The sequence below is a fragment of the Protomyctophum bolini genome, assembly GCF_963924005.1.
Source record: "Protomyctophum bolini genome assembly, chromosome: 7".
NCBI classification, from domain to species: Eukaryota; Metazoa; Chordata; class Actinopteri; order Myctophiformes; family Myctophidae; genus Protomyctophum; species Protomyctophum bolini.
This window is the reverse complement of record NC_137868.1, coordinates 44,037,485-44,181,372: the sequence shown is the minus strand read 5'-3', so window position 1 is coordinate 44,181,372 and position 143,888 is coordinate 44,037,485. Positions and strand designations below refer to the sequence as shown.

At 43.6% G+C, this 143,888-nt stretch overlaps 7 protein-coding genes and 2 long non-coding RNA genes across 14 annotated transcripts; 2 read left to right on the top strand and 7 right to left on the bottom strand.

Annotated features, from left to right (window-relative positions):
- Positions 1 to 3,561: 3,561 nt before the first annotated feature.
- LOC308318206 lies at positions 3,562 to 5,355 on the bottom strand. The gene is made up of 2 exons (XR_013964334.1): positions 5,225 to 5,355; positions 3,562 to 5,190 (listed from the first exon to the last, which is right to left on the bottom strand). It is a non-coding gene; the product is annotated as an uncharacterized lncRNA (long non-coding RNA).
- Positions 5,067 to 5,837, top strand: LOC308318207. Its single transcript, XR_013964335.1, has 2 exons — positions 5,067 to 5,176; positions 5,212 to 5,837. It is a non-coding gene; the product is annotated as an uncharacterized lncRNA (long non-coding RNA).
- Positions 5,838 to 6,756: 919 nt separating this feature from the next.
- LOC308318251 (splicing factor U2AF 65 kDa subunit-like) lies at positions 6,757 to 20,144 on the bottom strand. Of its 2 annotated transcripts, none has more exons than XM_080767727.1 (12): positions 19,500 to 20,144; positions 17,712 to 17,877; positions 16,146 to 16,181; positions 15,084 to 15,190; positions 13,552 to 13,703; positions 12,888 to 13,004; positions 12,389 to 12,527; positions 11,242 to 11,321; positions 10,583 to 10,705; positions 10,144 to 10,230; positions 7,866 to 8,117; positions 6,757 to 6,916 (listed from the first exon to the last, which is right to left on the bottom strand). In XM_080767727.1, exons 1-12 carry the CDS (start codon positions 19,546 to 19,548, stop codon positions 6,782 to 6,784), a joined length of 1,443 nt encoding a protein of 480 aa, XP_080623853.1. In that variant the 5' UTR covers positions 19,549 to 20,144; the 3' UTR covers positions 6,757 to 6,781. The 2 variants fall into 2 exon arrangements, with proteins under 2 accessions (XP_080623853.1, XP_080623854.1); XM_080767728.1 differs by having other exon boundaries at positions 17,712 to 17,856.
- Positions 20,145 to 22,067: 1,923 nt separating this feature from the next.
- On the bottom strand, positions 22,068 to 33,344 carry ccdc106a (coiled-coil domain containing 106a). 5 transcript variants are annotated; one of them, XR_013964403.1, is made up of 9 exons: positions 33,236 to 33,344; positions 32,357 to 32,429; positions 31,664 to 31,762; positions 30,563 to 30,823; positions 29,681 to 29,737; positions 29,185 to 29,463; positions 27,645 to 27,812; positions 24,307 to 26,535; positions 22,068 to 24,268 (listed from the first exon to the last, which is right to left on the bottom strand). XR_013964403.1 is itself a non-coding variant. In XM_080768765.1 (8 exons), the coding sequence occupies exons 1-8, from the start codon at positions 33,275 to 33,277 to the stop codon at positions 26,219 to 26,221; spliced, it is 1,296 nt and encodes a 431-aa protein (XP_080624891.1). In that variant the 5' UTR covers positions 33,278 to 33,344; the 3' UTR covers positions 22,068 to 26,218. The 5 variants fall into 5 exon arrangements, 4 of the variants coding, with proteins under 4 accessions (XP_080624891.1, XP_080624893.1, XP_080624894.1 ...); XM_080768765.1 differs by having other exon boundaries at positions 22,068 to 26,535; XM_080768767.1 differs by having other exon boundaries at positions 22,068 to 26,535; positions 30,605 to 30,823.
- A 937-nt stretch (positions 33,345 to 34,281) lies between these two features.
- On the top strand, positions 34,282 to 36,530 carry LOC308319060 (transmembrane protein 238-like). The gene is made up of 2 exons (XM_080768877.1): positions 34,282 to 34,410; positions 36,018 to 36,530. Exon 2 carries the CDS (start codon positions 36,020 to 36,022, stop codon positions 36,353 to 36,355), a length of 336 nt encoding a protein of 111 aa, XP_080625003.1. The 5' UTR covers positions 34,282 to 34,410; positions 36,018 to 36,019; the 3' UTR covers positions 36,356 to 36,530.
- Positions 36,531 to 38,089: 1,559 nt separating this feature from the next.
- LOC308318386 (C-Jun-amino-terminal kinase-interacting protein 4) lies at positions 38,090 to 78,099 on the bottom strand. The gene is made up of 28 exons (XM_080767919.1): positions 77,971 to 78,099; positions 74,651 to 75,013; positions 72,990 to 73,184; positions 72,017 to 72,137; positions 68,257 to 68,327; positions 68,065 to 68,123; positions 66,830 to 66,893; positions 66,367 to 66,542; positions 65,127 to 65,509; positions 62,372 to 62,429; positions 61,222 to 61,374; positions 60,308 to 60,350; positions 57,808 to 57,935; positions 56,973 to 57,026; positions 56,042 to 56,182; positions 55,120 to 55,252; positions 53,873 to 53,959; positions 51,505 to 51,552; positions 50,458 to 50,599; positions 49,859 to 49,901; positions 49,105 to 49,185; positions 47,907 to 47,974; positions 46,335 to 46,483; positions 44,399 to 44,570; positions 43,305 to 43,418; positions 42,730 to 42,828; positions 42,005 to 42,091; positions 38,090 to 40,861 (listed from the first exon to the last, which is right to left on the bottom strand). Exons 2-28 carry the CDS (start codon positions 74,753 to 74,755, stop codon positions 40,734 to 40,736), a joined length of 3,102 nt encoding a protein of 1,033 aa, XP_080624045.1. The 5' UTR covers positions 74,756 to 75,013; positions 77,971 to 78,099; the 3' UTR covers positions 38,090 to 40,733.
- A 2,196-nt stretch (positions 78,100 to 80,295) lies between these two features.
- On the bottom strand, positions 80,296 to 93,261 carry LOC308318031 (acyl-CoA dehydrogenase family member 10-like). Its single transcript, XM_080767399.1, has 14 exons — positions 93,057 to 93,261; positions 91,697 to 91,773; positions 91,031 to 91,184; positions 90,083 to 90,231; positions 88,108 to 88,302; positions 87,360 to 87,518; positions 86,965 to 87,160; positions 85,933 to 86,056; positions 85,654 to 85,722; positions 85,370 to 85,554; positions 84,387 to 84,588; positions 83,824 to 83,942; positions 83,156 to 83,295; positions 80,296 to 81,413 (listed from the first exon to the last, which is right to left on the bottom strand). Exons 2-14 carry the CDS (start codon positions 91,742 to 91,744, stop codon positions 81,249 to 81,251), a joined length of 1,905 nt encoding a protein of 634 aa, XP_080623525.1. The 5' UTR covers positions 91,745 to 91,773; positions 93,057 to 93,261; the 3' UTR covers positions 80,296 to 81,248.
- A 13,900-nt stretch (positions 93,262 to 107,161) lies between these two features.
- Positions 107,162 to 115,755, bottom strand: LOC308318739 (IgGFc-binding protein-like; the record flags this gene model as incomplete). The annotated part of the gene is made up of 6 exons (XM_080768366.1): positions 107,162 to 107,197; positions 107,586 to 107,683; positions 113,282 to 113,453; positions 114,209 to 114,348; positions 114,978 to 115,173; positions 115,633 to 115,755. The coding sequence occupies 6 exons, from the start codon at positions 115,753 to 115,755 to the stop codon at positions 107,162 to 107,164; spliced, it is 765 nt and encodes a 254-aa protein (XP_080624492.1).
- A 1,059-nt stretch (positions 115,756 to 116,814) lies between these two features.
- phf20l1 (PHD finger protein 20 like 1) lies at positions 116,815 to 143,547 on the bottom strand. Its single transcript, XM_080768365.1, has 22 exons — positions 143,440 to 143,547; positions 140,865 to 140,952; positions 139,844 to 140,117; positions 139,102 to 139,186; positions 138,801 to 138,889; positions 138,391 to 138,630; positions 137,928 to 138,036; positions 134,850 to 135,032; positions 133,576 to 133,734; positions 132,642 to 132,701; positions 131,089 to 131,445; positions 127,540 to 127,798; positions 126,704 to 126,771; positions 126,119 to 126,211; positions 125,149 to 125,346; positions 124,602 to 124,816; positions 123,383 to 123,482; positions 122,589 to 122,784; positions 121,154 to 121,544; positions 120,273 to 120,406; positions 119,296 to 119,399; positions 116,815 to 118,408 (listed from the first exon to the last, which is right to left on the bottom strand). Exons 2-22 carry the CDS (start codon positions 140,945 to 140,947, stop codon positions 118,266 to 118,268), a joined length of 3,540 nt encoding a protein of 1,179 aa, XP_080624491.1. The 5' UTR covers positions 140,948 to 140,952; positions 143,440 to 143,547; the 3' UTR covers positions 116,815 to 118,265.
- Positions 143,548 to 143,888: the final 341 nt, after the last annotated feature.

Sequence of the window (143,888 nt, the reverse complement as noted above, 5' to 3'; positions counted from 1 at the left end):
CAGTCCTTCTCAGTCTCTACAGATATATTTTACAGAAATATATCCATCAGTCAAGAGGGAGAATCTCAGGTCATCAATAATAGACTGTAGGCTACTACACGACGTAACGTTATGCTGACGTGAACCGAGGGCTTCCGGGCTCTCTCTCTCTCTCTCTCTCTCTCTCCCCGACACATCACTCAGAAGTCCCCGCTGTCAGCACCCACACTGATTTATGCTCCAGCACGCTCAGATGCACACGTGCACACTGCAAGCTCTTACATAAATCTATGCACGCACGCCACGCAGCATGCATGCAACCACATGTGCACTCAAGAACTGTCCCCTCCCTCCTCCTCCTCCTCCTCCTCTCTCCACGCACGCGCGCACGCACGCATCCAGCGTTGACTTTGACGCTGGAACGTATTGACTGAGAAAACGTGCTTCGTGATTAACTTCTCTATATTATAATATTATCAGACGGCTCTCGCATGCATGCAAGACGCAACACACGCACGCTCCCACACACACTGCATATATGGGTGCTGCATATATCCATCCATTCGTGTAGCTGTATAGTTTTGGCTTTTGGCTCGCTGTGCTGCTGCAGTGTTCTATCTTTCTGAATGAAGATCAATGGAGAGGTGTTGCACGGAATGACAATGACCAGCGGATCACTTCCCACGGTCGGCCACAAGGAGGTGGTGGTGATGCGTTCAGATCAGAGTCTACACACAGTAGCAAGCGTACACAACACACACAAACACACACACACTACACTGACTGCAGCAGCATCAGCCCTGGATAATGTTACAATATAACATGTCATGGATGTCATGTGTTGATGTGTCGCCTAAGATTGAAATTGTGGATATTTGTTGTCAGACTAACATGAGACGATGTAGCCTATAGGATTTAGACTCTTGTGGGTGTACTTTTTATCGATTGTGACATTGTCAAAATCCTACATCTTTACGAGAGTATATATATAACATCAGGCTATAGTGATGTCTGATGTCCAAAACAGGCGTGTGGATTTCCAAATGCCTGAATCTGATGATTTCTGATTTCTGACCCTGGTGTAAATAAGTGTTAGTGCTTTTCCTGGATGGATATACTGTATCCACTATCCTCGCAGTAGCATTTTTTTGTTGGTATTGACCCGTACTTTCTTTTGAACTGTAGCCAGTACCCATATGCTACAAACTGTGAATAAAAATATCAAAGTCCATTGTACACTGTACAAGGCTTAATGCATTTCAAGGACCTTGAAGGTCAAGGACCTTGAAGCTCATGAACACAACAAGCCTGTATTCTGGTGTGGGGGTGTGTGTGTGTGTGTGTGTGTGTGTGTGTGTGTGTGTGTGTGTGTGTGTGTCAATTATACAGATTTTATATTCAGTGTTGTACTTAAACACTGAATATAACGGCTCACAGTCACAGCATTTCATTCAGTGAGTGGCACCATCCGGCACGCAAAACAAAGTATAGTAGGCCTACAGAAACAAGCATATGTGTGTATAGGCACAGTTATAAGGCCTCATTCACACCTAAAAGACACCTGTCTTGTCCGTGTCTAATGGCCTCCCCAATGCAAGTCACATGGTTTGACCAAACATTTTTGTTTGATGGCTGTGTTCTGCCCCCCCCTCCCTCCCATCAAACAAAAATGTTTGGTCAAACCATGTGACTTCAATTGGCAATGCATTGGGGCGGCCATTAAACACAAGACATGGTCAAGACGGGTGTCTTTTAAGTGTGTATGAGGCCTTAGGCCTCTTGTGCATATAGGCCTACTGGATAAAAACTGAAAACACATTCCTGAAGACAACAGCGCATACAAATGTAACTAAATAAATGGAGACATTAGGGAAGGAGGGTGGTTCTGGTTCAGGGACGTGCACACATAGACATCAAAGGGGGCTTCAGTTCAGCCCCTGCCCTTTTACCCGTCTGTAAAACAACTGCCCTCTCCAGACCACGAAAGCAGCATTTACTACATGGTGAAAGAAATGCAAATGCCACTTTCCTTCCATGCCATGCCGGAAGGAAGGCAGCATTCAGGAGAATTGCTTATTTGTAAGTGTTTTCCCGCTGAAGTCTCCTGAACTTGAACACAGTATTTTGCGTTGAACAAATGTGTTTAGAAATCCATGCCGTATGTACTGCATCTCCACTAGATAAAGAGTGCTGGGTTGGCCCCCCGCCCTGAAAATAGCAGATCTACAAGCTCACAACGCGTCGCAGCGACGTGTTGTGAGCTTGTAGATCTGCTATTTTTGTCAAAAAAGTGCCCTCTTATGGGATTTCAGCCCCTCTAACACTCTCTGCACGTCCCTGGTCTGGTTTGCCCGCAGGGAGAATGGTGCTGCTGCAGTGGGTATAGTGTTCAGAGGTTGCCATGTCCACTTATTTATTATAAGCGACTTTGGGATTGTTTCACTATTTTTGTTTTGTGGCGCGGCTAGCCCCTCCTAGCTATATCCAGCTTTTAGTGTATGTTAAAAAACTTTTTCCTACACAAACACAAAATTCCCATTGACAATGAATGGATAATTTTACGTCAGTGTCTGAGCAAATAGGCAGTGTATTAGGTATAGGTATAGGTATTTTATGTCATGATAATGTACGATGATAAGTGCTGGAACCCCCTCAATGACCACTGGTTGAAAACCACTACACTACACACCATCATAGACAGTATAGCCTGGGGTCCACCTATCGTATGCTTTCTATGGCATAGGCAGCTCCCGGCAGGATGCGGCGGGAGAACCTAGACGCAGCTGCAGGACATGGGACTAATTAATTAGAGTGACAGAGGAGTGTGTGTGTACGACGTGTGTGCGTCAATTTAACAAAGGTGCAGACGATCAGAAATCGGCAGAGTGATCGACGTTTGCGCTACTGTATGCCGAATTGAAGTGGTCCCAGGCTTGTTTTTTCTCTCCCTGGAAATAAAAACTGGGTTTCCGAGGCCATGGTTGCTTATTTCTCGCACAACATCTGGCAACGCTGGCAGCGTTCGGGGGGGGGGGGGGGGGGGGGGGGGGGGGGCAGGGCGCTATATAGCTTGGCTGACACATTACTTCATGTCACTGAATCATTCATGCCCCTGGGAGCTCCAACATAGGAATTCCCCCTTGGCCAAACCCCAGGTGAGCATGGCATGGGCTTCGTTATGCCCCCATAACAGTGTAGGCCTACTAACCTACTGCTTCTTCAGACTGACAGAAATGAAAAAGAGAACAAGAAAATCCCTCTAAAGGTTCCCTATTGGGCCATTTCAGTGAGTCGAATCTCTTTGGTGCAGTTCTGAAAGCACAGCAGTAGATGTAGATTTGAAAGTAAAATACACTAGAAAACGTTCTCTTTTAATGTCGCACAGCGACGCATTGAGCTTGTAGATCAGCTATTTTTGGGGCACAGCACAGCAGTCTTTATCTAGTGGAGATGGGGTGTAACGACATGGATTTAGAAGCAAATTAGCCCCCCCAAAAAAAACATCATTGCCCAGCACCTACACATCCAAAACCATGTCATATGGGTGTGCAACTCTATAGCACAACAAAACACACACCATCATGTAAATTCAGTTTTTAATCAATATTTGAAAACAAAAATAACCAGACAAATGAAAGATTGTTTCATAAACTAGATGTGGGTATGTTTTAGCACTTTTGTTTTTAATTTTCCATTAATTCACTTTAAGAAATCACTTTTTTTTTTTTCAGAGAAAACTGGAAAACAAAAAAAGAAATAAAACGACAGTTAACATTTAAAAACAAAAAAAAAAAAAAAAAGAAAGAAAAAAAAACACATAAGGAGTTTTGAAAACAAAATAATTCACTGACACAGTCATTCTGTCTTAAGCGGTCAAGAGGAGCCAAATGAAAAAAAAAAAGCACGGAGCTCAAGCCCGTACGCACTGAAAACGTTATCAACAACAGGTGGTCCTCGGAGAAAAGACGGCAGGAGACTATGGTGGGGCGGGGCGGGCGAGGGGGGGGTGGTGAGAGGTACGAGAGCGACAGCAGGACAGCTTTAGTTGCAGTACTGGTGACGTGGGTGAGGGTACATGGTCACCGTTTAACAGCACAACTTCCATAGACGGTGGATGAGATACCTGGACATTTATAGCCCGATTAATGCTCCGGCACACGACACAGTGGTAGTAGACAGTCGCCAAGCTGAAAATAGGGCGAGCCCAACTATTAAGCTATTTCCGGCACGTAAAACTCATTTTGTCGTATGACGGGAGTGTATATATGTACACACATCATTTAAGCACAACGGATATATTGATTCACTGCTGTGATGAAGTGAAGTAGACATCATAGATTGTAAAAAATAATAATAATCCCTATGGTTATTCCCTCAACATTATTTTTTTTAAAGATGCCAACTCCAGTATAATGTTTAACTGGCCCCTTAATCAAGTCATTGGTTAGCTCTAAGCTAATTTGACATGCTGAAAGAGTGAAAGTTGAACTAGGCCAGGAAGAGAACGGCCCAGAGCCCTGAAATGTTTACCTCGACTAAATAAGTACATGCTGGCAGCCATGGTATAAGCCCCGTCACTTTAAAATGACAGTCGCTAAATTTGCATTATCGTCATAACTTTGGACCGTGTTCGGAAAATGCAGCACATTGAGAGCATTGCCATGTGAAGATTCCGTTCTTGGACCACTGAGAGCGCCTACGGAGAGCACGCAGTCGACTACTGGGACTTGTACAATGGCTGCGTTCTCTGTACTGCCCGTTTTCATTCCAGCAGACAGGCAGCAGTGCAACACGAGCCGTTGGGTGTTATGTCATGTGTTTATTTGGTCATGTGAAAAGAGGAGAGACGCCGTTACACACACACACACACACACACAAAGGTTAACAACCAGGGTCTCCCTTATCTTACGTCCAGTCCCACATCGTACAATAAAAAGAAAACAAAATGGTACGGAAGAACTAGTAGAAATGCAACACTAAAGCATGATATAGTGGCCTATTAGTGGGACATGTATGAACATAGACATATTTTGACAAAGGGGGGGTGGGGGGGTGACAGCCTAGCCAGTTCTTTGCTCACACACACACAGTAACATTGAGGCTTTTTTTAATGTCTGGAACAGATACCATTCAAATTATTATGCCTAGTTAAAAAGAAAAAAGGTAGCGCCACAGCTGCATACACTGCAAAAAAAAAGTCACGGGTGTTACCTAATTCAGTGCAACATAAAGTCATGGGTGTTACCTAATTCAGTGCAACATAATTACCCTTATCTTTTCCATTTTCACTTTGTCATTATGACTCGACGAAAATCTTAGAAGCCATATTTAAAATAATTTTCAAAATCTTCGCCTATAATGCCATGGCCAGAATTGGGACGCCCGGGGTTTCAATTGGCTAATGAACAAACACCCTGGACCTTTTGCAGTGTACCCTCCCTCCCTCCCTGTGGCTGCGACCATCTCCTACCACTGGGTAACCCTCTTTGACTGAGACTTGACTAAAAGCCGAGAGACGATGGACGTGAAACGCTGGGAATCGGGTGGGGAAAAACAATCACGAGGAAAAAATAATTTAAATCGACAAACGGGACTTTATTTTTATTACATGTACTCTTTTTTTTAAGATTTCATCCTGTTCGGGTGACCTTAATACGACGTCTATTTCTATTTTTTTTTTTTTAACCTTACAGATAAATGATGCTACAACACGGTATGGGAAAACGACGACAACTGATATTTTCCTACGGGGGGTAAAAACAAAACAAGTTACTCCCGACAACTCGTCCTGAGGAGGTGGTGGTGGTGGTGGTGGGCCGCATGAGGAAAAAGAAAAGTGGAGGAAATTAACTTAAAAAGGTCGTCATCTCCCCTCGCCACACACGTAGACATCACGACCGCTCGACGCTCGATTTACAGCTGCTTGCGCACGCCAATGTGTTTCTCGTGCTGAAAATAGCAGAACCGCAAAGCCCAGATACGACCGCGAAAAACCGCGTAGAAGTCAGCCTCGAAGGTGACGATGAAGCTATATATCTATACTGGAAGGTCACAACTGAAATGCACCCTCTTCTTCTTCCACTGCCGTCCCCACCCTCGCCCCGTCCCCCCCCCACCCCGCCGCGAACCCCTTTGTGGTTGCCCCCCCCCCCCCGCTATCGTTCACATCGTCTGGCGCGGGAATAGTCCAGTTAGGTATTCCCCCACCTCAGCCCCGCCGTCCTGGCTCCTTCCTAAATTACTTAAAACAGGCTACCTCCATTTAAATACAAAGCTTTTGACATGTGACGCCCCCTCCACCCCCCCCCCCCCGCCCCCGCCTCCCCCACTCCCAAAACGACCATCCCCCATTTCGCACAAAGTATAAAAATCATTTACCCCACCCCCTCCCCGATGACCGCTCACTACGCAACATTTCTCGAAAAGCACCCGACCCCTCAGATGTTTAATTTTTTTTCAAACGTTTTACTTTTTTAAATGACAGAATACAAACCCTCACGGATCCCCATCTCCTAGACCCCCCCCCCCCCAATTCCAACTCTACCGTTATCCTAACCATAGCCCGCTGGACATTTCATGTAGGCCTCAAGTGATAAAAATGATCATAACCAAAAAGTCACTCTGCGAACTGTTTTAAACTACTTCCCCAAGGAATACATGAAACGTTGAGCTGAACGTATGACCTATATAAGCACAGAGAAGGGTTGGATCTGAAATTGGGTGGCCAACATACCTCCCCTCCCTCCCTCCCTCCCCCCCCCCGTCCCACCCCTCCTCTCCTCCAGTAGGGGGCGCTCCTCCTCTACCAGAAGTCTCGGCGGTGGTAGGCGTCGGGGTCGCAGTACTTGGTCACCACCACCCTGTTGGCGAACTTCCTTCCCGTCAGGCCCTGCATGGCCTTCTGGGAGTCAAACACCGACATGAACTCCACGAAGATCTGTGAGAGAGAGAGAGAGAGAGGAGAGAAAGGGTCAAAGAACGCACAAAATGGATGCAAACGTATCCAGTCTTGAGGCAAAAAAAAAACATTTAAAAAAAACGGTTAAATATAGAACAAGGTGATTGAAGTTCCTGAGGAAAAACTGCAAACAATGCGTCCGAAATGTATGTCAAACGGCTTGTAAAGATACAAGGATAGAACGGTTTATTTAGTCCCGTGTGGTCTTGTTGTATTGCTCTTTTTTTTTTAAATCGCATGCGAGTAAATAAAGGTTGGTTGATTTCTAACAAGGAACTGCAAAACACAAATTGTATCTCACCGGTGCTAAAATGATATCGATTTCACACAGTTAAAGTACTCAAACGTCTTTCTATTTTAGATATGTATAGAGAGAGACACACACACACACACACACACACACACACACACAGAGAGAGGGGCTCATCCCATCAGTGTTGTTTTTGGCAGCAAATTTCTATTTTAGTTTAGTCATAGTCTTTGGAGTGAAACTTCATTTAGTTTTAGTCACATTTTAGTCACCTGAAATGTCTTAGTGTTAGTCTAGTTTTAGTCGACTAAATGTCATAAGATTTTAGTCGACTAAATCCACAGTTGATTTAGACTAGGATGTATTTTGGCGGGTCTTGATGCCGTCGTAATGAGTGTTTTTACACTTGCATGCAACCAAGTGTAAAATGATTTATACTGGATCTCTTGTCCACTAGTCCCTTCCTAACATTTTAGTCTAGTTTTTATTTGTCGACGAAATTGTCAGTATATTTAGTCTTAGTTTTAGTCACCGTAGCTTAGTTTTCATTTAGTTTCCATTTGTTTTTGTCAGAGAAAACAGGCAGTCGACGAACATGTTCCGTCTTAGTTTTAGTGGACGAAAACAACACTGACACACACACACACAGAGAGAGAGAGAGGGGGGCTCATCCCGTACCTTTCCGGTCCCAGGGACCTCCAGGCCGTCCACGGGCCGGGGGATCTCGATGCTCTTCACCTGGCCGTACTTGGAGCACTCGTCGCGGACGTCCTCCACGATCTCCTCGTACTCCTCGTCGTCCAGCAGCTCCTCCGGGGCGACCATGTTCATCAGACAGAGCACCTCGGTGGGCAGGCCGCCCATCTGGTTGACCGAGCTGTTCATCAGGCCGGGCACCTGCAGCGTCACCGGGGTCTGGTTGATGCTCGTCTGGAGAGAGAGAGACACAGAGAGAGAGAGAGAGAGAGAGAGAGAGAGAGAGAGAGAGAGAGAGAGAGAGAGAGACACACAGAGAGAGAGGAGGGGTTTACGCCACTGTTTCACAAACATTTGTGGGTCACGGACCATTTTTTTGCGTCACAACTCCTCGAGTAAAAAAATCCCATTTCCTACATAAAATATACAGTATATAAATTTCAACGTTTTCAGTTTGTGTTTTAAATTAAACCAGGGGTTTTTTTCAACTGGTTTTGACCCAGGGACCACCATTCTGACTATAGGAGCAGCCTGGGGACCACCACTATTGTGTCGGGTGGGTTCATCGTAGATCTATACGATGGACCCACCCGACACAATAGTGATGGGGCATTCATGCACCAGGCTGGGTTAAGATTAAGATTGTTTTTGTTTTCTTCTTACTTGTTACTCACTAATCACACTATCACAGACTACATTCATGAGCTGGACAAAAAAAGTATTTTATTATCAAAAGTTTTACAAAAGTGTTTTTTACTTTGTACTAAGCAGGACTCAAAATAAGTCTCAAAATAATAATCCATTTCAGTTAATCACCCAAACACTGAAGACACATTTGACACCCACTTGGAGCATTTGACAGTCACAGTAAGTTTGTTTCTCATGCAGCAGCATTTGTTTTAGTAGGTCAAAGTGGAGTCTAACCAGAGTGGCGTCCTACATTGTGGACATGTCATTAGTAGGTCAGAGTGGAGTCTAACCAGAGTGGCGTCCTACATTGTGGACATGTCATTAGTAGGTCAGAGTGGAGTCTAACCAGAGTGGCGTCCTACATTGTGGACATGTCATTAGTAGGTCAGAGTGGAGTCTAACCAGAGTGGCGTCCTACATTGTGGACATGTCATTAGTAGGTCAGAGTGGAGTCTAACCAGAGTGGCGTCCTACATTGTGGACATGTCATTAGTAGGTCAGAGTGGAGTCTAACCAGAGTGGCGTCCTACATTGTGGACATGTCATTAGTAGGTCAGAGTGGAGTCTAACCAGAGTGGCGTCCTACATTGTGGACATGTCATTAGTAGGTCAGAGTGGAGTCTAACCAGAGTGGCGTCCTACATTGTGGACATGTCATTAGTAGGTCAGAGTGGAGTCTAACCAGAGTGGCGTCCTACATTGTGGACATGTCATTAGTAGGTCAGAGTGGAGTCTAACCAGAGTGGCGTCCTACATTGTGGACATGTCATTAGTAGGTCAGAGTGGAGTCTAACCAGAGTGGCGTCCTACATTGTGGACATGTCATTAGTAGGTCAGAGTGGAGTCTAACCAGAGTGGCGTCCTACATTGTGGACATGTCATTAGTAGGTCAGAGTGGAGTCTAACCAGAGTGGCGTCCTACATTGTGGACATGTCATTAGTAGGTCAGAGTGGAGTCTAACCAGAGTGGCGTCCTACATTGTGGACATGTCATTAGTAGGTCAGAGTGGAGTCTAACCAGAGTGGCGTCCTACATTGTGGACATGTCATTAGTAGGTCAGAGTGGAGTCTAACCAGAGTGGCGTCCTACATTGTGGACATGTCATTAGTAGGTCAAAGTGGAGTCTAACCAGAGTGGCGTCCTACATTGTGGACATGTCATTAGTAGGTCAGAGTGGCGTCCTACATTGTGGACATGTCATTAGTAGGTCAAAGTGGAGTCTAACCAGAGTGGCGTCCTACATTGTGGACATGTCATTAGTAGGTCAGAGTGGCGTCCTACATTGTGGACATGACATTAGTAGGTCAAAGTGGAGTCTAACCAGAGTGGCGTCCTACATTGTGGACATGTCATTAGTAGGTCAGAGTGGCGTCCTACATTGTGGACATGTCATTAGTAGGTCAAAGTGGAGTCTAACCAGAGTGGCGTCCTACATTGTGGACATGTCATTAGTAGGTCAGAGTGGCGTCCTACATTGTGGACATGTCATTAGTAGGTCAAAGTGGAGTCTAACCAGAGTGGCGTCCTACATTGTGGACATGTCATTAGTAGGTCAAAGTGGAGTCTTACCAGAGTGGCGTCCTTGGATCCCACGCTGGCTCGCTGCACTAGGAGTTTCTTGTCTCCCAGCTGCATGCCGTTAAGCCCTGCAATGGCCTGAAATAAAATGGAGGGAGAAAAAAAACATTCCATCAAGGTTACTTTTGCAAGCGCTTGGTACCGACGTTCAATCCTCAACAGATAACACTTTGTGTTGTGGCATACACTTCTAAAAGTCAACTCCCTAGCAAATGCATGTATTCCTCTAGCATCGGTCAGACCGTTTATCAGCTCAAGCAAAGTGTGGTTGTTTAGTTTGACATTTTATTGTAAATGCCAAAATTCACACAGGTTCACTTTATTAGTGTCAATACTTTTTTTTTTCTTGCATAAAGTAGTTCAAACAAGCAAGGCTTGAATAAGTGTAACAAGTTGTCCGACCACCTGAAACACAATTCCATGTGCTCACCTGGTCGTTGAGGTTGACGTCGACGTATTCGCAGAAGGCGTAACCTTTAGAGAGGCCGGTGGCGCTGTCCTTCACCAGGTTGAACGCCTTGAGAGGCCCAAAGGACGTCAGCAGCTCCTTCACCTGAGAGACGCAAATAAGAGAGAGGGTCACGCGTCGGCCATTATGGATACGAGCTCACAGCAGCGCCACTTTGTGCCATGCTGCGAGCTTGTACACATCAAGAAATCTTGGCATTTCGCATAATAGGCCTCGGGACGAAATGGGTTGGAACAGCAGTTGCTAATATTAGGGGCAATGCCTAATGGTTTCAGACTGGGAAGGAAGAGGGTCAGTCGGCATGTTGTGTTGTTGTGAGACACAAGCTGTGACCCATTTTAACCACGTCTGAACGGGAACCCCTTTTGGTGTTTAAAGCAGTATTAGTTATTGAAAAATAGCAGATCTACAAGCTCATAGCGTGCCACCAAGTGGCGCGCTACGAGCTTGTAGGTCTGCTATTTTTGAAAAGTCGAAGAACGACTGCTTGATAGAAACATAGCTTTTTCAGAAAACCGTCAGGATGTAGAAGACATTTTTTAGAATCTGATCTCAGGTCAGAATGGGTTAAGTAGAGCCTGTGTGCTGCTGGGTTTAGCAGCACTGGGAGAAGCACTGACCTGGTCGTCGTTCAGGTAGTTGGGCAGACCACCGATGAAGAGCTTGTGTGCCGAGTCAGGCACCACCGTGGACACCACGCCTAAGAGGGGGGGGGGAAACAGACAAGTACAGACCTGTTGAGTCCGTGAACTGACTCACGTGGGAACGTGTATGTACATCAAATTATGATTTCAAGAGTTTTTAAGAGCAGTGTCAGGCGCCATTATGTTCGCCAGGTTCTATGTTCACCACTTACCTTAGGGTTTAGGGTTAGCGTTATAGGTTTCTGGTTTAAGGACTTCAGTGTTTTGTACTATACAATTGTATGTATAAGTACAGAACAAATACTGTTTGTTTTTGCCATCTTTGTTGAAGAGTCTGAGGAATTATGTTTTAGTGTATTTTATGCCAGTGTTAATTAGATAAGTTTAAGTAGCCCAGGCAGGCCTGAAGTTCAATGGATTGTTCAAAGACTGAGCTTAAATCAGAATTTTGCTACTAAAAGTAAGACCACGTTGCTAAAATACTTTTAGTCTTACTAGAATTACTGAAATGACTAGGTTAGGTTTCTGGTTTAGGTTTATTCTAAGTGGGGAACAAAGAACCTTTTTTTGCATGGTGGGGAACATAGAACCTGGGGAACCTAGGTACGCTCCCCATGTGGGCACATCGCCTACCGTTAAAGAATATATGATATGATAATATCGGGACACTAAAAGAAAAATGTAGAACAACAACAAGAGCATTAATACACTAATGAATGAACAACCCAAGTTGGCGCTACCGAGTCTGGCCCCCTGCAGGCACAGTTGGGCATTACGGGAGGGAGAATTAGAAGCACTAAACGTGAACCAAACCAATACCATTTTAAGTATTTCCAAAATGATTCACAACGTGACAAGGATTTCACGATAACAACACTCTGGGCGGGAACCCTTTTTTGGTGTTTTAAACATTGTTATGATTTAGCTATTGAAAAATAGGACTGAGATAGAAACATAGCGTTTTCAGAAAACTTGTCATTTTCAAACAGACATTTTTTTAGAATCTGATCTCAGGTCAGAATGGGTTAATTCAACAGAGAAAATGGAGTCTCCTCTGAGTCCCTACAGCTGTACAGCATACAGTTCTTTGGCATAGAGAGAGAGAGGAGCGCTGTATGCGTACCGGGCACGTAGACACTGGGGTTCTCGCTCATGCCCGGGAGGGGCTGGTAGTCGTGGGGACGGCGGATCTTGAGACTCTGTCCCTGGAAGATGATGCCGTCAAACGCCATGGCCTGGGTCGTCTCGTCCACCGAGCGGAACTGTGGCGGGAACGCACCAAAAAAAATAAAGGATTTAATTTCTGTTCATTTAACACCAAACAACTCACCCCCTTTACCAACTCGCCACCGGGGCGTATAGCCGGTTGGAACTGGTATTCCTAAAGTAACCGAAGTAAATTATGCTTAAACGGTTAAACCTATAAACCCCTATACCTAACCTTAACCTCAGTTAAACTATGTCTAAACCCAACCCTATATACCTAAACTTAACCCCAGTAAAACCATGCCCAACACTAAACTTTTTAGTCTTTTTAATCTTCTACTTAAATGTTTGTAATAGCGACAGCCCCACAGACATTGAATGTAGACGACATGCTAGAAAATCGAGACTAGTCTGACCTCGAGGAAGGCGAAGTTCTTGTCCTGGTTGATCTGCACGGCGAGGACGGGGTTCCCGGGGGCCTGGGTGAGACCGCCCAGGCGCATCTGAGCGTTGAAGAAGTCCATCATGGACTCCTGCAGGTCAGGACAGGGAAGGTAACAGTGTGTTAGGAAATAGAACCGGGTAAATAAAAACCTGTTGGGTGTTTTTTTTAAGCATTATGTTATGTTATGCTTTAGCGGTTGAAAAAAAAAATAGCAGATCTACAAGCTCGTAGCGCGCCACCGAGTGGCGCGCTACGAGCTTGTAGATCTGCTATTTTTTGAAAAGTCGTGAAAATGCGGTGCAAATCTTGGAATATATATTTCAGAGCGAACAAAAAAATACTAAAAGATTTGCTTCTGGGGGGGTACATTGGGGGTCCATGGCCCAATAGAGATCATTCTGGGGGTCCTTGACATGAAAAAGGTTGAGCACCACTGACATAGAAACATGGGTTTTTCAGAAAACTATTAGGATTTATGATCATGGGTTGAAATACAACAGTAAAAAAGACAGTACATGGATGAGACACCAAAAGCAACAACAACCAAAAAAGAGAGAGAAAAGATGCATTTCCATACAATTGACTCCAATAGAATGGAATGTGAGCCTTTGAGGGGCTGCGTGTGAAGCCCTCACCTCTGTGATGCCAAAGGGGATGTTGCCCACGTAGAGGCGACGGGCCTGTCTGGTCATCTGGCTGCCCACCACGGGCACTGGGGTGGGGGTGACGGCCAGGCCGTCTGGGGTCATGGTTGGAAGGAGGGCCGTGGCTGGAATCTGGCCCGCAGCTGGAAAGAGAAGGGGCAACGAAAAAAAGACAGGTCGGTCAGCGATCCGAGTCAGGTAAGACCTTCAAAAACGGCCATATAAGAGCACCTTTCCTGTCCAGATGGGGGAATTATCAGCCACTACGTTACGTGTTAAATTACCGTGCACTTTTTATATCGTTGGACACCCCTAGAATTTGTAAACAAGCCCCCTGTGCTTTTTGTCTTTGCCTTTTTAGCATCGTTATTGTGTAACTGACTTTGAAAACTGTTAGTAAAGCATTCAATCAAAACTTTTGTCTTTCATTCATTCAAGGATGCAGAATATATCGTTCATATCAGCCGATAATTATTTTAGAACTGCATTATTTGAATCGAACAAATATAAAACCAAAATACAATGTTTTAGCTACCGGGTACATTGTTTCATTTTGAAGGGCAGCATATATTTAATCTGCGTTTGCCAGCCCAGGGAAGCTTTTCAAAACAAAACAAAAAAACGGTCAAAAGCAAAGACGTTGGAACAGGTTTATGTAAATAGAGCCGTTCAATCTTCACTATGTTTTAGTAGTTTGTCCTCATTTGTGCTCATCTCTCCTTCAGTAGTGCTAGCACGTCCGTGCAAAGTATGCATGTGGTGGTTAACCCATTCTGACCCGAGATCAGATTCATACAAGGTTTCCACTGGACACACACTGGTCTGATGAACCCATTCTGACCTGAGATCAGATTCTAAAAATGTCAAGTCGCTCTTCAATTTAAAAAAAATAGCAGACCTACAAGCTCGTAGCGCGCCACTCGGTGGCGCGCTATGAGCTTGTAGATCTGCTATTTTTCAATAGCTAAAGCATAACATGATACTAACACCAAAATGGGTTCCCGTTCAGAATGGGTTAATGGGTTTTTAACAACAGAATGGCTCCAGGAAACACCGTCGGGTACATGTTCAGTGGTTCGAAAGTACACACGGCGGCATTATGTAACAACCATTCTGAAAGTTGCTTTTATTCAATGTGATTTCATGGCTACTATTTTAAAAGGCGATGCAGGGATGTGTGCTGTAATGTATCGCATAAATTGTTCTAATATTTTACAACAAAGTGCACTTAACCGCTAAGCCATATAATCTTTTTTCCCCATACATCTATTATGACATGGGCAAAATAGGGAAGGGAAGGTCGAAATGGTTAATATTTGCAATACAGTGATATCTGGTCTCACAGAACAGAAACCAATCCATCTTTGAGCCTCTGCATCGTGTTTTCTCACACCCAGAGTGACACACCTGTGGCAACTACATCCTGAGTAGGGAGATTGCGCCAGGTGTCAATCATCGTTACCTGGTGATGGCCTGTTCATTATTCAATTAAGAGTCACTTGTGACTCTGGCCGTCACAATACCTTGCATGGCTTTGTACTGCATGGGGGTGATGTGTTCAAATCCGGGCGGAGGGACGTCCCAGTACTTCTTCACCTTGTTCTTCTTCTTCTCGCGGTGTGGCGAACGACTGGAAGGACAGGACAGTTTAGGTCGGTGGGTGCCCACACTTTTTTTTTTACCTGCGAGCTACTTTCAAAATGACGATCTAACGATCTAACCACCCGGGATAAATACAGCATTATCCCATGGCTGAAAATTGTTTAAAATTGTACCTAGCGGCGCACTTGAGAAATAGAGGGGAGGAAATTGAACTGGTATGGTTTTAAAAATATATATATAATAACTGTATAATGCTACTGTACTGATGTTTAGGACAAACTAAGCAGAAAGACTGATTCATTTATACTTTCATAGGGAACAGCTGACAAAGTGTTCGTTAAGCTGTAAGACAGTGGTTTTCAACTGGTTCGGCTTGGCCCTAAACCTCACTGTATGGACAACATTAAATATAAAATATTTTGTTTTCGAAAGTAATGAATCAATGAAAATAGTAATCGGAAAAAAGCATGCCCCCCCCCCCCCCCCCCTCACACATTAGAAGGCCAATATCAGTCTCCAGAACCAAGGTATTCTTCAATTAATCCAACATGGTTACAATGGAGTTTGAAGTCACAATGGGTTTATAGAAGGGGGCGTGTCAGATAAAAAGAATATGAAATCTCCAAATACTGAGACTTAAACACTGTCTGGAACACGTTTGAAAGTCAAATATCCCTTTAAATAAATAATACCCATTATGTAGCTTCATCAGCTATACAGTAAAAGCACAATGGCGCGCCATGTTTTAATAGATATACTATGACATTTTACAGATATTCAGATTCAAATCCATTTTAAAGGTTTTTGGACAAAGCAAGCACCAAAGTGACCACACATAGAAACCCTTTCCTAAAGAAGTGCGAGCCGTGAATAGTAACTTAATGAATGACAGGCAGGTCACTGGAAGAACAAATTAAGTTGTATTTGCAACAAAGAGAAGAAAAAAAAGAATCAGCTCAGTGCATGATTTGCTGCATAATTACCTTACAGCAATGTCTTGGGTTGGGTTGCGTGGTGAGCTGAAATGACATTGGAAGGGGTTCACAGACATTTCAAGTCAAACATGACGCTCAGTAACAGGTCTTAAATTTGTGTAGCCAATAGCCAATTCACAAGCTCACAAATGTTCGCTATTTGTCGTACGTGTAGGGTCAAGTTCTATATTATGATGTAATTTCTACACAATCTATGCTTAATAGACGGTTAGTTTTTAATTCGATTTTATTATAGTGTCAAATTACGACAAGTTGAGAGAAACTCAAGTGTGCGACAGTGTCAAGGAACAACCAAACTTTCATGCGAAGAAGAAACCTTGAACAGAACCAGGCTCTAAGGGTCATCTGCCTTGACCCCCCCCCCCATCACTCTCCCCATTTTCCTGTCAGCCTACTGTCTGTCCCTCCATAAAAAATATAAAATAAAGGCGAAAGCCACAAAGAAAACCTAAAAAAGAAAAGAAAAACAGAGCACAGTACATACATATACAGGGAAGGGGGGGGGTATCACTGACATTCAGGGGCCACTGGTCCTGAGACAGGGTCAAAGCCAGAGTGTCCCAGTTATTTTATCACCAACAGGTTGAGTCACTGAGGCATTATGCATGACTTCCAGTAAATTGGTGCCATTAGCCGTCTCATGCGAAGCTCCCACTTCTTCATCAAGGGTGCCACAAAAATAGATTTGATCAAAATGAAGTGAAAAACAAATGGCATTGTGAGCCTTGGCCTTGAAATTTAAAGACAAAGATCTTGAATCAATTGGCACTTGCACACTTTGTTTAAAAAAACGACTATATGGTACTTCTCTCAACAGTAGCTTGAGATGCCTCGCACACCAGGATTAGAAACTGTCATCTTTTAATCGACAATGTAATAAAACATAAATCATGACACTGTTTCAAAGGAACCTCAGAACTTTTCCAGGCCAGGGGGCAACCCCGCGTGGCTCTGGAGAGGCTGCCGACAATGAACAATGGGAAAGGTGACTGTGACGACACAGTTTCACAAACACACACAGATTTCTCCTTTAAGTTCACCACCAGTGTACCTGGAGAAAGGTCTACCTACTAGGACCATTATCAAGCAAGCGATATCAAGTTACCAGCTGAGATTTGTATCTCTTCAATCATCTGTGCTAAAGACTAAGAGATCAATGACAGTGATCTTGTGCATGCTTGCTCACATTTAAGTTGATGCTGCACCTGCGAGTAATGTCTAAAGTGATTGGTTTTGACAGCAAGGGCAGGCTGAGCGTAATGGTGTGATGTGGGCGTGTTAATGGGAAAAAATAACTATGTGCTGTGCTGACCGCCCGGCCTGCTTGCTTCAGAGCACAAAAACACACCTCTGTCTCCTTGGCCAAATGACAACCAATTGAAATGCGTTCTGAAAACCTAGATAGACGTATATATCCGTGGGCCACGTATTCTCCAGAATCACAAGTACGCTGGGAGGGTATTTTTACGGGACACGTGGGCAACAATAGGGATTGGACAAGGGGGGACATTTCGTGACATGGCAGCCGACCCCTGACCCCGGTATGGTACCCACCTGCGCCTCGGTCTGCGCTCTTTGCTGTCCCCGCGCCGGTCCCTGCTGCGCCGTTCCCCCCGGTCACGGCTCCTCCTCTTCCTCTCTCTGCTGCGGCTTCGGGACGGGGAGCGGCGGCGGTGGTGGTTCTCCTTGTCCCGCTCCGCTGCAGTGAGAAGACAGACAGCTAAAGTAAATTAGGCGAGAAGAAAGACAGGTAAATTAATGAAATGGACACAACAACAACAACAACAACAAAAAAGACCACCACTTTCCTAAAACAGTAGTTCTCAAACATTTCCAAATAATAATAAATAAATAAAACGTTCGGGCAGGTGGAGTTTGCTTTCAGGTTGCCCGACGCGCAAGTGTTAACGGCAGGTTTAAAATAAGTCATATTGTATAGCTAATTAGCCATTGAGATATTTGGCATGCATATTGAGGTATATCCATATCACACAGCCCCAGAATTAGTAAAAAGTAAACAACAACAAAAAGTTTAAATGAGAACGATAAAATTACTTTTCGCAATTTACTTTTCGGTCAAGTAGAGTAGTATAGACGTTTTGGGCAAGTAGAACATGACCTATGGGCAGGTGCCTCTGAGACCGTAGTGTCAACTAAGTTATAGTTATAGTAGGATACTGGCCGGCCATGCATACATTAGGCATAGCTCTCCTGCTAGGCTATATGCAATGTTCAAACTATGAATATTAGAATAACCATTACTGTAAAACCCTGACCACATCATTGGCTGCTGTACCCGAGTAAAAAAATAAAGCAGGCAATTTACAATTCACAAATTCAACACCAGAAACAGCTGTTAATTTGTTTTAATACAATCATGGTCAAATGTGATTTAAGTGTACGGTCTGATTCTGAATTAGTGTAAGAAATGTTGACATTTTGCCCGAATTGGCCAACTCACTATTGCTACAGGGCAGGCAATGCACTCACTGTATACTATTATAAACTCATATCATGAAATCCACAAACCCAAAGTGTAACTTCATACTCAAAATGGTATGCTTAATTGGATCATTTATTATGAATGAATTGTCATCAATTGTACGCTTAAGATGTGCCAGACAGACCCCGGGTAAAGGTGTCAAAATGCTGCCACCGTGTTGCCGCCACGGGCATAAAATGTGAAGAATAAACGCTCACAACTGGCAGCAACAGTTGCAAACATATATTGGACACAATGCATCCATCTATCCAGGGCAGGCAGCAGCCACCTGGCCCTGGCTTGGCAGGGCGGGCTGGTAAAATGAGTAAGGAAGCCTTAGCCCAAACACTAACCCTTGCTAGCAAGTTAGCTACGGAGTTAACGTCCTCTTGAGTTTACAAATAAATACATTTATATATATTATTATTTTGTATTATTATTGTATTAGTCCCAATATTGTAAACACAAAAAAACATAACCTAATGGACCCATTTGGTTACATACATGCACACTCTCAAAGAGTTAAGTTAATGCATTGTAACTCAAGTATCAAGTCTACCTATTCCTAAACAAAGTGTGTGGAGTTTACAATAACGGGATGATCAATGAAAAGCAGCATCTGGCCCTTAAACGTTTATCATTTATCATTTAGCTGACGAACAAGTCAACAACATAACAGTTTAACGAAATAAACCATCGTGGGACTCGGGGAGGGATGCATTATTAAACCCCCCACAGCGTCCCAGCAAATAGACGCATCCACCCTGTCCCTCCAGGTGCAGCACAGTGTATGCAGCACGAATGAACACACACAACACCGTTATGTTAGCATGATCTACCCCGTAGGCTTTCAACGTTACCTTGCTTGTTCTCCGACAGCTGCCTCTCAAACTCGTCGAAATCCGACATCTCTGCTCTGTCTTGTGGCGGATGATGATCGCACGGGCTGCTGTCTGCTTGCTGCGACTGTTAGCGCTGTGTGTGTGTGTACGGCGGGGCTAGGCTAGCTCGCTAAGCTATGCTACAGGGTGGTATCCCAAACAACACAACGATGCTAAACCGTTTGGCGTCAACTTCTTCTTCTTACCCGTCGGGTTGGGCAACGAAACCGTTTAAAAAACGGGTGGTGGGGGGCTTTTTAGTTAACGGGACAGACACACACACAAACACGGGGAGGTTACAAAACAACGTGTTAGCCTGTTAGCATGTAGCAAAGTCCAGGAGAATGAACGCTGGGGCCTCCTCCTCCTCCTCCGCTTGTTGTGCGCGAGACGGTCAGCCCGTTAGCTTAGCTTAGCTTCAGCGACCCAAAGCTCCAAGTGGGGTTCCCCCCGAAGCAGCCAAATAGATCCGAACCCGGGGCGTCCACTCGCTAGCCCTTTGGTGTGGTTGATTTGTTTGCTTTCCGATCGGTTTTGCTTTGCGCCAGGAAGGTAAACGCGGCTAGGTTTCGTAAGATGTTCACTAATGCCCGCTTTCTGCTCCGCTCTCCGCTGCACGGACACCCTCTGACACCGGAAGGTGATGATGCTGGTCCGTGGCGTGGACTTCCGGCGAGTACAAAAAGCTCTGACTTGTTTGTCTTGGTCTGTAAATCTGTTGTTGTGTTGTTTTTGTTTTTGTTTCGTTTTTTCAGTGCTGTATGCTTATATGAGCTGGTAGATTACCAGATTTTTCTGTACAATATTCTGTATATATTATCAATAATAATAGCAAATATAGCTGCAAGCAGCGATAAGGCGGGACCAAGAAAGAAGACAATACAATAAGAACAATATGCACAAATAAGACTCACGGGCTGAGTTGTCAGTAACCGGATTTGAACACACAACCTTGTGGTCCAAAGGCGAGAGCTCAACCAACTGAGCTATCTGGACAGAGTCCAGTTGTTTCATTGTAAACAGTAACATCATTCAGTGTTTTGGTTGGTGTGTTCTCATTTTGGGCATGTCATTATCCAACAGTGTGTTTGATGTTCATGTTTTCACGTACAAACTTCTCTTCAACCGGGATTTCAGCTAATGGTTCATAGATTGTGTGTAGGACGTTTCACCCAAATCATAAATTTTTTTCACTGACGTTTTTGTGCATTTTGATCAAAGATCCTGGGATCTTCATACATTTTCATATACCGGTAGTTCATACATTTGAACTGTTTTTCATATAATTCAAAATGGCGGGTGATCTAAAGGTCAGAGGTCAAAAGTCAGAACACGAAAGTTGTTCGGCATGAGAAGACACATATGTGTATCAAAGTGTCATTGCCAACGATCAAACGGTTCATGAGCTATGCACGTTCAAAGTTTGCATTTTCAATTGAGTGCTATAGCGCCACTCTTTGGTCATGGGCTTCGCATAGTTGCCGTTTGGCATGGCCCTCTACCAGATTCCTTGCGAAAACCGACTGCACAGTTCAGTCAGAACTGCTATTTTTGGCAGAAGAAGAATAAGGAGAAGGAAAAAGAAACACAAAAAAAAAGTGACCAAAGTCACTTTGTGACTTCTTGGTCCCTTAAAAATATAAACAGTTATAATATGGTCATAATCTATTCCGTTAATATTGGGTGTATGCAAAGCCACAGAACTGCACTTTATATCCATCTTCAACCGCTTATCCGTAGTCGGGTCGCGCGGGGGGGGAGGGGAGATACAAAATGTATCAAAGTACAATGTGCATGCACACAATATGTAAATAAATAAATGTGTTACATTTTCTTGCATAAACACTGCACAAATTATTGCACATAACATGAGTAGCTGTTATAATAACATAATAACATAACATGAGTAGCTCTTTGCCTGCCTGCCTGCCTGCCTGCCTGTCTGTCCATGAGTAGTTATTTGTCTGTCTGTCAATGAGTAGCTGTCTTACTGTCTGCCTGTCTATGAGTAGCTGTCTGCCTGCCTGTCTATGAGTAGCTGTCTGTCTGTCTGCCTGCCTGCCTGTCCAATTGTCCATGAGTAGCTGTCTGTCTGCCTGTCTGAGTAGCTGTCTGCCTGCCTGCCTAATTGTCCATGAGTAGCTGTCTGTCTGCCTGTCTATGAGTAGCTGTCTGGGGAATAGGGAATAGGGATACACAGTATATGTCTTTCATTTGCATTGCATCTCTCCCCCCCCCCCCCCCCCCAAGCTTTTATTTTCGTTCGAGTAATAGTACAACTCTAATAGTATTACTTATAATAATGTAATTAAAGATAACTTCATTCAGATTTATTTATTTTTATTTCATTTTCCAGATTTTTTTTTTCTTCTTTTTTTTCAGATTTTCATTGGTGGGCCAGTCATAATGGTCCCGCGGGCCTGATGTGGCCCGCGGGCCTGAGGTTGAGTATCACTGCCATAGGCCATAGCCATATTCGTGTAATTAACAGGAGCCTGATGAGCGGTAATGCTAGACTGAGCATAAAACAAGAAATGCATACATGTGTCATAGGAAATCAAACGCTTTTAATGACATTTCTGTCTTAACAGTGAAGCTGATGATGCATAATCAGCAATACATGGTTATTGATTTTATTTCATTTTAGTGAGACTTTCACTCCAGTATGTTGGCTATGTCATTCATAATAACAACATAAGGGAGATACAACAGGAAACAAACAGATACTTTAAAAAACAATGATTTGATTCTGCAAATTCATGGCGAATCAGTTTTTACAAAAGTCGAAGTGCACCCTAACATTACATTGATTGATTGGTTCCTTTTCAAGTCCAACTATAAAGTGACCCGTATTGAACATAATAGAAAAGACACGTTGAGTTCCACAGATAGGTGTATGGAGCCCTGCTGAAGTAACCTCGGCGTCACCAGGCTTTCCACCTCCGAGGAAAGCCTGGTCTGTGTCTGGTCAACATGACGGAAGTTACCATCCGCTCCTGACCGGATGCTAAAAACACGAAATGGAATGCTGCCCAGGCTAGCGCTGAAGTGAGTTTTGACCTTTGACAAGACAATCTTAACCACGTGAACCCTATAAGGAGTATAAGCTGTCCCTATTCTAGGAGCAAACATTCAGCGAAAACATTTTGGTAAAGAGATCTGGTGCAGAGGGAGAAAAAGAGTCTAGACCTCTGGGGGCCAAGGACCCCTTAAATATCTGAGAGAGATGAAGCAGGGACCCAGCACTATACATATTGTATAAAAATGTGTTGCATTTTCAGATTACACTTTTTCCATGGTTTAATAGATAGCTTCAGCTGCAACTATCAAGCGGTGTTGGATTCATGTTTTTTCAGACAGATTTAACCACCTAAACGACACTTAATACCTAGCTACGTATCTCTTTGCCGAAGTTAGCCAATCTACAATCTCACAACGCCTTTGGCTAAAGTTCTCCTCAGAATAGGGATGCTATAAGGTTCAAGTGGTTAATGCAAAAAAATATCCTATATCACAAGATTTGGTGGTCCGCCCTGTAGTAACTCTGAGGACCCCTAGGGGTCCCGGACCCCTTGTTGACTCCTGGTTTGTGTGGATAAAAGGGAGTCAGTTAATGATACTTTTCCAACTTCACCATATCAGCTTAAAAAAAATCTTTTCACTGTACAGTTATACAGTAAACACTATACATTACGGCTGCACTGAAAATAATTATGGATTTTCAGCGAGACCTCTATAAACTACATACCATCGAAATGGCTCATTTCACATGCATTTGTAATATGGTGTTGTGAAGCAGAAAAAGACCATTCCATGTGCACAAACTAGGGCTGCAACTATCAATCTTATCGATTATTATTTTTCTATATATCAACAAATCGATTAACCATCAAAGCGTTAAATTATACTTCGTCGCACAATGGCGTTGAGCAGAAATAGTGTAAATAGCCGATCTACAAGCTGAGCTTGTAGGTCTGCTATTTTCAATTTATTTAAAAAACATATTTGAAACCTTTTGCCTATAAGCATTTGCCCATCAATTGCAATTAATTAGTTGCCGATAATGTTTTTCATAATCAATTGATCAGTTCAATCAACTGTCGCAGCTGACTTGATTTGCCTTAGTGCAAATCATCGCAATCACTCAGTCTCACTGGGAAGATCACTGGAACGTTATAGTGTTGTGTGATTAAGTTCAATATTTCTTCACGCAAAAGTGAATATTAGAACGTTAGTGGTATACAAAACAGCATAGTAAATAGTAGCAGACCATTGTAGAGGTGCCCAGATGGACCCCTATAGGTCCACATCCACATCCATGTGGAGGAACTCTCCTTCAACCAACCCTCCCGGGTGCGACTTAATGCCACAGAATGCCTGGGTCAACCTCAATAGACTTGGCTCTGGAGTAGCTATACCTGTCACGTGATCGGAGTGTCTGCCACTGGTCTCTGTGAATGCGTAAAAAACCACAGGCTGTTGAACACATCATCGCTGAATCATGCCCAGTCTTCAAGTAAGTCAGCTGCCTAATTGAACTGGACGATGATACCACTCCTTGGCTGATGGCCAAATTGCGTACATGTGTAGCCCTACACCAGGGTTATTTGCGGCCCGCGGAGCGCCCCCTTGTGGCCCCTGGAAGAATTTTTAAAAAGAGAGAGGGGGGTGTCCCAGATATAAATGGCATTAAATGGGGGGCGGTATAGCCTATGCATGTCAAACTGGGCATCCTTTTCGAATGGGGTCTTGCCCTGAAAATGAATTTTCAGGGCAAGACCTCGACCTCGCACGTGCGGACTCGGCCCCCAACCTGGTACCCTAGTCAAAATATGGCCCTTGAGAGGAAAATTTATTGGGGAACCCTGCCCTACACGAACGAACAGGCCAAAATATCCTGTCCTTGCAGTTGTCTCTACTGTAGATAAACCAGATGCTACACATGACTGAGCACATGTTACAAGTGACAAAAAAACAAACAAGCAAACCAAAATGTTGGTAAAATGGTAACAGGGTAGGTGGACACCAAGGAAGAGTGGGCAGAACAGTGTTAAATTGGCTATTTTCCCCCAAATGTAAAAAAAAAAAAAAGTGTTTTAAGTAAAGTATACAGTACATGATCAGAACATGCCTTGCATGTTCACATCATGTTATGTATACCGGTACTCTTTACATTACCATTTTTCAAATATATATATATATATATATTTTTTTGGACAAAACAGGCACATTTTACATTGAGGTGCCCAGATGTCCCTAGTGCACAGTGCCACCTATCCTTGTATCCTGTCAAACATTGTGGTGGTATTACTGTAGGTATAGGGACTTGTACTGTACTCGGTTCCATTCTGATGCAACTACTAGACTACTAGACTACTTTTTTCAGTTTGCAATGACACACATGTCCTTCCCTTTATGTCTTCTGGCTCATTGACACCAGGAGAAACGGGAAGGCAAGGAGAATGTAATAAATTACTAGTGGGGCGGTTAGTGTTAATAAAGTGGCCCCTTGACTGGACTGTCACGCCTCGCGCGAGGCAAATCACAAGATGACAGTATTATAAGGCATTGTTGAAATGTAGCCACACTGCTTCTGTGTAGTGGAAGGTAAACATTTGAATTCCAACATTTTTGAAATGTTTTTGAAACATGATTGTAACACGAGCAAACGAAAAAGAAAAAAGTTGAATTGATTTCTTTTGTGCCAGAATCCATTATTGAAAAAGATTTCCAGGTAATTGAACTGCATCCATTCAAACATACTGTAGGAACAGTCTGTCTGTTATTATATTATTTATCTGTATCAGTAATAAAGAAAACATATCATGTGCGGCCGGACATTGTCTTTTTCTTCTGTGGGGACGGGGAATATATGTTATTCATTGTTTCTGTATCGGTAATAATAACTATCAACCACTCTTGCCTTTGAATCGGCTTGGGTAACTATGCAAAGTGTCTTTTCCTCCCAATACTTTCACCAGTGGGTGACGGCTGGCAGATGTCTGCTGTGAATCATACAAGACATACAAGTATTTTTAAGGGAAAACGGAACAGATTTTCTCATCCCTTTTCTGGCTGCAGCGGGCCCCTCTCACATACTTGGACTTTGACCGCTATTATAAATCAATGGCTATAGGTGAGTGGAGAAGGTGAGGACCAGTGTAGCATATCGACACTAAAAGAGGTGACAGAACAAATATAAACTAACAAAAAGTCTTTACCACAGTATACACAGCTGAATCCGGGGGACACTGTGACGGCGCAAAAAGAAAATGTCCATGACCGCGTGTCCCCCTGAGATGCCACCACCATGCTTTCAGCAGTCGAGCTGGCCCACTGCAGCCGAAATCAACCGTGCACCTGATTGCTCCTGCACTTATTACCCAACCGGACCGTCCTATATCGTCTTTCCGGAGCAGGAGAGAGAGAGTACCCGTCCAGGGGTGAATATCTTCGGTCCGACACGCAATAGTCCGACACACTACCCCAAAACCCCTAAGCGCAGCGAGTCTTAACCACGGCCACGTATGTCAGAGCCACGGGCGTGTCTTAACCGGCCTTAACCGGCCACGTATGTGTCGTAACCGGCCACGTATGTGTCTTAACCGGCCACGTGTGTTGACTATTCACTCGTCACTGACTATTGTCGGACTAACGCATGCCCCCCACCCGTCCACCACTCTCTCCCCCCGTGCCTCTCAGTGTCTGAACCTGTAGGAGATGGGCAGCAGCAGGTTGTTCTTCTTGAGCGCCTGCACGCGGCTGAGCGTCTCCTCGTCCAGCGCCATGTAGCAGCGCCGGGCGTAGTCCAGCAGCTTCTCCTTGGACGGGTCGAACTCGCCCACCTCGGCCACCTTCTCCGGCGCCACGAGCAGCAGCTCGGCGATGGGCGTGGTGGAGGCCACGGTGTTGCGGTCCACGCCGTGGAGCTGGAAGGCCTTGGACATGTTCTTCAGCCGCTGGTAGGTCAGCAGGATCTTCTTGTAGCGGAACAGCACGCCCGCGGCGTCTTTCACTAGCGGGCGGGCGGGCGGGCGGGTGGGGCGAGAGTGAGAGGTGAGCAAAAGGATTGTTTAATGGACGGACTGGATAAGTGTTAACCAAGACTCTACAAATGCCTTCCAAATTAGTAGTGCCAATTAAGGGCCCCAAAAATGATATGTATTTGGCCACCATCTGAAAATGTTTGTGCCAGGGACCCCTCAGAAGAGAAGTTATTAAAATAACTCAACACTTTTTTTTCTCCCAGAAATAGTTACGTGCTGTGAGCTTTATAGGCCTATTTTCTCTTCTGAACCACTATTCTTAATCCTAAGAGTTTTCTGAAAAACATGTTGCTGTATATAATAGCTGTCGTCTCTCCATTCCATTGTATGTATTGAGGGTGAATATGACACAAAACGTATTCTTTTAAGATATCACAGAGTTAATGTTATCACTCATACTGAATGAAAGCGCTAACGTTTTTTAACTCAAATCTTTGCTCCTGGGGGTGGGGGGGTAACCTGACGCTGCCAGATCCAAAAAGCTTGCTACACAAATTTGTTTCACAGCTTATTTGGATCTGGGATCGCGGAAGCAAATTCGATGACGGGGCTGTTCCTTTTTTTCAAGATACATGGTAGATGATTGGATGGGAGCGTCTGTCTATCACCGTGTGGGCGTGCAAACACAACCAATCATATCGACGTGTCTATATACCGTCACATCCGCATCCCGCCTTTAGCTCACGCTGATTGGTTCGGTGCGAAGCAGATCTGACTCAGGGCTCAACTCTGTCAGAGATCCCAGATGAGTGTTGTGTTGGGGAATATGTTTCCGCAATACCGCCCTCATCTGGCAGCGTCAGGTTAGTGGGGGGGTCCCTGGAACAACATATTTTCAGATGGGGGTCGGAGGCCAAATACAGATAATTCTGGCGGTCCTTGACATGAAAAAGTTTGAGCACCACTGACATAGAAACATGGGGCTTTCGAGAAAACTGTCATGATTTTTAGAAGACATTTGGTAGAATCGGTCTCGGTCGAAATGGGTTAACAAACTGTGAAGAGGATGGGTTAAAAAATGCAATACTATACTATAGAATAGTTGGTCAAACACACACACACACACACACACACACACCTCGTTGTCGCTCCCTGCGGACCTGGAAGATCCGCCTCCGCTTTAGCGGGTGCTGGTTGTTGTTGATGGCGTCCGACATCACTTCCTCCCCTGAAACGATCCCCTCCTCCTCCAGATAGTTGTCGTGGTCCAGGTACTCGTCGGATTCTCCCAGCAGTGACAGAGGATCTGGAGAGATATGAGAGAGTACAGAGTACAAAACAAATCAGGCTTTATCCCATTTTGACCCATGGGAACAATTCTATGTATTTCTTCTAAATCCTGACTGTGTTTCTATGTCAGTCGTTCTTTGATTTTTCAAAAATAGCAGACCTACAAGCTCGTAGCTGCTATCTGCTATTTTTCAACAGCTAAAGCGTAACATAATGCTAACACCAAAAGGGGTTCCCATCCAAAATGGGTTATAGGCTGTAGTGTGTCCACTGACTCCAGCGACACTGAGAGGGAGGAAGACGCCTGAAAGATCTAATCGCGAGGGTCTTCTTGGCATCCAACATGCGGAACACCGTGGCTCCGGTTGGTGGAGATAGTACTCCGAAGTAATTATCAATACTGCAATGTAGAGAATATACTCTGTTACAAGTAAAGGTCAGGAAATACAAATGTACTTGGTTAAAGGTAAAAAAAAAGAAAATAATTGGCATCAAAAATACACTTAAAGTAGCCAAAGTAAAAGTACGTTTTCAGCCTGATCAGAACCTCATTGACTTCCATGAAGTCTGACTCGTCTACTGCGATGGGTCAGTAAAGCTCCACTGACTGGAACAATCTTCTTCCGCTTTCAATTACCTCTCTTGGCCGTTTCAGGACTTCCCTGTATTATTCACATCTCCAAACAACCCGTGTTCATGCTTCTAATACTGCTTGCACACATGTTTACCTCTAACTTTGACACATGGGTTATAGACTATAGTACTCTTTTCTCCATTATTTCCATATGTAAATGAGAAGGGGAGCAAGCTAATTGTACCTGTATGTGTATGTCCTGTGTATGTGTACTGTAATGTTGCACCTATGTGTCTTTATATTAGTACTGTGTGTACTTGCACTGCTGTAACGTTGTCGTCGTATGTATAGGACCCCCTCTCAAACGAGATGCGGCATCTCGAGGGGCCATATCCTCTCAATAGAATCCTAAAAGCTTATGAAAAGTGACCTTGTGCAGAGATTTGAACTTGAAATGCTCTGAGGCGGCTCACATAATAAAAGGCTTTTTAAAGCTGCTCAGAACCAATGAAAACCATTAAAAAAAGGTGTGTATAGTGGACACCACATAGTGGTTTAAATTGCATCGATTTGTTTTCTTCTTAGCAACAAGGTTTAAGTAAGTAAGTAAGTAAAGTCAGCCTTTGCCGAGCCATGTGGCCCATATAGGGGCAGGAGCCTATCTCCTGTTTCTGTAGCGTGTGAGGCAGCTTTGATGTACAAGTACACCCCCTGGACATGCCGCTATAGTATGTCGCATACCGTCAAAAAGATGTGGGGGGTCGCAGCACAGCAGCAATACTATACGACGTAACACAACCCAGTGGTCATATACCTGGGCCTGCGTTGCTGTGTCTGCTCATGTCGTTCATGGTCGCCCTGGCGCTGCCGCCGCTGTTGTTGTTGGTGCTGCTACCGCCGGCCGTGCCGCCGCTACCGCCGTGAGCCGTCAGCAGGCCCTGGAACGCGTTCATAGAGGCAATCTGACTGGCTGTCGGGCCGGAGACGTGGTTCTTGGGAGGCGCCATGGCTGCCGGAGCGGGCCTTCGCTGGACGAACTGGCGCGAGGGGAAATGCTGCTGCTGCTGCTGCTGCATGTCCGACTTCTGTTGCTCTGTGACGGAGAAAGGGCTAGTTCAAGTTGAAGACTTTGATGTCTCCTTCGTGAGACCTTTGGTTTATATATATACAAACACATCACATCACAGTGTAAGAGGAGAAGATCCTATATGCAATGGTGTATAGCTGTACTCAAGCAGACAGCCATAATCTAAGAAACAGAAATGGGAGATCAGACGGATGCAGTGCAATTAAGCAAACAAATGACTCACCAGCTGGCCGATCTTCCCCTCTTCTCGCCCTCCAGTTGAATCTCCTCGACTCATAGCCTGCAGGAGAGAGATCCGACACCAAGTTGACCAAAGTGCTTCACGGTAGACAAATAAACATGGCAAATTATCAAGCAAATTAAACAAAGAAAAGAAAAAGAAAACAAGGAACATATAGCATTTATACAAACAGGAGACATAGACAACAAAAATATGTGACCATTAAAATCAGATAACATTAAAACTCTTTCAGCGCCACCTGGTGGTCACCAGTTTTGGCTTTGGTTGCCAATTAGCCCATTATTAAAAAAAAGAAAGAAAATGTAATTCTATTATGCATGTAATGTGCATGTCATCACCTGTACACCAGATTAGAGGAATTTTCTAAATATGGATTTTTTTCAAAAAAAAAACTCGGCTTATCGTCCATGGCAATCAGTGCAGAATTGGATTCAACTCGTCTTAACGTTTCTGGCACTTAAACGTAAAATCTAGAGAGAAAAGGCGAGTTTTAAGTAGGGACTTAAAAATCTCGATAGATCGAGCAGCTCTAATGTGGCATTTCTGCTCCTCATCCGTCTCCCCCGCAAAATATGAACGCTTTTTGGATCATATATCGTATGAATTAAAAAAAACGATGGCAATGTAAGCTAGCAATGTATAAAGTCAACTTTTTTTAGTAGATTGTTTCCGGGTCTTGGGTTTCAGAGTAAAAGCGGACAGACAATTCTGGCACCCCAGAGCTCCTATTTTGAAGTAAGAGACATTATTATTATTTATTTTTTTAAGATTCCTTTTTTGCGGCTTACGCCTTTTATTGTGGGGGGAGTGCATGTGTTTTGAGGGTGTATATCGGCTCGGGCTCCGTCCCTGGGACTCACTCACCGTTGCTGTACTGGCTCGGGCCCTCATGTCCCTGGGACTCACCGTTGCTGTACGGGCTCGGGCTCTGTCCCTGGGACTTGGTGGAGAAGATGAAGCGGTCCAGCTGGCAGCGCAGGAAGTCCCTCTCCTCCTCCAGGTCCTCGATGCGCTTCTGGAGCCACGAGTTCTTCTCCAGCGAGATCTGGAGCTGCGTCCGCAGGTTGGTGATCAGGACGTAGGAGCTGTTGCTGGCCTGGGAGTGCCCCCCGGCAGGCGGCGACTCTGGAAAGTAATAGAAAATGGTTGCGCTTCAGTTTACCCGTCGTGCAGAAAGCTCTTGGGCTATATCTTGCCTTAACCCTTATCCCTGAACTTATTTGCCATTTTTTACTATTTAAAAAAAAAAAACTTTTAAAATAGTTCAAATAGCCGATCTACAAGCTCACAACGTGTAGACGGAGATGGGCTAGTTGAACTATTTTCAAATGATTTTCAAAATAGTAAAAAATGGCAAATAAGTTCAGGGATAACGGCTCCATAAAATGGGCTCCATTTTCGTCACCGCTAATTTCGTCACCCTTAACCATAAACTTCTTTGCTTTTTTTTTTTTTTACTATTTTGCTAAACATTTTTGAATAGTTAAAATGGCCAGTCTACAAGCTCACAACGTGTCAATGTAGATTGGCTAGTTGAACTATTCAAAAATGTTTTGCAAAATAGTAAAAAAGAAAAGAAAAAGGCAAAGAAGTTAAAAAATGGAGCCCCTTATCTCCACATTCTTCACTTCTTCTTTGTGTTTTTCTTTTGTAAATGAATTGCTGTCACACAAAATATAAGCTAAAGTCCCGTCCCGTCCCCCCTTAGTTTCACAACTTGCACAATTACAGCTCTTTGGCTATGTGGGGCACTGTTACACAGGATAAGAATATCGTCACTGTCTTGGAGAAATCTCTTCTTATCTCCATATTCTAACATTTTGAGTTGTTTTTGTAAATTTATAATGTCCGTACAGAAGCTGAAATGTAACGGTGTTGGACATATGAGGTTTCCACTCGACAGAGACAATATACTGTATGTAGTGATTGATGACATATATTTGTAATATAGATTGGGACATTCACCATCAAAACTCTGATCATTTTGGTTGAAAAAGCCTTGCTGCTCGAAGCTGCTCTCCTCATATGGAAGGGATATTTCATAGGCGTCTTCATTCTTCGGGGCTGAAGAAGAGAATGAACATATTTAGCCTACAGGACAATTATAAAGTCTTCTAAACATGTAAAAAAAAGAAATCTATTATATTCTCTAAGAGATTATTACTTTTTAGATTAATGAGTTAATCTATCCAACAAAAATAGTTAAGTACAGGGCTTGTACATCAAGTGTACATCAAGCATTATGGTATACTTAAGCTATTTTAGAAAAAATATTTGAATATATATTTTTTCAGAGCGAACATTTATAACTCAAATCTTTGCTTCTGGGGGGGTCCCTGGAACTACATATTCTCAGATTGGGGACGGCGGCAAATTACATATATTTTTGGGGGTCGTTGACATGAAAATGTTTGAGGACCACTGACACAGAAACATAGGTTTTTCCGAAAACTGTCGAAATAGAAGATATTTGTAGAATCGATGGTAGGTCTAAATGGGTTTAATCATTTACATTTTAAATTTAATAGGCTACAAAAGCACTCTTCTGGGGGGGCTCCCTCCCTGGTCATATATATGTATCAACGTGGGGGTCGTCCGCTTGACACGAAAACGTCTGATAACTTTACTGATCGACTGCAGTCTTTCCACATGTCTTACTCTGCAAGTGCAGTGATCCTGTGTGGTTCTTGGATGTGGAGGCAACGTCTGTTCTGTTTGCGTCCTCCATCTTCTGTCTCTCACACACATGCACACACACACACACACACACACACACGCACACACACACACACGCGCAAGCACGCACGCACGCGCGCGCGCACACACACACACACACACACACACACACACACAATTCAAAGGGCTTTATTGGCATACGAAAACATATGTTTACATAAAAGCAACACACACAAAACCCACACATAAATGCTTAGACGTTATAGTTGCAGTATACCGTTAATTATGATGGATAACTAATTGTGTATTTTATTATTTTTTATAATCTAATTATCTATACCCCGGACATTTATTCGCTCCTCGGCACATCATGTCAACTTTGTGACATAATAAAAAGCTGTGCGTTTGGTTTATATAGTTTATATACGCAGACAGTTGTGTGAAATAGCTCGATCAATTAAGCCTGCATGCATAACAAATTAGTGCATATATAGGCTACATACATATTGCACAATGGACACATGATCAGCGCCTATTTAGATGGAGTACTATAACTTAGCAATTGCACGTACAGTATGTACACTAAACAGTGCAAACCTGGGTTTTCAAGCTGTTTTAGTGCTTTACTATACTCATGATGTTGTTCACACGCACTGTCTGCACATCTCTATTAATATTACCCTGCTGCCATTTAAAATGGACTCTAGCACGGCAGTCGGCTGGGCTTTACCCCCCGAATAAAACAATTATAACCACACACAACCTTACTAAAACATGTTTAAAATGTTGACTTGTTCTCATACAGTCATATTATAGGACCGGGCGAGCACATATTATGTTGCATTGCGTGTCGGTACGTACCACTTTACAGTTGTGATAATAATAACTTAAGCGTTCCAACATGTAATAAGACGTTATAACGCCGTCATATCTCCACTGGACGAATTTATCCGCTAGCTAACAAGCTAACAATAACAATTATTGCCTTTTCTCTTTTTTTCCTACTCCCCCCGCCTTCTTTTTGCGTCACTTCCGGTTGCAATTAACTCAGGGCAGGCAGTATCTTTTCATTCTTGAAGTTAAATATGATTCATATAGTTTTAGAAATGGTATTGCTTCATTATATATGGATTACATGTGCATACAGTAATAGTATAATATTTATTGGGAGTTAATAATAGCTAGTGGTGCTTCAAAGTAATGTCTCGTGTTTATATATTTGGTTGTATGATAACATTTATATTATATATTATATTATGCAGTAATAATGAACTGTCAACAACAGATGATCAATGATGAATACTGAATTGAAAATGGATGGACCCTGATGTAATCAAGTCTTAGTGCTTTTCAGTAGCAGTGTTTCTTTTGAACTGTAATGTGCCCATCCAAACTTTTCCTTACAATTTTTTTTTCAATCAATCAAGGACCCCAATCAATGTATTAATGGAAACAACAAGCCAGCCATATACCATAGGGCCAGGCTTTCTAAATCTTGGGTTTAGTATTGAACTGTACTTTCCTGTGTGATTTTTTCTGCAAACTGTTAATAAAGTATTCCATCATTTAATCAATCAATCAATCAATACGCCCTACCAACAGTCATTAAGACATGCAAATCCCTTGACTCCTTCAAAACCGCTCTCAAGGGCACCTGCAATTCGAAACTGGCCCCGTAAAATATGAATCCCCCACCCCACACACCCTTTTCCCCCCTCAATGTTGACAGTTTTTGTCAACAAAAAAGTAAAAACAGCGCCATCTGCTGTCTGTTTGCATTGGAATCAGCTTAAAAGCGTCTCTGTGGACGATGGGATCCATTCCAGCAGCGTCCATGTGGACTATGGGATCCACAGAGTACATTCATTACAGGACAGGTAAAACAGGTGTTGCGGTGTCGGGTGACAGTTTGACTCACGGTGCTTCTATCTGGAGGAGCTGCGCCTGCGACACAGTCAACTGAAACTCACTCAACATTAACAATGATAAGACTATCTTTGTAAACGGATACATATCAGCAGCAAGCAGCGTTCATGGTAAGTAGTTAGTATAGCTTAGTATATCTTGGACATTGTTTTTGAAAAACTAAGTGACTTTTAGTGACTGAGAGACTAAGAGAGATTTGTCTATTTGTTTGGTCTGGACTGACGAGGAGCGCACACAGGTGTGGCACATGTTTGGACTGTAAATGAGAATAGTACAGGATGAGGGTCGGGATATCATGTCATATGTAGGCTACCTGTTTTTTGAGTATGCTGATGGAACAGTGCAAGTTTTTTTTAACTGAGTTTAATAATCAATAGACTATTATTAGTCTGTAGTATACATTATAAGTATGTTCATGTACAATAAATAATATAGGCCTATGAATGGATATGCACTTATGTGTCTATTATTCTATTGAGTATGGACAGCCTGGCCTACAGCTAGTGGTATCTGGAATCTGGATAATAGCTATCTATCAAATATGAGTAGAGCAGGCTATATACAGTCAATCAACAATGAAAACGGCCTGTAGCCTACTGGGTCAGTTTGTGTGTACATGATCACAGCATGTACACACATGTCCTGGGCCTGTGTTACGTCACAGCGTGTGCCAGAGTCAAGCAAGTTAAGTGTCACAAATCCAAGAACAGAACCGGGAGTCAGGCTTGATGATGGCTATACTATACTGGCACAAAGGACTGTCCAAATCACTTTTGTGCTGCTGCAGCCTGGGTGGTGAGTTTGTGCTCTGAATGTGCTCTCCTCGTCCCCACTAACTACCACATCATATTACAGGGGATAGGAGGGGTTCATCAGGATAGCGTCTAACCTCATCCTACCCTCTGCAACCACCTCCAGTAACCAACTCCAACTAGAAACTCCAACAGCTTGTAGTTTGTTAGCCACACACACACACACACACACACACACACACACACACACACACACACACACACACACACACACACACACACACACACACACACACACACACACACACACACACACACACACACACACACACACACACGCACGCACACAGAACATCTTCAGCAACCTGTTAAACACACAGAGGGACCAGCTATAGATTAGAACATTTTAATTGCTCTGTCCCTTCCTGTAGAAGTCCTCAGAGTTGTCAGTCCAGTCACGGTATAGTCCCTCTCCCTAACCTCGCCTCACCAGGCTTTCCACCTTGGAGGAAAGCCTGGTCTCCGTTCCAAAAGTGCCGTATGATACGGTCGGGAGCCGGATGATATCGTTACGTGAACCTACGTCGTGTTGTAGTATTGTTTTTGTATAGTCATCAGGCAGGAACAATGAAACGGAACTTCCTTTTTCCTCAAACCGAAAGAATAACAATAAAAGCTTTATTGAGAAAAATCGGTTTGAGGGAAAAGGAAGTTCCGGGAAGATTGCCGACTACAAAACAATACTACAACCTGACGTATAGCGATATCATCCACTCCCGACCGGTTCATGAACCCGAAATGGAATGGTTCCCAGGCTATACCCCCTCTCCCAGGAACTGTCAGAGATCGAGGGATTATGTCTGGGCCCGGGGGCTCTGGGGGAAATGTACATTCCAATGTCAGGAGAATATGTCTCAATATGAAGGGCTGTCCTAAATTGTAATGTTACATTTTAGTGTACAAAGCCATGGCACCTCCGAAGTACGACGGCCTGTCCCACTGCAAGCTGGCCCTGGCGTTCGCCGTGCTCATGGACCTGCTGGGGGTGACGGCGCTGCTGCTGGGCGTCTTCGCGCCACTGGAGATCGGCGGGAGGGACTTCGGGGACCTGCTGGTGTACTCGGGGGCTCTGCTGGTGCTGATGTCGCTGGGCGGCTGGGTGCTCTGGTACAGCGGCAACATCGACGGGCTGACGTCGGGCATGAAGCTGGGGAGCGGAGCCGAGGGCGGAGCCATGGACCGCCTGGCCCGCAACCTGAGCCGCAGGATACGGCTGCCCCGGAGCCACAGCAGCCCGTCCTAAAAAACAAAAAAAAGAGCATGCAAAAGGGAGGAGTGTGCGCCATATAGCCCTGGTTATAGCCCTGGGCTTATACAGCGAGTCTCTCTCTCTCTGACGCCCTGTGGAAGTCCCTTCCGCTGCAGCCCTCTGGTGATATTCTCACTCCCGTGCGCGGGTTTTCAAATCCCCGCAAATAAACCGAACGACGTAACTACTCACCGAAACAAAGCCTGCTAGAGACCTTGGTAAAAGTCTATTCTCGTAGCTGGGAAGCGTCTCAGGTCCCCAGTTTCTCTCTAAAATGCACTTTGTGGCCATTTTAATAACGCAATGTACCCTGAATTTACCGGGCAGTCATTTCTTCTACTATGGCATTTCCGGGTTTTGCCTGCGCCGATCTGGTTGGATTCATTTTATTTAATGATTAAAATAATGCATTTTAGAGAGAAACTGGGGACCTGAGACGCTTCCCAGCTACGAGAATAGACTTTTACCAAGGTCTAGCAGGCTTTGTTTCGGTGAGTGGTTACGTCGTTTTGTTTATTTGCGGGGATTTGAAAACCCGCGCACGGGAGTGAGAATATCACCAGAGGGCTGCGGAAGGGACTTCCACAGGGCGCCGTCGGAGAGAGACTCTGTCTAGGTGCGCCAGAGACACCTTTTCAAAAAAGGAAAGAAGGCGTGCCCAGCTGTCTTATAAACGATCCGTGTCAGTTAACCCGCTTGTCAAGCGACCGTTCTGCCCCCGGGGGGGAGCAAAGGGAGGCTCGTTACTGTCATTCTTGCCTCTCGCGACGAGTCGTACTTTCTGGAATGAAAAACAAACTTGTTCGGATGATCAACCCGGTCAGTGGCTGCCATTCCCTGTGACTTCACAATTAAGACTATACACATGCACACCTCAGGGAGTTCGCTGCCTTTTATATTGACGTGTGCCGTGAAATGTAGAGAATTTTACATTGTTACAGTAGCACACAAGCTTGTTGTATTACTGTTACTGAATGAACATTCATGAAGGTTATAGAGATGTATCTGCCATTTAAATTATAACGGATTCCCCTTAAGAGGTATTTCAGGCAACTGTGCGAGTGCATGTGATCACTGTATGAACCACCGGGGATGAAATTAGAATAAAAATCATTGTCGACCATTCAATAGAATTTTAATGAAAATATTTACAAAATGTCATCTTTAGTCGTTCACAATAGATTGTCTCTGCATTAAGTGTGATATCCTCCACTAGAGTTCACAAACTCGGTCATAAATACTGCATATATATATATATATATATAGCACTCTTCGGATGTTCTTTTCTTTCCCTCCCTTATTTGACAAATCAAAAGTAACTCAACGTAAAACAAAAGTAAAAACTAAAGTCAGACAGAGAAAGGTATTTCATGGGAACGAAGAGGGCCAAAGGGGCCGATTTTAAGAAAATAAATAATGTCGGAGGGAAAAGGAAAAATCATAACGCAGGAGAGCTACTATTCAACACACACACACACACACACACACGTCAAACCGTTGCATAGAGATGGCAGTCGACGTGCAAATGACTGGGAGGGCAGGACTCGAGTTAATACAAATACTCCAGGTGCAAGTGCCATCATCAAAACAAACGTCACATCTTTAAGCGAATGTTCCTATTCTGTCTTAACAATACAATACTGCCTTTCAAACCCGAAGTGAACCTGAGAATAATGTTAGTTGAATGACTTAAATCTCCTGTAGCAACCGATGCATTCGTTTGTATAGGTGTGGAAGGCCCACCTTTTAGTGCCGTTTAATGGGTGTAATGTGATGTTGTTGTCTCTGCTGTCGGGTGGATAACCACTTGTGTCCAAAATTGTAACTTTCCAAGTCAAAAACGGCGAAAGTAGCAGATCTACAAGCTCAATCTGCTGCTTTTGACGCTTTTGTGTGATGCTGTAGCGCGGTGGTTTTCAACCAGTGGTCCGGGGACCACCAGTGGTCCTTGAGGGGGTTCCAGGTGGTCCCCAGCTGAATGATGGAAAGTCTAGATCTTTAACTCTTGAGAGCATAAAATGTATCCATTTGGTTAAATGATTAAATTACAGTTAAATTATTGCTACAAATCTGCATTAGCCTACTTAATTTACAAGAAGTCTAGTCTACACAGTTGGAGAATGTAAAAGAATCTCTCCTAATGGTATCAACATCAATACAGCATGGCATTGTGGACAAAATATCCAACGATAACAAATATTCTTTAGTCTTGGGCTAAATCTCATCAAATGTCATCCGGTGGCTCAAATAGTGAATAAATAATGGGCCTCGATATGAAGAAAAAAAAAGGTTGAAAACCACTTCTGTAGCAAAGAAAATGGAGATAAGAGGTTTCTGCCCGACAGCAACGCTATCTAAACCCCAGCCCGTGACAACAACGTGCCAGGGACAACCATTCTACAGCTGCCCCCTGGTATCCTGTGACCTTACAGCTAAGCAAATAGAGGCTCGCTGTCTTTGCATAGGAGCACGTCACCAACTGGATAAGTCACAGATGCAGGAAATGAGAGTAGTAGTCAATGCTGTTTGCCTTTGCAGTACGGTACATACAGTATAGACTAGATGAGGAGATGGGAAGTGCTGAGAAACGGCTGCCTATTTCCAGTTCACAGTTAATGACCGCTTCCTTCCCACGGCAAGAAATATAATCCAAAGGGAAGCACATCTCAAGAAAATTGTGAACAAACCATCAGTAATCAGGAGAACATACTGTAGCCGGTGATACAAAAATAAATACATCAGACCCGTCTGAAGTGAGCGGTGCTGTACTCGTGCTGCACTGCACTGTACTGTACAAGCCCTCCTCCCTGGCCTGTGTGTTAGGCTGTGCAACAGTGACACAAACGCTATTTTCGTGCTTGGGACAGACGGACCCAGGGACCCACATAGCTGTCTATATAGGAGTGGTTGCACCACTCACAAAGAGGCAGTGGCTCCGGGAATCGGCAGTGTCATACTCTGTCAGGAGTCAGGATTCACGCTGGCCTAAATTCGACCTTAAATGTTTCATTCATTAGATTGGAGGTGGCCCAAGTCGGGTGTGATCAGTGTGAGGATATGGTAAGGCTTGCTGTTATAGTTAGACAGTGTGACCTAAAAGTCATGGAGCTTGTAGTTAATATTGGGTACCAGACAGTTCTGGTGCCACAACATACAATTTACACATACCGGACATACACGGTGTATACTGTATACTGTATTATGATTGTTACAATAAAGGCCAGTTCTAACTCGCAGCAGCAAACACTTTAACCCATTTTGGGGGCGGGAACCCCTGTTGGTGTTAGCATCATGTCGTGCTTTAGCTATTGAAAAATAGATCTACAAGCTCATAGCGAGCTTGTATAGGTCTGCTATTTTTGAAGAATCGCGAAAAGTGACATGAAAGTGTTTGAGAACGACTGACATAGAAAAACATAGCTTTTTCAAGAAAACAGTCAGGATTCAGAACGTCATCTGCAGAATGGTTCCCGGGTCGAAATGGGTTCAATCAGAATAAAGGGCCTTTCAAGCGAGGAACGCATGCGTCGTTGCCTGGAATCAACGACAGCCTGGTCTGCTCCAGGTCTTCTGCTCTAGAGGGGCGCGACAACGCAAGCGTAAACAAAAAAAGACGCTAAACCAGAATCCAGGTCTGGTGAGTCGCGGGGGGGGCGTGTGCACGAAACGAGCATGCGCGCAACAAATTCACGGGGCCGCCGCTCAGTGCTCACGTAAATAATGCTTGCGTTGTCGCAACCGCGACTTCTCCGCGCAAAAGCGCAGGTCTCATTGGAAAATGAACGCGTTATATCGCTTCACGTTTGAAAAGGCCCCCCCCAAAAGCACACAGGGCTATTCACCATGCTCTCTTTTACCCAACTAATGGGACACACTGCATGGAAGAATGAGTCTAAATAGTTGAGAAAATACGACTATTAATTATCACGTTGAACACTGCACAGGATGTGTGAGGCAGGAGCTCCTTTTCTTGCTACACGCTTGGCTCAGTGTGTGTGTGTGTGTGTGTGTGTGTGTGTGTGTGTGTGTGGAGGGGAGGGGGGTGCCTTTCAACGGTCATATTCGACTGAGAGTCTAATATTTTGTCACAGCACTGTCTTCTTCAGGATGATATTCAAGAATCGTCAAAAAAAATTGAAATACAGGACAGACATAATCAATGCACGATGTGTATATACGTTATCTAATGTCTTGTCTGTGCAGTATCAGGTCGTCTTGTTAAAAAGTAACCATCGCTCTCCTTCCGTGTAATGCCATTTTTGTTTTTTCCGTGGACCGTGCTATAGCTCAGTGACCGTCCGCCGCCCTCCTCCAGATTATATAGAACGCTCTGATCCACAAAAAAGGTAAACAAAAAAAAAAACGGCTGTTGTCAGAGGGCGGGGCTGGGAACAGCGGGGGAGGGGCTCTGCCAGATGATCATGTGACTGCGGTCCGAGCGCTGAGGAGGCATGGCCTGGGAGGACTCGGTCGACGGGTCGTCTGACGACGCGTCGTCTCCTGGAAGAGAGAGAGAGAGAGAGAGAGGATGGATGGCAGTGTTGTTTTATCGTCGACTAAAACCAGGACGAGAATGTTTCGTCGACTACCTTTTTACACTGACGGAAACTAAAATGGAAACTACATGAAAACTAAGCTATGATGACGATAAAACGAAGGCGACTAAATATACTGACGATTTTGTCAACAGATAAAAACTAGACTAAAATGTTAGGAAGGGACTATAGTGGACAAGAGATCCGGTATAAGCCATTTTACACGCTGCATGCTGAAAATAGCCGATCTACAAGCTCACAACGCGACCTTGTAGATCAGCTGAACAAAACACTCATTACGACGGCACCAAGGCCTGACAAAATAGATTTTGTTCGACTAACACTAAAACATCCCAGGTGACTAAAACTAGATGGAAACTATTCCAGAGACTATGACTAAAAGTAAAATAGAAATTTGCTGCCAAAAACAACACTGGTGGATGGATGGGCTGAACCTCGGCACTCACTGAACCATAACGTAGATCAGGGGTAAGGCTGCACAACATATCGTTATCGCATCGTTATCGAAGTATGCACATGCGCAATGTCGGTAATAGTATCGCAAAAAATTGTCAAATATCGTCCACTTCTAAAGCCAGCAACGTCTCTTCGTTTTAGCCCGTTTCTCCCTCTTTCATGCTCCTGCTGGTGTGTGTGTGTGTGTGTGTGTGTGTGTGTGTGTGGAGGGGAGGACTGTGCTAAGTTGCGTTGTTGCTAGCCCCCGGTCCAGTGAGTCAGCGAACTCACACTCACACTCACACTTTTTGAATAATGTTTTGTTTTCAATGTTGCAACACTTAAAAATATGCAATTTTTAAAAGTAATATCGTATCGATATTGCAACATTTGGCATTCTGTCCATAATCGTGCAGCCCTAATCATTTGCTAGGCCATGGACCCCAGCTCAGAGATTGATGACATCGAAAACATCAGACGGCGAAAGGGCCATTTATCAAACTATCAAATAATAAAACACACCACGCAATACTAAATTAAATACTAAATAAAGCGATGGACATCACAGACTAGTACTATATAGCAACATTACGGTTGAAATTCCATTTTTACACTCCGGAGAGAGTCATCATCATCACGACTCTGAACTCACCGATGCGGAAGTTGATGTAGCCCTCTCCTCCACTGAGGATGAGCTGAGAGGTAGTGACGGGGCCGCCACCAGAGGTCAGTAGACAGTCTGAGGAGCAGAGACATTACAACGGGGTATTTAACCCATTCTGACATCACTCACACCTTTCCACCTAGCATACAACATTGACGCATGCTAGATGTAAGCAAGATGTGTCAAGTGTCATGGCCGCCCCAATGCATTTCCAATGGAAGTCACATGGTTTGATACAACATCTTGGGACTACAAGCTGTTGTACGACTTCCGGGCTGTGTTTCGACTGCCCCCCCTCATACAACACAAATGTTGTGTCAAACCATGTGACTCCCATTGGAAATGCATCGGGGCGAGATGTATCACACCCTTTGTATTTGTATACAACAAGCATACATCAGTCTGTTGCGAAGGTGTGAGTGAGGCCTATAGACCTGACTTCGAAATGTCTTCTAAACCTTTCTGAAATACCTGTTTATGTGTCAGTGGTGCTCAATATTTCATGTCAAGGACCCCCCCAAAAATTATATGTAATATGCCTCCTCTAACATCTTGGAACAAATCGGATCCGAGAACAAAATGCCACGGGTCCATTAGTGTCCGCGTCCGTCACGTTGGGACCCGTGAGGACCTCTACGTCACGGTGCAGGCCTGCATACGCCTTTTTCTAATTATCTCTGTGCCGTCGTCACGTCAGCGACATAGTTCCTCACCAGGGGCGGCCATGATGAATCTGACAGCTTGCCTGTGTCCATGGTAACACAGCTGGGCTGAAGCCATGGAGCAGTACGGGATGGAGACAGACTCCGAGGCTGTGGATATACAACACATTTATTTCTTTTTATTTAGAACACACTTATTTAGCGGATACGCTTTTATTTTACTTAATGTTTATTCTGCAGTCAAAGTAGAACCGAAGACTGTGAGTAGACATTCCGATTGTAGCCGTCATCAGGCCAAATGGTCCACAAATGGTCTCCTAAGTGGGCGGCATCTGATGGCAGATCTTGCGAAGGTCCTATGTTTTACCAATAGCGGTATACAGAGAAATACCTGATGTGTCTGACTGAAGAAAGACATTTTAGTGTCAAAATGTTCCGAATATTATCTTGGCCAAATTGTCGGGTCCAATATTTAGTTCAGTGACCAATATGGGGCTAAAGAAGATGTGTTCACGTTCACGACATTGGAATAGACTCCAACCTAATTCTGGTCTCCTAAAAAAAAGGCAAGGATAAAGGGAGTAAACCGGAGATAGCGTCATGTCTGTCTTGGGGGTAGAACTCACTTATTGACAAAGGAACTGAGAAAATGGCTCCACTTCCGGTGCCCACCCACAGCCGGCTCGAGATGATTGTGAGAGATGAGATCTGGAGAGGGGACAGTGTGAGAAAGGCCGGGCCTGGAGAGACGTGGAGAAAGACAAACAAATGGTTAACGTGCGTGGTGTCTTGCCGAAACAAGTTGAACAAAACATGTACATAATAGTACAGAGTAGACCAATGACAACCTCAAAACCGCTTAATAGCTGAGCTACAAGCTCACAGCGTGTAGATCTGCCATTTTTGAAAATTCCACGAAATGTGGGCTCTAAAATAGTAGTATGAATCGGCCCTTAGCCTCTCAGACCCAAAACATAGAATATTTTGTTGTTGTCGTATAAGATTCTGTCCAGAATTCCATGCTGTATTAATGTGTGGTATAGGCCTACCATAGGAGAGAGAACCTCCTGCAGATTTAAAGTAATACAGATGTTTAACAATGATTTCACCATACAACCAATGTATGATTTACTTTTATAACTAATTATTTGTTTTGCACATGAACTGATGACCAAAATAAAACATTGAATTAATGAATGAATGCATGAATGAATGAATGAACGTGATAGCTAGTTAAAGAGCTATAAGGATCCATTTGATTACCAATCATCATCATTCATTCAGCTGAGGACCACCTGGAACCAGCCACGCACTTCTCAGAATGCTTAGTTTTTTGCTTGCCTCTGACGATACATTATCATTTGCATCAATGGTGGGGAACATGGCTTAAGCACATTCCTGGACCTTATTTCAATAGGATTATGTTATATATCCCAGCTAGCTGCCAAAAGGCATTACATGACAAAGTAAGAGCAACACCGTCCACTATACTTTTACAAATTGAACATTCTCTTAACCACTTAAAACCCATTTTGGGGCGGGAACACCTTTTCAATCTCTTTTCAAAGAGAAGAGAAATCTCTCAAAATCCTGAGAAATGGTGAATATCGACCCCAGACATGGTCCCGCCGAGTCCCCCCGACCCACTGTTTGGGAGAAACGGCGCTCTACTACCACCAGTACTACTCAGCACTCAATAAGCAACAGCTGTGCTCCTCACCTAGAGTCTTAATGACCAGAGGGGTCACGTCGACCTGCTGCAGCGGGCGTCCCGTGGCCCAGTCGAACAGCCGGAGGGTCGGGTCCAGCCGGCAGGAGACCCAGACGCCACTTCCTCCGGCGCACAGGAAGCGCACCTGCTGCTCGCTGCGCTCCGACACCGCGACCGTCAGCTGGGTGAGGTAAAAATGAGGCAAAGGAATGAGATAAGTCATTTTGCTCTCGATAAAAATCTTTCTAGAACGTCAATCAATTATTCATATTGCTACAGTATACGACATAGTATATCGTTTCTGTCGGGCAGATGATACTCTTCTTGTTTTTTCGTAAACTAATGCCATACTAACTACAGCGGCACACTAAAGTATCAAAAGTAGCAGATCTGCAAGCTGTTTTTTTTATTTGAATCCTTTGTCCACCAGTCGACTTTGAAGCTTAATCAGGAGAACATGCCTTTATGTATGTAATATTGCTTTGATCTTTGTGTGTTCTGCATACATGGCTGCTGGGTCGCAAGACAAATTTCAGTGTGAACTGACAATAAAGTACTGTACCATATCATACAGTATATATCAATCCTGAAAAGTTTGGGGACAAATGAGGTGTACACCCGATAGAGACGACATTGTATGGTTTTAACCTTTAAAATCATATCGTATAATTTGAGTCAACAGTAGTAAGTAATTGAAATGTTTCTATACCTCCGTTATTGAGCGTAATGCACCAACCTTTAAGTTTGTCATATTGTGCAAACTGCAAACTAAATAAAAAATATATATCTGAACTCAACCATGTCTACAAAAAAATAGCCACTCACAGTACCCACACACACGGTGATGGAATGCACACATCAGTAAGACAAGACAAAAAAAGTTAAATAAATGCATACGTCAAAAATCTAATCATGTGGACCGTGGAAACGCTGTGGCAGTACGCATACGGTACTTTGTCATCTTAGTCGTCTAGTACAGTGGTTCTATCCATTTATATATAGATCTACAAGCTCACGGTGCGATGTGGCGCTGCGATATTGTTGGAAACATCTCGTCAATTGTGACACAAATCTTCTCTGCTGGGGTTCACTGGCACAAAACGTATATATATGTGGGGGTCCTTGGCAGGCACGAAGAAGCTTGAGAACTACTGGTCTGGTATGTTGAAATGACACAAATGCACAGCATTGGTAATGGGCTTCTGGTCTGACATTGGGCTCGGGACATCGGGCTTTAGCAACTAGTCGACTATTCAACTAGTCAACTAGTACATCCACTAGTCGACCTTGTTGGTACTAGTTGACTAGTTGATAAGAAAAAAAAGAAAAGGAAACGTTTTTTTCTTTTTCTTTTTTTTTCGTATTTGTAGGCCTCAAGATCAGCTAGATTATAATTATAGTCACCAATGTACAGTTTTTAAATGTACAACTATTATTATAAAAAAGAAAAAAAAAAATACACAATAGGTAGGCCTCATATATGTCAAACTCAAGTCAAGGCCGTGAATGAATTATCTTTGGCCCGTGGGATGATATTGTATTAGTATTAGAACTGGCCCCTCTGGTATATTGCACGGACCACCATAATACTGCAAGTCCCACAATGCACTGCGAGTGCTGTGCATTGTCACGTATCGAGGGCCCGCAAGCGCAAGCATGTCTTCTCTTCACTATTGATCAGCAGTGAAAGTATATCACTTGTGGTCAACTTTCAGCTATACCCCCTCTCCCCAAAAATGGCCTGTGTGTTGAAACACAGTCCGGCCCTCGACTAAGTTGTACCAATTTATTATATTTTGGCCCGCACTGTGTATTTGAATTGACATCCCTAGTTAAACAACTAGTCGACTAGTCAACTAGTAAAAAACCACTAGAAGTGAAAGCCCTATAGCCTCCTGCAGAGCCACATCCTAACAAAGTATAAACACTAAATCCAGTTTCTCACCTCCACTTTCTGGCTCTCTATGTCGACCACGTGGACTCGGTTCCAGTAGCCCACCCACAGGCGGCCGGCTTTCGCCAGGCAACAGCGAATGGGCTGCAGGGGGGTGGTCCCGAGAGGCATCACCTTGTGCGACTGTAGGTCCCATCCACCTGTCAATCAATCAATCAAGACTGAGCTGTCAATCATACAGTAACCGTGGATTAAGGCAAATCAAAATCGCACGACTGAAATAAAACGTTGTAGGGGGCCGAGTCCTTGGCATGTTTGAAGCAGTGTGAAAGTTGCTATTTAACAAAAATATTAAGACAATAATATGTTTCAGTAATATCATTCCTGCTGTTCTACATACATACTGCCTGTCAACCAGGTGAAGAAATCACAGACTGAGGCTTTAATTAACCATTACATTTTTGTATGAAGTATCCAAAAAAAATGGATTTTATTATGGAAGATGCTTCTGAACATATGTTGCTAGTTTTGACCACGCCAAATGTTCCAACCTTAAAGGACAACTTTAGTTTTTTTCAACCAAGGTTCATGTTTTAGGACGTTATTAGAGAAAGTAAAAGATTTTTTTTCATTTCACTTTCGTTTTAGGGATTTTAGCTGTTTTGTACAGGGGGGTGGGGGCATTCGAGCATGGTGCTAAATATGTATTTTGTTACAAAATATTATGGAGATTTATTTATTTTTTATTTACTATAGTCCTAATAAACCCCAGGAAATTACATCTGGCCACAAATAAATCACAGGATCTATTGAATGTGAAGGTAGCCTACTGGGGGGGGGAAGCCACACTGTGTCATAGGCTCAATGTCAGTTTGACACATTCAGTAGATCTCGTGATGTTTTGTGGGGGTTTATTAGGACTATAGTAAATAATTAAAAAATAAATAGCTATAAAATATTTAGCCCCATGCTCGAATGCCCCCGCCCCCTGTCAAAAACAGCTAAAATCCCTAAAACGAAAGAAAGCAGCAAATGAAAAAGAAAATAACACTCATCTTTTAGTTTCTCTAATAACAACCTAAAACATGAACCTTGGTTGAAAAAAACTAAAGTTGTCCTTTAAGATAATAACGGGAAATAGCCGCTCTACAAGCTCTACGACGCATTGAGAACTTGCCGATTAGGGCCATTTTCGCTGCCATGCAGCTTCGGCTTCTATGGAATCCAAATGACTGAAATCAGTTGTTGTGACCGACAGCTTCAACACGCGAGTAACGCTGAGCTGTCAGGCAACCAGTAGCATATTTTGGGGATACTATTATATATCTGCTCATCCCATTTTGACCTGAGATTCTAAAACATGTCTTCTACGTCCTGACAGTTTTCTGAAAAAGCTATGTTTCTGTGTCAGTGGTTCTTCGATTTTTCAAAAAAATAGCAGACCTACAAGCTCGTAGCGCGCCACTCGGTGGCGCGCTACGAGCTTGTAGATCTGCTATTTTTCAATAGCTAAAGCATAACATAATGCTAACACCAGAATGGGTTAGGGTGGGGTACATCATGGTGGAACAGAATGAACTCTTCTGGACACGTAAAGATGAGGGGACAACGAAACAAACGTACCTGCAGTGTGAGAGAAGAAGGCCAGCGTCCCGTCACCTAAGCCGGCTATGACCTGACCCTGGGAGTACCTGGAAGAGATTGAGATACTTGTATGATTGAAGAAGAGTCAAGAGAAAATATCTAATTATGCCAACAATTACATTTGTCGGCACGTTTTTCCATTTCTCTCACTAAAAAGGATACCTCCGTTGTTTATATCGCTACAGTATACTACAATAGAATTAATTAATCAACCAATCAATCAACCAATCAATCAACCAACCAACCACATTGTATATCATTGTTGTCGGGCGGAAACCTCTCGCAAATAAATGCGCTGCTTGATCACACGACAACGTCACACAAAATGAATGCTGAATACAAATAATATAATACAGAATATTTACAACTAAACCACAATGGCATTGCAGTAGCTTTCTGTAATCATTTCACAGTGTTGAATACAATATAGATTTCCTTGATATAGAGTTGCACTGTATGGCACAGCACTGTATGGAAACATGTATTGTTATTTTAATTAAGTATCCGGGGGGGGGGCGAGTTATGGTGTGTTGACAGTTGACACTTTAATATATATTTTTTATCCCACGATTTTGTAACCCCTTTTTCACCCCTGTGTCAATCATCATTCTAATGTGATCCTGGGCTCTACACACCCTCCACCAACCTAGTCCCCATATATGGGGGACAAGGGGAGAGCAACGGACTTGAACTCATGCTTCCTTCATGCCCGAGTGTCCAAGTTGCTCCTTTACGCCTGACAGGGGGGAGTTTCCCTGGTTGGACGTAGCGCGTGCAGAAGGAACACGTTATTCCAACCAGTTCCTTTCCCCTCCATCAGGCGCCCCGGCTGGCCAGGGGGAGGCAGTTTGACAGTTGACACTTGGAACAACTTTGGAACTTTGTGGCACAACAAAAGGGGGTCATTATTCTGGAAAGCATGCAGGACAAGTTACTACATGTCACTGGTTCTACATTTTCCGGTTGTCACGTCCCAAAATAATCATATTTGAACCGCACATGGAATGTAAGAGTCGGGGGCCATTCAATTTTGTCTTCCACAGATAAATATTGTGGAAAATATCAGATGCACAAGCCTGCAACGGTTTGCAATGCGAGGCGTTGAGAGCTTGTAGATCAGTTATTTTCAAATGCAATACCCCCCCCCCCCCCCCCCCCCATACACTGAACAACTCACGTGAGCGAGTGGACTCCCTCAGAGAAAGACGCAGACTGCAAACAGCGCCTCCTGCCTGTCGAGGCGGAGTGGACCGACACGCTGAGAGAAAGAGAGAGAAATGTTCAACTTATTATAAGGAATTGTCTCAGAAGAAACTCACACATGTAACGAAATCTCAACTACACCAACTCAATGCACGTATGTACGTACGCACAGAAGAAAGAATGTTTTAGTGCAGGGGTCTTCAACGTATTTCAGACCAAGGACCCCCTAGCTGAGACAGAGATGAAGCAGGGACCCCCCCCCCCCCCCCACTACACATTGTATAAAATTGTGTTAAAGATTTTTCAGAGATTTCATAGATGTTGTCAGTGTTGGATTCATGTGTGTTTTCAGACATTTAATCCCCTAAACCGGCCAATACTTAGTACATTCAACCTTTCACACTGAACTTAGTCTGCTCTTTTTCCCCTCTGAACCGAAGCTCTTTGCCCAAAATAGCTGTTCAGTCGCTGCGAGTTCGTAGAACTGTTATTTCTATCTAAAGTTATCCTCGTAATAGTGACGCTAGGGTTCAAGTGGTTGAATATGCCATCACACAAAGATTCGGCAGCAGATTTGGTAAACTCCCGAGGACCCTCTAGGGGTCACGGACCCCCCTCCCCCCCTCCGGTTGAAGACCCATGCTTTCGAGAAAGAAAGAAAAACAAGGAAGAGAAGGAAGGAAATGAAGAAAGTGTTGTTTGCGTCGCTTATTCAGCAGTTACACTACCTTCCTTCCTGAGTTCCAATCCACACTGTTCCAGAGGTGTCACCTGACCAAGACCAAAGCACAAGAGTTACAGGCAGCCACACAGTCATGTTCATTGTAGATCAGTGGTTTTTCAACGCTTTTTCATGTCAAAGGTCCACTATTCATTTTTGGCTGGAGAGACCCCCGGAAATGCTTAGGCCATGTCTCGCGACCCCCGCCCCGCCCCCCTCCCCCACCACCAATACAAACTGAACCTTAAAAATAGAGAAAATATATCATAAATGAATACTGAAACAAGATATAATCTTTAAGGAAAGTTTATCTATTCACCACATACTATTCTAAACGCTTTATTTCCATTTTCCAGCTATTCAGTTGCAAAAAAAAAAACAATGTTTTTTTTTTTTTTTATAATTTGGGGACCCCCCCAAAATAATTTGGCGACCCACCGAGGGGTCGCGACCCACGGGTTGAGAACCCCTGATCTAGATGGCATTCCAGGTCAATAAATGTACAGTAGAGGTACAGAGCTCATGTTTAACCATCCTCATAATAACAACAGAGGGTTATTATTATTATTTGGCGTTTGTTTGTTTGTTGTAGTACTACTGACTGACCCGTAGGCGGTACGGCGCACATGCACAGGGCCGGCGAGGTGGGCGGGAGCCCGAACTGATCCAGCACCGTATTGGGCCGCGCCGGGTCAATCACCGTGATGTCACTGCTGGAGGCGGGGCCAGACACCACCCACACAGAACACTTGACGGAGGAAGAGAGAGAAGACAAGAGATGTTTGGCCGACATGAAATCCAACGAGTCGCCACAGCAGCCAGTGTTAATGAAGTTTGATAGAGTTTTAATGTATTTTTGGCGGGCCTTGATGGTGCTACTGCTACAGCAATCCACAAGCTCACAATCAGCTATTTTCTGAACGCAACCAAAACCTAAAATTACTTTTCTTTTAGTTCTACTGGATCCGTTTTGTCCACTGACATTTTAAACTAGCTTTTAGTTGATGACAAAAATTGCCAATATATTTCACCGGTAGTCGTAGTTTTCATGCAGTCCTCGTCAGTGAAAAAAGGTAGTCGACGAACATCTTTGGTCGCAGTATTTGTGGACAAAATGAACACCATCGTTATGGCTGGAAGAGGATGCCACTGAAGGTGGTGTTTATACAGTACCATTTACTGTGTTGATTTGGTCGACTAAAACGAAGACAAAGAATGTTCGTCGACTACCTTCTTTCACTGACAAAAACTAAATGGAAACAAAAAAAACCTAAGCTACGATGACTAAAACTACAATCTCACAACGCATCATCGACGCTTGTGAGCTTGTAGATCAGCTATTTTCAGTGTAAAGTGTAAAAAACGTCGTCAAAGGCACAATTTTAGTCGACTGCATTTGCTGTAGGTTTAGTCGACTGAAATCTTACGACACTAAAACTAGACTACCAAAGGAAATAGAGCATGCACCTCCACTCTAGCCCAGGTGCTGGACAAAAGGCAGGAGAAATAGCGTCTGCAACACTGGTATGAAAAACTAAAACTAGACTAAAACACTAAGACATTCCAGGTGACTAAAACCAAATGATGACTATTCAAGAGACACTGGCTAGATAGAAGCACTCCTTCCAGTCAGCGGGGTAACGATCACCTTACCGTGGCCTCTCCGGAGATATCGGGTGTGACCGCCACGGCACAGCTCAGCTGCAAGACGAGAGACGGACGGGGGACATTAGGAGGCAGCTTCGATAGCACTGTTTTGAATGTAAATAGTGCTAATGCATGAAGCTCAAAAACACAATATATAACCTTTCTGTATTAGCTCAACGGTCAAGGAACCGATAGGATTCACATTCCTGGCGCCTGGCAGCATTTCCGCCGACACCGTTTAGCAGGTACTTTTTTTGGATCCACGTTTTTTTTTGGTTCTAGATAAAGTTATAGTACTTAAACTATTCCTACAGTGTTTGGATCAGGGCTGGGCAACTTTGATGATGGAGAGGGCCACCATATTTCCACACTCCCTCCAGAGGGGCCACATTGCATATTACTGTCATATTTTTTGCTATATTTTAATTAAAACCCTGAATTATTTTTTTCTACTTTTGAATTGAAATACAGAAAATTTTTATTCAATTTCAAATGCCTTTCAAATGCCTTTAATTATAGTTACCGGTATGTTAACTTTATGAACCAAGTCCAAATACATCCAACGGACGTCAAAAAGGAAGTAAAATAACCTTTTAATACTACTCATTAAGCTAACTAGACTGAAGTAATTGAAGCATGTTTGGAATTGTAACAGCTGAAATCAATAATACAGTATTATCAGTATTCTGATAGTAACCTGAGGGCCTCATTAAGTGAACGTGGTGGCCGCATGTGGCCCCCGGGGCCGCCAGTTGCCCATGTATGGTTTGGATACATGATGGATGATTATGATTTTAGCGCTTAAAGGAGAATTCCAGAAGGCTTTCTTACCATTATTTGTAGTTGTTACGTCCCCACCAAAGAGGTCCAGGTGTTATTTTGTGCAAAAGCGCATTATTGGCCATTTCCCCTATAAAGCCCTCAATGGGGGTTGGGTTTTTGTGCTAATTCGCTTATTTCCATCAAAATAAGTAGTAAAGTGTGCTGCTTGGGATACTATTTACATTATGAAGAGAGTATATATAATTTTTATTATTTCTGAGCGATGGAAATAAGCAAATTAGCACAACAGCCCATAGCCCCCATTCAATGCAATTCATTGAGGGCTTATGGTAAGGGAAATAGCCAATAATGCGCTTTTGCACAAAATAACACCTGGACCTCTTTGGTGCTGACATAACAACTACAAATAAAGGTAAGAAAGCCATTTAGTATGGAATTCTCCTTTAACTAACCAGTGACTTTATATCCGTTTGTGGTTTTGCTCAACTGTTAGTAAAAATTCTTACTGTTGAAGGTAAAAAAAACTATTGCCCAGTATCATGTAAAGTGCTGAACTGTAAAGGGGATAAGGAGAGAACACACTGCCAGCAACCCGTTGCTCTCAACTGTCCGATTGAAATGCATGTTTACAGGAAGTAGCTTGTTAAAAACGGCCATCCTTATCTTCTATGTCCTATAACCACAGGACACAGGTTTCCCACGGCAGCGCCATGAATTCTACTGTGGAGCTACGATACAACGGAAAGCCTGTTTGAGCGGTAGAGGATACACATACACACGCGCTTTGACCATCGTGCAATGCCACTCATCGACCACCAGTGGTCCCACCTGACCACAGGATGGACATTTCTCAACAGAAGAGCAGTTGCACCACCTCTAACCAACCGCAGTTACAGTTATATCATCATCATCATGATATTGCATTAACACACTCTACCATACGGGATTACACATTTAAGCATATCCAAAAAGACAACTTTGTGCAAATTGACGCTAGAGTTACTGTGAACTTCCCCGAGCTTCCTGTTGCTAGTGTGCTATCCCATCTGCTTCCTGCACATTTCTCCTAATGCTATTCTTTATCACATATATCGTCTAAAAAGTATTTTTTGTTGAATATCTCATGACAAAGTTGTAAAAGTCAACTGCATGTAATATCCATAAAATAAGCAAGCAGCACGCGCAGACAATACACTAGTTATTTCTTTCAATCATTGTATTATTTATTATTATTAATTATTTATTATTATTATTATATTTTCACAATCTGATACAACGCCGGCTAGCCTACTTTCTAATGTTTTGATAATTTGCGCGACAGATGTATGCATGTGACGGTATGGTGTTTCAAACTAGTGTATTGAAGAAGATGATCAGGTAATAATAATAAAATGATGTCATCAGTAATTAAAGTGCGAAAATATTCGCACAAATAAATTGCATTAAACAGTGCTGCCGGGCGGGTCTTTGCGCAACCGCTCCGTCACAATACGTCACACTCGCCAAGCGGGGTGATAAAGAAGCATATATCTATATCGCTAATACGTCACATATCGCTTGGCGAGTGTGACGTATTGTCGCGTGAACGCACCTTGGCGGTAGAGTCTCTCTGGTCCAACAGTCTCAGCTGCATCAGAGCGGGTACGTCTTTGGGCTCAGGTACAGGCTCAGAGGACTCCTGGAAGCACAACAGAGACTAACTAAACACAAAGCACGGTGAAATCACAGATAGAACACAGTTTACAATAGCAGACCTACAAGGTCATAGCGAGTGGCGCGCTTGTAGGTCTGCTTTTTTTTATTTTTATCGAAGAACAGACATTTTTAGAATCTGATCTCAGGTCAAAATGCGTTAAAGAACCACCATTCTTCTGTGCGTTAGAATCTGGTCTCAGGTCAGAATGGGTTAACATGAGAACCAAGAAGGTACAATATATAATAGCATCAGTGATGCTCAATCTTTTCCTCATCAGGGCCCACTGAAAAGCTCAAGTCTAAAGTATTGGTGGCCCACACATATGACCCTCTTTCAGCTGCCGTGTTAAGAGGTCAGATGGGAGGCCCCCCCCCCCCATTTAATGGCATTTCCATCTCTGGGACCTCCACTTTATATTGTAAAAATCAGACCAGTCTGAAGCGAGTGGTGCAACAGCACCCCCTATTGGTACTCTAAACATCGGGACACAGGGACATAGGTTAGGACATAGGAACATTTCTGTTCCTTGGAGTGGTTGCACCACTCAACAACCAATGTTAATTTAACTCTGAGAGTGTACAAATGGGTCAGTTTGGTTCCATTCGTACACTCTCAAGAGTTACAGACCCCAACAAGGGTCCATTTGGTTCCAAAATATCATTTAGCTGGGGACCCCCCTGGAACTCCCTCAAGGACCCCTAGGGGAACCACTGTTCTTCAGTACCTGTGTGTGTGTGTGTGTGTGTGTGTGTGTGTGTGTGTGTGTGTGTGTGTGTGTGTGTGTGTGTGTGTGTGTGTGTGTGTGTGTGTGTGACAGCGGCAGGCTCCAGCCGTGGATCTGCCTGTTTCCCCCAGAGCTCTGCAGTATACCTGTGTGTGTGACAGAGGCATGCTCCAGCCGTGGATCTGCCGTTTGCCCCAGAGCTCTGCAGTATACCTGTGTGTGTGACAGAGGCATGCTCCAGCCGTGGATCTGCCGTTTGCCCCAGAGCTCTGCAGTATACCTGTGTGTGTGACAGAGGCATGCTCCAGCCGTGGATCTGCCCGTTTCCCCCAGAGCTCTGCAGTATACCTGTGTGTGTGTGACAGAGGCATGCTCCAGCCGTGGATCTGCCCGTTTGCGCCAGAGCTCTGCAGTATACCTGTGTGTGTGACAGAGGCATGCTCCAGCCGTGGATCTGCCGTTTGCCCAGGGTTCCCCACACGTGGCTCCGGATCTCCCTGTAGATCTCCTTCCTCCTGAAGCGAGGGGAGAGAGCAGCAGGAGAGCCGCACCTATAGACAGACAGACAGCTTATTATTATTATTATTATTAGACACAAAGTAATACGAAACTTCACCCATTAAGACCGGGGAAAGCGTCTGTGTCATTTTAGATTTTTAAACTATATACTATACTATAACTATATTTAACACTCTTTAAGTTTAGGACTTTGAACAGTCTAAAAAATAGTAGATCTTCAAGCTCACAGCACGTCAATTCGTGCCATGCTGTGAACTTGTACATCTGCTATTTTTGATTTTTTTAATGTAGAATAAGTTAGAATTTTGTAACACAAACATCTTCTCTTCTGCGGGGGGGGGGGGGGGGGGGGGCTCAAAAGTAAAACATTTTCAGAGCGGGGGTGGGGGGGGGCAATTACATATCATTTTGGGGGTCCTTGGCTTGAGAACTACTGATTTAGAAGGCATTCTTACAGTATCGGCCACAGGTCTTAATGGGTTAAATTGTACAGCAATTTTGTCATTATTTATTTATTTTTGTTTTGTATTTATTATTGTCAATTCATTTCGTTTTAAGATTTTGTTTGTATTTGTGCTGCCAGAGGGATGTGGGGGGGGGGAAATATATGTCAATTGTTGAAAATACTTCTGTAATATAAAGAAAATGAATAAACATATGTTTAAAAAAAAAAAAAAATGTACAGCAATTTCGTGGGATTCAATCATTCACAATCACACCCAAAAACCAATAATCGGTTTAGAAAAAAACAATACTGTTACATTACAGGTCAGGGGGAGGAAACAAAACGTGAGATTTGAGTTATAGAAACACTGGCTTACTCCGCTTGGGTCGTCTGACTGACGGCCCGCAGCCGTGGAGACCCCAGCGGGGACGAGTGGCTCAGCGACGGTGGAGGCGTCGACATGCCACTAGGGGGCGGGATCAAGGGCTCCTTGGACATGCCGAACAGACGGTTAAACCTGAGAACAAAAGGCACGTTTGTGTCTCAAATCACGTGATGTGGATCTCAACATAAAACGGTCTCGTCTGAACCACATGATCATCATAAACTGTCCACCCATTAATGTCTATGGGGTAGATTTACCCTTAACCCATTCTGACCTGAGATCAGATTCCTACGAGGTTTCCACTGGACACACACACACTGGTCTGATTATAACCCATTCTGACCTGAGATCAGATTCTAAAAATGTCAGTCGATTTTTCAAAAATAGCAGACCTACAAGCTCGTAGCGCGCCACTCGGTGGCGCGCTATGAGTTTGTAGATCTGCTAATTTTCAATAGCTAAAGCATAACATGATGCCGACACCAAAATGGGTTGCCGTTCAGAATGGGTTAAACATTCCTAATTAGACCGCCCTCACGTCATGTGGCTCAAACCAAGCACAGGGCTCATTAGAAACGGCTATTTCTTTAGCATGGTGTGCTAATGCCCTGCTCTAGTAATCCCGCATGTGTATGAGGCCACATATAGAGTCGAGAATGTCTGAGCATTTCTCGTTCGCCGTTTCTCAGCAAGCAACAAGAACAACACAATTCAATTTCAATAATTGAATTCAAATTAAATTATTGTATTACAATTGATGATTCAACTGTTGGACGAGTATTAGTGAGACTGAATACATGTCATCTAGTGTTCCAAATGTGAAGACAACAGATAACAGAGCCCAGCGGGACTATACATTCAACCGACATTAGTTTAGTTTAGTTTTAGTTTAAGTGGTCAAGGAGAACTGCAAACCACTCACTTTCTCCAAACGGTTGTCCTCTTCTCTTCAATAAACCGCTCTTCTTTTGTGGACCTTTAAAAAGAAAAAGTAAATAACACTCAGAATACCGTAGAAACTTCTATCATTATCCTCATCTTACGTGGTTCATCAAAAATATCAAACTGTGTAGGTTTCAATGAAGTTAAAGTGAACCCTCGCAAGTACAGTCAACTACAGTCTCTGCGCACAAACATCCTACTCAAGGTAACTTTCTTCAAAACGTCAGCTCACAGGAGGCCTGAATGTGACTGAAATGTACATATAATGTTGAGCTCATGCACAAGAGTAAGTGCTCCAGGAGAGACAGATAGATGGTAAAGGGATAATGCATAATGTTTACCATATCTAATCTCACTACCTGCACAGGTGTACACAATTACTAAGGATTTATGTGCGACAATAACAACTTATAACATAACTTATGATGCTCCTTTCAGTCACCAGTCGCGTATCCTAAGCAGAGGAGCGAGTGTTTAAAAAAAACAAAACAACTTCAGTCCTATATTTCTATATTGCAGTATTAATACTTCTATATTGATAGACAATAACTACCTATTGTCACACCCATTCCTGGGGCTCAGACTAGGTGCTAAAATCTTTGAAATCTTTTCAGGGTAATTTTCTCTACGTTGGGTTTTCTGGTTCAACAAGTTTCAAAGGGTCATATCCTTTTCAAATATTTTCCCAATTTCAATGAACAATACATCAAATGAAAGCTTACATTCTGTAGTTTATCATAATTTGTGGCCTATATATACACCGGGCAGCCCTGGGGGGTGGGGTTCAGCACGGTAAGGGAGGGACACATACACACCTGAGGGTCTGGCTCCGTCTGACGGCCTCCTGCAGCTCAAACAAGCGCTCCTTGTACTGGTTCTTCTCCATCACCACGCGGGCCATCTCAGAGCGAGAGAACCGACGCATGGAGGTGGGCAGGGAGGTCTGAGGGAGTACAGGGAAACATTATGGACCAGTGGTTCTGAAACACATTTCATGTCAATGACAGTTTTTGAACAGACCGGAGCTTGTATATCTGCTATTTTTGAAAAGCCAACGCATAAATTGCCGAATTTGTATATGTAGACTTGGATAGCATCTTATGCTTATAACTTATAGCATTTCTATGTAGACATAGCACTATAAAGTATACATGCATAGTTCCATTATATAGATATTCCACTGTTACGTTCTTAGCTTACGTATGATGAAAGCTGCTTTTTATGTATGTTGCCATGCTTTTTGTTCAAATCGCTCTGGACTAAGAGCGTCTGCTAAATGCCTACATTGTAAATGGTTAAAGTGGCGAGTGGAGGTAATGATTGTGAATGATGAAAAATCGAAGAACCACTGACATAGAAACACGGCTTTTTCAGAAAACTGTCAGGATGTAGAAGAACATTTTTAGATTTTCATCTCAGGTCAACTCAAAATGGGTTAAGGCATTTGGCTGAGGACTCCCGCACCCCGAGGGCCTCTGCAGCACTGATATAGCGACATCACTTTTTAAAGAAAACGGTTAGGATATAGAAGACATTAAGTAGAATCGGCACATCGAGCACATCGAAGGAGACACAGGATGTGTCTGTGGGTGCTCTCTCAGGGCACAACTGTAATAGCAGTGGATAATAAGGTCTCCCAATTTCTATTAGCCTGGCATCACCTGACCGGAAAGAGAATTGCCATTTGTGTCATTTTGGGGGATTTAGAGTTTCATTTAGATAATAGGACAGTAGAAGGTAACTGGGATCTGGGTGCAGAGAAGAGGAAGGACGTGCCAACAGTGATTATCCCATTCTGGTGTTAGCATCATGTTATGCTTTAGCTATTGAAAAATAGCAGATCTACAAGCTCATAGTGCGCCACCGAGTGGCGCGCTATGAGCTTGTAGGTCTGCTATTTTTGGAAAAATCGAACAACTGACATTTTTAGAATCTGATCTCAGGTCAGAATGGGTTAATCAGACCAGTGTGTGTCCAGTGGAAACCTCGTATGAATCTGATCTCAGGTCAGAATGGGTTAATCAGACCAGTGTGTGTCCAGTGGAAACCTCGTGTGAATCTGATCTCAGGTCAGAATGGGTTATGGGGAAGTTGTTGTGGACTACGTGGTCGATACGCTGTCCCCGTCTGCTACCTGCACACCCTCTCTTGTCCTACGTAATTACAGTCTTTATCGCAGCTGGAGACAATTATTTCTACGGCGTTACGCAGCAGAGACAAATTATCGTGTTGGGAAGTACTCCAGTATACTCCTGAAAGAGATTTCTTTTTTACCAGACAATGCTTTTGACTGCTAAAAAGGGAAGTCTGCCTTGATTTCAGCAAACACTTTCACTTTGGGGAAGGAAATTAAATACTGTTTGGTTAACACCTAACAGACATAGAACTCTTATACAGTTACAACACTGCAATATGACAATCACCAACCAACACAGTTGTAACATCATAATACTCGAGACCGATTCTAATGCCTTCTGAATCAGTAGTTCTTAACCCTCTAAGACCCGCATTAATTTCTACTTGCAAAAAAATGATTTCAACCTTACTACTACTTTGTACTACTAGGACTAAGACTAAAAAAGATGTTAAATAAAAAAATAAATAAAAAAGTTTGATGAAAAATTTATAATAATTATATAATAAATTAATAATTTATATTTGGGGGATATCTTTCACAATAATGAATAAAACGTGTTCTAGACATTCTAATGATCACAAAAAAACATATATTACAATTATTTTACTTACTTTTATTAGGGTTAAAAGGTCAGAGTCCAGAAACTTTTAATTTGTCTGAATTTCAGCCTCTGTGGGGGGGTATTTATATGCAAATATCATGACCAATGGCATTGCAATGAACATCACTGATGACATTTTTTAGGTGAAAAAAGAACAGAAAAAAATAGTAATAATTAAGTAATTAATTAAAATATAACTTGTTGCTATAAAGCAACGCTGGGTCTTAGAGGGTTAAACGGTTTATATGTGTACATATTTGGCCAAGGAACCATCCCCCACCCTCCCTTCTAAATATGATTTGTGCCAGGGAGCCCCAGAAGAGAAGATTTTGAGGGAAAAAAAAGAGAATCACTGTTCTAAAACGACTGTGCAAAACGCTAAGAATCTTCTGAAAAACGTATGATGCTATGTAAATGCTAAAATCTAAAATGACAGATGCTTTTCCCGGTTTTAATTGGTTAAACACCAGCATCTGTATTGTCGCTGATCCCCACAATAACCGAAAAACTGAAAGGACACTAGCCTGGATCCCTGAGGGGACTCCGTTCAACCATATAGAGGTTAAAGGTTTCTTACGTCAGGGTCTTCAGACTGACAAGCTTCCAGTTCTTTCCGATGTCTGTAAAAAAAGAAAAAAACACATTTATAAGGTGAAATTACACACTCGTACAGAAAAGCTATACGATTGAAAAAGAGTACACACAAGATTTAATAAGCTAATCTATAGCACTGAAGTCCGACGTCATTTCACATGTTACCCGGTTTGCATTTTATTTATTTATTATGAATTCCTGCATACTTTTTTGTTTTTAAAATCGCGTTAAACAAGAATTGTGTTCCAAAAATTATCTTGGCAGTTTCATACGAAGAATCGCTAGAAACAGACCGTATCAAATATGAGTGACTGAGTATTGTAAAACGATACAGAGACACCTCCCCCAACAGCATCGCAGAGACCTCAATGCTTATATGAGACGAGTCCCTACTTTTTTTACTTGCATTTAGAGTAGACAAGAGGCGCCTCTTAGGTAGCAGTAAGAGTTCTCTCTTTATGGTTACAATGTCTGTAAATGTTTGGGACAAATATGAATGTATTGTATATTGTATATGGGCGTTTATATCTTATGCAATGGATATACTACTTTGAGACTTGTACATATCACTTGTGTCAACGTCAACTGATCGGTGACAGTGATTGGGACTGATGGTTGATGGGCCACAGGTGTGGTACGTCACGCTATATATACACACACATACGTATTGTCTACTCATTCCTTGAAGGGCTGTGGCCCAAAACGTTACCATTCAGTAAAAGATATTTTGGGAGTATTAAATTGGTGTGCAGATTGTTTTTAATTTCTTCATTACAATTTTAAGATGACCCAATGTTTATTCTCTGTAGAGAAATGACTTCCGCAAAAACCAGGGGACGAGCGAGTATATAACGTCCGGACTTCGTTTAGTACTATAGAAGTGGAATCCTCTTTGACCTCTTGGCCTCCTCCTCCAGCTCCTTAGCTCTGCCCTCCAGTCTGCAGCCCGTCTCCTGGAGAGAGGTCGCCTCCATCTGGAGAGCCGAGCGCTCACTGGTCAGCTCCTCAACCCGCGAGATCAGCGCCTTACGGGCCGCGTCCACCAGCTCACTGGAGAGACAGAGAGAGAGAGACAGAGACAGAGAGAGAGACAGACAGACATACAGACAAAGAAGAGATGGAGAGAGATGGACAGAGATGGATAGAGAGCAGGATGGAAACAGAGAAAGAGAGAGAGAGAGAGAGAGAGAGAGAGAGAGAGAGAGAGAGAGAGCATCAGGCAGACAGACAGAGGGAGACAGAGAGAAAAGGAAGATAATGGGACAATATGAAGCGTTCATTTCTTACGCATTTGAGAGAATGAGATTAATCTTTTGCACTACACATTTTTGTTTACTAAATGGAAACTAAGCTATGGTGACTAGAACTAAATATACTGACATTTTCGTCAACAAATAAAAACTAGACTAAATTGTTAGGAAGGAACTAGTGGACTAGGGACTACTGAATCTCTTATTCAGTAGAAGTCATTTTACACTTGGTTGCATGCTGAAAACAGCAGATCTACAAGATTACGATGGCATCAAGGCCCGCCAAAATACATTTTAGTCGACTAAATAAACTGTAGATTTAGTAGACTAAAATCTTATGATATTTAGTCGACTAAAACTAGACTAACGCTAAAACATTCCAGGTGACTAAAATGTGACTGAAACTAAATGAAAACTACTGAAGAGACTATATGGCTGAAACTAAAATCAAAATGTGCAGCCAAAAATCACACTGGTCAACCGGAGGGTTAACCCATTCTGAACGGGAACCCATTTTGGTGTTGGCATCATGTCATGCTTTAGCTGTTGAAAAATAGCAGATCTACAAGCTCATAGCGCGCCACCGACGAGCTTGTAGGTCTGCTATTTTTGAAAAATCGAAAGAACGACTGACATTTTTAGAATCTGATCTCAGGTCAGAATGGGTCAATCAGACCAGTGTGTGTCCAGTGGAAACCTCGTATGAATCTGATCTCAGGTCAGAATGGGTCAAATCAGAGCGTGCGTGATCAGATAGTTACGACAGGCAAGTCACAGCAGGTGAACATGAAACTCACTGGGTATGTTTTAGTTCCTCGTACTGTGAAAGAATCTCCTCAAACTGGTCCGCGCTGCCTGAACAAACAAAGAGACACACAAAAAAAAAATCTCAAATGTTATGCACTTTAAGTTATTTGGTTAAATGGTTGGCTGCAAAAAAAAATATGTATTACTCATGGAATAAAGCAAAAATAATAATCTCATGACTGAACCACGTGCTTTTGTGACTATAGTGCTTTGTTTCCAAATAAGAGATTTGTATAAGAGAACTCCACCCCTCTTATGGAAGTAATTGACAATATATAAAGTTACAACACCAACTTTGATGAGGCTGTATTGCTTTATTTTAAATATGTAAGGGTCTTTATTTCCTGAAAAAAATATATTTTTAATTTCCTGAAAAATGAACATTTTGTAGTTATGAGGTTTCCTCCCGACAGCAGCGAATTATGCTTCTGAAACATGTATTATATTGCTAGTTTGACCACTTTACTCATTCATCTTAACCCATTTTGGGCCGGGAACCACTATTGGTGTTAGCATTATGTTATGCTTTAGCTATTGAAAAATAGCAGATCTACAAGCTCATAGCGCGCCACCGAGTGGTCGTGACGGCCGAGAACTTTAATCCATGCTTGTTAAATATGTATTATGTGTTTGGCCTTGGGGAAAAACAGCCCGTGCCCGACCTCAGACAGAACCTCTGGTGTGGAATAGGAAGTAGTAAGAGTTTTATGGAACATTTATATAGTTGCTTTATAGTTGACAGGATGACAGGAATATACTGCCTGGATATACTACTAGCAGAAGAGAGTCTGAACTTTGTACTCAACAACCTTCAGTCGTGATCTGGGAACTAAAAGATTACACTGCAGCTCCGACTGTTGCAAAACTGTTCGAAGAAGTGTATCCCCTTTGTTATGATAATACTCGAAAGACGGGTTGAGGTGCATCCACGCGATGTTATTTCGTTCTTAGTTATTTCGTTCTTAGTTATTCTATGTATAGTGACTCATATATAGGAATAAACTATGCGACAACCCCGGGAATAGTCTGGTGACCACCGGAGAGACGTGGTGACAGCCCAGATGTAAACGGCACCCGGGTGAGCAGTAATAGGGTTGGTGCCCAAGACTGTGTCTTCCGTGAGGACGAAGCAAACAATCCACGGTGAGGCCTTTAGGAGGGCCATTCCATTTTTTTGGCAGAGCAACTATAGAAGCCCATTTAGTTCAGACCAGCGGTTTACGAAGAAGACAAAACCGTCTCAAGTTCATGGCCGTCTGAAGTTCCCGGTGTGCTCTACACAAGCCCAACACGCATTGCATTAAGCATTAAAAAACCAACTGCGGTCGGAGAAGAATCACAACGGTCTGAATGAGTATAAGTTGACTTGACACAGCAGCGGTAAACCTGGCGCTAATGGACCAAAAAGTGGACCAACAGAGTAAGTAGCCCTCAAACTAGGGCTTTTAACCCTCTTACCGTAATATTTGGAATTCCAGCTTAGCCCAACACACACCCACTGCTACACGAGGGATAAGGCCTCCTTCACCTCTTTGCTAAACGTCTCATATACTAATTCAGGGTTAAGGGTAGGCATTGGGTGAATGAATGCCATTGGAACATTACAAGAAGAATCATGTATTGAACTCATTTGACATGATCGAAAAGGTATAGGCGGAAGCTAGTAGCTTATTGATGCCTATCCTTATTGCATGGTTACGTAATAACTGAGAGAAATTTAAAAATATATTAAAAAAAAAACATTAAACATTAAAAAACATTAACCAAAATGTTATAATAATAATTATTATTATTATTATTTCCATGGGATCAAGCAGTGCTGCTTGCCGTGCTGTGATATGAATTAAGTGGAAACTAAACAATATATCGCTGTGTATAGTATAGGGAAACTGTTACAGTTCTTCCTGGACTGTGTAAATAAACTAAAAATAAAGTTTAATAAAACAATTTCCATATCCATCCCATCACAAATATGCGCTTTTATTGCATTTTGTTTTATTTTGATTGAGTTTTATTAGCCTGTCGGCCCTATCTATGTGAACCTCTAAAAAATAAAGAGGAAGAGAAGATTTAATGTTTGTTTGATGGTTAGTCACTTAGTCAAATTTGCACACCTGTGGTGTAATTAATGGTGATTTATTCCGGTACCACAGCATTTTGTCATTTATTAATTAGGGATGTTCCAATCAGGTTATCTTTTTGCTGACGATCCGATTCCGATAATTAGATATAATTAAATAACTACCGGTAAGTACTTTTACTTAAGTAATGTACTTAAGTACGATTTTGAGGTAATTGTACTTTACTTGAGTATTTCCAATTTCCAATACTGAGACAAAATGTGTACTTTTACTTCACTACAATTATTTGAAAACTTTAGTTACTAGTTACTTTGGCGATTTTAGAAAACATACTTTAAATTAACCACTTCCACCCTATACATTTCGGCCATTTGAAAATAGCCGATCTACAAGCTCACAAAAAGAGCTTGTAGATCGGCTATTTTCAATAGATTTTCTACACATTTTGAATTTGTGAAATGTGACATTCTGCAACATTAATACTTTAACTTTTAGTACTTTAAGTACATTTTAATGCCGATACTTTTTGTACTTTTACTACAAGTACATTTTCAATTCCGTACTTTTACCTGTAACGAAGTAGTTCAAACATTGCAGTATTGGTATACTTTTACTTAAGTAAAAGTAAAACAATTGTGTACTTCTTCCACCACTCGTGAATTACCTCGGACACTGGCCCCGTGGTCCACGCTCTCCACGTAGTCCCGGCTGAGCTCCGACAGCTCAGAGAACAGAGAGTCCGTGTTCCTCAGCTCCCACTCCATGCTCTCGTTGTCGTTGTCGTCCTCGTCGACGTCCTTCTGCTGCTGCTTCTCCTTGTTGTGTTTGTCCGTCTTCTCTCCTCTCTCCTCGTCTTTGGTTGTCTCCTCGCCTCTCTCCTCCTCTTCCACCTTGTGTTTGGTTGTCTCCTCGCCTCTCTCCTCCTCCTCCTCCTCCTCCTCCTCCTCCTCCTCTCCCTCCACGGCGGCCACGGCCTCTCTCATCTCGTCCTCCATGCCGCTCTCGTCCTGGGACGACACTTCTTTGGTGTCGAATGGGATGCTCGCTCTATAAGGAGGTAAAAAGCAATACGGTCGAAAAACCTCTTAGATCCATATTTTAACTTTTTGCCGTTTCTGTCGAAGATTGCCGGCATGCTATACGACGTCGCACAAAAGCATCACAAGTAGCAGATCCCGCAGGCTTCGAAACAACGCGTTTTGACGATCGGGGGATATGTGATGTCGGATGCATAACGTCAATGAAAACATGGAACGCAAAGACCTACAAGTCAAAACAACAAGCGTGAATTTCATCTAAAGCATTTGACCGCACAACCTCCATGCTTTTCACCGGAGGAGAAAAACTTTTTCAAAATGAATTAATAGCACAGGCAGGCGCTTCACATACTAGAGCATGTCTGAAATAAGTGTCAGAGCTGAAATCGACATGTAAATATGAAATAAATGCTTAAACATGTAGCTAGGTGTAACGTTAGACACCACCACCGAAGTGAACCTTTCAAGCCTGTTTTCTCAACTCGTTGTTTTCTGCAAGTCATATCTCCAAAACTGGTTGGTCAAACTGAACAACCAATATGTCAATTTGAAGCTATAATTCCCTGCTTTTTTCATATGACATGAAAAAACGAAAATGAAAAAAAATATCCAATGGCAGTATCCCTCAGTCAAATTTGGCCACAGATAATTCAGGATGTGTACAGAATAGATAAAGGGTCTCACACACCGTCTGCGAACGCCGCGCGTCAAAACAGCCGCCCTCCGTTATTTCCAACGAACCTATATCGCACACCGGCGGCGTCCGACGCGCGTTCACGCCTCGCCTGCCGCTCCGATACGCCACCGTTCTATTTTCCAGACGTTGCCGCGCGGCATTAACGCCTGTATGTGTTGGGCTTAACATACCTGGCATCCACAAGGACGTGGAACTGCGCCAGCTCAGGGGTGGAGCTTATGATGTCATTGATAAAGGACGGAGATGTGGTTGGCTTCGCCGGGATGTCAATCACCTCCGTCACGTTGACTCCAGAGTCTTCTGAAGGACTGGAAACGGGCTCCTCTTTTGGAGTACCGGCAGTCGCCTGAAAGTTATAACCCATGTATAGGACTGAGGCCAGATTCTACAAAATGTCTTTTAAATCCTGGCAAAACCCTATATATGTTTCTATATCGGTGGACTTGCTCCTGTCAAGGAGCAAGATTGAAAACATGGCGTTCCGGCGACCCCTACAGATCTGAGATGCAAAGATATGAGTTAAAAATGTTTGCTGTGAAAGAATAAAGGATTTTCATGATTTTTTTCAAAAATAGCAGATCAGCGGAATAGCTGTATATATACGAAAGTGTGAAAGAGTTTAAGTTGCCTTACTGTATCAATAAGGCTGGGTTCTGATGACGACATCATTTCTGAACTCTTGGGACGTGAATGATTCCTAAAGACAACATGTACAGTCATATACACCGTATGATTTAAAAACAAAACATCCTGGCTAAAAAGAAACCCTCGATAAGTCACTGGCTCTGCCATGTCAGGTTTTATTCAAGAGGTAACTGGGAGGTGTGGAATGGATAGTGGAGCCACTTCAACAGCCTCCAGACCAGACCAGGGGAACATGAATTTGTGGACAGCCTGACACAGACTCAAAGACAGAAAGGCTGCGTTTAAATCTTGAGGCCGATTCTACACATGCCTTCTAAAATCAGTAGTTCTCAAACGTTCAAAAAGAAAGGGCACAGAGTATCACAGAGTATGTTGACACTGAATAAATTGTTTTATGGTCATGATTCACCAGGAGCCTAGATGGCATAGTTCCAGACTTAAAGTCATTAATATAAATATTTCCGTAAATCTCTATGAATGGGTTTTCTATCGGTGGCACCACAAAATGGCCACCAGTGCTATGCCCTGCCTAGCATATATGGCTTATTGTTATAATCTTGGACAGTAGCCTCAATAGGACGGAATGAGCAAACACTACATGAACACAAGATACGACATATCTAGACAAAGGCTTTCGTCTGCAAAGACAACATATTGACTTTTGAGCACAGCAAAAAAATAAGAAAACAAATGCTATATATAGTATACAACAGTGGTTCTCAACATGTGGGTCAGGACCACACCTGTTTTGGGGGGGGTCACCAGATGACAGTGAAGTGACAATTCAAGGACTTTTAAGACAATTCTAATACCCCCCCAAAAAAGAAAGGAAAAGAAAAAGACCATTACTGCATCAAAAGTAATCTACAAACTATACTATAAACAAAATGCATACATTGGCCAAATTGTCAAGATAATACAACAAAAAGGGGCAAAGATTGTGAGAATAGCAGATCTACAAGCTCACTACGCCTCGCAGAGATTGTATAGATGTGGCATTTTCACATTATTTATCTGCGGAACTGGAACCAGGTCAAACTAAATGTACTGTAAAGCCTCAACAACTCTGTATACATGTCAGGGTGGGGGTTGAATCACGGCCTGAAAAGGGTTGAGAACCACTCGGTATACAAGTAAATGACCATCACACCACAGCTGGTTTTAATTAAGTGATTGCACGTGTGCTACTGTATGAATTCAGTGAGTAGAATAAAGTGAGCGACCTTAAAGGAGACTCTCTTTCCGATTTCTTTTCCAGCAGTTCCCGATACGAGAGCGTCAACTACAAGGCAAAATGATATGAGAGAGAGAGAGAGAGAGAGAGAGAGAGAGAGAGAGAGAAAAAAAAGTGTGTGAAATAACAATGAGGGGAAGAGATAAAGGAGAAAAGGGGAGCCAAAAGTCATAAAACTGACCTTGTTGTGAGTGTGCTTCAGTGTGTTCAGCTCTCTGCCCTGAATGGCCCTCTGCTCCTCCAGTGCCACCACTGCAAACCGAAAAAAAAAACCAACAACAACACAGTCAACACTAATCAGTCAAGCAAACACAAAGTGCACGAGTGACCACTTGTACGTGTATACATCACATCCAGGAAGTGTACTTGTACATCAGAGCTGCCTCACGCTGCAGAAACAGGAGATATATAGGCTCCTGCCCTATATGGGGGCTGGCCTCATGGCTCGGCAAGGCTCACTTACTTTAATTCTTCGGGACCAGATGTCCTGAAGAGTTACGAGCCAGTTAACCTGAAACCTGTCTACCCCGTAAAGCGTAAACCATCAGTTATTAGAGCCTAATAAAGTCAGTGGTGTTCTCAAACTTTTTCATGTCAAGGCCCCCATTTATATGCATTTGCACACAGACCCCCACCCCCCCCCCCCCCCCCCCCCCCCCCCCCCCCATCTGACAATAGCACACAAAAAATAGCAGACATACGGTTTGCATGTCTGCTATAATAGCCAACTTATAAAATATGGCTAAAGTATTGACAAAAGTATATGTAGCTGGGGCCCCCTGGATTTCACATGTTTCACTGTTCATCTACGCTGAATGTAATAATGTGCTGGAGGCCACATATCCAACGTGGTCACATGGAAACAAACACACCCTCCCACAACTCCCCTGTCCCTAATTTCATCCATTCTCTCTTCTTTTTTTTTAATTTATCCCACGATTTTGTAACCCATTTTTCACCCCTGTGTCAATCATCTAATGTGACCCTGGGCTCTACACACCCTCCACCAACCTAGTACCCATATATGGGGGACAAGGGGAGAGCAACGGACTTGAACTCATGCTTCCTTCATGCCTGAGTGTCCAAGTTGCTCCTTTACACCTGACAGGGGGGAGTTTCCCTGGTTGGACGTAACGCGTGGAAGGAACACGTTATTCCAACCAGTTCCTTTCCCCTCCATCAGGCGCCCCGGCTGGCCAGGGGGAGGCAGTTTAGTGACCAGGATTACTGCATGTTTTTTGTGAGGGTACCTACCCTAGGGGACACGGGGAGAACATGCAAACTTCACACAGAAAGGCCCTTTCGCCAACCCCGCCTTCAGGTATGGGCACTGATGACGCGGAGGAGGAAACAGCCAGCACCCACAGCGTCCCAAGCGGGAATCGAACCCAGGACCTTTAGCTGTGAGGCGACAGCACTACCAACTGTGCCACCGTGCCCCCTAATTTCATCCATTCTCATCTCGAGTCGTCACTGACTCACCATGGACAGCTACACACGACCAAACTTGCAAACAATAGTCAGTGTCACCAGAAAAGAGATGACTGGGAAAGTGTGGTGAAAAGAACACTTTTGTCTGAATGGTGTAAGCAAAAAAATTATAATTGTGCCGTAAGACATGGCCACTATATTTATATTGACTATACCAATTACCAAGACATCAGAGACACATACTGTACATGCCACAGATTATACACATCCAAAGTTATTTTGCAAACATGACAAAACGACAAAACGACTTCCATTCCTATTGGGAGAAATACAACAACCGTTGCGACAAAAGAAGGTTTGCGAATGGAATTCAACCACCCTACAACCACCATCATGTCCCGAGTAGACCTCTAGAACTACATTTCTTATGTTACACAGTATACTATTTACAAGCAATTGCAAAAAAAAAGAGGGTTACTGTCCTAATTAGACTACCGGTAATTGAATTATGTGCATGTGAATGCTTCAATTGAATTATTGATCATCCGATTATTCCCCCAGCAGTCGTAGTATATCAACATGCGTACAAGGCAGGTTTGAATGTATGCGCCCGTGGAAGTTGTGCCGTACAGTGTCACAGTAAAAAAACAGCATTTCCTACATCTGTGGTTCTCAAAGTGGGGTCCACGGGCCCCCAGGGTTCCTTGGGGGGGGTACCAAATTAACCCTTACAGGTCCGTTACTCTGAGAGTAGCCTGGAACTCACCTATGCTATTTATGGCATAGGCAGCTCCAGGCAGGATCCGCCGGGAGAAACTATGCGCATTGCGCAGCTGCGCGACATGAGACTAATTACTTAGAGCGACAGAGAGAGAGAGGAGTGTGTGTGTGTGTGTGTGTGTGTGTGTGTGTGTGTGTGTGTACATGTGTGCGTGTGTGTGTCAATTTAACAAAGGTGCAGACGATCAGAAATCAGCAGAGAGTGAGCGATGTTTGCGCTACTCTAATAAAAACGTCTGGGTTTCCGAGGCTACTCTTGAGAGTTTCCAATGGAACAACGTGGACCCGTCATTTGGTTCCATTTGTACACTTTCAGAGTTATGGGGGTCCTTATAAATAAAAGGTTTAAGAACCATTGTCCAACCTGAATGCAATGCATTGTTAGTTCAACCACACATAGGGCCACAATGGAAACAACTCCCCGGGACTTTTTGTGTTATCCTTTTAGTCTAAAATGTCTGAGTGTACCTCGTGCTGCTATTCAATGAAATTGTATAAAGTGTGAAATCACAACAAGTTGTCTCTCTCGCTTTACACGTAGACCAGAGACCCGACACTGTCCCATCCTGAGCAAGCAGTTTTTGCAACAGTGACAACGAAAAACTCTGTCCTTTTGTGCGTATTACCGGACGAATATCTGAGCGAATTTCGCAGGGCGTAAAAAAAAGAAGAAGAAAAACTACCTCAACCACCATGTCAATACCGTTTGCACACTTCCGTCGAAGATTTCGTCCGTATAATAAATAATAATAATATATAATAAATATATAATAATTAATTAATGAATATATCCACCTTAAAGGACCACTTTTCAACCTATCTTCATATAATAGGTCCTCACTAATAATGGCGCAGTATCTTTCTACTCGGTCTGTGTCTCATAAGAGGGCTGTGGGCAGTTCAGAAACCGTCTTCCAGTGACATCATATGTCACTGGAATACAAGCTAATAAAAACTGCAGGCTTTCTATAGTCCTGAAAAGTTGCAATGTGAAAATGGAAGCCATCGTTCTCACGATGATGAAAATCTAAACATTATTGTAAAAAAAAAAATCTTGTTTAAAAAATAATCTGCCTAATGATGACGTCACTGGAAGACGGTTTCTAAACAGCCCACAACCCTCCTATGAGACACAGACTGAGTAGAAAAGAATCGTGCCATTTTATCACGATTATTAGTGAGGACCTATTATATGAAGATAGGTTGAAAAGTGGTGAAGTGGTCTTTTAACTGGAAGAAACGTCAGGCAGACCCAAGGGGCCAGCTAGGCACTCCAATGTTGAAGCGCTGGTCCCTAGTGGTAAGAGGAAGGACTGCAGGCGGACCCGTGGATTCTTGACGAGGAAACCCCGTGCAACCGAGCGCCCAATGTAAAGCCCAGGTGCACTCTGGGTGCACTTCCGCATTTGGACACCAAAATTTGGTGTCCAAATGCGGAAGTGAAATGCTGAATCAGCGAAAAGACGGTACTTCCGGCAGCCTTCCGGGTGCTTCAAAACGCCACTGAGCAACTTCCACTGACATGAATAGCGGAGGGGGCGGAGCTTCGCGCTAGTTTAGTCTCTATCCTTTTAATACTCTATGGGCAGACCCCATGCTCTAGGGTGGGGCTCGACCACATCGGGGGGGGGGGGGGAAAGAGAGAGAGAGAGAGAGAGAATGATAAAGAGAGAGACAGAGAGGGAGATATTTAATCAATCAATCGATCAACCCTAACGATAGCTACTCACACTGGTCAGCCTGCTCTCTGGCCTTCTTCTCCAGCTCTCTCTCTCGCCGCTCTCGTTCCTGGTCTCGTCCCCTCATGGCCCTCCTCTCCTGCTCCATTTGGTCGTCCAGCTCTAGATACCTCTGAGAAAAAATAAAAAATTAATAAAACAAATCAGGGGCGCATCAGTTAAGCGAACTCATTGATACGATGGGTAATAAAACATAAACGATAATGAAAATACAGAAAATGGCAGATCTAGAAGGTCACAGCGTGGCACAATGCAACACGTGGCGTGATTGTAGACGGACTATCGTCTGGATCTTTGCACGACACAAAGTATGAAATAGGGCTAAAGTGTGTCACACAAATACACATCTCTTCCAGGGGGGGCAGTCAGACAGATATTTTGTGAAGCCACTGAGGAAATCGGGATTTCCTGAAAGTTCATATAATGGCCTGTTGTGGCGCTGTCATTGGGCCCAAAAAAACCCATAGCCCCATAGAAGTCCGTGTATTTGGGCCCAACTTCACCTAGACTGTATTACCTTAATAAACATGGTCATGAATACTTTCTGCTTCCAGTCATTAGTTTAAAGTCTCATTTCTAATGTCATAATATTCTTTTTGGAAAATTATGGTCCCATTTATTTAAAAAAATGACCATAAAGTCGCGTATGTTCTGAGGGGCGTGGCTACCGTTACAGTCTATGATCGGGATTCCCCACCCACTCGAGTCAAAATAAAAAACCAACTAAGAAGAAGGGGGGAAGTCCCGCCTCGTTGTCTGGGCCAGCCAATGAGCCAGCTGGGCCCAAACGGATCTAGAAAGATGGCGATTTACAATTCAAGGACTGACAGGCTTCATTTTACGTTCATGTTAGACCCGGGGAACGCTTTGTCCATATTTTTTACAGTCTATGATCTCTTCTCGCCTCTTGCTTTCACACACACCACACGCGCACAGCACGCACACAGCACGCTTCTCCTCTCACCTCCTGGTTCTCCCTCCTCAGCGTCTTCTCGGCCTGGTAGCGGTCCAGCAGCGCCTCTCGCTCTGCCTTCTCCCGCTCCGCCTCGTGCTCCGTCTCCCTGAGCTGGGCCCGGCAGCTAGCCAGGCCCTCCAGCACCCACACCAGGATGGGCACCAGAGACTCCACCACGCCCGCCCCATGGGTCTCCACCACCGTCTGGGGAGATAGTGAGATAGGGAGATAGTGAGATAGGGAGATAGTGAGATAGGGAGATAGTGATGTGCCTGCTGCCTACTAATGAGAGAGAGAGAGGTGGGGGGGGGGGGGGGGGTTGCACCACTCAGTTCACACGGGTGTGATTTTATAGAGTGCGAGACAGTTGAGTCATTGCATTTAGTTTGACTTTGTTCCACGGATAATTGCGAGGTGTAGTGAGCTTAAGTTCTGCTATTTTCACTAGTTTGGGTCCAACTAGGCAAATGTCTAATTTCTCGAGATAAACAGTTTGGGAAACACATACTTTACCATAGCCTGTAACTATGCATACTTGCTTAGTTACACTCAAGACAAGACAATAAATAAATATACGAGACAATTAAAACACCCAGCCACCGACAATAAAGACAAGAAGTACTTTTATTCTATAAAAAGGTATGCATAATTCAGAATCTTAAAAGGGTCTTTAAAATAGGTCCTCTCCACAGTTAATGTTTTTGTTTTACAGGTTTGTGTAACTGTATGCTTTCATGCGTTTGTATGCATGTCCTTGTCCATGGGGGTATTAGCACTCATACAGGTGTCTGCCTTTGTGCATGCGTGTGTTTCGTCATGGGGGAGCATTAGCAAAAACATGGTTTGTGTTTCTGGCACACAATGAAACTGGCACTACCCTTTGCCTTCTTGAATACAAATACAGGGGCAACTTATATCGTACCCAAGGGCAGGACCATGAAGCAGGTGCTGAGGTTATCAGTTGGGTCTTTTGCAATCTTCCCTGCTTGACTTCACTTATTGTATAGTGACAATTGAATTAGTAACTAACATACAATAGGTTTTGCACCATTTAACCAACTACATAAAATAGGTTTTATGAAATACACCTCAATTGATAGCAGGTAACCTGTCAAAGTTGTTAGCAGGGTTGATAAATCTCCTATCTGTAGTCAAATGCACCAGTACTATCTGGCTGCTGGCTAGAGATGGTGTTGATTTCACCGCCTAAATTATTAACTGGATTTTATCCTAGGCTTCAGACTAGAGTACTTGATATTCATTACGGTCTTGATTTCATCATGCATTTCGTTATACATTTTTATCGATTTAGATTAAGCCTATAGTGCCCCGTTCTGGATGAACATTCAAAGGTCGCAGATCTACAACTACTATTAATAGTATTTTTGGTGAATCAATTTGGTGTAGACTGGGAAAAAAGGATGAGGGGGGCCAAGTATAGGGGGGTTCTGGGGGCTACAATCAGCAAAGAATATAGGGTTTAACTTGGTTAAAGTTCTGTTCACTGTGCAATATACTGTGCAAGACATACAGTAAGTATATTGTATTTTCTAAAGGCCCGCCCTATTCATACTCCAGTTTTAGGTGGTTAGTAAAAACAGAGAGATGTGTTGGGGTGAGCGTGAGTCATATCATCATTATGTACATGAACTGTATGAGAAATGTTTTACCTGTAACTCTGAATAGAGTTTCCCGGCCTCCTCGCTCACAATGTCAGGGTCCAAGTCCAGCTCACCGGCCCCGCACAGCACACTCTCCCCATACTCCGTCTCCATTTCATTCACTACTACTACTACTGCTACTACTGCGAAAGACCTTCTTCCTCTTATCTATAAATAAATACCTATAGCCACCTAAAATAAACCAGTCTATCTACGTGTTGCCCATATCTCCTCTTAATAGCCCATTTCTCTACAACTTCCCGTTCCTTTTGAGGCTACAGAGGATGGGCTAGCTTCTTCACACCACGCCGCTCTGCTAGCCATTGCTGCAAGGCGACGTTCAGCTGATGTCAGGTGTCTCGACGTCCATTCCTGAAAGGGAATGATAAAATAAAAGAACATCATCGACCTGGACAAAATGTGTGTGTGTGTGTGTGTGTGTGTGTGTGGGGGGGGGGTCCCTGGAACAACATATTTTCAGATGGGGGTCGGTGGCCAATTACATATACTTTTTGGGATCCAAAATACTGAGCACCAGTGACATAGAAACATAGGTATTTCAGAAAACTGTCATTATTTAGAATAATTTTGACAGGCCTAAATGGGTTAATAGTGACACTGAAAACACAACAGGCTAATACCAGGGGGGGTACCTTTAGTCACGGGTGCCAACATTGGCACAGGGGAAGGTGATTAGTGCTGTGCACACTGGCATAAGGCCAAAACCACACCAGTTGGAGCAACTCCTTGTAATAACGGTTTAGGCGAGAGAGGATATTTTTTTCTTTAAAAGAATATATACTGTAGGCCTGGGCCGTGGCTCAGCGGTCCAGGCACCTTGGCTGGTAATCCAGTCTGGCAGTGTGCCGCGGGTTCGACTCCCGCTCCCGACGGCCTTTACTCCAACTGGGGAGGAAGTCTTGGAGATTGCATGGGTTATTGTGGGGTGGGCCTATTGAGTCTAAATTGTATGGTCATTACAATGTCTTCCTGATGTGAAAGAAAATAGATAGATAGAAGAAATAAGGTACTGTATATGTAAAATCAAAATCTGTCTTTGGTGTCACAACTCAATTTAATGAGTGTACATCTGTGCAATGCAACGACTCTTTATTTTGTCAAAGGTCAAACCGTGTGCGTTTCTTAAGAAAGCCAGCGTAATGCAATTGTCGTGAACTAATGAACTTGAGTAGACGAAAAACTAATAAAAAAAAGCACAACGTTTACTTTAGTCGGCAAAGCCGATATTTACTTTCCAGCGGTTGATTTGCCTCAATGCAAACACTGAAATGGCAGTGCTCAAGAAGCACACAGACAGCTAAAGTACACACAGGCCTACTAACCACAGTGCATGCACTGTGTGTAGTGTACGTATTACCCCCAGCCACACGTACAGTACATGCCTACACATACAGCATAGTACTCGCCTTTCAGGATTTCACATGGCTCTGCTTGTGACAACATGTGAAGTCATATTACCACGCTTTCCCAAAGTCAGCCTTCTAATCCCTTCCTAATAGCAAGAAGTGAAGTTAACCTCTATGACCGTCCTCCTAACTGCAATGAGTATTAAAAAAAAAGAACAGGATTTCCTAACTGCTGGCCTTGCATTAAACTCACACAGCCCTGATCCAGAAACACTAAAGTCTCTACTACTATAAGGCCCAATTAAACCACACCAATGCAACTCCTTGCAACCAAACGGTTTAGAGTAGTTGCATATTTGCAACCATTATCCTCAATGGCAGTTGCAAGGAAAGGAGTTGCACTGGTGTGACATGTCGTTCAAACTGTTTTGTTGCAATGAGTTGCATTGGCGTGGTTTAGAAAAAGGAACCCTGGCTAATATGACAAATATTCCTTAAAACATTATTCTTGCCCTCTATAACTAAAATTAAGAATTAAAAACACTTTAAATATTGTATTTCTTTCATAAATAGAGAATATTTCACTCAATAGGAACTTGTCGCAAGTTGATGATGTCATATGTCTATGTGTGGTCCAGCCCTATGGAATATATGGAATGCACATGCTAATAAAAAGTATTTAAAATATTGATTTGATGCTCATATTATCCTTAGGAAGCATAAAGTTGTTTTTTATTAGCATACTGTATGCACTCCATAATCCATACATTCCATAGGGCTAGACCACATCATCAACTTGCGACAGGAGCAGCTCCTATTGAGTGAAAGATTCTCTTTTTATAAAAAAAATACAATATTAAAGGTGTTTTTATTGTATAATTCTAGTTGTAGAGGGCAAGTATAATATTTTAAGGCATATTTGTCTTAATAGCCAGGGATCCTTTGACTGGGGTTACTTTGTACTACCAAGGTCTCTTAGGCAATGAGTCACAGGCCAACAAAACACCTCTGTGAAATGAAAGGGTGTGTATATCATCATCTCAAACTGCAGAACTGGTTGTTATATGGTCCAATAATAGCTCCATGTACTGTATATGGTTGTTTATAGACCTTGACACCGTTCTGTAATTATGATGACACTTTGCCCTTTGAACTGTAGCCTATGTCAAATAGGCTATGTCATTCTGTCAACCTGTTCTGGTAAATATTAAAATCCACTGTCTCATTGCTGTTGTTGTCAATGCAATATATCTGCAGACTGGTGGTAGGTATAGCTCTGGCCCACAGCTCGAATGCCTGCAAGTTTGCAACGGCAGCAAAGGGCATTTAGGGCTATAGCCTATAATGGACCAGAGAGCTAGACTGGTGGTATAATAAAAGTATAAAACAACTGGCAATAATGCAGTAAAGAATATTAGCACAGAAGCACACACACTACACAAAGAGGTTGTCAAAGTGGGTGTTACAAATGGACCCTTACTGTACCGCATATAGTTATTATGGGGGGTCTTTGAAATTAAAAAAATTACAACCACGTAGGCTATACATACTGTACAACTGCGTCCACTCACGAACAGTCGCGCACACACACAGACACACACACACACACACACACACACACACACACACACACACACACACACACACACACACATCAACAAGGCAGCTTGAATGACAGCAACTGGCGACATGTACATAAATACACATGCTACGTCGATCATTCAATGTTGTAATAATAACAATCTGAACGAACCGAACCAAAGCCGCAAATCCTTGATAAACGAAACGCCTGACACGAGCTTTGCGATCTAAATAAATAACACGGTGTGTCTGACAGACAGTGGACACCTTGGCTTGGGATCAGCAGAGTTGAAAACAAAAGTTTCCTTCGATCCATAACTTTTGGTCAAGAGGGTATATAATTTATAAACAGACTGTTGTTGTGTCATTTTATCGACTCACCTTCGCGGATGGTTCGGTTCTTTTACTCCAGTTTTATATCATTGCCGTTAAAAAAAAAGAAACTAGTGAAATTCCAGTCGTTGACTTTGGAGGAGAATCCAGAGAGATATCCATTACACATAAACCCGAGTTTAAAGAAAGGGGGCGTCGTTTAATCCAACCTGGGTTACACTGTAGCCGCCAGCCCCGCGGCCAATCACATCTATGGACTTGACACAGTGTAGCCAATGGGAACGAGTCGGAGGCGGGACACAAAACAAAAAAAGTTTCCTGAAACTTGAATAATGACACGTGACCTGAAGAAGTGCTGAACACTGTCAGCTGATCTGAAGCATGAACATCTGAATACCTGTCTGAATACCAAGCATACTTCAAGTCAGTGGCTTTCAACCCTGTTCTGTTCAAGGCCCTTTATTTATTCAGCGTTTATTTTGAGCCACACAGACCCACCATTGGATGAAATTTAGCCGCTCAGAACCAAAACCGAAGAATATGTAGTTGTCGTTGATCAAAAATAACAATTCTTCTATATTCTCTAATTGTGTAGACTTCTTGTAAATTAAGTAATGCGGATGTTTAGCAATAATTTAACTCTTTAAATGAATTGCAGTGGAGTAAAAGTACAATATTTGCCTAGTCTGTAGTGGAGTTACTGGAGTATAAGTAAAAGTATAGAAATGTGGAAATACGCAAGTAAAATACCTCAAAATTATATTTAAATACAGTAGCCTACTTGAGAAAATTTACTTAGCCTACTTAGTTACTTTCCTCGGAAGTTCCACCACTGCCATTTTGCCTCATAAATATAATGCAGATACAGATATACCATTCTGAATGAGTAAGTGCTGCTGACTAAAGGCAAGGCATAGGAAAGTCAGACAAAAGTGTCATTTTCCAGTAGGCCTACAATATTATAATAGTACAGTATGCGCATGACATCATCATGCTGAGTAGCACCCAAAAAAATCATCTTTCTGGCTTTGACAGGCCATACATCCAAATGGAAAAGTCCTATAGGCCTATCTGATTGCATTAAATGACACTTTGCCATAAATATGAAATATGAAATGTGATTCATGGCCGGTTACTTAATGGCATTTCTATCTCTGGGACCCAAATGTATATTGTAAAATCAAAGTTAATTTAACTCTGAGAGCGTACAAATGGAATGGAATATAAATGGACCAGCTGTTAAGGTCCATTTGGTCCCATTTGTACACTCTCAGAATTACAGGCCCATAAGGGTCCATTTGGTTCATCCAAACTATCCTTTAGCTGGGGACCCCCTGGAACTCCCTCAAAGACCCCTGGGGGACTCCCCAGGCCTCACCTTGGGAACCACTGACTGAATCAAGTGTGTCACATCACAACACAACACAACACAACACACTATGGCAGACGAGTCACAATCAAAGTTATGTGTTCAAGAAAGCGCCACAGTTCTGGCCTGTGTTAGGCCAAAGTTCCACTTGTGTAGAATAAATTATATGTCTAAATCCACTCGAGTGAAATGCAGGATGAACCCTGCAGTGATTATAGTGTGACCCCCAAGGCCTTTCCTCTAGCAAACTAAGCAAAGTGGTGCTCACATTTTGTCCGTTTTGGACACTGTCCCTCAAGGAACCTTGAGGCTTTTTTCGAAACACTGCACTGCTAGTCTCTTTCCAATTCTAGTATAGAGCATCGCACTCCCACCCCCTTTCATGACGACGCCAGGCCCAGGAAATGATTCCCAATGCATTTGTCCCATAGACATTTCAAAAGGTATTTATTTAAAGACGGTTACGCCACGGACAAAGCCAACTCGAGTCGTGACAACTCATGACAACAAACACAATATTTTGGACCAAACAAATAATTACAAAGAAGAAAAACAACAAAAAAAAGTGTTGTAACAAAAAAAGTGTTGTAACTACCTGGCTTTAAACATTTCCATCTGGAACAAAGACTTTAGCTGCCGTATATAGATTCACTAATAATGTTTTCAAATGCAGAAGTATATGTCTTGGGGGAATTTATTGAAATGTGAAAGGTAGCGTTGTGGAAAATCTACCGTGGTGGACTTGGAAGTTTGCAAAGCATGCAATGCATTAGGATTAGGGCTATGTGGAAAAAAACGGCATGCATTTGAAACGTGACGGCAAACAACAGTGTTTCCAGATGCCTTACTGGCCCCAGTAAGGCATGTATTGCAGTAACACTTATTTATTTTATATTAATGCGCCCACACACAAGAAAACATCATTAAAAATCACACGTCATTATTAATAATAGTACTGCTTTAATTGCACTGCACATTTTTCAGACATCTCATACAGAGAATGAACAAATGACAAATTATCACAAAGTGAAAATCACAACTTGCTGGTTGATGTCCTACCCGGGATTCGAACCCATATCTGGCTCCACGAGCCGTGTGGGAGACCAAAGTTCTAGCGTTCTTTCAAGAATCCCTGTGAGCCTCAGGCAGTTCTAGCTGTCATCCAGTAGGTGTCCCAATTAACCCCACACACCAGGGTCACAGTGGAAGAGTAGAGATAAAGAAAATGGCAGCACTCATTGTATGTCCTTTTTGTATGAATTTATTTACCTCTGACGTGGATAACGAATATATATATATATATTGAAGATATAGAGAGACCAATGCCAACCACTGCAGGTGGGTCGAGTTACCAATCCCAGACCTCAGTGCAGTGTTTATCAAACCCTTTCATTTCAAGGACCCCCAGTTTGATGTGCATTATAGGCCACACACAATCTATAGATCCTGGAGCACCCCTATAGGCTGGGGGTCCCTGGAACACTCTTTGAACACCCTTTCCCCACCAGTTGGTTCCCAATGGGAACCGGTTCAGTTCTTTTTGGTTCTTATAGTCCATGAGCCAGAGCTCCAAAATTGGAACGTTAATTATGAATTGAGTGGAGCAAAACCATAACTATATTAGATGGTTATCACCATGACACTTCCCCAATTGATTACTTACACGAAGACAATGATTTATTCATTGTATTACACATTTTTACATTTGTCAATATGCAAATGAGGCATTGTGTAGAAAGATATGCAAAATATGAAAAAGCTAGCTACTACTGTGGAAGGGTTATCATTTATTAACTTGCTTGTATTGATCCTATAAACAATTTAATATAGGAGTTTTTCCCACCAATGTTGGAGCTCTGTCTGGCTCATGGACTAAAGAACTGAAGCCGCGGTTCACCAACCGGTGGGAACCAGTTCCTTAGTGTGTGTGTGTGTGTGTGTGTGTCTCTACTCTCTATTAGGTGTCAGAGTTAAACAGCCTGAATCCCTCCTGAGTAGCCAAATCCCATGCTAACTCAGCTAGCCTCTCCACCGCAGCCACCTTCTGCACCAGCCTATCAGAATGCTCTCTGTCCGTATCCAAGTCCACCGTGTCCTTCAGGGCTTTAAACTCTGCCGCCACCTGGAGGAGAGAGAGGGAAAGGCAGCAACATTAGCGACCCCAAGAAAGACAGCATTTGTTGGATGGCAATGGTTTGAGTTCCTGTTCGCAGCCTCAAATGCGTGAGATAACACATAGTTGGGTCTTACTTGCTACTCGAAGAGGGCGGTCGCATTTTTCTCTCTCCCTCCCTCCCCGCCTGTATTCCCTGCTTGCTTCTGCTCGTGTCTCTCTCTACACCGTCTCTCTCTCGTCTAAAATCTAAATCTCTCGCCAAACATGGAATTAATTAGTTGGTCCCTGAGATTTATGGTGGCAGGCTGGGTGCTATTGGGCCTGGGCCTGGAACTGCTGACCTATAAGATTTTGAGAGGTGCAGATGAGAGCGTTCCAAAGCCGGCCTCTGTGGTGAACGAACTGTGCAGAGTGGTGGGATCTCAGACCGCGGCACTAGTGGAGCTTAATCGGAAGCTGGACACTCAGTCTGCGGCACTAGTGGAGCTTAATCAGAAGCTGGACACCACCCTTGTGAGACTTTCTGAAAGACTCATTGCCCAAGACCGGAAAATGGACATCACCCTGGAACGTTTGAACCTCACTGCAAGCTGGAACCTTACTGCGAGCGCAACGGAGAGGAGAAGATGAGTAAAGTCCGTCTCCTCGCTAAAGAAATCCTGATTAACCGGCCATTAAACCGGGCTTCCCTTACAGATGAAAAAGACGGTGGAGAGAAATCACGCGCACCCGCTCCCCCCCCGCCCCCGCCCCCGCCACACAGCCAACTGAGGGTGCTTTTCGACTGAGAACCAAGGCCGCCGTCTCCACTATCTGGACTTTGAGACAACGCGACCCTGAGACCCAGATACGCAGACATAAACAATGAACTTAACGAGACATTTCACACACATTTCCGCACCACACTTCACCCTACCCAACCCCCCCCCCCAACCCCCACCCGCGCTGTTCCGGCTGTGCTTCCCTTCTTTCCTACGCGAACTCAGCTCCTCCATCCAGAAGGGTGGTGTGTCGGTAGTGTTTCTTTTGTTGCCCAGACCTACAACCTGCCCTGCCCCCCCCCCCCCACCCAAGTGCATTCTGTGCCTGCACGATATACAATGACAATTATAATGATGTGATGTATGCCCCCACCCCCTCCTCCCTCTCTGTCAACACCCCCACCCCAACCCTGCCTCCCTCACCCGCATCCTCCCATTTCTTTCTTTTGTTTCTGCCAGGAAGAAACTAGTGGCGGCGCACTCGGTTGCAGCGGCTCCGTGCACTCTTTGTACACCCTTCATTTCATTGTCTAAGTATTTGTATACTCTGTACAGTGACAATAAATGGATTCTAATAAAAAAAAGATGGGTAGCGGCCTCTAGCGGCAGTGATGTCTTCCCCGTTTACTGGGACTTTGCAGAAGAGTTGTGACCTTGCTCAAAAGGCACACTGGTAATCCCCCGTTCAAGTGAAGTGAAGTCCCACACAAGCTGCTTTCCAGACAGTGGAGTCACGAAGTCACGAAGGCGGGCGTCTCTTCCGGGTTTTTAGACATGAAGCTCCACCCACGCTGCAACTCGCAGCGTCGGCCAGAAAACCGGAAACTCTTTGCCGACGCTGCAAATTGCCGCGTGGGTGGAGCTTAATTTCCATCCACCAGCTGTCTAAAAAAGAAAACCCCGGAAGAGACGCCGGCCTGCCGCGGCCGCCGCTCGAGGCTTTTGGCATCTTCGTGACTCCACCGTCTGGAAGGCATGTTGACCTACCTCCTCCTGACGCGACACGGCTTGGCAGAACAACTGGAGCGACATGTAGAACCTCCAGTCAGAGCACATGGCCTGCCCCATGCGCTCGCAATAGCGGCCAATCAGCTCCTCGGGACTGGGGAAGCCCTTCCCGCTCACACCTGAAGGATGATTGAGGTTCATTAACGGCACACTCACTCCAAAACCAGCGGCGTTTTTTCAGTGAAACTCTCATGTTGTAGTGTGTAGGTTCCACTGGAACCCAACATGTGAACAACCGGATGCTACCTGGTCCCAATGGTCCCAATGTATGAATGAAAGAGCTTTGAGTAGGCACGTAGTGCATAGAAAAGCGCTATAAAAATGCAATCCAATAGAAGACATTTTGTGGCCGTGACCATCAGTTATTTAGTCAAAAAAAATTTAGTCAATTTGGGAAAGGACAGGTAATTCGAAAAAAATCTAAACAACTCGATGGTGACAGGTGCGGCAATCTTGTTTGCTCAATCACCTGGCACCCCAGAGCTAATGTATGTAGTGCACTCACGCACAGCGCAGCGGGTGTGTGTGTGTGTGTGTGTGTGTGTGTGTGTGTGTGTGTGTGTGTGTGTGTGTGTGTGTGTGTGTGTGTGTGTGTGTGTGTGTGTGTGTGTGTGTGTGTGTGTGTGTGTGTGTGTGCGTGCACATACCGGCCAGCTGTGAGCAGCATGCGGTCACGTCGAGCAGTGGGTCTCCTATGGCAGCATGGGCCCAGTCCATCACACACACAACCTCCCACCTGTCTCTGTGGAACACAACACTGCTGACCCTGGATGGAGAGATGGAGAGAGAGAGAGAGAGAGAGAGAGAGAGAGAGAGAGAGAGAGAGAGAGAGAGACAGACAGACAGACAGACAGACAGACAGACAGACAGACAGACAGACAGACAGACAGACAGACAGACAGACAGACAGACAGACATGAAAAACACAGGACAGGCAAGACATTTAGAGTCGTACGAGAGTGTGCGATTAGTGATTTTTACTGGTTGACTAGTTTACTGGTTTACTAGTTTACTGACTAGTTGTTTAACTACCTATTATGTAAAAAAATAAAATAATAATAATAATAAACAAGAAAAAAATGTGTTTTTTATAATATTTGTACATTTAAAAACTGTACATTGGTGGCTATAATCTGCAGTAGTGTGTGTGTACCTGTAGTCATAGTGCAGTAGGGTGTGTGTGTGTGTGTGTGTGTGTGTGTGCGTGTACCTGTAGTCTCCGTGCAGCAGTGTGTGCGCGCGTCTGGAGGGCAGGTGAAGTGGCAGCCAGGCGCACAGTCTCTCCATGGCCGTCCCTGTGGATTCCTCCTCATGGTGAACTGTGAAGGTCTGACTGGAGCTCTGGAGAGCTGACTCCTGGAGCTTTCTGTATCGCCGTGTCCCCATCGCCACCTTCTGGTCTACAGAAAGAACTAAAATGAGAGGAGAGGCAGAATATATATTTTCTTTTTCAAAAAAAAAAAATTCCCACGATTTTGTTCACCCAGTGTCAATTATCTAATGTATCTAATGTAATCCTGGGCTATCTACACTCCCTCGGCCAACCTGGGGAGCGCAACGCACTGACCTCATGCTATACACGTCGACACGGGGAGAACATGCAAACTCCAGTGTACTCCCACACAGAAAGGCCCTTTCGCCCCAACCACCGCCTTGCGTTTTCGTTTTTTTTCTATATTGTCTTAACCTCGCGCCACCAAGCCACCTGGTATTCGATCCAAACTGGCCCGTGAGAGTCGGTCTATAGGCCACGGATATGAAAAGTAATGAACCCATTCTGACCTGAGACCAGCAGATTCTATAAATGTCTTCTTCTACATCCTGACAGTTTTCTGAAAAAGCTATGTGTCTATGTCAGTCGCTCTTCGATTTTTCAAAAATAGCAGACCTACAAGGTCTTGTAGATCTGCTATTTTTCAATAGCTAAAGCATGGCATGATGCTAACACCAAAATGGGTTAAAGTAAAGTTATAAGTATTCCAGCCTGATGACTACAAACCAGTGACTACAACATGACGTTTTCCGACCGGATCAGAAACCTGAAAATGGCATCGTTCCCAGGCTAATATTTTCTAAAGTTTGAAGCTGGGCTGGTGGTGTGTGCGCGCGCGCGTGTGCGTGTGTACAGTACCTGGCAGAGCAGCAAGCTGTGTGTGTGTGTGTGTGTGTGTGTGTGTGTGTGTGCGTGTGTACCTGGCAGAGCAGCAAGCTGTGTGTGCAGCGTGTGTTTGTGGATGCGGCAGAGGGCATCCATCATGGCCTCATAGACGGCTCTCCTGTCAGAGGGGGAGTGGCCTAACAGGGTGACATCAGTCAAACGCCGCCCACCCCCGCCCCCACCGCACACCTCCAGCACCTGGAATGGCCCGCCTATCACGCTGAGACACACACACACACACACACACACACACACACAAACGATGAACGTGTGTGTAGTGTGCGTGCGTGCGTGTGTGCGTGCGTGCGTGTATTCTCACCATGGGTCCTGACAGTAGTGCACAAGCACTGGTACAGGAATACCAGACCCGCCGAGAGCCTTCAAAACCCTGCCGAGAGTGAGCATGTCATCTTTTTTATTGTTTTACTACCTACTGTACTTACTGTATTCATTGTTTCAATGAACAAATAGTCAATTAATTAGTAAAAATAAATAAAAATAATAACAGTCTGATGTAACCGAGTGTGTTCGCGCATTACGTGACAACAACAAAAAAAAATCAGTTAAACATTTTGTAGATACAGCTTTATGAATGTACCCGAGTTCTGTGTTGAGGCAGGTTTTCCCCACAGGCCCTTCCTGTTGCGTTCTGATGAGGAGTTGGCGCCCTCTAGTGGACAAGAGGTGCAATGTAGGCCCGATCTGCTGCAGGGATACCTCCTCTACACAATGACAGTGAAACATGAAAGGAGGTGTACAGTAAGTTATATTTTTGTTTGTAAGAGAACCCAAATGTCAAAGCTCTGGATTCCATCTCTCGCAGCTCTTTAGTAAACACAACTTGCAAAGACTGCTTCAATTTAAGTTTTCCACCCACAGCTTCACTTTTTTCCAGTTTAATAAGTTTAATACTTTATTTTTAAATATTTAACTTCCCCGAGATCCACGCCATTTCCATTAGTTTCATATTGTCAGAATCCACTTTGTTCGTTTGAATTGTTTCAGTCCTATCCATCTTTTTTTCTTTTCTTGCCCGTTTGTCAACACAATAAGAGTGCGACGAGGCGAGGAGAGATAAAAACATACATTCAAAATAATATTTTCCACCAGTTTTAAATCCTAAATTTTTATCCCACGACTTTTATGTCAATTGTCTAATGTAATCCTGGGTGCTACACTCCCTCTGCCAACCTGGGGAGAGCAACGGACTGACCAAGCCTTTTCATCTGACAGGGGGGGGGGTTTCCACACATGTTACCGCAGTGAAATTTGTTCTCCGCATTTGACCCATCTCTTGGAGCGGTGAGCCACAGCGCGCGCCGCGCTCGGGTTGATTTGACCCACAATCCAACCTATTGATGCTGAGAGTGCCAAGCAGGGAGGCATTGGGTCCCATTTTTACAGTCTTTGGTATGACCCGGGCCGGGGATCGAACCCCCGACCTCCCAGTTTCAGGGTCGGACACTCTAAGTAACCACAAGGCCAACCTGTCAGGTCAAGGGGGAGGGAGAATAGAGACCAGGATTACTTTTTTGGGAGGGTATACCTACCCCTCCAAATCACTTTAAACCCTAGCATCCCTGTTCTGGTGGAATAATATGCCAAAAAAAAGCTGATCTACAATCTTTACCTGAAATGTCCAGTTGTCGCCGTGATCTGAGGTAGTCTGTCAATTTCTCTCTGATCGGCTGGCTGGCCGCCAGGTGCCGTCCTATTGGTTGAGAGTCGGACGAGTCAGTGGACGTGTCGCCGCCGGGGGTCAAAGTTCGTAGACGGAGACCCAGCAGCCCTTCCAGCTCCTGCACTGCCGATGCCGCGTCTGTCACCTGGTGAGACGTGACGACGTCATCGTTTAAGCAGCCAATCGAAGCAGTGTAAACATGTTTTTGTCATTCCGATAAAGCCCTATTGAATTGAATTGGGAGACAGTGTAGGAGAGACAGACAGTAGGAAAGCGTATAGGGGGGGGGACGTAACGTGTGTGTGTGTGTGTGTGTGTGTGTGCGTGCGTGCGTGCGTGCGTACCTGTATGGTGGTGATACCGAGGCGGGCGGCAGCGTCTGTGTTGAAGACGAGGTCATCGAGGAAGATGGCGCGCTGTGGAGCCACGCCCAGTCTGCTCAGACAGAGCTCAAAGATCCGTGGGTCTGGTTTACTGAGCCCCTCTGTCACCGACTGGACCACCTACGGTACACACGCACACACACATGAACGCACACACACACACACACACACACACACACACACACACACACACACACGCACACGCAGACACACACACACACGCACACACACACACAATAATTTAATTTTAACTAACCCATTTACACCGATTCTAAAAACGCCTTCTAAATAAGTTTTCTGAAAAAATATGTATTTTGTCATAGCAACAACAACGAGTTCCTGGATTGCGTAGTGACATTCTGTGTGTGCGTGCGTGCGCGTGTGCGCGCGTGTGTGTGTGTGTGTGTGTGTGTGTGCGTGCGTGTGTGTGTGTTGTGTGAGAACTGAGTCCCAGTTTTATTATCAATTTGCTTGTTGGCTGTGTGGAACTGTGGAAAAACATATTATTCTTATGTGTATATTAATTAGAATGAATATGCCTCCTGTGGGAATAGGATGGGACGGAATAGGTCAGGTGTACGCTATGCGCTACTGTATTTGAACCCAAGTCATAATGGAGGTATGTGGAGAGCCAAATATTTTCTGAGGTGGTGCTTGGTGAAAAAGACGTTGAGAACCACTGGTGTAATGCGTACGAGGAACCTCACACCACATCAAAGGCGCTGGGATCTAAGGGCATGAAGGGTGCTCCGTCAGGCAGCAGGAAGTTATTGGTAAGCAGTGCCGTCTTCAGGCCACTCCTGCGGATGCCGTGTACCGCCTCTGACATCACTGGAACAGGCCTGCTCATTGGCTCACCGATGAGGGCAGAGTAGAAGGAACCAATGGGAACTGGGCACCCGGCCTGGGGGAGGGGGAAACGGGGGGAACGGGAATATGTTGGTTAGGAAAACCGACGTACTGTGACAATAACGTGTTTTTGTTTCAATGTTACCCGGCAAGCCAAATGACTAGGTTCAGGACTAGGCCAGATCACAGCCCATATTTCACCAGTTGAAATAATATAGCTTATTCTGGACCAGATCTGACCAGTTATGATTATTCTTTCTTTCAATCATTTTATTTTTTCATTTTTGCACAAACCGATACATGACTCACATATACATACACAGACTAACCGACATACATTAATCATACATACGTCCATACATCATCTTCTTCTACTCCTTATATACTTGTTCATGTAGTCTTAGAAATCTTAAAGCCTTTGTTCTTAACATGAATATTTCCAAACCTAATTTGCCAAACCTCAGTTATGATTATGACATAAGTTGATCCGGCCTCGAATCGGACTCTCTCCGATTCATCCAGGGAGGTCTGTCTTAGTGGGCAGGTTGGTTGAAATCAGGTGATATTCTGGGCCAGATCTGACTACCCGTAGTCTTGGTTTGACTTGATTTGGCCCCAATATAGAGACGTAACTAATTCGTCCAGGTCCTGGACCGTGCTTGCTGGGTATCTTGGCATCAAATGTTATGTCGGCATCACCAACTTAGGACCGCCGTTTGGTCTATCTGAATCTGAATCTGACACCAAAGACTAGAATGTCTGGGCTACCTGTCAATCTGTTCTCTCTGCATGTATACAGAGACGAGGACAACAGTGACTGGCATCGTTTACAGCAGTGGTTTCCCAAACCTTTTAGCCCGTGATGCAAAGTACTGACAATAGCAGCTATTTTCACTACTTCTTAAACATGTGCTATTAAACATATGCTATTTCCACTACTTCTTAAACATTTGTTTTCCTAAATGTATGGAATTTATTAGAATTTACTGGAAAAAAAGAAGAAATTGTATTTAATTCATGAGAAATGTCCAATGAGCGTTCGGGTAAGGTGTTAGGAATTAGGTGTAAGTGTCTTGCTCGGGGACACTTCAATGGGGGAGCAGAGGTCGAACCGGTGACCTTTCTACCCACTTTGCTAGACCACAGGGCTGCTGCTTTCTCAAGCAGTGATTCTCTTGAGAGCTAGATCAATTTGAAACATATTTAAATCTTTTTGAAGGTTTTTGAAGGTTTTTGAAGGACTAAATAAACTTCAGTAGGTATTGGATGGAGCCCACACACCACAGGTATAAGAAAGACGTTCTTTATTGAAATACTGACAACCACAATGTGGTGTTTTGATTGGTTAATGGGGGCACTCCCTTATTATAAAAGTACAAACTTGTGTGTATGTTCACATGACCTGATGAAGATCAAATAGATCGAAACGTTGTCAGTATTTCAATAAAGAACGTATTTCTTATACCTGTGGCTCCATCCAATACCTACTGAAGTTTATTCCGTCCAGCACCCAGCCTGTCGATGTGCGTATTCTACGTCTGCTCATGATGAAGGGAATAAACAAAAATTAAGAGGAATGTGTCTGTCTTCCAAACAGGAGACATGTGCTGAGAAATGAACTCGGCAACCTCGCCAGTTCAGAACAGAGCTGTCTTCCAACTAGGTGGAGAGAGATGAACTCACCAGTTCAGAACAGAGCTGTCTTCCAACTAGGTGGAGAGAGATGAACTCACCAGTTCAGAACAGAGCTGTCTTCCAACTAGGCGGAGAGAGATGAACTCACCAGGTCAGAACAGAGCTGTCTTCCAACTAGGCGGAGAGAGAGATGAACTCACCAGGTCAGAACAGAGCTGGCCGAAGGCCTGGATGAAGTCCTGGACTCCGACGTGGCCTCTCATGAAGCGGTGCCACACTCCGTCCCGCCCGCCCGCTCTGATAGCACGGCCCAACGTACCCCGAGGTACACCGTGCTGACTCTCAAACTCTGGACAGGAACGAGAGAGAGAGAGAGGCAGGGGGGTGGATACAACTTCAGGAATCATTTGACTGATTTCAGTCATTTGGATTCCATAGAAGCCTTCCTCGTCTTCTATATGGAAGCATGTTGGGCAGCCGAAAGTAGAGCCTATTCTCAACAAGCCCTCAATGTGTCACGCATTGAGAGTTTGTATATAGGCTATTTCCGGGTTATTAAGATTAGAGCAGTTGAAGTAGTCAAACAATCGATATGTTCAGATTAAACATCTTCCATAAAATCTTAATCTTGGGTTATCCATTTAGCATTAATGACATTTCAAATTCTGACTAATAAAGTATTCAATTAATTAAATAAAAAAGTGTTTGCTTCACCTTGCTTCACACACACACACACACACACACACACACCTGTCGCTATAAGACATTTTAACTGGTGTGCGAATGCTTTTCTTTCTTTTTTTGATGTATATTTTTTATCCCACGATTTTGTAACCCATTTTTCACCCCTGTGTCAATCATCTAATGTGATCCTGGGCTCTACACACCCTCCATCAACCTAGTCCCCATATATGGGGGACAAGGGGAGAGCAACGGACTTGAACTCATGCTTCCTTCATGCCCGAGTGTCCAAGTTGCTCCTTTTACACCTGACAGGGGGGAGTTTCCCTGGTTGGACGTCGTAGCGCGTGGAAGGAACACGTTATTCCAACCAGTTCCTTTCCCCTCCATCAGGCGCCCCGAATGCTTTTCAACAGTCGTGTTGTGCGTGTGTGACAGAAACATGACTGCGCTCTGTTCAGTATAACCTGTTGCCAAGGTGACAGGCGATGGCAGGAGGACTCCATACATGTCGAAGATGACCGCCTCGTAGGGGGGTGGCGGTGGGGGAGGGGCGTGCGTCGGCCGACGTCCTGACCAGTGCAGGGACCGCCGCGATGGGCACAGCGTCGTTCCACAGAGCTGTCACCATTACACATTTAGGTTAATAATACTCACAAATAAACTGCGTTTAACGATTTCATTGTGTTTTGGGCATTGGCTTCAATAATCACAAATTGCACAGGGCAGATATGACAAATAACTTAAATATACAAAGACACCTTTATATATAATATACCTGGCGAGGGTGACCAATTTCCCAAGATGGTAGATATAGACCCAGACGAAGACCTTTTTGGTCGAAACGCGCAATGTCCCGTTATTTATTTGCCTTGCTCATCAATAAATCATCTGAAGACGGAGTGCCTAGGATTCCCTTTTTTCTTTTCAAGTCTGCGACTTACACCTTTGACAAGCAGTACAACTCGGAGGAACGACACCTTTTACCTTCAATAATATACTTTCAAGAAAATGAAAAAAGAAAATAATGCAGAAATAGCAACTCTACTACCACCATGTAGCAATTTGGGGGAAAAAATGTCAAGTAATTGCTGTTAGATTAGGCCATTATGTAAAGATTGTGACAGGCCTACCCTCACAGCGCGAGCACCCTGCACGCGCACCGTCGTCATCGTCATCATCCTCCTCACAGCACGAGCGTCTTCATCCTCTGAGGAAAATGCAAACAGAGTGATCAGAATAAGAGTAGAATAACACTTAAGAAGTTGTACACGGTTAAGAAGTTGTGCTGGTCGATTAATTGTCACTCAAATAACCGCAATAACGATTTATTAATATGTTTATGTCGTTTGGGACATTGCCAAAACTTTCTGTTTGGCAGCGTGAACTGAAGTTGCACGGGGCAAAGTTATTAAGGTCCCCGCACACTGCTGCGTTTTTTCGGATTTTTAGCAGCATTTTTCCACAGGTTTTCCGTAAAACGCGTCCAGTCTGCAAGGACCTTTACTTTGAATTGGACCGATAGGCAGAATCGTTAATGGCAATGGTTTCTATCAATAGTATTATAGTATCATGCTATCATAGTACTGTGAATATCTTATCAATTCCCATCCCTTTACACACACACACACACACACACACACACCAGTGTTCAAGGTTCAAGTTCAATGTTGCTTTATTGTTACACTGGGTAGGCTACGGGTAATGTAAACAATATGTTGTTATGTCCTCTAACAGTAGGAATAATATGATTATTATGAATAATCAAAGAATAGCAACAGCATTAAGAAAGATAACAGTTTGTCCAATGATCCTATTCAATATTGTCAGCAGGTGTATGTATGTCATCCTATGATCCTAGAACTAGTTAACCACATTAATCCTCGTGTCTCTAAATTCTAGCATGTGATTTTCAAAAATGTAAACAATAAATAGGCCTACAATAAATTAAAATAGCATAAAATACCACATCTGCAAGACCACAAAGCAAATAAAACAAAACTGCTTATTTACTCAGATGAATTGAATATGAAGGAAACCAAATGGAAACAAGCCTTTTCACTGTCTTTTAATGTTTTTTTTTATAGCTTTTAGTGTTTATTTCATTTTTTTCCTAATAAAGTTGTTTTTATTTGTGTTGTTACCTCTGTAAAGACCCATGTAAAGCGTCTTATAGGGTACTCAGAAAAGCGCTATATAAGTTTGAGATAGTATTATTATAAGCCATATAGTGCCTTGCTTGGGTTATAAATCCTCTTAGCATAGCTTGTATTACTTTGAAACTGTAAATAAAGAATCCAATCGATAGCTCAGAAACACGTGTAGTGTAGTGTACTGTGTGTGTGTGTGTGTGTGTGTGTGTGTGTGTCAGTCAGTCAGCCAGCAGCTCAAGTACGTGTAATGTGTATATGTATCCAAGTATGTGTGAAGTTTACCACTTACCCTTTCTTTTCTTCGCAGATAAGTAAACCTGGGACCGAGGCTACCACTTACCTGGCTCTAGGCTCCAGCCACTGTCTGTCCTCTCTGAGTTTACATATTAATTTATTTATCCACGCATCACACAGGAACCACACACTCATAACGCTTTTGTATTACTGGTGTTAGCTGATTAGCCACATTGGCATTGTTCAAAAAAGTATCAAAAGCCAGAGACTTTTAAATATCTTTGGTAAATCTATTTACATCTAAGGCACATTCGTAAACAAACCTAAGCTCGCATCTTATGGTTTCTATACTGTTCAGGGCTCAGATCTTAGGCTCAGATCCGCTGTGGAGCCCGCCTACTGTATCCGGTCATTTCCACACCAACACTCATACGTTATTTAATTCCGTACCCTCTCTAGACCGGATCTGCAAACAGCAAAGTGGATGGACCATAGGGAGACCCGGTGGTCACGTGACTCCCCAAGGATGATGAGGGGCCAATCAGAGGCAGGCGGGGGCGGGTCTTTGCGTAACCGGACGGCAGTGTTGCCATATCAGCTTATTATAAGCCACTTCGGGCTTGTTTGTCTGTTAAATTGCTTTAATAGTATTTTTTTGTTTCGTAATGTTGTTTAAACCAGTTGTAGTGGCTAATTTACACCAAGAACAAAAAAATACTCAAAAAAGCTAAGATTACTCTAGATTACTAAAGTTAAGATATACTCAAATAAGCTGATGAAAAAAAATCCAACTCAAGGCTTCTCTATTTATTCCTATCCTTTCCAGTAGAGGTCCCCCAAGTTCAATATTATTTATAATAGCCTATGCCTAGACAAGACAACATCAAGATTTATATTGGGTGGAGGGCCCTTGAGTGGGAATCAGGATTTTAAACTCTACCTGCGGCTGCCAAAAGATAGCATGGGATGGATGGGCCTCCCAAATTAGAAGATGTATTTTTATGTAATCCTGATTATATAGCAAAGTGGAAAGAGATGGAAAGAGAATTTGGTAATCACCCAATTCTGAACTTTATAGAAGATAAAGAATAAAACTTTATGTGGATCCAATTACATTGTTTACGCTAAATTCGCTAATATTAAATAAAAATAATTCTAAAAGGAATAGCGGTCCGAATGATATCTACAATGTATAGGCTACCTAAAATTGATACATAAGTATCAAATAAACAACTAAGTAGGCCTACTAACTGTAGGCTATGTAAAATAGAAATAGAAATTACAGCTCAACTTAGAAATTTCAGAAAAATACTGGACGAAACGAAGATGTGGAAAATGCATGAATCATCCACTAATTTGCAGATAAAATCTTGGAAAAATTAAGCACCAATAATAATAATAATGGATTGCATTTTATAGCACTTTTCTAAGCACTACGTGTTTACTCAAAGCGCTTTAGAATGGTCCATTCATTCATACATTGGGAGGTGAAGCGGCAAACAGTCAACACCAGTGTCCTCACTTCCCACACCGATGGTGGCAACCACTGGAGGATATGCAGGGTTCAATGTCTTGCCCAAGGACACTTCGACATGTAGACAGGAGGAGGAGCCGGGATTCGAACCGCTGACCCACGGATCATTGGACGACCTGCTCTACCTCCTGAGCCACAGCCACCCATACCAAAGCTTAAGAGTAAATGATTACACAAACAGGCTACCATGTTGGAGAGAGTGTGGAGAGTTAAATGTGGATCATCACACGTGTTTTGCAAATGAAGAAAAAAAAATAGAGGTATTTTGGAAAATGAAACACAAGACAATTCAAAAGTTAAGGATGTTCCAATAGTGTAATTTATTGGAAGACCATTATGTTACAAAGGGAGGACAGGTATTTGGTAAACATTTTACTGGCAGCAGAAACCCATCACAAGGAAATGGTGTAAGCCTTGTGCACCATACACTATTTCCAACACAGGTTGGGAAACACTGGTGTAAGGTATGCCACGAACCAGGATGGAAAAATGGTAAACATTCTACTGGCAGCAGAAATGGCCCGTCGGATCATAGGGTGCTTCCCCACTGGTGTACGGTATGCCACCAACCAGGATGGAAAAAATGAGAGCATTGTTTTTTTTACGCACGCAAAACTCTGCTTGAAATGACAGGAAATGCAAAGGGAAGAAAAGGTTTACAAAATGAACAATGCGTAAGAACTCAAACAGTGAGGAGGTCATCTGAAACAGATGGTAGAGCTTGTAAGAATTTATTAAGGGACCAAGAAGTCACGAAGTGACTTTGGTCACTTATTGTTTTTCATGGGTTTTTTTCTTCTTCTTCTTCTTCCGCCAAAAATTGAAGTTCTGACTGAAGCCATCGTTCTCACGACAATGAAAATCTTGTTTAAAAAATAATCTGCCTAATGATGATGTCACAGATATTTTGTCAAGCCACTAAGGAAATCGAGACTTCCTGAATGTTCATATAATGGCCTGTTGTGGCGCTGTCTTTGGGCCCAAAAAAACCCATAGCTCCATAGAGGTCCATGTATTTGGGCCCAACTTCACCTAGACTGTATTACCTTAATAAACATGGTCATGAATACTTTCTGCTTCCAGTCACTAGTTTAAAGTCTCATTTCTCATGTCATAATATTCTTTTTGGAAAATGATGGTCCCATTTATTTAAAAAATGACCATAAAGTTGCGTATGTTCTGAGGGGCGTGGCTACCGTTACAGTCTATGATCGGAAGCCACCCCCCCTTCGAGTCAAAATAAAAACCAACCAAGAAGAAGGGGGGGGGAAGTCCCGCCTCGTTGTCTGGGCCAGCCAATGGCCAGCTGGGCCCAAACGGATCTAGAAAGATGGCGACTTACAGTTCAAGGACTGACAAGCTTCATTTTACGTCCATATTAGACCCGGAGAACGCTTTTATCCATATTTTTTACAGTCTATGATTCACGCACACATTCATACACCGATGGCGGCAGAAACCATGCAAGGCACATCGGGAGCAATTAGGGGTTCAGTGTCTTGCTCAAGGACACTTCGACACTAACTCTGGGGGAGCCCAGGGATCGAACTGGGAACCTTGCGGTTGCCATCCGGCCACTCGACCCCTGAGCCACCCACATGGATCCAATTACCAAATACAATGTTTACACTAGCTAGTGTTTAAAATAATTCAAATTTCAAAAGGAATAGAGGTCCGAATGATATCTGCAATGTAGGCTATACCTAAAACTGACGATGAGTAACAAATGAATGATGAAAAACAACTATGTAAAAGAGAAATGGAATTACAGCTCAACAAATACATTTCAGAAGCATACTGGACGAAACGAAGATGTGGAAAATGCTTTTTCCCCATACTGTATTTTCCTCCCTTTTTACTTTCTTTATATGATGATTTCCTTTTTTTCATAGAAGTGTATATTTGTATACTTCAAATGTTCTGATGAATTGAAAATGGTGGACCCTGTTGTAAACAAGTCTTAGTGATTTATCATGGTTTCGTCCACAAAGTAGCAGTTTTTGTATTGACTTGTGCTTTCGAGCACAAGTCAAGTTTAAGTTTCAAGTTCCCCCATGGGATGTGATACTGTGCACCACAGCTGTAATGAATTGCCATCTTGACATTTGAAAGCAGCTGTTAAAAACCAGTCCTCTGTATCTTCCTTCCATCTTAATTGTTGGTTAAGAAATAGTCTGTTTCTTCCTTATGGGAAAGACGTCACCCATGTCTTTCAGGAAGATAGTAGGGGTTTTCAACTGATTATGAACCAGGGACCACCACCCTGACTGAGAATCAACCAGGGGACCACTGTTGTGTTGGGACTGGGGGGGGGGGGATATGGGCATGGTGTGTGGGAAAAATGTACCTTCAATATTAAACTCATGTTGTTCATTGTAACTTACTGTATGTATGAGCGAGCTGCGAGCAGAGTCACATTCGATTGATTATGGGCACATTTCCTTATAGGCTAATGGTGACTCAACCAGACAATCCGGTACAGTTATCCTTTGAGATTCTAAATCCCTTTTCAGTGTAAATTCTTGATGTCCGAGCCCGACTTCCCAGTAACTGACACCTACCAGGAAATGTCAGCACATACTCTAAGAGAGCATATAAATATTGATGTCTGAGAGGATCAGATACAGCACAGACCGAGGTCACAGGAGGACTGACTTTGACTTCTCACAGACTGGCTGCACACAGGTAGGCATACAGGGAGCAATAGCATGCAATGGAATAAAATGCAATATTCACAGGTGTTTGTTCACATGACAATAAGAAGCTAGGTATACAACCCGCTCACACAAACTTGTTCTTCTTGCGCTTAATAGCTTGTTTGCAAAAGACCAACATTAGAAATTGAAATCTGAATTCTTCTGAAGTGCTGGTCGTGCTGCATACATCTCGAGTTCATAGTGATATATACTGTTTGTACATTGACTGACTGTACGGTATAGTGCAAACTTTAGAATCATTTAGAATTAGAATAGTTGAGACACATCTGAGTGAAATCGGACAGATTTGACTGTAAACTGATTTTAAGGTATACATGCACTATTTAGGAACAATTTAGATTCTTAGTTTTCTTCAATGTGCATTCCAAATATTCAGAGTCAAATATTGTATATACTGTACGCCGTGAATACTAAATGACACAGAAAATTGAGGTTCAATCTTGTCAATTGCGTGCAACCGTTACCTTTTAATATACTGTAATCGCAACAATACAGTAGTTGGTAGAATATAGCCTATACTGCAGGTGTTTAAGGCAACAATATACGCAGCTGTGCTATAATCACAATATACCACAGCCGTCGTGTGTTACTGTACTGTCTGTATATAGTGAAAATGTACTTGTTAATAACGTTATAGTAATTATATATGTTCTCTTTCCAGTGTCATTAACTCAGCAACAGTATGGCTGTCGGTTCACTGCTTGTGATTGTGATTGTTTTGCTGTCTTCAGCATGGGCCAGACGTGAGTAGTAACTATAGACACAGTGTGTGTGTGTGTGTGTGTGTGTGTGGGTGTGGGTGTGTGTGCGTGCGTGTGCAGGTGCGTGTGCGTGTGTGAGAGAGAGCGAGAGAGAGAGACATAATGCAAACCTAAATAATATTGACTGAATCTATTATTAATTGGCATACATGTGCACTTACTGTCAATACAGAAAGACACAAAAAGATGAACGTAAAACACAATACAGAAATGTGTAAATGTAATGTACACAAAAGTATGTCTTTAGTGACTGTTAACGGAGAATACCAGACTAGGTTTTTTCTTATATGTTATTATATCCCAAAACGAGTGGCATACAGGTGAACACTTTCATAACTCCATCCTGAGTCCATGCACTGGCACTCCGAGCGTTGTAAATTGCTTATCGTTAACGATATATATTCTTTAAATATATATCGTTCCTAATGACTCAAATCTCTCCACAGTCTTTGTGTCCCAAATGGGCCACCAAAGGGGACTTTGGATGAAATCACAGGTGATGTAATTATCGTCTTGTGAGACTTCCGGAAGTGCGCACTGTGTGTCTTTCTTTTTAAGCAATAAGTAATATACCGGATATTAAGCCCACCACTCACCCCTGTACCACTCTTTTCTTGGATATATAATAACGTAAGATTAAGGTAATAAAAAGGCTTTGGAATTATCCTTTAATATCAATCCCTCTCATGCTCATGTCATATCTCTCTCTCTCTCTCTCTGTCTCTGTCTCTCCAGCAACCAACGAGACTCATGTCGAGACATACAGCTACTCTCTAGCAGTGGGTAAAGGGTCAGGCAACCCCTACCAGACCATAGGGGAGGGACACATCACCGCCATCAGGGTCTGGGAGGTCCATAACTCCTACATCACAGGGTGTGTATACAGCTCAACAACAGTACAAAGTTAACATAATAGTTTTCCCTGACCTGTATTGAGATAATGTATAGGCGTTCAGCAGACCGAAGGCTGAACGGTCCTCCAGCTTGGCAAGGCGTCCCAGTGAACACAATTGGTTGTGTTCGTCAGAGGGAACCCGGTGCCGTTCCCAAGCTCAGAACACACACACACACACACACACTGCAATGCATTTCTGTCGTTCTGCTATTTCCTGCATAGCATCCAGTAGATAATAGGCAACACCCAATACGAACTAGGATGTTAAAAATCACACCCGTGTGAATTGAGTGGCGCAACTCCGCGGGGGGACCGCGGAAGTTCCAGACCCACAGGAACGCAGAGCATTAAGTGTACTGAATGGTCAAGTAGAAGGGTTCAATGTCTTGCGATAAAAATGGTCACAGGCAGCTCAATGTTGTCATGTTTTCTCTGAACCTGAACTGCACTAACCATGATGTATGCCTCTTTATTTAATGAAAGCTGACAGAATCTAACATTTGGCAACAAACCTACATGCTTTCTTTTCACTCTAAATCTATCTCTCTCACACACACACACACACACACACACACAGGATGCAGTTTCAGTATGATGGCATCTGGAGTGCGCTGGTCGGCCGCACCTACGGTATAGCAATAGAGATGGAGCTGCGTGATGGCGAGGTCATTATTCAGATTTCTGGGAAATGGCATTCCAGTAACTACATCTATAGTGTAAGTAATCAATGCCACTCACATTGTGTAGTGTATGTACAGTCCAAAAATGCATTACTATGGGCAAACTATGTATTTCATGACACTAACCTACAGTATAGCTCCTTCCCTTTGTAAAATAATGTTTATCGTCACAATTATGTGTGGGGCCCAGAGTTAGTGTCGAAGTGTCTTTGAGCAAGACTCTGAACCCCTAATTGCTCCCGATGTGCAGGTTGGTGCCTTGCATGGTTTCCGCCACCATCGGTGTTTGAATGTAAATAAACAATCTAAGTAAAGCTTTGGATAAAAGCGCTATATAAATGCATTGCCACTGAGGGTGGAATCACTGTAGTTCTTCCAGAGTGAAGTAAACGTTTTCAAAATAGCTTCCCCAACACTACAGTAGTATACATTTGCATATAGCTATACGCAACATATTCACATCTAGATTTTAGAAATGAGTCACTGAACAGTGAACACTCAATTCCTGTTTCTTTTGCAGCTGTATTTCGTGACCAACAGAGGCCACTTCTTGGCAGCTGGCCAGCCCAATGGCTACTCCTTCAACTTCTACCCAGTTCACCCCGACGCGGAGCTGAAGCTGGTCAGTGGACGCTATAGCGGCGGGATCACCTCCATCGGAGCTCACTGGGACGTGCTCGCCTCCGACAAGATGTCTATGATGCACATGCCCGCCTCTGGGATGTCTAAGAAGTCTAAGACCAGTGTACGCTAGATCAGGGGTGGGGTTAACTTTGAAGATGGAGAGGGCCACTATAGTTCCACACTCACTGCACATTGCATACTGTCATATCAACAAAAAAATAATATTTTTGCTATATTAGAATTGAAATCCTGCAGAATTATCTTTCTTTTTTTTTTCTTAATCCTTTTTTGCTATTTTTGATCCTGATAAGTATAATCTTTTATTTAATTTCAAATGTATTTAGTTATACTTACCGGTATGTTAACTTTATGAACTTAAATGAAATTACAATTGGACATAAAAAAAAGACAATAGAACTTTAATACTATAGGTTACTAATATAGACGTAATTAAGTAATTAAAGTGGGTCATGTTTGGAATTGTAACAGCTGAAATCAATAAAATATCAGTATTCCGATATTAACCTGAGGGCCGCATCAAGTGAAGGTCCCCGGGCCGCCAGTTGCCCATGTACGCACAATAGATGTTGAATCACTGAATCAAACTGTCCACATCAACTCATCTCATTTAACCTCGGTCTTGATTACATAATGGCCCATTTGCGTTCTCTCGTTTTCAGTCTCCTTGCATCAAATGTTGGATACTATTGTATACAACATTAGCCGGTCTAATCTAATGTTCTCTTGTGTAATGTTATGCTTAACACTTTTGCTCATTAAAAATTATTTGAATGCATGGGAGCTATTTGACGTGTGAATTTTCCTGTGTCTATTCGCCGTGTTTACGAAAACCCATAATTGTAGCTATAGCGAGTGAACAGTGCAGTCAATGTGGGGTTTGGGGACCGCCAGGGGGTCCTTGAGGTGGTTCCAGGTGTGTCCCCAGTTTAATCACTTATATGTAATCAGTACATTAGATCACCTGAGTGAGGGGTGTTGTTGCGAGACCCAAAGTCCCGATGACCGTGGGATGCATCGCTGGGGATGTGTCCCAGGTGCACCCGTGCAATGTTATTTAGTTCTTGGCTATTAAAAAAAAAAGGAAAAGAAAAAAAGCAGATCTACGAGCTCAGGCAGCAAGTGGGTTGGGTCTTGGAAATGAAGCCAATGTGGAAGAAATGCAATAAACGCCACAGTGCTCATGAATGGCCAATCAGCCGGCACTGATTGCAGGCCTTCCCCCCGGCTGCAATTGGTCATTCAATGGGAACACTTTACACTAGGGGCCCTCATTTATCAACCGTGCGTACGCCAAAATATGGGTGCGCGCCGAAATTACCGACATTTTCGGCATTTACCATTTCCGGCAAAGCTTGAAATTGAACTTGAGTAGGACAAAAAAGTCACGTCTGGTCGGGAGCTGTCGTACGCTTTGTCCTCACCAGATTTTCTGTCGTAGAACAGCGGAGCAGCATTGTTTGACCAGCTGAGAGGCTGTCACAGGCATTATACAAAGGGAATACATCATTGCACATATATACCAAACACACGGTCTACTGTCAACTCATAAACGCATGAAAAACTCCATCTTTAAACAGTCTATGCTCACAACGCGATTTTTGGCTAATATGTTCTCCTCAGAATATGGATGCTGTTTTTTTTTTAAAGTGATACATATTCCCATGGGGATAATTAATCTCATTCAGAGAGACAACAGCTGAATATGTTGCACTTACTACACTTTAGGTATTGATTGATCAGGTATTAATTAATAACTCACATCATGCACTTCAAAGCCGTGTCAATATTCTCCCCTCAGAAAAGTACAATAAAGCATGCACACACACTTTGAATGTAATCGAGTAAAAGTACTCAAGTCAAAATGTACCTATTGTACTGGCATGTAAAGCCTTTTTAATCCAAGTGAATATTTAAACTTTATCTTTATTGTTATAATGTTAAACTTATAAAACTGTAATCCTATATTATTATCCTATTTAAGGATAAATACTTTAGAGGAAAAGCTACAATACTTAAAGAGTAAAAGTATAAGAGTATCACCTTAGAGCAGGAAAAAGGCAAGAACCAAGACATGACGCAAAGAAAAGAGATCGACAAGCCATTAGCGAATGCTTTTCAAAAGATTATAATGACCATTAATATTTTCTGGGGAGTCAGAATAGACGTACAGAACAGCATCGTAAAAAAGTTCTCTCCCCCCGGAAACAAATGCCCGGGACTTATTATATACTTGTATGTTATGTTCCCTCTAAAAAAATCAGTCTGAGCAAACACTCAAACCTCCTGAGCAGACATCAGCAACTACTGAGCAAACGTACGTCACCTTGACACCAACTATCCAAACGTTAGATAATGCGAAGTGAGCGCCCCTCACTTCACACAGGTGTGTTTTTTTCCCCCTTTTTTCCCCAAATGGATTTTGGTATACGAGTGAATTTCAATGAATGAAAAGTTACATAAGGTTACGCAAGTTACAACATTTTTATTTTATATCAAGGTGGTAGGCTAGCACTTTTAGGAATATTCAGTTAGTCTATATCAGTGGACCCCCCCCCAAAGTAATCGAACTGGGGACCCCCCCACCCAGACAAGCAACAGAATGGTTCCACAGATAAATGTGAAAATAGACGATCTACAAGCTCATTGTGAACTTGTAGATCATCTATTGTCACAATTGTTGCCTCTTTCTTTATTATTTAATACTCTGGCCAATGTTTTTATACAGTATGTTTGCTGATTACTTTTGTTGCAGTAATGATATTTTTCTTTTAGAGCCTTTGAGGTATTAAAAGTCCTTAAATTGTCACTTCACTGTCATCTGAATCACACACACACACACACACACACACACACACACACACACACACACAGACAGACAGACAGACAGACTTCCCAGTAACTGTCACCCTGGTAACAGACCAATGGATGGAGCAAAGTGGAGCACCGTACAGGGAAGGAGCTTGCGAATGCGAATTCCCACACGGATGACATTTAAAAGCAGCTTAAAAACAGTGTGTTTCCTCCAAGGTGTCTTCTGACACCTACCAGGAAATGTCAGCACACAAGAGAGCATATAAAGACACGTTGATGTCTGAGAGGATCAGATACAGCACAGACCGAGGTCACAGGAGGACTGACTTTGACTTCTCACAGACCTGGCTGCACACAGGTAGGCATACAGGGAGCAATAGCATGCAATGGAATAAAATGCAATATTCACAGGTGTTTGTTCACATGACAATAAGAAGCTATAGGTATACAACCCGCTCACACAAACTTGTTCTTCTTGCGCTTAATTGCTTGTTTGCAAAAGACCTCTTCTCAGTTCCATCTTTTCATTTTTATCGAGGCAACATGAGAAATTGTAGACAGCTTTGGCTACTAAATTTGGATTCATGTTTCATATCTGAAGTGCTGGTCGTGCTGCAGACATCTCAGTCGGTAGTGATACATACTGTTTGTACATTGACTGACTGTACTGTATAGTGCAAACTTGAATTAGAATAGTTGAGACATATTTGAGTGAAATCAGACAGATTTGACTGTAAACTGATTTTAAGGTACATCATGGCATGCACTACATACATTATTGGAACAATTAGATACTTGGTTTTCTTCAATGTGCATTCCAAATATTCAGAGTCACGTGTACATACATATATGTGTACGGTATATACACGTGAATACTAAATGACAATGTCAACACAGAAAATTGACGTTAAATCGTGTCAATGGCGTGCAATTAACCTTTTAATAAAAAAATAAATTGCAACAATATAGGGTGGTAGTTGGTAGAATAATGCAAGCCAACAATATATGCAGCTGTGATCACAACATATACCACAGCCTTGTGTGTTATACTGTACTGTATAAATGTACTTGTTAATAACGTTATATTGCATCTTCTCTTTCCAGTGTCATTAACTCAGCATCAGCATGGCCGTCGGTTCACTGCTTGTGATTGCGATTGTTTTGCTGTCTTCAGCATGGGCCTGTGAGTAACTAGATGCTGTGTGATGTGTGTGTGTGCGTGCGTGCGCGTCATCCCGAGCCCACCACCGCTCCGGGTGCGATCAGTGTGGTTTTGTGGTAAATCGATTATTATAAATCACTAAAAAATTCATAACTTTTTGTAGATGTCTGTTGTTCATAACACAAATATCGTAGTGGATTACGCCAGCCCACAAAGGGGACTTTGGATGAAATCACAGGTGAAAAATCGCCTCGCGAGACTTCAAGGAAGAACGCAATCTACTCAAACATGGTGGCGTATTTCTTAATAAGCAATTGACCTCAAACCCGGCCCCGATGCTCACACTCAGAGCTGCGGTATGAAAATATTCTCCAGTACCAGCATCTGATTACGGTAATAAAAATAATGATCCTTTAATATCAATCCCTCTCTCACATTGTCTCCCCAGCAACCAACGAGACATCCAGCTACTCTCTAGCAGTGGGTAAAGGTGGAGGTTCATCCTACCAGACCATGGGGAAGGGACACATCAACGCCATCAGGATCTGGGAGGCCTATAACTGCCAAATCACAGGGTGTGTATGGAGCTCTCAAGTGTAATCTATAATGAATCTAATATCTATAGTGCCCATAAGTATCTAATATCTAATTAGTATCCAATCTAATCTAAGTAAATAATGCCTCGTATAAATGAATCCTTCCCACAGCACATTTTATTAATTTTAGTTGACACATGCGTACATGCAGAGCATTACAAGTGTATTGAATGATCTAAAGTCTAAAGTCCAAACCAAACCAAAAGGGTCGGGTCGGGACCGGGACGAGATGGTTTTTAACGTCCTGAAAACAGTTTTGTCCCAAGGTGTGGTTTGGGCTTTTAAGGGGTCAATGTTCTGCGATAAAAAAATAATACAACAAAATAAACATACAGCTCATGTTTTCTCTGAACCGGAACTTCCATGATTCATGCCTCTTTATTTAATGATAATCTGATAATTTGGGCAACAAACCTATATGTTTTCTTTCAGTTTCTCTCCCTCTAAATCTGTCTCCCTCTCTCTCCCTCTGACACACACACACACACACACACACACGTGGACGCACGCATGCACACATGTGGACACACACACACACACAGGTTGCAGTTTCAGTATGATGGCACCTGGAGTGCGGTAGTCGGCCATGTGTCTGGCACCACAATAGAGATGGAGCTGCGTGATGGCGAGGCCATTACTCAGATTTCTGGGAAATGGCATACCAGTCACTACATCTATCAGGTCAGAACTACATACAGCAGTATGACTACATCTATCAGGTCAGAACTACATACAGCAGTATGACTACATCTATCAGGTCAGAACTACATACAGCAGTATGACTACATCTATCAGGTCAGAACTACATACAGCAGTATGACTACATCTATCAATCAATGCCACTCACATTGTGCAGTGTAAAGTTCAAACACAATTGCTATATGGACAAACCTTCCCAATCTATTTCGTCATGACACTATCCAATAGCTTTGTAAAAAGAAAAAAAGAAGAAAACTCAAACAGTAGTTCTGTGTGGCTTTAGTTTATCGTCACACTATGAGGGCCAAATCTCGGTATAGTTCCTCCTGAAGTCATTGATGTTTTCAAAATAGCTCCCCCCCCCCAACGAAGAGAAAATAGAAAACGTAATAACCAAATTGTGTCGCTGATCCTTTGATTCACGTCTCTTTTTGGCAGTTGCAATTCGTGACCAACAGAGGCCGCTTCTTGGCAGCTGGCCAGCCCAGTGGCTACTCCTTCAACTTCTACCCGGTTCACCCTGACGCAGAGCTGCTGCTGGTCAGTGGACGCTACACTAGCGGCGGAATAACCTCCATCGGGGGTCACTGGGGCGTCGCCGCCGTCGCCGTCGACTCCAAGATGCATCACTGAGTCAAACAATCCACATCAACTCGCCTCGGTTAAAGGACAACTTTAGTTTTCTTTTCAACCAAGGTTCATGTTTTAGGTTGTTATTATAGAGAAAGTAAAAGATGAGTGTTCATTTTCTTTCATTTGCTGCTTTCTTTCGTTTTAGGGATTTTAGCTCTTTTGGACATGGGGGACGGGGGCATTCGAGCATGGGGCTAAATATGTATTTCTTTTACAACATTTTATGGTGATTTATTTTTGTATTATTTACGATAGTCCTATAATATATCCCAGGAAATGACATCTGGCCACAGAAGATCACAGGATCTACTGAATGTGATCTATACCATGAGGAAGGCTTATACTGTGTGTGTATATAGGCTCCATATGTCAGTTTGTCACATTCAATAGATCCCGTGATCTTTTGTGGTCAGATGTAATTTCTTGGGGTTTATTAGGACTATAGTAAATAATTAAAAAAATACATTTACAAATATTTTGTAAAGAAATACATATTTAGCCCCATGCTCGAATGCCCCCGCCCCCCCTGTCAAAAACTGCAAAAATCCCCAAAACAAAAGAAAGCAGCAAATGAAAGAACATAACAACCTAAAACACGAACTTTGGTTGAAAAAAACTAAAGATGTCCTTTAACCTCGGTCTTGATGAAATAATCAGCCCTTTTTTCCTTCTCTCGTTGTCAGTCTCCTTGCATCAGGTTCCTCATGCTGTATGTTCACATTTAACAACATATCTAATGTAATGTTCTCTTGTTACGTTATGTTTAACACTTTTGCTCATTAAAATCATTTTCAATGCATGGGAGCTATATTTGATGTGTGAATCTTCCTGTTTCTGTCCACTGTGTTTACAAAAACCCATATTTACCCATCAGCCCTTGGTTCTCTGTAGCTAGCGAGTGAACAGTGCAGTCAAAGTAGGGTTTGGGGACCCACAACAGTGAACCTTGAACAGGTTCATACAGTTTAATACAGTACATTGGCTATTTAAAAAATCTACAAGCTCACAACCAGGCAGCAAGAGGGTTTCGGTTTTGGAAATGAAGCCAATGTGGAAGTAATGCAAAACGCCACAGTGCTCATGAATGACCCAGCAGCTGATTGGCCTTCTTCAGCTGCAAAATGATTGTCATTTCATTGGAGTCAATTAGCCCTTCGCTAAGTCCCTCCCCAACCCGTCCTTGTCCAATAGGAACGTTAGCATCGAGGAGACAGGGCAAGCTGTCCTTCCCCCATAGAGATGCATGTTAAATGACGGGATTTCTCCATCTAATTAAGTGATCATTTTAATATACCAGTAGCTCAAGCATCAAAATGTATCCTAAATCTAGTCAACCAGGCCTGCAGTAGGCGATGCACTGGACAAATTTGCATGACATTATTTAAATAAAATAGAAATTCGAGGAAATGACTTAGGGAGAAATCAACTTTTAACGACCACCCGAGTTTTCATGTTGCACGGTAAGACTATGGTCATTAGTACAGTATTATTGTCATCTTTACCTTCCAGCTGTGTCCAAAGGTGTTGGGGTTCTTGGCCTGGGAGCCGTCGCGTTTCTGGAAGTCGTCTTTACCATCTTGATTATAGTTCCCACAGAGCCCTGCCAGGAACACGGAAGGTCTACATTATGTCTATATATATATATATATATATATATATAGGTCAATCCACTTAGCTTTCAGTGCAAAATAAACCAGCAGAATAAATGTAGTACTAGGGACTTGATTTAACAAAAGACCCAACCACGATTATATTGTGATTGAGTCTGGTCCCCGGACTACATTTATCAGAATGGTGGAAATAAAGTGTATATGTTGTCGTATCATGCGTGGCTAAGTGTAAAATAGGTTTTTTGCTATACCATCATGCCAGATTTAATTAATTATTGAATTAATTAATTACCATTCTTTGATTGAATAATTGCGTGTCAATTAGTGAAATTAGCTGGTGAAGTATTTGGTTGAAATGCACATCTACATGTTTTAAGACAAGCCATCAAAAAAGGCAAAGTTAATCAAATGGTTTTAACCTCAGATAACTGGTAAACTGGTAAAATGTTAAATACACGAAAGCTTTTAAAGTTTTATTGCTCGTTTGAAAAGGACTGAGAAACGTCACTGAAATGCAGCGAGAGATATAAGGGAGTAATTCTGTAGGCCTATAGTCAGGGACGGATTAACCCCCACGAGGGGCCCCTGGGGCCGGTAATATTTGCAGGGCCCCCATAGTGCGTGATGTGAGCACAACATTTTCGTGTTTTCATCATGTTTTTGACCTAAATTTAACTAAATCTTTGGCTAATGAAGGGCCCCATGCAGGAGCACTTTTCAGGGCGTCAAACCTAGTAACGTCCAATTTCCCCCGAAAGGGCCCCTGAGAGCCAAGGGCCCCTGAGCCACGGCCCCACTGGCCCAATGGCTAATTTGTTGCAATAGAGCTACACAGTGTTGTTTGTCCCATTCCCATCCCATTCATTGACTTAAGTAAAAGTACCAATACTGCAATTTAGAACTATACTTCGTTACAAGTAAAAGTACGGAATTGAAAATGTAGCACAAAAGTATAGGCATCAAAATGTACTTATACATTATATGTATAAACATGTACTTATATGTACTAAAAGTAAAAGTATTGTGCAGTTCACAAGTTCAAAATGTGTAGAAAATCTATTGAGAGCTTGTAGATCGGCTATTTTCAAATGGCCGAAATGTATAGGGTTGAAGTGGTTAATGTATGTTTTCTAATCAAAATTGAAATTGCCAAAGTCAAAGTTTTCAAATAATTGTAGTGGAGTAAAAGTCAAAGTTTTGGCTCTGAGATGTAGTGGAGTAGAAGTAAAAGTATTGGAAATACTCAAGTAAAGTACAAATACTTCAACATTGTAAAGTACAGTCCTTAAATAAAAGTACTTAGTTACTTTCCACCACACACACATTCTACATTCACCTCACATGGCATGGTATCATAAACCATACAGGTATTAGATTGATCATTAGAGAGTTCAAATTTTGGATGCGTTTGTTTGGTTTCACCCACTTTCAACATGGCATGTCAAATCGAAAAAAATCAGCAAAAGAAAATAGCTCTAATGAGTCTGAATATCCTTGTCTTTAATTATCTCTCTCTGTCATCATTAATTATATTATTAATAATAATAAGCTAGATTTTAAGGCCACTCTTGCGGCCTGAACATGCATGCTATGTCACGGGGTGTCATGTTTGTGACATTTCTGCACCCGTTAAATAACATTGGGTTCGTGGAATTATAGAATTATTATAGCCAGAAAGTTGTTTGTTTGATGAAATATCTTTCTGTGAAATGCATGTGGCCTTTGTTTACAGTTCTATTGTTTACCACGTCATGCCTTTAAACATGCGCCATGACAGTGTCATTATTGCTGTTTGACCATTTTGCTAGTTCTTCTGTGAAAATCCAGGTAATGTACTAGTGGTTTACCAAGTAAACCTGTGATTTTGTTATACACTCTTATACAGTGTAACTACATTGTATACTGCTACTGTACATTAGTGTGTCGTGTTGCCATGTTACGGTCTTATCATTAGTGAACTCGGTTAGGCTACATTCACACTAAGGCACCTTCATGTTAAAAAAAAACATTAAAACCCTATGAGAAACGAGCTAAAGGTCGACTGCATTGTGACTGCTTTTAGAAGCGGGCACTAGTAACGTCAGCCCCCTTTTCTGGCTGTGTAGAGTGCTTTTATAACCGGAGAATAATTAGTTTAACGCTTTTATTAAGAATTGAAATGTGAACTTATGACGTGAACCACTGTTTATCAGCTGTCCAAAAGTCACAACCCTGCACAAACGCAGGGCTGCTCGTCTAAGCCGAATAATGGTGTCTCCATGGCCTGCTATTGGCCATGCAGGCCACACTACCACCATCCTATGTTAAACAAACACAGTTATGTTCAACGAATTTAGCTAATATAATTAATTACATTGTATTTCCTTATAGCATCTAACGATGATAAAACACAGACAAAGGCAGTGTTCAACCTGACAAGATAAGGTATAATGTTAATATACGAAATAGTTGCTCAATCTTCATTAATTCCACAACTATACATCACCTGGTTTAAAACGTTTCCGTCAATATTTGAGAGTCTGTTTATGTCGATCGCGTGACGCCCCTGCCCCCCCCCCCCTTACCGTATTTCAGAAAAGACTGCTTTTCCTTCCTGAACGTACCCTTAAGGCCGAGTCCACACCTATACGCAACCACTTGAAGAACTATTATCCCCAAATTGCACCAGTATGAATACTATGGAACTGGCCTTGGTACACAAGACCGCTGCACATTCTTGCAACTGGTTGCAAGTTGCGACGGGTTGCATTGGTGTGGGCTTTATAGGCTATATTTCAGTTATAAATTCAAGGTGGAACGCACCATAACGCAACAGTGCATACAATATTTATCTGAACCTGGCTTGTCCTCTGTGCAATTAAGGAACTGCGTACACAGGTGGTCGCACTGAGCTACATGCTAAAACAGCTAGCGGCGCTTTGCCCCCCCCCCCTCCCCCAGCAACAAGGGAAGGTGGAAGTGACGTGATTCACATCGCATGACGGAGCTCCCTCAGTTGTCTGATGAGACGCTCCTCCGATAAGGACGGACATTCTTCGGCAGCCGCGGCGTCCGCCTCCATCGATTCCAGCTCCGCGACCTTGCGGTTGTTCCTCCACAGCAGTCTCTCCTTGGCTTTGCTGTATTTGTCCTGCATCTCCGCGGCGTGCCTCCGAGGAGGAGGAAGCCCGTGCTTGTCCTCCTCGCCCACGGCGGCTGCTGCCGCGGCGGCCTCGTGCTGCTGCTGCAGGCTCCTGTCGGCCTCCGCCCGGGTCGCCCTCAGCTCCTCGCAGACGCCGTCCAGCATGTCCCTCAGGCGCCCGTTGGTCTCCACCAGGGCGCCCTGGGAGCGGGACAGCGTGCCCAGCCGGGCGCCCAGCGTCCGGTTCCGCCGCTCCAGCGAGTCGATCTCCTGCTCCGTGTCCGCCAGGCGGTTCTCCAGCCACGCCTTGTAGGCCTCCTGCTCGCGGGTGGCCGGCGCCCCGCGGATGAGCTCCATGTCTCTCTCCGTCAGCGCCTCCTCCTGTTGCTGCTCTCGCCTCTCTCTCAGAACCGTCGCGTCGTCGCACCGCAGACCCCGAGGTCGCAGCGCGTCGCACTCCCTCCCTACTACCTCCGATTTGGACTCGACACTGCGGGAGGAGGCGCCCGCCTCCGACTTGAGCGCGTCGTGCTTCTTCTTCACGCAGTCGTCGTCCGCCTGGCGGGTGAGAGAGCCGCCGACCTCTCTCGCCGCCTCGCGCAGCTGGTCGGCCAGCCGGGCGTTCTGGACGCGGAGCTCGGACACCTCCGCCTCCAGTCCTTTCTTCAGCCGCGCAGGAGCACGTCGTCGTGAATCCTTCGGCGGGTCAGACGAGGCGCACTCGTCCTCCTGGATCGCCGGACCCTCCTCGCCGCACCGCTCCGGACGGACCGCCGTCGTCTCTTCCCCTTCGCTTTCTTCCGGATCGTCATCGTCGTCGCCGCCGTCGTCGTAACAACACCGCGACTTGAGGGAGATGTTTTCGCACGCGAGCAGGATGTGCTCGTACAGCAGCTCCTTGTACTCCGACCTGTGCCTCTCGATCTTCTCCTCCAGCCTGTCGAAGTGCTCCCGGACCGCCGGCCCGCCCTCCCCCATCGCGTCCTGCCGCAGCAGCCGGGCCCGGAGGAGGAGCTCCAGCCCCCGGGGCGTCGTCATGGTCACCTGCTGCAGCCGCAGCGCCTCCAGCTCCCGGGTCCTGGCCAGCAGCTCGCCGCGGAGCCGCAGCAGCAGCTCGGGGCTCTCGTGGTGGGACTGCTGGTCCAGGGTCAGCCGCTTCAGCTCGCCCTGCCGCCGCGCCAGCTCGCCCCGCAGCAGGCCGGCGTACTCGCCGTGCAGGTCCCGGTAGTTCTTCAGGAGGATCTCGCAGCGCGTCCGCTCGTCCGCCAGCGTCTTCTTGATCCGCACGTCGTCCCCCGGTTCCGGAATATCGGGGGGGAGGAGGAGGAGGGGTCCCGGCTTGGACGAGGAGGGGGGGAGAGGAGGGGCCCATTCCGCCTCTACGGCGGACATTCAACCTTGAGCACACACACACACAGCAGCAGCAGCGCGTTTTAGTTATTTTATTCCTGTGTCGAGTCTGGTCGCGCTCTCTATACGAGTCCCTCTTTGGGTCATCGCGGTGGCAGAATAAGATCTCTGTGGGGATTTTAGACTCTATATCTGGGCCAGCCATCGGGCTGACCGGAGCTGTGGTGTGACGTCGCCCGCGTCGACAAACGGTTGACGAGCATGCCCCGACAACGCAGATTCGTGCAGTTTTCACTGACGAATACAGATCCCCATATATGGCCATATACAACTGGCAACGGCGTATAGACGGACAGATACAGAGATATCCATTATGATAATATAACTCCAAACTTGCCGTGTGTATTGCCCGAGGACCAGAGGAGGTGCGAAAGTCAGGTGATCAATATCGAATCTGCTGTGCGTGCGTATCAATCTGTGACAGCTTCTGACTGAGGCTAATTTATTTTAGTTTTTGTCATGTTCATGTGAAAGCAGAGAATCATATAGCTTCAAATTGACATATTTGGTTGTTCAGTTTGACCCGCGAGTTTTGGATATATGGCTTATAGAGAAATGTCTTGCAGAAAACAGCGAGTGGAGAAAACAGGCTTGAAAGGTTCACTTCTGCGGTCTCTAACATTACACACCTATAGCTACATGTTTAAGCATTTATTTCATATTTACATGTCGATCTCAGCTCTTACATTTATTTCAGACGTGCTCTAGTTGTATGTGAAGAGTCTGCCTGTGCCATTAACTCATTTTGGATAAAACAAAAAAATACCAAAAAAAAACTGTTTTTCTCCTCTCCTGAACTGTTAGTCTTGCCGCCATGACTGTCTACTCCTGTATCAAAAAGAGTCACATTTGTCGTATGCCGAGTACAACAGGGTACTGCATAACGCGAGGGGCATGCGTTCCCATATAGTCTTGAATAAATTCATAAACATGGAATCCACGTTTAGCTGATATCAAGTTGACTCGACACGTTTGACGGCTGTATACACACACACCCGCATCCGTAAAGTAAGCTAATACAGTTAATCCAATAAAACAAATAAATTCCCAAACCTACCGGCAACAGCGTTAGAGTAAATGCTGGGTAGATTGAGCCTGACATGGCTCCTCCAGTCAAACAACAGTGTCAAACCAAAAGCGCTCCGCACCACGCCGTCGTAACCACTTCGATATACGGACAGCTCGTCACCTGGCGTGGAGTAGGGAAGGTTGACCGGCCGGCCGCTGACCTGAAAGAACCACAAAGAGACTCAAGATTAGGCCCGTCACAATTATTACTATATCGCACTAAATCGCAATTATTTGAGATAATAGTCGCAATTTTTTTTTTTTACATAATGGTCAATTGTTTCCACGTTTGAAAAATGTCCATACAATAATTTTTTTCTTTTTTTTAGCAGAAAAAGCAGATCTACAAGCTTACAACACGTTACTCTGTGACGTGTTGTAAGCTCGCAGCTCAACTGTTTCCGCTATTTATTTATTTTTTCTGGAAAGAATGAAAGAATGACAAAATGATTGTCAGTGATTTCTTTGGATAATTATTTAAGTTATATGCACTACACCTACAGTATCTGCCCCGTGCAATTTGTGATGGCGAAGCCGAGGCAAACAGAAATACAAATGGTGACGTTCCAGTTTTCCCTTTTGCAAATAGTCTCATGTATTTATTTATTATTTAAACAATACTAAGACAATTAAATAAAAAGTTTGTTTTTCAGAACCTTATATTTGCAATATTGTTGATACAATATCGCAAACTTCTCTTAAATGAGTACATGTACGTGCAAATTGAAGGTCTATTCAGTATAATTTGAGTAGTAAAGAAATAAAAATATGAATAGTGATTCCCATTGACTCAATTTACCCCCCGGGCATTGGTTCATTTTTACCCATAACCACCATTTTAGAAAACAATGACTAGAATAAGCTACTTCAGACAATTCATTTGCTAAATGATTCACATGGTTCTATCCATACGTACCAAAACGTTCCCAGGGTCGTCGCTGCTCATGCTGATGGTGTCGTTATACACAGTTATGGAGACAGACTTGGTGTAAGCCACGGCCTTGTTCCTCCCTCTGTTCTCATTCTGGACCAACACCTGGAACGGAACCAGGTCTGCAAAACAATTAGCAGAATAATAATATTAATAATAAAACAATTGGCAGAAGACAATTGTGGTCAAGAAACAATAGCAAAAACCAGAGTGAAAATGTATAAAGTACTTTTACCTACAGAGTTGTATTTTTGAGGGGGCGCTATCCCACATTTAATGAAGGCCCTTTACCTACAAAATCCACCTTTTGTCCTCTCTCTGAAAAACCTCATTGAGTCAGAATATATTGGGGCACATTTTAAGTACTCTTCTTATATCAGTTCAGTTGTGATTACATAATTGCATGATATCTACTGTATAGGCTACAATGTCTCAGCAAAAACAAACAAAAGAAAAGTAGGAATATATGTTGTAATAATCACACCATTGCCAATAAAGTGCCTCTAAGTTCCGGTCATAATAGTTCTATAATCCATGGAAAACAATGAAATAGCAGCAAAGACCCAAAAGAACAATACAAGATGAAACTCGTGACCAAGCAAGCCTTTGTTAGAAGTGTTCATTTTGACAGCACATTTTGGTTTATGTATAATGTAAATTACAATATTATATATATTTTCAGCCATTTTTTGTTCCCCTATACTATAGAATAGGCATGCTGGGGGTTCAAGTGGTTATAAACCAAGAGTAACAGGGTCAGAGCCCTTGACCAGCTGAGACAGCACGTAAGTACAGGTTCCCTGGAAGTCGAACCGACGACCGTCAAAGGTCCGATAGTGAGGGTCTCCCACGCCATAGCACTTTGCAAAGGACTCTGGGTAGCAGTTCCTGACTCCGCCCTTCACGCCACAGCGTTCGTTCTTCTTACAGCTAGCGGACTTGCAAGTGACCTGAAGAAAAAATCACACTTGTGTGAAGTGGTAATGTTTGACTTGGCTGCTACTCTATATGGTTGTTAAAAGTGCTCTAAACAAATAGAAAAGTGTGGTTGCCACAGTCACTTACACATAGACCACTCCCTAATTTGAAAATGTCTATGACGCTTGAATAGTTCAAGTCTTCTGCCCCTGCAAGGGAATTCATGTATTTATAAAAGATTGTATTGATTAGATTGGTTACGTAACCAACAGCCTATTAGCTACTACAAACGTTATGCAAGGCTCGGCCAATCACAGCGGAAGTTAGTTAGCCTATAGGGTTACAAGAAAAGTCCATAGACCTGGCTGCCACATGATGTCTCATCATAACACATTGGATCCCTAGGACAGGTATACTCGTCCACACACAGGCGTGCACGTGCACGCGCACACGCACACACACACACACACACACACACACACACACCCTACCTCTCCACCAACACTGCTACCTTCGGCCCAGAAGGTGGTCCCTGGTGTGTAGTACCTGCCCTCATGCCGACAGCCACAGCTGGACGTAGGTACAGGAGAGCCGCCATTGGACTGAAGCCCCATGAAGTGAACGCCGTTTGCATAACTGTCTATATCTAAGGCTCCGCCAACACAGTACAAAAAGGTTAAACAAATGATAAATGGACCTAAAAAAAGAGGTCAGCAGGATCGTTTCAACATTTCAATTACTCTACTACAGCTGACAGCTTTACTTATTAATACAAATTAGGATTCAATGCGATTCAAAAGCAGCAGATCTACAAGACCAAAGCGCGTCACTTCGCGCAGCGTATCGAGCTTGTAGATCTTTAAACTTACGAAACGCACCAAATTACAAATTACAATTCGTAGATAAAGGCTTCTCGCTCGACAGCAACGATAACAACGTAATTGACATTCACGTGTCCGGTGTCGACAGAGAAAACGGACACGGTATTTATCCAGAATACTTTTATTGGTCTCATGTGCATGTAGGAAACCTCATAAGAATGACCTTTAAATAAAACGCAATGTACAGCTGCAATATGTAATATTGAACAAAAAGAAGAAAAAATAAGTTTATACAAAGGTGTCAAAATACTAAATGAACATGTTAATAATTTCTCTCTTCAAGTTAATTTTTTTTTTATTTCCGTTTGTTAACCAGAGTTTATCTTTGTCCCAACTTTTTAACTCTTTTCACTTTAGAAAAAAAACAAAAAACTGTACAAAAACGGAAATCTACAGCCTTTGCGTGACATCACTTGCTTGTCCCACGCGTATACACACGCATACATACTGTACATACATACTGTACACAGGCCGGGCTGTCACTCTGAATTGTGTGTTTGTGTGTGTGTGTGTGTGTGTGTGTGTACAGTACACATAACCATCTATGAATCTGGTGATGTTGTGTGCGTGTGTGTGTGTGTGTGTGTGTGTGTGTGTGTGTGTGTGTGTGTGTGTGTGTGTGTCAGTCAATATCGTCAGTCTGTGTGTCACCAACTTCTAACACATTGTCCACATTTTAGTCCAAGTAACTTACTGGACGTATGCGACGTACAAAGACAGTGGATTTCTCATAGACTCCCATCTTTAAATATCCCTCTCGCTGCAACATGTAAGGCTGTCGATTGTGTAGCATTTGTTTGGTTTATGTTCCTTCTTTTTTTTTTTTGCCACGTCAGAAGATGAAAGCAACCAATCACAGGGACTGGTTTACAGTACCATAATTGTCTTGTGGTCACAGGTTCGAGTCTCATCGTTATACTGTATAGGGTTTGAATGGCTTGCGGGGGGGGTTTGGCTGGGCTACTGAGATTTGGCTTTTTAACCCATTTTGGGGCAGGGAACCCCCTGTTGTTTTTAAGCATATTTTAAGCAAATAGCAGACCTACAAGCTCGTAGCGCGGCACTCGGTACCGCGCTACGAGCTTGTAGGTCTGATATTTTTGAAAAATCGTGAAAATGTGGCAAATCTTTGAATAAATATTCTTTCACAGTGAACGTTTTTTTAACGGCGGGGGAACAACAACATATTTTCAGATGAGGGTCGGCGGCCAATTACATATATTCTTTAAATATTTGATGCTGGTATATATATATTATATATATATATTTGATGTTTTTCAGAAAACTTAGGTCAGGTTTTCAAGGCTTTTTATTTTTAGAAAATGGGCCTCAGTCCAAAATGGGTTAAATGTTTAAATCAGAATCCTGCTTGTTCTATTGTGAGGACTGGAGGAGGACATACTAGTACGTTAACGTGGTTGCTTTATTGTCGTGTATACATGTATGTACGTACATGCAGACGTAAATAAAGTAAATGTACATGTAAAGTGGATTACTCCCTATGCTATTTAACAGAGTACAGACGAGAACAGTCAAGTGAATTAACGCCAGAGCGTCGTCTCCACAGGATGTTCACACGGCAAAATCTGACACCACCAACCTTCCCGCGACAACTCGTTTTTAACCAGCTAATTAATACCCTGTAACACTTTTTAACCCATTCTGGGGCGGGTACCGCCTTTTGGTGTTCTAAACCATTCTGGACAGGAACCCCTCTTTTGGGGCGTTCTGTACAGTATGTACACAGTATTCAAAAATGTTACATTTTTGATGCCGCAATATAAATATTTGAAGTTTTCCCAAGAAAACTTAGGTCAGGATTTAGAAGCGTTTTTTTGGGGGGGGTCTCGGTCCAAAATGGGTCAATTGACGCCCAGGGGTCTATCCTTTGGGTCCCTCCTTTTTTTCACCTCTATACACAAAAAAAAAATTCCGCTGAAAATAGCCAATCGGCTAGAACTTATGCCGAACCCGTTCGCCTGTTTTGGCTGAATGTTTGCCTATCATGCCGTGCCCACAACGGAGACGCTTATAGGGCTCGTGTGGTTATGGCGTGAAAAACAGCAGATCTACAAGCTCATCGTCCTCACAAATAGAAAAGACAGTATTTCAAGGTAAAGAAATCGATGAAGACGCCGCCCCTTTAAATAAGACAATCTACAGGCTAGTGGGTCTGCCAGTTTGTCACTGTGTGAGTGTGAGTGTGTGTGTGCGTGCGTACGTGTGTATGCACGTGCATTATGTCAAACAGAGCAGAGTGCACTAATATGCTGCAGCTTGCTAAGGTCCGCCAGTAGCTGTTTGATTGACAGCTTGAGCTGCGGGAGGCGGGCCAAAGGGTCCGGCGGTTCTAGGCCTCCCGATAGGTCCAGCCAGGATTCTAGAACTGCCAATGAGGAGAGGGAAGCAGGAGAGTGATGTCACCACATGAATATCAACGCCACAAAGTTAATGTATATATATATTATTGTTATTATTATTATTAGAACGATTATCGGCCGCCATGAAGGCACTGTACTGACTTAACGAAACTAAAGCCTTGACTTATCATCGACGTCATTTTTCGACCGCGGTCGAGATTGTGGATTTCACAATATCACGCCAGACTGTCCCTCGCGATGACATCAGGGAACGACAGTTTTCTACCTCTGGTCTGCTTTGAGGCAGGACTCCAGAGAAGAAGGGAAGATATATATATAACCTCATTGTCAGCTCTGCAGCAGTGGCCGGCAAACTGTGTTCTTCCAGGTGGCTCTTCCAATACAGATTTTGCGCTCTCATTAGAAGGAGGGTGTAAGTGACTTATACTTTGTCGTAAGGACAAGGTATTGAGCTCAGTCGGTAAGACCGCCTTTCGACCACAAGGTCACCGCCAACTCGGCGTATGAGTAGCACAAGCTTGTGTGAGGCAAAGTCAATGCGGTACGTGCTGGGAGCTGATGTATAGGTGTTGCGCTCCTCTTCCAGAGGTCTAAGCACATCGCGAAACGGGGATAGACTCCATCTCCCAGAGGTCTAAGTGCATTGCGAAACATTTGTCATTGTAACATTCGGTTACGGATATCTGGCTCTTCAAAGTAAGCGTTACGGCGCGATAAAACCTTGGCAATACGCTATCGAGGGGACTAAATTAATGCTGGCGCGAATTGAGTTTTAAACTAAGTGTTCTATGGTGAAATAGGTCCAAACTTTTTTTGGGGAGAATAAATAAATATAATAATATTAACTAAATGATCCATTATATGTTTTTTTTTGTTTTTTTTACCCTCTTACCGTCCAGTTCTTTCTCTATGTAGTCCATTCTGGAAGCCAGTTGGTTCTGGACGTCCTCGATGTGTGTGAGCAGGTTCATCTGCCACTGGACACACGTCCTGGTCCTGGAATACCACAGAGAGGGAGCGTTAACTACCAACTAGCGTGACGCAGACAACGCAATTGCGTTGGGGGACCCAGTGGCATTCGGGGGGCACATAGCCGTACACTAGGGCATTAAGCAACTAGTCGACTAGTAAATCCACTAGTCGACCTTGTTGGTACTAGTTGACTAGTTGATAAGAAACAAAATAGTTTTTTCCCCCGATTTTGTAGGCCTCAAGATCAGGTAGATTATAGTTATAGTCAGTTTTTAAATAAAAAAACAAAACCCACCCCTTTTTTTTTTTTACCGTAGTTAAACAACTAGTCGACTAGTAAACTAGGCAACTAGTCAACTAGTAAAAATGACTAGAAGTGAATGCCCCAACCTGTGCCGTTGGTAAAATAAAATTATAAATACATGCAGAGATGCAATGACAGTTGAGTTGACAAAGGTTTGGGGCGGAGCCTGGTGGTGGCTGCTGGTAGCGCACACACCATAGGCACCGAATACATATCGTTGCTGTCCGGAGGGAAACCTCATAACTCCATTTTTGAGGAAAAGCTCATAACTCCATTTTTGAGGTTTTATTCCGTAAGTCAATGCTATTGAACACCCTTTACGTCGTGTGTGTCGTTTCGAAAACATTGAACCATTGGAAAGTAGTAAAAAAAGAAAAAAAAAACGCCTTGGACAAAACCTCTTAACTCCGTGGGACCCTCAAACGGTCTGCTAAAACAGCTAACTCCACCACCTCTCCCCCCCCCCTCATGGAAGTAATTGACAATATCTAAAGTCACAGCGCCGACTTTGATGAGGCAGCATTGCATCGTTTAAAAAAATAATATATGGTTTTATTCATTTCCTTAATTGACGGAAGGCAAGGCCGACCTACCTGGCTCTGGCTTGGTGCTCTGCCTGGGACAGTCTGACTGGACTGATGGATGTTCTGGAGGGTTCTACTGGACCCCCTGGCGTGTGTCCAGACTCCGCCCAGTTTGGACACGCCACCGCCACGGTGCTCTGCTGCTGGACGACAACACACACACACACACACACACACACACACACACACACACGGTATGAGATTATTGTGACACTTAATGACATCCGAGAATGAGTTTCATGAAATGGAGATATAACCCATTCGGGGTCGAGGAGGACCCCTGTTGGTGTTATACTTTTAGCTATTGAAAAATAGCAGATCTACAAGCTCATACGAGCTACGAGCTTGTAGATCTGCTATTTTAGAAAAAAAAATCAGTGAAAATGTGGTGCAAATCTTTGAATATATATTATTCTTTCAAGTGTTTTTAACTCAAATCTTTGCTTCTGGGAGGGACCCTGGAACAACATATTTTCAGATGGGGGGGTCGGCGGCAAATCATATATCATTTCAGGGGGTCCTTGACATGAAACATTGAGCACCACTGGTACAGAAACATGGAGGTTTTTTCAGAAAATTTGTCATGATTTAGAAGACATTTTCTAAAAAAACCCTGACATTTTTAGAATCTGATCTCAGGTCAGAATGGGTTAACCCCTTCTGAACGGGAACCCATTTTTTTTGGTGTCAGCATCATGTCATGCTTTAGCTATTGAAAAATAGCAGATCTACAAGCTCATAGCGCGCCACCGAGTGGCGCGCTACGAGCTTGTAGGTCTGCTATTTTTTGAAAAAATCGAAGAACGACTGACATTCTTCACCAGTGTGTGTCCAGTGTAAACCTCGTGTGAATCTGATCTCAGGTCAGAATGGGGGGGCGGTCGTCGTACCCGTGCGTGCTGCTGCTGCATGGCGCTACTACAGCCAGCAGAGTCCCCGCCCCCAGCGGGGGGGGGAGGGCCCTCGGGGGGGGCGTGCGGCGTCGGCGGGTCGGCCGGTTTCTGGTAGCTGTGCTCGCTGGTGATGTAGGTGTCGGGGGGGAGGAGGAGGGGGGCGTCCGAGGAGGAGGAGGACGAGGAGGGGGCCGGCGGCTGGGGGGGCTGGGGGGGGTGCTGAGGCTGAGGCAGGAGGGGGGAGGAGGAGCCGAGGGGCGGTGGTAAAGGAGGAGGGAGGCGGGGGTCCAGGAAGTGCAGGCAGTCGGGCAGGCCTCCCATTGGCTGGTGCTCGTCGGAGTTGACCCAGGAGCGCGCCCAGAGCTGCAGGCTGGGACTGCGGCAGTCCCTGGAGAGGAGCCGCGCGTACACGCGCACACACAGTGACGCACACACAGTGACACACACACACACACACACACACACACACACACGCGCACACAGCAATATTTTATGAGGACATCAACATTTTAGGACGGCGATTTTTCAGCGCCACCCGGTGGTCACCAGTTTAGGCTTTGGTTGCCAATTCGCCCATTATATAAAAAAAAGAAAGACAATGTAATTATATTATGCATGTAATGTGCATGTCATCACCTGTACACCAGATTAGAGGAATTTTCTAAATATGGATAAAAATAATAATAATCGTCTTATTGTCCATGGCAATCAGTGCATAATTGGATTCAGCTCGTCTTAACGTTATGGCACTTAAAACAGTTTTTAACTGTAACTCTATAGCCGAAAATAGCAGATCTACCTTTGAGATACCAAAAAGAATAAGGCAACCCTTTGTCATCGCGATGCCTTGTGAGCTCGCAGATTTGACCCGTTTTTACTTTGATGCCAATAAAGTAGAATATTGAAATGCAAGAGCATTGGCATGTAAAAGTATTTTGATAGTGTTTTAACATGTCTTACTGTAAGATGTCAATCTTCAGAGTGAGAGTGCATGCGTGCGTGCATGTAATATGTGCATGCGTGCGTTAAAAACTAATTTTGGGGCGGGAACCTCTTTTGGTGTTTTAAACATTACATTATGTAAATTTAGCTATTGAAAAATAGCAGATCTACAAGCTCGTAGCGCACCACCGAGTGGCGCGCTACGAGCTTGCAGGTCTGCCATTTTTGAAAAAGCGTGAAAATATTTATTTCAGAAAGCTGGAGGATATAGAAGATTTTTTTTTAAGGCCTAAATGGGTTAAGTAAGCATTATGTTATACTTTAGCTATTGAAAAATAGCAGATCTACAAGCTCATAGCGCGCCACCGAGTGGCGCGCTAAGAGCTTGTAGGTCTGATCTCAGGTCAGAATGGGTTAATCAGACCAGTGCGGTGTCCAGTGGAAACCTCGTATGAATCTGATCTCAGGTCAGAACGGGTTAACAACGTACTGCAGTATGTCCATCTTGAGGGTCAGGCCGTGCAGGACATGTCGGAGGCTGAACAGGTCGGCCAGCAGCTGGTGGGTGGAGACGATCCTCTGGCTGTTCCGCTTGGAGTAGTTCTCCGACAGGACGGACAGGCCGAACATGTGGCCCTTCACCAGCCAGTCGCGGTCGTGGCGGTACTTGGCGCTGCACCGCTGGCCTGTGTGGGGACATAATAAAAATTTAGAGTAATATATATATATATAACAATTAGGCATGTAACGATACACTCGACTCACGATACGATACGTATCACGATATGAGGTTCACGATAGGATTTTTCCACGATATTTTCAACACAATGATTTTCCAGACAAATTACCAATTTTTTTTTTTTTTACGATTTATCTTCCCCCCAAATTTAACTACATTGCAAAGATAATTGCCTTCCTTGATGTATTAATGAGCATCAATAACGACCATCACCTGGGCACAGTCACAGACACATATACAGCTCCCCTCTCCAGGCCTCTACTGTCTCATTTCTCTCCAAAATCATGTGAATATGATGGAATATGATTACAGCTGACATTTCTTATCACACACTAGCCCCCCCTAAAAAAAAAAAAAAAAAAAGGGGGGATATAATATCGATATATCGTGATATTTAAAAAGATATATATATCTATTCTGTATTTACCCAGAATGGGTTAATGTTCCAATGTTCAATGCAAAAACACATGATTAAAATCGTTACATCACATTCATTAGTTTTGTGCGACAACAATTAATGGTCAATTTAAAAATGTGTAAATTACCTGGAGGATCTCTGCAGATGTAACAGATGTACTGGTCTGGGATGCTGTCTTCCAGGAGGCCCATGCAGGCACTGTGCTGCCAACACATGCACTCCTCACACTACAGCGCACACGTGCGCACACACACACACACACACACACACACACACACACACACAGGGGGGGGGGGGGGGGGGGGGGGGGAGTAGTTAGTCACTAGTCCGCTAGTTTTGGACTGAGACGATGCACGGAATGAACGGTGACGTCATGGACACAAAGCAAATGTCAGTGCAAGCTGACAATACAGTTGTATCGTACTCCCTGTGTTTTCAGTGCTTTTTCCCTTTTTTATTTTTTTTATGGTGGAAGGGATAATGCTCATACATACTCCAGTTTTTTGGTGATAGCTTATCACTGCGCTGTAGTTTTTAAAGGGTTGGAAAACGACACCGTCACATCAGTCGCGGTGATGATCAGACATCACCGCGGACACACAGACCCATCTCTCTGTTTTTTACTATCGGACAAGTCTTTCCACTCTGGAGCTATATCACCCCCGTTCACTGATTGGTCTAGAAGTTGGGTAAACCACAGGTCAATCTTTAGGGACTTCACCGCGAGTATGATGGCCTCAACTCTTATCACCGTTTTAGGTGATAAGCCATCACCTAAAACAGTGATAACCTATCACCAAAAAAACTGGATGTATGTATGAGCCTTAACAGTGAAGCCACTTATCACTGCCCTCTAGTGGCATCTCACCGACACAACTCTGAATGTAGATCCACTGAGAAAAGAACAGGGAGCGGAAGTTTATTTCTTGTTCTCTCCCTTCCCAAATTTCTCTTATCTTTAACACATTTAGGCCTGACCTATAAATAAAAATAAAAAAAGATCTTCAGTTTTCTGAAATAAATAATATAATCCTTTTAAATTCATTCGATTAATTTCCTCATTTCTCCCAACAAGTTTTACGGCAGTTTTCAGCACCATTACGGCAGCATGTAAGCCACGCTAACCCTAAACCTAAAGTACGAAAAAAACAAAAACTAAACTATAACTAAACTAAAATTAAACTAAAACTAAAGTATTTCACCAAAAAATTAAAAACTAAAATAAAAACTAGCAAACCCCGCTCTAAAAAACTAACTAAAAATTAGAAAAGGATGTCCAAAATAACTAAAACTAAACTATATTGAAAAAAACAAAAACAAAACCAGTGTAACAAACAAAACCAGACCTGGATCATGAAGCCGTTCTCCTCGTCCATCTGACACACGCAGCGCACGATCTCCTGGCACGCCTCGCTGAGCTCGTCCTCCTGCAGCGGCACGTCCTCCTCCTCCTCCTCCTCCTCCTCCTCCTCCTCCTCCAGATCCAGCTCCAGGTCTTCCTCGGCGCTGTAGGGCAGGGACTCCGTGGTGGAGTCCTCGGGGAAGTCTCCCTCCGACAGATCTATAGAACCAGCAAAACGAAACACATTATTAATAAAACCCACATTTTGACCCTGGGGAACAAGTGTTGTTTTTGGCAGCAAATTTCTATTTTTAGTCTAGTCATAAGTCTTTGGGACTGAAACTTCATTTTAGTTTTAGTCACATTTTTAGTCACCTGGAAATGTCTTAGTGTTAGTCTAGTTTTAGTCGACTAAATGTCATGAGATTTTAGTCGACTAAATCTACACACCGTGTGGTGGGGGGCCCTCTACTGTACCCTCTCTACTGTACTGTACTTTTACTGTCACACCGGAATTCACCATATATATACAGTTATGTTACGTTACGTACTCTCCCCACTGAGGTCCACCTGCAGGATGGCACGGGGACAGACGAGGTGCTTGGAGGACGAGGAGGAGGAGGAGGGGGCCGGCAGGGAGACGGACGTGGTGGTGGTGGTGGTGGTGTTGCCCCCGTGTTGACGGTGATGCACCGAGGAAGAAGAATGCTCCAGGAGCGACAGTGACAGGCCGTCGTAGTTGTGGTAACCTGGGTTGGAACAGGCACAAGCACACACACACACACACACACACACACACACACACACACACACACACACTTAGAATAGATAACAGTTTATCTTACCTATCCACTTCGTGCCTCATGGCACATAAGGCCTCTTTGGCAGTACGTAGGGTACCCCGTAAATGCAATAACACATTTCATGCATGTACACTGTGAATGTACACAGTATAGCGAACACCCCTTAACCCATTTAGGCCGGACGTCGAAAAAAAAAAAAAAAAGCCTTCTAAATTCTGACAGTTTTCCGAAATAACCATTGTTTCTGTGTCAGTGGTGCTCAATTTTTTATGTCAAGGAGCCCAAAAATTATATTTAATTGGCCCTCCGACCGACCCCCATCTGAAAATATGTCGTTCCAGGGACCTCCCCAGAAGCAAAGATTTGAGTCAAAAACAAAGAAAATTGCGCCACAATTTCGCAATTTTCCAAAGTAGCAGAAAAATTTGCGCCACAATTTCACGATAAAAAAAAAAAATAGCAGACCTACAAGCTCATAGCGCGCCACCGAGTGGCGCGCTACGAGCTTGTAGGTCTGCTATTTTTCAATAGCTAAGTTAATAGCCAAGTTACATACAGTCCAGCTGACCGAGTATTTTATCGAGTATATCGTTCCAGGGACCAGAACATGCATGTTGGAACATTCACTGCGCAGTTATCGTTGCCTACGAGCCGTTTGACGTGACGTAGAAGCGGTGAATTGTGGGTAATGTAGTTGCAGTTGTGAACGATTATTTACAGTGCTGCTTTGACTTTTTCTTCTTTTTCTTCTTCTTCTGTTTCAACTTGAACGGGTCTCTGTCTCTCCGATCTCGTCTGTCCTTCTTCCTCCCTGTGGACGGACAGACAGTCTCCATTAGCAACCAGACAGACAGACTCCATTAGCAAACAGACAGACAGAGAGACTCCATTAGCAACCAGACAGACAGACAGACAGACAGACTCCATTAGCAAACAGACAGACAGACAGACAGACTCCATTAGCAACCAGACAGACAGTCTCCATTAGCAACCAGACAGACAGACAGACAGACTCCATTAGCAACCAGACAGACAGACAGACAGACAGACTCCATTAGCAACCAGACAGACAGACTCCATTAGCAACCAGACAGACAAGGACAGACAGACAGACACAGACAGACAGACAGACTCCATTAGCAACCAGACAGACAGACAGACAGACAGACAGACAGACTCCATTATCAACCAGACAGACAAGACAGTCAAACTCACAGAGACAGATGGACACAGACACACACAGGGCAGCACAGACAGACAGACAGAGCCAGGTAGAGACAAAGACACAGACATACATACGGACACATGTATACAGACCTAAGCTCAGGTGCTTGGCGTCCATTTTCAGTCTCTTCTCCATCTTGATTAAACCTGGAGGTAGAGGTCAGAGGTCACGCAGGTTTCATCCTTATCATAACCATGTGACTCGCAATAAGGAAGTATTCCATTAACTCAATCTGGCTGTATTTAACCAAATTTAGGCCTGACGTCGAAATGAAAAATGTCTTCTAAATCATGAACATTTTCTGAAAAACCTCATGTTTCTATGTCAGTCGTTCTCAAAAATGTTCATGTCAAGGACCCCCAAGATTATATGTAATTGGCCACCGACCCCCATCTGAAAATATGTTGTTCCAGGGACCCCCCCCCCACCCCCCACCCAGAGTTAAAAACGTTCACTCTGAAAGAATACTTTGAACCACATTTTCACGACTTTTCAAAAATAGCAGACCTACAAGCTCAGAGTGGCGTGCTATGAGCTTGTAGATCTGCTATTTTTCAATAGCTAAAGCATAACGCAATCTACAATCTACAAAAATGTGTCGCAAATCTTTGAATATACATTATTTCAGAGCGAACGTCTCCAACTCAAATCTTTGCTTCTGGGGGGGGGGGGGTCCTTGGAACTACATATTGTGGGGGGGGTCCTTGGAACTACATATTGGGGGGGGGGGGGGTCGGCGGCCAACTACAGATAATTTTAGGGGTCCTTGACATGAAATAGTTTGAGAACCACTGACACAGAAACATACGTTTTTTTTTTCAAAAAACTGTCAGGATTTAGAAGACATTTTGTAGAATCGTCGTCAGGTCTAAAAAATGGGTTACCGCAATTCCAAACGAATCAAAAAAACCTACCTGGCTGCAGAGGGTTGCCAAGCAGGCCGGGGTGCGGGTGCGGGTGGGGGGGCTCCAGCCTCAGCTCCCTGGGGGGGGGAGGAGGAGGGGGGGGACAGCGCCAGGGAGCAGGGGTGGGGGGCGAGGGGGGGCAGGGAGGAGGGGCAGCACGGCTCGGCGCTGTTGTCCGAGCTCACGGACGTGGACGAGCGCTTCTTCTTCCCGCACGACCGGACCGTCGACCGCACGTCCTCCAGGTGGAAGGCCTGGGGAGAGAGCGCTGTACACACACACACACACACACGCACGCACGCACGCACGCACACGAGCGTCGAGCGCGCGCTCACACACACACACACACACACACACACAAACACACACACACACACACACACAAGACTCGATTTAGAGAAGTGGTTCTCAACCTCAAAGAGATTGTAATGTGGGAGCCACCAAATAACTGCCACACACTAAGATTGTATTGATATGAGATTATTATAAAAAATATAATAAAAAACAAAACCTTGAAGAGTTTTTATCGTGACGGCGATAAATAGGAAGTTAATTATTTTTAATGGGATGGGATGAATATATTGTCCGTGCAGAACGAAGCTGACGATTAAACGTATTCGCGGAGTCCCCAAAGGCATCAAAAACAAAGAATGCATTCATTTTCCCGTTCCACCTGAACCCTGAGCTTGTCTCTCTCCCCAGGACCTCACACAACCACAAGTCCCCTGACTGTAACAATATTACTGTGCTTAAAGGGACACTTTTTTGACACTCAAAATAAATATGTTAATACCCTGAGTGGCCTTAACGGAGGTCTCCGTCCTATCAAATAGTTACGCTCAGCGGTCAGGAGGACGGAGATTAATCACAGGACGGAACATTAATTTGCCACTCTACAAGCTCACAACGCGTCCGCCTTGTGAGCTTACACAGTGTGTAGTGTTGTGTGAGCTAGCTAGCTAACGTTAGCTATGTTTTTTGTCTTTTGACCTGTAGCACTAGCTAGCTATACTCAGTCAAATATAGAAGTTATTAAAAAAGAAGGCTATCCATCATTGCCACAGGGGGAAAAAAAATCCTTGCTACCTATCCTTCCCACGAAAAATAAATAAAACAATAAATTAATTAAATATATTCCCTACCTACTCAGCGCAAAATTGACAGCCATTCGGAGACCAAAGCATTATTTTATATATATTCTTTCAGAGTGAAAGTTTTCAACTCAAGTCTTTGCTTCTGGGCGGGGGTTCCTTGGAACAACATATTTTCAGATGGGGTTCGGCGGCCAAATACATAATAATTCTAAGGGGTCCTTGACATGAAATATTGAGCACCACTAAAAATACAGAAACATAGGTATTTCAGAAAAACGTTTTCTTTAGAATCGGCCTCAGGTCTAAATGGGTTAAGGAGGAATCCATACGTCGGGTGTCATATGTCCACTGGACAGGGCAGAACCGACGGGATTTGTTTGCACAGGTGTCTTGTGGTCCTCTAATCTCCTTATCAAAGGACTAAAGGTAGCTCCCCGACCAACAAGACTACCAGTGACGTCATCAATGGGAAATGGAAGCCAATAGATACAGTACGCAGTGCAGTACAGTACTTCACCCATTCCCCCCCCCCCCCCCCCCCCCTCAATGTCTATACGTTTCTTTTCCCTTTTTACCTCCTCTTGACTATATAGAAGTGTATATTCACACGTCTCTAAATGTTTTGATGAATTGAAAACGGTGGGCCCTATTGTAAACAAGTGTAATGCTTTATATGGTGTCGTCCACTCACAGTTAACAGTTTTTTTTGTATCGAGTTGTACTTGAAATGTACTGTAATTCTGCAAACTGTTAATACATCAATCAATCGATCTTTCTATTCCTGTGAAGTCAGCGTGCTATAATAGCCCTTGTTCTCGAGCTAATAAAAAATACAATAAAAACTGCCAATTAATGTTGTCACTTCAATGGCAGGCTTAAATTGTACATATGAAATAAATGCTTAAACATGTAGCTAGGTGTAATGTTAAGAGACCACAGAAGTGAACCTTTCAAGCCTGTTTTCTCAACTAGTTGTTTTCCGCAAGACATTATACTCTATAAGCCACATCTCCAAAACTGGTGGGTCAAACTGAACCACCAATATGTCAATTTAAAGCTATGATTCCCTGCTTTCATATGAAATGAAAAAACGAAAATGAATCGCAGTCTCTCAGTCAAATTTAGTCACAAATGGTACGGTTTTATCATGAGCAATTAGTGAGGACCAATGGGTGAAGTCGTCCTTGAGTGTTTCAGTGGTTCCTCATTTTGCAGTGGGACCCTCTGGAACTACCAACTACTTTTTATGTATGTGATGTATCGCCATGCTTTTTGTTCTTGCTTAAAGGACAACTTTAGTTTTTTTCAACCAAGGTTCATGTTTTAGGTTGTTATTAGAGAAAGTAAAAGATGAGTGTTAATTATTTTTCATTTGCTGATTTCTTTTGTTTTAGGGTATTTAGCTGTTTTTGACAGGGGGGGCGGGGGCATTCGAGCATGGGGCTAAATATGTATTTTTTTTGCAAAATGTTATAGCGATTTATTTTTTTATTATTTACTAAAGTCCTACTAGACCCCAGGAAATTATATTTGACCATAAAAGATCACAGGATCTACTGAATGTGTCGTATTTAGACCCATGTTCGAATGCCCCTGTCAAAAAAGGCTAAAATTTAAGAAAGCAGCTTTCCCCAATAACAACCTAAAACATGAACCTGGGTTGAAAAAAACTAAAGTTGTCCTTTAATGTAAGTCGCTCTGGATTAAGAGCGTCTGCTAAATGTCTAAATGGTAAATTGGAACCTCCCCGAGGGCCCCTGGGGGTCCCCCGGGGAAAACCCCACTGTCAGAATCCGTCAGTGATTCATCTTTACATGTGTGTGCATGTGTGTGCGTGAGATTAAAATAGGGTGCATTTCGCATCCCAAAACGCAGTTTATAGTTAAGGGACGCAATAAAACAACGACCTCTGCATCCACGGGATGCACTGCTGTACTACTGTAGGCCTACTGTTTTATTCTAGTTTATTTTGATAGCTTTAGTTATAATAATCATTTCTTCTTCCGTTTTCTACATGAATATAACCACATTATAAGCACATAAAATGAAATTTGTTAAATGTTTCAATTTGTAAACAAAAACAAAAAAGGCAAAAATATGACTCCTAACGTCGTTGAAGTTGGGACTCATACAATGTCCCTGGGACTCATCTAAAAGACCATCCCTGCATCCCAGGACTCATTACATAGAAAACCTATTTACATCACTGTGTGTGTGTGTGTGTGTGCTTAATAAGGCCTGGGCCGTGGCTCAGCGGCCCAGGCACCTTGGCTGTGTAATCCAGTCTGGCAGTGTACTCCTGCGGGTTCGACTCCCGATCCCGACGGCCTTTACTGCATGTCTCCCCCCCCCCCCGCCCCCATTTCCTGTGAGCCTATACTGTCTGTCCCCTCCATAAACAAAATAAAGGCGAAAGCCGCCACAAAAAGTACATTAAAAAAACGGGTTAATAAATAATAATTACACGAGGAGGAAGACACGGTGCGTCTCCTCTTGGAGTCGAGCAGCTCCAGAGCGTGGTGGGCCGCGGTGCACACGGGCGGCAGGGAGGCCGAGGTGGCCCGGGTGCGGACCGCCGCCGACGCCGGCGCTGCCCCGGCCCGGTGGTCCGGGGACGGGGTGGTGTGGTGGTGCTGCTGACTCTGGATCAGCCCGGGGGGGCTGCCGCTGTGGTAGTACTTGAGGTGATAGTCCAGCAGCTTGGCCTTGCGGAAGGACTTGGCGCAGCCGGGCAGCGTGCACTGGAACTGTGCACGGGGCGGCTCCTCGCCATGAGCGGAGGAGGACGGAGGCTCGGGGGGAGCGCGCAGAGACGACAGGACTGTGACGAGAGACAGAGAGGAACTTGTTATAGTTATATGTAATAAGCTGGGATAATATCTGGGATGTAATAACTGCCTGGTCGGTGAATTATCAGATATTGAGATATTAAAGGGACACTTCACCCTTTTTGCTAAAAAATATATGTTAATGACGTTTAGAAGCTTTAGATCACTTTCCTGGGGGTATTTATGTGTGTAATATGTGGTTTTAGATATTTTAGATTGTAGCAGTGAGCCTGTTGTCTCTGATGTCATGGACACTGGTCTCACTACCTTCCTGGACTACAATTCCCATAATTCTTTGGTGCACTGCTCCTCCTTGTTGATAGGGGGGAGAGCTGTCTTACTGAGACAACATGTAGTCCAGGAAGGAAGTGAGCCCAGTGTCCATGACATCAGAAACAACAGGCTCACTGCTACAATCTAAAATATCTAAAACCACATATTACACACATAAAGAACCCCAGGAAAGTGTTCTAAAGCTTCTAAATGTCATTAACATATATGTTTTTGCAAAAAGGGTGAAGTGTCCCTTTAAGTATGGAAGTCACAGAATGGGTTGGGAGGTGATGGTGGAAGTGCAACCTGTGCTGTGTGGAAGGCACAGAGCGGAGTCAGGGTCAAGGACTGTTGCTCCATGGAAGGACAGAAACATGCGCAATGGTGCTATATGCAGCCAAGACTTCCGCGTTCAGCTTCCTTGGTCTAAACTGCGCATTTATATAGGCTAATTATTAGTATAATTACGTTACTAATAAATTAATTATCATAGACATACATGGTATTTATAATGATAAATGCGTCACGTCTTTTTTATTAGGATTATATGGTCATATTATTGGGTTTGTTTTGGCTTTGGTTTTTTGGAGGTGGGTTGGCTTATTTCTGTCACGAGTTGGCAACACTGCCATGGAGCAACGTGGTGTCGCCCGTACGGTCTCCTCTTTAGCCCATTCTGGGCGGGAACCCATTTTGGGGTTGGCATTATGTTATGCTTTAGCTATTGAAAAATAGCAGATCTACAAGCTCGTAGCGCGCCACCGAGTGGCGCGCTACGAGCTTGTAGGTCTGCTATTTTTGAAAAATCGAAGAGCGACTGACATGGAAGACATTTTTTAGAATCTGATCTCAGGTCAGAATGGGTTAGAGTTAGACAGGTCCTTGAGTTAGGTGAGGAAGGGCAGTTTGTACGTACTGGGTTCTCTGGCGTGTCTGTTTTTGGGCGTCCTGACAGAAGAGCTCCTCACGCCCACAGCTGGAGAAGACCACAAACACAGCAGGTTAAAAAAACAACAACAGTATGTTATACCCTTACCAATACTGCTACCATCAACACTACTACTAGTATACATCGTGTAATTTGCCCTGCCACTAAAAGAGTAGCATTGTGGTGATTTTGTTGTATATATTTCATAGGTACTTTGAGGTGTATCGTGGATGTTATTATCTGCTGTTCTGTAATTTGTACGATTGTAATTTAATTTCTGCCCTCTTGGCCAGTTCCCACTTGTAAAAGAGACGCAGTCTCAATGTGTTTTTACTCAAATTAAAAGTAAATACCGGTAGTTTGAATCGCCTTCACGAGGATCTGAGACTGGAGCAATGCGATTTGTATTGCGATACAAAATGAACTCGCCTTGCCAAGAAATGCTCTGAGGTTTCACCGAGGGCATAAGACGGGAAGGTTCGCTTTCACACTGCAATGCACTGGTTTGGATGCATAGTTTTATGTGTAAATGCCAACAGGGATGCAGTGTTTTCGCTGTCAATAATCAACCTCACCGGCCTGCAGTAATTCACGACATAATTCCCTGATATGAAGCCGGTTTATACATAGCCACAATGTAATGTAATGTAATAGCAACGCAGCAATGTGCAGGTAACTGAATTCCTGTTCTGTTCTTTGACTATATAGAAGTGTCTTTTTGTACGTCTCTAAATGTTTTGATGAATTGAACATGGTGGACCCTCTTGTAAACAAGTGTAATGCTTAATTGGGTCGTCCACTCACAGTTAACAGTCTTGCACTGTAATTCTGCAAACCGTTAATAAATATTTCAATCAATCAATCAAAACTACGTGTCTTTGTTGAGCCGAGCTGCTCGAGCATCAGTTTCACATGCGGTTACCTGCGATGGGGGGCGGTGACTTCTCTTCTAGGACAACGTGATTGGTCGAAGGGCTGTCAGTCACCCGGTTCTGCTCCATGGCTGGCTGGGCTGGCGTCGTGGGCGGCGCCCACGTGCAGTAGTTGTGGTGACTCGACTCCTCCCTCTCCGTCGACGCACCTGGCCACAAAAGCATCACAATTAGCAGATGTATACAACGTGGTGCCAAAGCGACGAGTTTTGAGCTTGTAGAACCGCTACTTTTGAGTTTGAAAATTGGACATATGAGTTTCCACCAGACCCGACGTTGACGATATAAAATAAAGAATTCCTCGAAAAGTAGCTGGAAGTCACTAGGGGCCCCTAGCGACTTTTTAGCGTCCCTAGCGACTTTTAGGCGCCTCTAGCAACGAAGATATGTAGCCAGCCCAGAAAAACATTTCTCGACACTGAGGCACTCTCTGTGCTGTGGTCTGAACCCGGACAGTTCGCTGCTCGTTTAAACGCATTGTAATTTAAAAAAAAACATACCTCAATTCAACTAACGTTTAGAACGCTATTTTGTTTCCGATCCATACAGGAATTAGAAGGTTAATACTTTAATGCATTTGAGTGTGTATTTTATTTTTTACTAGCAGACTAAAGTGAGCTGCCACAGTGCTTCTTCCTTTCTTGCGCTGTCACAGAGCAAGAAAGGAGGAAGCACTGTGGCTGTCTGTGCACATAACCGAGCCGAGGAAGCCACTGAGCCAGACGCGCCGACCACTTTTAGTTTTTGCCAACTTAGCGGATTTGAGGCGGAGAAGGAAAATGAAGAAAAATGAGGGTTTTATCTCTGGCGCCTTGTCAACACGATTTGTCCGCAATTCACCAGAAAAGAGTAGCTAGATTTCTCGCCAGAAGCTTTTCACCAATTCAGTCGCTAGGGGGGGGGGGGGGAGGAACGTCGAGACGGGGCAGTGTCGGTAGGCCAATCAGAGGCAGGCGGGGCGTTATACCATGTATACGCTCAGACGCACCCTATACGGCGCTCGCGGTGGTGGGTGGGATCAGGCCAGTGTTGTTTTTGGCAGCAAATTTAGATTTTAGTTTTAGTCTTTTGAATAGTTTTAATTCAGTCACATTTTATAGTCACCTGGAATGTTTTAGTGTTTAGTCTAGTTTTAGTCTGTCAGTATGTCTAGTTTTAGTCATCGTAGCTTATAGTTTTCATGCCAGTGGGAAAAGGTAGTCGACGGGGGAAAAAAAATTCGGCTTAGTTTTAGTCGACGAAAACAACACCGGATCAGACTTACCCGGTGTCTGGGAGAACGCAGCGGGCTGCGGGGGGGCACAGGGCTGCTCCTGGTGGTGGGGGTGGTGGTGGTGGGGGGCGGGGGGAGGATCAGAGGGCGGGTCAGAGGTGGGCGCCAGGCGCTGCGAGCGCCGCCTCTGGCTGGAGGTGAGAGAGCAGGAGAGGAGGGCGGGGTCAGTGTGACCTGGAAGGAGGGAAGGAAAGGAAGGAAAGGAAAACAAATGAGTGGAGTTAGAGTCAAAATTCACCCTTTTGTCAAGTCTCGCCCGTGGTTGTGTCACCCGCTTCGCACCCATTGGTTGCAGTTTCGTGGTTGGACAAAAATCTCTCTCTCTCCGTCCACTAATAACATGTTTTTCCAGTTGACTTAATATTGATATTCTGTGTGTTCAATTCTTATTTTAAACTTGGCGTCAGTAAAAAGGGGACATCACAGGTGCAGCATGGTGACTGGGCATATAATGTTTGTTTTTAGATTTTTCAACAAAAAAATATATATTTTAGCAAATTCAACATAAACAAGGTGGAACCAGGAAACAAGGCAGAAAGAGCCTGCTGGTTAGTCAGTCAGGGACCAATCAAGAAGCCTGACAAAGGGTGAGTTATATGGGCTTAGGAATCAGACCAAAAACTAAAAAAGAATCTCCACGAATTCAAGGCTTAAACGGTCCCTTTTAAGTTGAATTGTGGAATCCAGCAGCCTCAAAAAAAAACACTAGCATGTTTCTCTTGAGAAACATGTCCTGTGTCCCCCACAGCCCAAGTACTGTAGGGTCTGCACCCCCGGGGCCAATACAATTGGCAAGAGAAAACATACGTTTACATTGCCAAAGCAAACAAAACAAATGTATGTACAATAAAATGTGAATAGAGAAAATGTGTAAAACTCTCTCTCTCTCTCTCACCGTGTTGTCCTTCCAAGCTCTCCAAAAAGAAGTCCCTACTCTGTAACAATGTCACTCTTCTTAAAAAAGGAGGAAGGAACAATACAGGAATCCCCACAAAGTGGGTGTTATATATACCCCCTGGGCCAGGGCAGAACTCATGGTCTTTGTTCAAACAGGTTGCTTGTTAACTTGTGGCCCTCTCTCTCTCTCTCTCTTCTTATCAAAGACACTTCTGGCCACCCACAACAGTGGGTGTTACTGTGGAGCGAATGGGAATCCCCCAATTCCCCCAATCATGAAATGATAGTTTTAAGATAAGATTTTTTACAAGCATCCAATATCTCCATTTACAGCTCACACAGAGCGCCACATTGCAAGCTTTTTTTAGATCGACGTCTAATATTTTTAAGTGTTTTTGAGAACGTTTGAATGAAACATTTCAACCGACACCATAATCTCCTACATTGACTTGAGTGTAGGTTATGGACTTTGGGGGGGGGAGGGGGTTGACGGTGTGGGGGTTGTGGGTCATGGGGGGTAGTCTGGCATTTGGGGGGGTTGTGGGAGAGGGGGGGGGGGGTATGGAGGTGGGGGATACAGGGTTTGGGTTGGAATTAGCATTGAGCAACCATTAGTGATGTAAATAGGTTTTCAATGTAATGAGGTTAGGAGGTTAGGATGTTAGGAGTCATATTTTGCCGTTTATTTTACAAATTGCAGCATTTAACTAAGAAGAAATGATTATTATAACTAAAGCTAGCTAAATAAACTAGAATAAAAACAGTACAGTAGTACTGTATAGTGCATCCCGTGCGGATGCAGAGGTCGTTGTTTCATTGCTTCCCTTAAAACTGCGTTTTGGGATGCAAAATGCACCCTATTTTAATCCCGTGTTTCCTTGTCAGTCGTTTTTCATGTCATTTTCATGTCAAGGACCTCCAAAAATCTGTATTTGGCCGCCAACCCCCATCTGAAAAAGATTTGCGCCACATTTTCACGATTTTCTCAAAAATAGCAGACAACAGATAACATAAGGCTTACAAACACCAAAAGGGGGTTCCTCCCGCCCAGAATGGGTTAAAAATGAGGCAAAGTGACTGAGGCTGGGTGACGTCCCATTATCTGCTGGGGCGAAGTACAGCAATGTGCAAACACGGCCAGCAACACAAGATTCGACAGCTGCCGTGACAGGAGAAGGATATCAAATGGAACACGACCACCCTAAAGACTAGTCGTCTGCATCGAGTGATCTCGGTACATAGGAATTGATTTATTGGAGATCTTGACTTCCACTTTTTGCTTTGGCAATGTAAAGTAAACGCATGTTTTCTCATGCCAATAAAGCCCTTTGAATAGAATTGACTGCAAAAGAGTGCTGCTTTTTAAAGCTTTATACACAGTGTATATATATAATAAGTATATAAAAGTATATAAAAACTAATTAATGTGACATAGCTCTGTTTAAAACAATGCTATATCCTGTTTAACTGTATATACTTTCCATTTTCTTAAACTTGCCAATGTAAACAGATGTTTTCTCATGCTAATAAAGCTCCTTTGAATTTAATTATGCTTAAACACCTCTACCGCCGTTTTCTTGCACTTCAATATAAAGGATTGTGGCAGCTGCTGAAATAATTATATTATGCACGATTGCACATAATTATACCACAGGTCATTTCAACTGAGGAAGCAATCTGATTGGTTGAAACAGCCTTCTAGCCGTGGATTAAACCAGCACCATTCATCCCCTAATCAAAACAAAGAATTCAGCTGCTCTGTTGTCCCAGAGCGCTAGCAAACTCGGTGGCTAGGCTAGCTAGTTTATTGGGACATTTGTGGTCGTAGTGACTACATCTGTCATTTTCAGCGATTTTCTTAGTTTTAAGGGTAACTGTTGTATAATTGCAATATTATTATTGCTTAATTATACATACGCTGAAGTTCTCTTTTTTTGTTTGCTCTTTTTAGCACTATCCCTTTCTTTCTATTATTGTTATTACCTATGCTGCTGCATTGTCACGAGGAAAGGGAAAACAGATTGTACTCTTCGGGCCTTATACCTAAACTTATTTGCCTTAAAAATAGGGCCACAAGATGTACCAATAAGCACAACCATGAACCTTTATGTAGGATGGGCCAAATACCAGCGCGCACGCACACACACACACACAGTAGTAATTAGAACATACCCGTGCTGTGTTTGTTGTCTGTGGTGAAGGGGGGCGTGTCAGAGTCCGACTGAGGCTCATCCTTCACTGAACTTCCGCTGCTCCCACAGCCTGCTGATGCCGAGACGCCCTGACACACACACACACACACACACACACACACACACAAGTATTTCCACAGTGTCAACACCGCCTCAATTGGGGATAAACAGCAAAGTGTGAATTTGTATGTAACATTTGCACACTCTTGGTTAACTAAACATTGAGGACATTTACTTTGTCGCATCCAGTCATACATTAATTAATCTTTCAAGATACATTTGGCGGGGCACCGGGCTGCCACATGACGTCATCATGGGGGGGGGGGGGGGGGGGGGACAAAGGCAAACAGAAAAAGTCCATAGACTTGGCTGCAGCATTATGGAGAGGACCAAGAAGCATATTATAGGGTTTACCATCCATAGTCGACTATACGACCGACTACCTGGATAGTGGGCGGGTCCTTGTGCTCCCCCTCTCGCCTCTTCCTCCCGCCGTGCGTGGCGTCGTCGTCGTCCTCGTCCGTCTCCCGGTCGTCCTCGTCCTCCTCCTCCTCGTCGTCGTCCTCGTTCTCCTCGTCCCCCTGGGCGTCCGGACGCAGGCGGCTGCTGTTGTTGCTGGTCCGCGGCTTGCTGAAGCTCCGGGAGCGCGTGGCCGTGGCCGCCTTCACCAGAGCCACCCAGTCCTGGTCGTCAAAGATTCAAAGATTTGCGACGCTTTTTTTTTAACGATTTTTCAAAAATAGCAGACCTACAAGCTCATATTCTTTCAGAGCGAACGTTTTTGTTTTTTTTTGTCAACAGATAGAAACTAGACTAAAATGTTAGGAAGGCAGCGGGTGTGAAATTGGCTGACCTGTCCCTTGGCGTCCTCTGGCATGGACTTGATGTGGATTCTCTTCACGCTGCGCACCACACCGTCGTAGAACTGGACGCGGTACATACCTGCCCATTATGACACACACAGTAGGGCATTAAGCAACTAGTCGACTAGTTTACTAATGAATCCACTAGACTAGTCGACCTTGTTGGTACTAGTTGACTAGTTGATAAGAAAATAACAGTCATGCCCACACACACACACACACACACACACAATAACCTATCACCAAAAACTGGAGTATGTATGAGCTGTTACTTAGCTAGTAGTCACTCACCCTCTTTGTTGACGGCCTCGATCTTTGCAGGGTAGTAGCGACAGTCTGTCCAGCGGGCCAGGACCTCCTCACCATCTCGGAACTCCTGCATAGAGGCATGCATCGCTTAACCCATTTTGGACTGAGGTCGATTGAAAAAAAAAAAAAAGACCTAACATTTTTCTGAAAAAAAACCCATGTTTCTATGTCGGTGGTGCTCAACCCTTTTCATGTCAAGGACCCCCAGAATTATCTGTATTGGGCCACATTTCCCCCAACCCCCATCGCAAAATATGTAGTTCCAGGGACCCCCCCCAGAAGCCGATATTTTAGTTAAAAATGTTCGCTCTGAAATATACATTCAAAGATTTGCGCCTATTTCCGTTCACGGAAAAAAACAAATAGCAGACCCGGAAAAAAACAAATGGCAGACCTACAAGCTTGTAGCGTGCCGCTCTAGCGCCGCTCGAGCTTGTAGATCTGCTATTTTTCATTAACTACAGCATAACATAATGCTTAAAACACCAAAAAGGGGCTCCCGCCCCAAAAAAACCAAAACAATCCACGAGAGTTCAATCCCAGTATTATCGTGCGACGTTTCCAAGTCCGCGCGACGTGAAATAAATAAGCCTTGACGCGCACGGCAAGGAGCATCTCAATGACATGAGACATCTGTGCGTTTGTTTGTGCGCGTGTGTGTGCGTGTGTGTGTGTGTGTGTGTGTGTGTGTGTGTGTGCGTACACAATGCGGTAAAGGTTCTACCTGCGAGGGAGAGACTGTGGATGTTTGTGTGTGGTGGTGGTGGTGACAGTGTGCGTTTGTATGTCGTACAGTCTTGTCGTGGTGGTGGTGGGGGTGGTGGTGGTGGTGGTGGTCGTCCTCCTTCAGCCCCTCCTTGCGGAGGGCGGGCCTCTCGAGGGGCCGCAGGCGGCTGCTGTCCCAGGAGATCCACTCGTCGTAGCGATGGCTCCAGCGCTCAAAGTGCACCAGCAGCTTGCCGTTCTCTGGCTCCAGCTTCTCTATGCGGGCTGGGTACCTGGTGAAAACGCACCACCACCACGGCGCTGAAGTTAAGCCGGCTACACACAACGTCTGCGAACGCCGCGCGTCAAAACAGTTATTTTCAATGAACCTATCCCACACCGGCGGCGTACGGAAATTGCTAGATCTGCTATTTTTTTGCCAAATGCTCGCCTTCATAATAGGGGTTGACACTAAGGTCTCAGAGTGCACTTGCCCGTCGGGCAAGTACAGGTCGTGTTCTACTTGCCCGCAGGCTTTGCCCCGAAAAGTAAATAGTCCATTATAACAATGTACGGTAAAATGTCAATTACAGTTCAATTTAACATTTGTTTTTACTTTCTGGCTGGGGTTGTGCGATAACACAAAAAAAAAGTCAAACCTCAATTCTTATACCAAATAAATACCTACATAGCTATTAGCCATGAATATTATAACTATGGGGTCACACTTGTTATATTATATTTTTAAGTGAAGCCACAGTGAAAACAGCACATTGTAGGAAGACAGTGCTCTTGTTTTACATTCCACAGACTAGGAGACATTCAGGTGTTTAGACCGATACCTCGTGTTGTGTTTATGGACAGTTGCGCACTTAAGTTGCCCAGTCGGGCAACCTGAAGGCAAACTCCACCTGCCCGGAAGACGGAAGTTTTATTTAGCTGCCAGGGTCAGGTGGGCAACCCTTAGTGTCGACGCCTGAATGACTATGGTCAAGTTCATAATTCTATCTATAGAGAACAGTCCAGTGTTAGTGCCGTACCATTTCTTCAGGTAGTCCTGGGCTTCCACTTTGGCTCCCACCTCAAAACTGATTCCAGGTCTGTTGGGGGGTTTTCTGCTCATTTTGCCTGGTTCACGACAGATAATCACACAGATAAGAGGACGTACAAGTCAATTTAGTACCCAAAGACTGTGTTCCTGACTGACTGACTGACAGACTAACAAAATATATTCCCTGATGATACTAAAAACGGTTGCTGATGATACTAAAACGATTGATTTGTATTTAAAAAGTAAATATAACCACCATTTTACGCTACTAGGTCATTCTGAAGTGAACAGCAGAAGGTTTATCTTGTCCAGCATGAGCTGATCCAAGAAGATCACCAAGAAATCAAACGGAGGATGCCCGTTTAATAGTCTCCCAGACAATACGCTCCGTTGCAAGTGCAATGACCCAAATTCAGACCATTATTTATTCTCGAAAGACATCGAGGTTGCCCTAATTTGCAGTGTCGTCGAGGTGCATCACAATACAATTTCACATCAGTGATAAAACAAATCCGAAAATAACTTTCCCCTATCGTGTGATTACGGTTTAAAAGCAGTTGCGGGCATTTGTGGGTAGGTCTGCGATAAAACATTTAAATTGACCGTGTGTTATACGAGAACATAATGAAACATTTCATTTAAGCTGTAGCTCATTCCTTCAAGTTGCTTATCACCGCGGCGTGATGTCATGTTGTTTTCACACGGAAGGCCGGATACTGGATAGCCGAAACGTTTGTCTTTGATTCATCGCGCGAGAATAAAAACAAAAACGCAGTCTTGGTGTGTGCGACCCATATTACCTTTATTTCCATAACATGATTTGAACAGGTAATGCACCATAAAGGCTCATACATAGTCTGGACTTTCGGTGGTGAGGTGACCACTGAACTACAACATGTCATCACGAGCCGCGGTGAAGAGCAAACCACCGCCACCGCTCCAGCCCTTCTCTCTGTGTTTACTCGCCACCGGCGCTCAACGTTATTTCAGCTCCGGTGGTCACCTCACCACCGGAGCGGTGGTCACCTCACCACCGAAAAGCCAGACTCTGAATAGGCCTTCAGAGTGCGGTGGTCACAAGAAAAGTTATCCATGTTGTAGTTTTCCCAACCACCGCGGTGGTCACCTTATCACCTAAAACTGGAGTATGGCCGTAAGAGTTCTGTTCAGTGGCCCTGGTGGACAGCAACGTGTTTCGCAGTCTGTGTATGTAATATTGTATTGTCAACATATCTGTTTAACAGCAGAATACTATAAAAGTGTCTTAACTAATGTCCCAATTGGGACAATAAAAATCTATCCAATCTAGCTCTGAACAGAAGTCTAAAAGAGGGCATAAGGCTCTTTAGCATTGGAACAGAACCGTACTGTCTAGCACTACTATAGACACATGTTATGTAAGCTGACAGTTTATCAAATGTGTCTAATATCAGCTGTAGTAACTTAACTGCTGAGTTGAATGTCCTGTGAGGGACATGTGAGGGCATGCCCCCTGCAGCTGCAGCCGCTTAACCTGATTGCATGCAGTTACACTTCAGGTTTATAGCCAGGGTTCCACTTCCAACAGTTACAATATAGCACTAACCTGCTGCAGACAGTTCAGTTCAATACATTCACCCGGATCACTTGGTCTGTGGGACTGCTCAGCTACTTGTAATCATATCACAGTTTAATTCTAGTGTGTTGTCAAAGGCCAGGGACCGGTAGATGTTCCACTGGTTACATATAGTCAACTCAAGTGTATCAACATTAACAACAACAACACACTCCAGAATAGAGGAGACCTTTTCGTGTGTGTGCAACCAGTTCAACAGACCTATAGCTACTATTATCTGTCAGTTTATCACCGTGCTACTACCAACATTAACCCTGTGCTGCAGATTAGCCAATTGAAATACAGTTAGCATCATAATATGCTAACCTTAATGCTGTGTGCAGGCTCTTAGCCACTGACCTGCCATGTACCATAGTAGCACCGTGCTAACCTTTATACTGTATGTGCAGGTTAGCTGTACTGGTCTACCAGTTAGCATCATATGCTAACCTTAATGCTGTGTGCACGGTTAGCCACTGATCTACCAGTTAGCACCATATGCTAACCTTAATGCTGTGTGTGCACTGTCTGTCTGTGCAGGTTAGCCAGTGATCATCTACCAGTTAGCACCATATGCTAACCTTTATGTGAGCACTGTCTGTGCAGGTTAGCTCTACTGATCTACTAGTTAGCATCATATGCTAACCTTAATGATGTGTGCACTGTGCAGGTTAGCTACTGATCTACCAGTTAGCACCATATGCTAACCTTAATGCTGTGGACAGGTTAGCCAACCAATATAGCCATTGACCTGCCAGTTAGCACTATATTATGATAACGCCGTTAGCCGTTAGCTCCAGCAAACAGCCGGCCAGCTAAGGCAGGCAAAGTTTGTGACTGTCAACCATTCATTAGGTTTGCGGTTTGTCTGCGACGCGCGTCAAGTGCCTGTTTCTCTCTCTCTCTCTCCCGTTTGTCTCTGTGTGTGTGTCTCTCTCTCTCTCTACATGCCATGCAGATGTGGTTTTACCTTTGCGGACACATTTGAAACGGCTCAACGGGACGCAGATTGTTGCAGAAGTCAACCTTCAACCAACGATCCGTTCTTCTGCAAGAAGAAGACCTCAGTCAGTGCCAGTGGCCAAAGTGAGTGACGTCACCAGTGTTGCCAGATCTGATTAGAAAAACAAGCCCAAAAGAAGCCATTCCACAAAATCATATTGTCTGCTATTTACTTGCGCAAGCAGAGCGCGCAAGTAATAATTTCGCCCGGCCTCTTCACCGTGACAGCTGTCCCGCCATTTGATGTGTATGCACAAAAAAACAGCAAATCTGTGCCTGGTTTGCTGGGACCAGATTACATAAATGACCATATGTCTTACATCATCATTTAGAGCTATAGTCATACGTATACTATATACATAATCAGTAAAATAAAATAGCAAATTGTGCCTGATCTGCTGGGACCAGAGTACGTGG

Bases quoted from the DNA above. Each gene is read 5' to 3' on its own strand.
- LOC308318251 (XM_080767727.1), bottom strand. From the start codon at position 19,548: ATGTCGGATTTCGACGAGTTTGAGAGGCAGCTGTCGGAGAACAAGCAA. The intron at 13,704-15,083 runs GTATTGTGACGG...TTCTCTTTCCAG, and splicing joins GCAGTACAAAGCCATGCAAG to CTGCGGGCCAGATTCCAGCC. The intron at 10,231-10,582 runs GTGAGCACATGG...ATTTTATTTCAG, and splicing joins ACGTCAACCTCAACGACCAG to GCCATTGCAGGGCTTAACGG.
- LOC308318386 (XM_080767919.1), bottom strand. From the start codon at position 74,755: ATGGAGACGGAGTATGGGGAGAGTGTGCTGTGCGGGGCCGGTGAGCTG. The intron at 57,936-60,307 runs GTAAGAAACCTT...GTACTCCCTCAG, and splicing joins GTCAGTCTGAAGACCCTGAC to ACCTCCCTGCCCACCTCCAT. The intron at 46,484-47,906 runs GTACGTTTGTTT...ATTGATTGACAG, and splicing joins CTTCTTCTCTCACACTGCAG to GTGGATGGGACCTACAGTCG.
- ccdc106a (XM_080768765.1), bottom strand. From the start codon at position 33,277: ATGTTGGAACGCTTAAGTTATTATTATCACAACTGTAAAGTG. The intron at 31,763-32,356 runs GTAAGACATGTG...TCTCTTCTTCAG, and splicing joins AGGATCACTGCACTTGCAGA to CCCCGAAGAATGAAGACGCC. The intron at 27,813-29,184 runs GTATATGACCAC...ATATCTCTCCAG, and splicing joins ACACAGCAACGCAGGCCCAG to ATCCTCTGTCACTGCTGGGA.
- LOC308318031 (XM_080767399.1), bottom strand. From the start codon at position 91,744: ATGATGACGATGACGACGGTGCGCGTGCAGGGTGCTCGCGCTGTGAGG. The intron at 90,232-91,030 runs GTTATACTGAAC...GTTCCTGTCCAG, and splicing joins GCCTGTCACCTTGGCAACAG to AGTTTGAGAGTCAGCACGGT. The intron at 81,414-83,155 runs GTAGGTCAACAT...TCTCTCCTCCAG, and splicing joins CCGTGTCGCGTCAGGAGGAG to GTGGCGGCAGAGTTTAAAGC.
- phf20l1 (XM_080768365.1), bottom strand. From the start codon at position 140,947: ATGAGCAGAAAACCCCCCAACAGACCTGGAATCAGTTTTGAGGTGGGA. The intron at 127,799-131,088 runs GTAATTATTATT...GTGTGTGTACAG, and splicing joins CACCGTGTCTTCCTCCTCGT to CGCTCTCTCCCCAGGCCTTC. The intron at 119,400-120,272 runs GTAGGTCGGCCT...GTGGTATTCCAG, and splicing joins GAGCACCAAGCCAGAGCCAG to GACCAGGACGTGTGTCCAGT.
- LOC308319060 (XM_080768877.1), top strand. From the start codon at position 36,020: ATGGCACCTCCGAAGTACGACGGCCTGTCCCACTGCAAGCTGGCCCTG.